The sequence below is a fragment of the Drosophila bipectinata genome, chromosome XL, assembly GCF_030179905.1.
Source record: "Drosophila bipectinata strain 14024-0381.07 chromosome XL, DbipHiC1v2, whole genome shotgun sequence".
Classification (NCBI taxonomy): Eukaryota; Metazoa; Arthropoda; class Insecta; order Diptera; family Drosophilidae; genus Drosophila; species Drosophila bipectinata.
In genome coordinates, this window is record NC_091734.1 from 11,451,665 (window position 1) to 11,595,632 (window position 143,968).

Genomic DNA, 143,968 nt, shown 5'->3' on the forward strand with positions numbered 1-143,968 from the left:
CACCACCGAGGATCGAGATTCTATACTAAAATTTATGAATGTGTTTATGAACTTTTTGGATATGGAAACGGATAATAGTACACTTACCAGCACCACATTGTCTCCCAACGGAACCACCTTGTCGACCAATGGCACTTCTTTGGAGACTACTACTCTACCATCTGGAAATAGTACAGGTGTAACAACGGAATCTTCAGTGACTACTAGTAACTCTACTGAGACGACTAGTAATTCCACTGCCAGTGCTGATCCAAGTTCCAGCACTACAGTTTCGGGAAATAGCACCACCACCATAACCACTGAGGCCACCACAACCACAGTGAGGCGTAGAATTTGCTTCAAAAGATACTGCTATAAGTTTAGTAATGACAAAGGATATATTGTTTAGAGTCTGAAGCTTGTAGTAAATAAAATAAAATACAATTTAATTTATTAAATTTTTTATTATTCGAGAGATTCAAAAAACAAAAATGTTATAATGTATGGATGATAAAATATGATACGAAAAATATTTAAAATATTACTTCAATATGTGTTCTAAAGGTCTTTAAGAACCACAAGTTCGTAGATCCTTTATTCTTTATTTTTATGGATGAGCATATGAATTAAATAAAAAAAAAACAAAAAAACCTATTCGCCAAAATATAATTCAATGTTTTTTTGGGAATAGTTTAAAGATTAAATTAATGGAATGTGTAAATTGTACAGAATATTTAAATCTGCCAATATTAATGAGTGCAAAGTGTTGTTAGCTTATTTTAATAATTATTCCTGAGCCTGATGACGGCCCCTGTTGTGCTCAGCCAGATAGAGAGTATCGGCCAGGAACTGCTCAGTGACCAGCTCGTCCACGCGCTCGTGCATGGACCGGGCATTATGCTGGCTGAGTATCTCCGGATACTGGAAAGTTGGCCCAAAGTTGACGCTAACCGTGCTGTTCTTATAGACGGAGATGGTCGGGTAGTAGCTGCCAGCGTAAATTTTCTCAAAAGCCACTCCTTGTGACAAGCCATTCTTGAAGAACTCGATGCGGCTGCCCTCCAGTTCGTACAGTTGCTCCCGTTTCTCGTCACTTTTATCGTCCTCCTCGAAGTACAGATGCGACTTGGACTTGATTAGTCGACATTCCTTGTAGGTTTTCGGCCTATAATTCAGTTGAGATTCAAATGGAAGGTTTATGAGGAAGCCCAAGGTGTCGCCCTCGCCATAGGCATCGGTGTAGTGTTTTCCGCGGCTCTCCGTGAACTTGGTTCCTTTGCGGGAGCGCCAGGAGTACCCAAACTTGTCGCATCCTAGTGGGGTCTGCAGATTGGCGTGGCGGCGGCCCCATCCCAAACGAGTGGAAGAGTTTCCTGGCATCTCGATGATGGTAACCTCAAAATACCAACAGCCACATGATACCGAGTGAGTGGCTCGAACCGTGCCGTAGCCACGATCACCAGTGACAGCAAGGCGGTCTTCGGTGATACTTAGATGTTCAGCGCAATCATGCAGCGACAGGAGCAAGGTGGGCGATAACTTAACGCGATACATCCAGCCCGGAATGGGTATGCGTTTCGAGGAGGAGCTAGCCTCGGCTTCCGACTCCTCCGGCATTTTAGCATGTGGATCAGGCTCCGCCAAGATGTACGCCATGCCGTTCTTGTTGTAGGGATACTCGCGAGGAAAGCCATGCGGCATAAAATCCATTTTACTGGCGCATGGGCGCGCCTTCTGGCCTCTGGGCTTAGCCGGCTTAACCCTACAGTAGGAGTGGGTTAGTCTCATGCCCTCGTACCTCGGCTGAATAAGTGTAAGGTCTTGGATCGACAGTCCGTATGATGGTCCCAGCACAGGATTGTCTTCGTAAATAAATTGTTTTGACAGATTCTCGTCCAGACTTTGTATAACCTTCGATTGCCAGGACGTAGTCTGTAGACGAGGCAAAGTCGTCAAGGCCTGCCAGTTCCTTTCGATATATGGAATGATATCGTTATGCACGCTGAACACTATCTGTGGCGCGCCGATCATGGCAGCCGAGTGCTGCATATTGGCGATGGCACAATGTGCCATCTGCGTTAGTGAGGCCTGGTGACGATCGTAGCTCTCCACGCCCTCCAACGTGCAGTTTTTGCATACAAAAATATAGTTGGTCGTAAACCAGTGGATCTTCTTTCGCACCAGTGTGTAGGTCACACACTTCTCGTGGATCCAACACGAACAATTGAAGCAAAGAAACTCTGCCTGGCTGAGGTTCCTTTCATTGCCGCAATAGCACTTATTTTGTGACCCATATTTTTGGATGCGATTATATTTCGGTTTCTCTGGGACTGCAGCCGCATCCGGAGCCAGTTTCGTAGCCTTAGATGGAGCCGGATCCTGGGCGATCTCTGATTCAATCTCCATAAGTTCTGGGGACTCACCCACGTGTTTTTTAGGTTCCGCGTTCATGAAAAATCAGTCTTTTCGGATCTTCTCGTTGGTAAAGAAAGAAAAATGGCTTTCGAGTGTGACCATTCCAGTCTTAAATTCGATAGCTTTAGGGGGAAAAAGCAAAGGCTTTAGGACGATTAGAAGCTTCTGGAGACTTCTACTAAAATCCTCCTGGACATGGTTTCTCGTTTAATTTTTGCGGGTAATGTGGAGGAACTGTGTTGTGGAGAACCTTACCGTTAAAAAAAAGCACAACAATTTTTAGTTTTTGAAAATTAAATTATATATTTTTTTTTAATTAAAAAATTACTGCTGCTATAAAGGTTTTTGGAGCATAAAAATAAAATATAATACAATCTAATTTGTTGTAGAAGTAAGATTTGATAACAAGTTTATTGATTACAAATTTTTTGTTTCGATATTTTTTAATTGATTTTTAATTCGTTTATTTTAGGCCTACAAGTACTCTATTGTTCGTTTCCGATAAAATAAGGCCTAATATCGATCAATTAGTGATTAAATTAGCTAAAAACATGGCATGTTTTAAGTTTAAACTCTAATATCTTCAAGCCCCTTTCCAGCACTGTTTACTCGTTACTTTTCGGCGATTAAAAGTTAACGTGTGCCAGTGTCCTTTTGGCCGTTGGGCGCGGAAAACAAAAATTAGTAAAAGAAAATGTTAAATTTATTCCATTTTATGAATTAAACGGAAGGCAATACTGTGAGAATCAATCACTAAAAATGTTTATTCATGATTGCCTTGGGCTTTGTTCACCTTTGCCATTTGGCACACCCAACTGGAAAATATGTAATTGAATTCATTTTCTAAGCCGCAAAACCATAATTGTTTTTGCTAAATGTCAACCATTGGTATAAAAAAATACATATATGTTGAGAAAATATTTGAGATTTCTGTGAAGTTCTGTCTGTCTGTGTGTCTGTCTGATCCAACCCCCCAAAGGCCTTAACAAATTATTTCAATTAAAAGTTTTCGAGCAAAGCACTTAATGCCAACACAAGTTGAGCGTTTATGTGCGCAAATCTTAATTGTGGCAAAAATACGAGTACAAGGCTATAAATATACATATATTGTACATATCCCAGTGATGGCAGAGCACAGGAGCAGAAAAGGCCAACTCTAACTGACGGGAAAAGCCTATTGGCAAAAGCTTTGTGGCTTTTCATTGAGTCGTAAACAAATGAAATTTAATTCGTGCAAAGATTTACTCGAATTTATTGTGCAAATAGTTGAATGTCAATGTTGCCGCAGAATCAACTGGGGATTTCCCACCACACCTCCGCTACACACTAGCCCATTCGCTGTGATTCATTTTTGTATCTGTATCTAGAATCTGATATTTGTATCTGCATTTGTATCTGACTCTCCACATGTGTCCGTATCTGTATCTGCAGTGCACACATAATTGCCAAATGAAACGAAGCCACAAATATGCATGACAGTTGCGCTTGGAACGTGCTCAATTTTCTAATCAACAAACCAAAATAAACTCCATTCATTGTTTAAAGCAACTAAAAACCAACTGAACAACGCACTAAGCTTGCGAAAAATCTTTCAATTTGTTTTATAAATAAAGTCTACGTGGTAGGTCGGTAAGGTCTTAAAGAAATGTATTTTGCTTCTAGGGGACTCTCAAAAAAATGTTGCACAAAAATCTAAAAAAAATTTTGTGTTCGGATTTTGCAACAGATTGACGGAAAACCGATCTGCAAGTCCTTCCTCATGGGAATCGGATACGAACGAGCAAGACACAGACATAAAGATATGTATTTTTTTAGGCCAGAAATTAAAGTCCAAGATTCCACAAGGGTCTTTCCAGAATAAAATGGAAAAAACTTTAAAAAATATGTTGTGCTCAGATTATGATTAAGATTGGCGGACAATCGATCCACAAATCGTTTAAGGTACTCCGCTTGAGAATCGGATGAGAATTGGGGAAGATATAGCCATCGCAGTGGGCCCTATGGGGGACAACCTCATTTTCAAGCCATCACGAAAAATGGACAAAAAATCTGAAAAATATTTTGTCTCAGGATTTTGATGCAGAATGGTGGGAAATCGATCCACAAATCGTTTAAGGTACTCCGCTTGAGAATCGGATGAGAATTGGGGAAGATATAGCCATCCCTGTGGACCCTATAGGAGAAAACCCCATTTTCAAGGGATCCCATCACGAAAAATGGACAAAAAATCTGAAAAATATTTTGTCTCAGGATTTTGATGCAGAATGGTGGAAACTCAATCCACAAACCGTTTAAGGTACTCCGCTTGAGAATCGGATAAGAATTGGGGAAGATATAGCCATCGCAGTGGGCCCTATGGGGGACAACCTCATTTTCAAGGGATCCCATCACGAAAAATGGACAAAAAATCTGAAAAATATTTTGTCGCAGGATTTTGATGCAGAATGGTGGGAAATCGATCCACAAATCATTTAAGGTACTCCGCTTGAGAAACGGATGAGAATTGGGGAAGATATAGCCATCACCGTGGACCCTATAGGAGAAAACCCCATTTTCAAGGGATCCCATCACGAAAAATGGACAAAAAATCTGAAAAATATTTTGTCTCAGGATTTTGATGCAGAATGGTGGGAAATCGATCCACAAATCGTTTAAGGTACTCCGCTTGAGAATCGGATGAGAATTGGGGAAGATATAGCCATCGCAGTGGGCCCTATGGGGGACAACCTCATTTTCAAGGGATCCCATCACGAAAAATGGACAAAAAATCTGAAAAATATTTTGTCTCAGGATTTTGATGCAGAATGGTGGGAAATCGATCCACAAATCGTTTAAGGTACTCCGCTTGAGAATCGGATGAGAATTGGGGAAGATATAGCCATCCCTGTGGACCCTATAGGAGAAAACCCCATTTTCAAGGGATCCCATCACGAAAAATGGACAAAAAATCTGAAAAATATTTTGTCTCAGGATTTTGATGCAGAATGGTGGAAAATCGATCCACAAATCGTTTAAGGTACTCCGCTTGAGAATCGGATGAGAATTGGGGAAGATATAGCCATCCCTGTGGTCCCTATAGGAGAAAACCCCATTTTCAAGGGATCCCATAACGAAAAATGGACAAAAAATCTGAAAAATATTTTGTCTCAGGATTTTGATGCAGAATGGTGGAAACTCAATCCACAAACCGTATAAGGTACTCCGCTTGAGAATCGGATAAGAATTGGGGAAGATATAGCCATCCCTGTGGTCCCTATAGGAGAAAACCCCATTTTCAAGGGATCCCATAACGAAAAATGGACAAAAAATCTAAAAAATATTTTGTCTCAGGATTTTGATGCAGAATTGATGCAGGTGTTCCTCTTAGTAATCGGATAAAAATTGCCAAAGATATAGACATCGTAAAAGACCAGATATGTAAATCCATGATTTTGCAAGGGGTCTCACCACAAAATATTGGAAAAATTCCGAAAAATATTTTGTGTCCAGAATGTAATGCAGAATGGCGTAGAATCGATCTAAAAATTGTTTAAAGTGCTAATCTTGGGAATCGGACAAGAATCGCCAAAGATATTGGAAAAATATGTTGTTTATATTTTGATTCGGATATTCGAGGTATGATGTGAGGTATTCTCCTTGGAAATCGGATGAAAATTGGTAAATATATAGACATAGCGAATGGCTATGAAAATCAGATATGAAAATGTAGAGCTTTTCAGTCCCATTGGGATTGCTAAAGATAAAGACATTGGTGGGGGTGACACCCATTATTATCCTGCCTTTTATACAATTTAATAAAGTTTTGTTGCCACAATAATTTCAGTAATAACTTGACACAATATGTAGTTGTCTTAATAACCCTTTTGAAACTTTCCACCCCAAAACCCCTGCGAAAAGCCTGTGGATAGTTTATTGAAAAAGATCTAGAACTTGTACGGCTTCCGCCTTCCGGGGTCTGTCAATAAGTTATATAACTTTTGCGGCCTGAAAAGCATCCTGACAAATTAATTGATTTGTCCTTTTGCTTTTGGCCATCCCTGTGAACTTCCTTAGGCTTCGGGTGGCACGTGGCAGTGTCATTTAATTACTGACTATATTGTTATTATTATTTACCCCCACCCTCCGTATATACATACGTATGCGTGTCAACAACTTAACAAAGTTGCCACACAATGCTGTGGCTAAAAGGGGTGGTGGGTTGCCCAGAGGGCGTAAGGAGGCACACACGCCCAACCAAAGCAGCGGATTAAGCAACCGCCGCTGTTGCTGCCGCGTGAAGCACTTTGAATTTGTTTTGTTGCATTAACAAGACATCATCCAACAGTCTGTCGCAAAGGGATGTTTATTTGGCTATTTTTTAAGGGATTTTAAATTTTAAAAATAATTAAAAATTGTTTTAAAATGTGTAATTAATAAAAAAAATTCATTTGAAAGTCAAATATCTCTGAGAATACATCCGAAAAATACATATCTTAATGTCTTAAAATAAATGTAATTATTTTATAGTTGGGAGACCTTTAGTTGGTTTTTTTTTTAATATTTCTGTTTATAATCAAAAGTGTAAACTATCTCCTTATAATTTTTGTACTTTCCATAAAACTATTATTGATCTTACTAATTAAATAAAATTTTTAACAATTAAGATCTAAGAATCCTAAGCAATTTAAGATTTAAGAGACTTTAAACGGGATTATTTAATGATTTCTGTGTATAATTAGTAAGGGAAAGTATCTCCCTTAATTTTTTATATTTTTCCAGATACTTTTAGGGTAAAACTTTATTAATTTTGTCTGAAATTTAATTGCCAACACTGTCTCTGGAATGGGGGAAGTTGGATATATTTTCGGGTGAATGAGTAGAGACGTATGTCCGCAGCTTTAAAGACAAATCCCCCCTATGAGCTTATCAACCGTCAGCCGCCGCACATCAGATCAACCGCTGAACCACCCACCGCGCACCCACTGACACCACCACGTTGTTTGTTTCAGTTAGTTTCTAGGCGAAACAAAACAAAAAAAAAACATATCCAATTACAATTTAATTAAGCTGATTTGAATGCGGCGGCGGCTGTTGCACGTTAGTTAAAAACAAACACAGACAGAGGCGGAGAGGCACAGACCAGGAAACAGATGGAATGCTACAAACTACAAAACTATAAATGGAAAACAAACGATGTGTGTATATTTTCAGTGTTTTTGTGCGTTTCAAATAATTTATAGCATACGTGCAGGCGAGGCTGCTAAATTATTGGAAAAACTGTTCTCAGTTTTGGGTGAGTGACAGCGGTAAGGTGGGTATAGTTTCCACCTTAATTTATAAAATTAAATCTTTCTTTTTTTTATTTTCCCATCACATTGCACCATTTAGTGTCGCAAATTTGTAAATCTGCCCCATGTGGCAACTGTCACTTCCTCGCTCGTTCACATTGTATTTAAAGGCTGCCACGTGCTCTGTCGACACTTGACCCACCAAATGACCCTCGTGATTATCGATGAAAGTGTTGTTCTGGTTTGCAATTTCACAGGCCAAGCACGCTCCACTTTCACTCACTCCCCTTTATTCCTGTTTTTTTTTTCTTTCTCAACCCCTTTTTGCATTGTCATTGTCATCACCCAACCCCTACGGTTTTTTTTCCAGTGTGTCCAACCCCTGGATGGTCCAGTGGGGGCTGTACTTTTTCGGAACTCTGTCAGTTTCAAGTCGCTCTCGAGACGGTTTGCTTTTCTGGTCTACGACACTGACAATGGGCCACTTCACAAGCGTCCTGCCTCCCACAAAAAAAATGCACAAATATATATTACGTAATGAGCAATCAAGACTAAATTAATTCAAGGAAGTGGAGTATATATAGTGTATACATATGTACACTATATACACTGCAATTTTTTGATGTATACATATGTATACATTCATATTTTGTATGATAGTTCACCAAAAAAAACTTAAAAATACCATACCTAACTGGGTGACAAAATAAAAGGTATAGAGCTTATTAGATATGTACATCATATTTTATATTATTAAATAAAATAAAATACACATGTAAATTAATATTAAAATAGTTTGGAATAAATAAAATCTATGTAGATATTCTATTGTCATCAATCACTTAATATTTTTATAGATTCATATATTTTGCTATTATAATATTAAATTTATTATAATATTTTATGTATTCCATGTCATACAAGGTGACATCAGTATAGACAATATCTTTAGAAGTATCGAGCTTAAAAAAATTTATAGGACTAGCTGGATATTTTATTTAAAATATATTCCAATATTGATAAAGCCTTAAACATATGTTTTCTAATTTAATCTCTCTATTTAATTCCTAATAATGTATCTGAAGTTATTACATCGAAAAGGTATGGTATGCGTATACAAACCATCGGCTATTACTATTAATCTATTTAAACTAATAGCAAAAATAATTATTAAAAAGAATAGGCTTCCAAGAATCTGTCAACAATGACAACTCCCACCACAAATAAATGCAAAAAAAACACTTAAAAGTGCAATATTTTGCCTGTCAATGCCCTTTCGTTGAAAAAGACTTGGCAGTGCCAATGAGGCGCGATTAAAAATGAATGTTAATCGCATTAGGACAATAAGAACATTTAGGACAATAAGGCGATGATGCAATAACCGTGTAGCAAGTGCACTTCCCGAGCCTGGGAGTTGGGGGTTGGAGTGGATTACAAGCTGACAATCCACTTGCCACATGACGCACATACCCTGGCCGAGGGTTGAGGTTGATGTACCTCCCTTGGTGCCTTTTTTTTTTTGTTTTTGTCCGTGTGTTCCCTGGAGTCCTTTTGTTTTGGACACGTTTTGCCCACGAAACCTAATCCGCTTAAGAGAGCGGCACAATGAATGTTACTCGATACTAGGACGCGTGATGGATTATACTTTCCGATACATTTTATTGAAAGAGAGATCTATTTAGTTCAGAAAGCTATAGAAAGCTAGTTCAGACGGTACATATATTCGAGGATGTCTTCGAGGGCGCGAACCATATCGCCCATATCATCGACTACGATTACGTTGGTACCGCCATTTAGTTCATTTGGCTCGCCGTCAGCATTAGTTGAAGCCTCCTGTCCAAGCGCCTCCATTGGTTCAGTCCCTGGTTCTGCTATCGGAGTGGCCTTCGGAGTATCACCGGTTACCTTTGACTCTGCATCTAGATCTGCAAGTGGAGCTGTCGGCGGAGTGCCCATCGGAGTAGCTGGCTCTGCCACTGCCCCGGCTTCCTTCTGCTTCGGAGCTACTGCTACTACTGGCTCGGCCACTGTCTCGGCTTCCTCCGGCTTCAGACCTGCTACCACTGGCTCTGCCACTTCTCCAGCTTCCTCCGGCATCGGACCTGCTACCACTGGCTCTGCCACTTCCCCGGCTTCCTCCTGCTGCGGATCAAATTCTACTAATAGAGCGGCCACTGCCTCGGCCATCGGCTCTAGCATAAGACCGGTTGTCGGATCGATCATAAAATGGGACATTGTTACCGGGATCCGTCTGGTTACGTTTGTCGATGGATCCTCAACCTCGAGAACCAATACAGGTCCATAAAAGTCAGGCACCTCCACCTCTCCACCTTCGACCTCAGCTGTTGCTATTGCTTCCAGTACTGATACTGAAAATGGAATTATCGGAATGTTCAGGGGAAAAGTCATATGTAGCTATTGCAATCTTACCGGGTACCCCGGGCTGTGGCTGAGAAGCGGGCTGCGGCTGAGGAGCGGGCAGCGCCATTCCGATCTCTCCCTCTGCGGCAATTGGTTCCTCCACATCGTTGGACAGTGGCTCTGCCTCCAGCCTTACGTCCTCTCCAACACGCAAATCGATGAAAACTCCCTCGCCATTATCCTCACTTTCCGAATCGGTATATTCAGTGTCTTCATAGTCCAACTCCTCAATGTTCAAGTTGTTCGCTTCGAAGGCCTCAAAGGCTTCTGCGACCAGGTCAAAGTCATCAGGCTGCACGTCCTCCGCAGCCTTGTGCATTATCAATGCAGTCTTTAGTAGTAAGAAAAGAATCTAGTTAATAATTTGGAAATACAATTTTTGCGAGTTTTTAGAAGCACGTACGCGTGTTTTTGTCCGATCGTTAAAAAGTTTATCTTACAAATTTAGACGAATTTTTTGTACGAGTGCCTTGTTACAACGAAAACTTAAACTGACGATTCTACGATGTGTGATCCAAACACCTATTTGACAATCTACAAATTTTTATTTCACAGACTACTGATTTTACTTGTTCAACTTACCAATTTTTTCGCACAACGAAGTCTATGAAAAACGTGCTTCTGTATATCGAAATCGGAATCTGGAAATGGGCCACTTTTTAATCGAAAGCTACATAATTGGTGCTAATCCTAAATGCATCTGCAATAGTGCTGCCCATTGTTTCTTTTAATGGACCCATGCTCGTACGTATCGGTAAAGCGATATACCGATAACTGAAAGATTATAAAGGATGATAATTAAATACAATAAGTTTAAAATAGGTGTTATGATAGAAATCTTTATAATAATATTAATAAACCTTGATCTTAGCATTTTTGTTTATTTTCGATATGTTTATTTTTATTTTATTTATTTATGAAAAACTACAGCTGTTCGAAGATGCAGAACATTTTAATTAGAAGTGTAAAATTGGTATTATATCTTTATTATATTATTATATAATCTTTATTGAATAAAATACATGACTTTTATATTGGAATTATATTAATAATATATTGATTGAATAATAATAATACTAAAACGCATTGAAACCTTAAAATGCCTTGACCTTTATCTATTATCATAAATGTAATCTTAAAAAAAGTACAGCTTGGTAGAAAGTCAAAACTCTTATCTGGAAAACTTTTGGAGTGCCGATCATTTCACGGGTTTCTTGAGGGAATATCCGATTGTCGGAAACGGAAGAGGCCAGAACAAACAAAGCCTGGTTTTTTTTTTTGTCCGGACTCGGGCTGGGCTCTGCATTTCCTCCTGCAATGTGTGACGTTGGCAAATATGTACCGGCATACCGGCTCGATTCCTATTTCCAGAACCCCGTGCATACCCCGCATACCATATAGTACAACCATAGTACCCATTCCAATATCAATTCCTGGTGTGCAACTGCGTCTTATATAATCACACGGCGCATGTCGGCCTTTGTTTCGCCTTTGTTGGTTTTTTGTTTTACGGCCCCATGGACACAAAAGGAAAAGCCGAAAGAAACCGAACCCACTAACCACCAAAAACCGAAAACCTAAAACCTAAAACCTTAAACCAAAAACTGAATATCCCAAGACCCCGCAGACAAAGCGACGATGGTGGAAGAAATTCGCTAGAAAATGCCACGCGGTAATGACAAATATTGACATTTCCTTCTTTTGGGGTCGGGGTGGAGAGAGCGGAATTGGTTCGTTTCCATTCCCTATATAGAATATACCATACATATGCCCGGTGTGTAATATTAAACCAAAAGCCGCCACAAAGAGACCACAATAGACACGCTTTCATCAATAAATAAGGCACTGTACTCCCCTCGGCAATAGATTAGCGAACAGCGAACAGCAGGTTCCAATAGGCCCCGAAAGTAATGCAATATCGGGTTACATTCACACGGTTCTTGTTTCCCCAAAATCCCAAGAACAAAACAATGGGGAAACTTTACTATTTGGGCTTAGTAATTGGTTTTAATAGTTTCTGGACAGTTTGGTCAGATAGTATGTTAGATAGATAGTTAATACGTTATGCTGGTCAAGCAATTAGCCTTCAATTTCCCGGGAGTTGTCCAATAAAAAGTCTATAAAATGGAAACTATGGGAAAAAAGTTGAATTGAGTATTGAGTTTCTAACAATTAGATAATTTGGTAGAGCTAGTATGAGTAAGTTTATAGAAAAAATCTCTTATATTTTACAAGGAATTACCTTTCATAAACTATAACTTTAAAACCATCTCAGGCCATGAAAACCTTAGCACACTTTGGCAACAATGGTTGCCTTCATCTGAAAATGTGGCCATTGTCCTGCCACTCAAGGAGTAAAAAAAAAAAAAAGCATGAAAGGAGAAAGCTGGCGGGGATTGGATGAAAATAAAACCCCAACCCATTGACCACAACAAAGAGTGTCTATCCAGACGAGGCGACGCCTTATCTAACCAAAAGCTAATAATTATGGCACGGAAAAAAATTCCAAGCCGCAGACTCTGTTTTTGTACCCTGGAATTTGTTGGATTATAAAAATTAGGGTATTATAGAATTTGTTGCAAGAAAGGTACTATTACTACTGGTAAGAAGTTCTATTCAAAATAAATATAACCCTATTCTGTAGCTCTTATTTATACACAGAGGTCCAAATTATGCTATTAGTGGAAATAGTGGACTTACAATAAAAAACTGCTCCTGGAAACTGGAGAAACTGGAGCCTATAATATTTTCCAAGTACTCATATTTGGCTTACAGGATATTCTACAGTCGAAATTCTCTTATTTGATAGTCCTTTCAGGAGCAGGACTCAGTAATGCGTTAAATGGCAACGCATTATCCACACATTCTTCGGCTGGCACGGGCGAGAAGCCTTAAAATTTGCACAGAACCCGGAAATGTTGGGCATGGGAATTATTTTGTTACAACCTTCATTTTTTCACCTCTCTCCTGGAAGGGCCTATAGCCACATGCAGGTAATATGTATATATATATACCCACCTATATATAGCTTCAAAGTAACATTGTCGGATCACCGCACCACATTCAGACCAAAGACCACATGGCATAATGAGCGCTTGGCGAAAGGACAAAGGAATCCAAGGACTCGGTCAGGTGAGTCCTTACACACACTCCACCCACACACAAACACAAGCCCATATGGAGAACCAGGATGTCTGTGGTCAATACGCTCGAATGGGTGTAAAATTCGAATGTTATTCATGACTTTCCCCCAGCCCTGTATTTTTTTTTTGGTTCTGTGTACTGAGAGAAATAATCGTGCAATTGGGAATAACCACAAGCTGGTAATTGCCAGGCAGGCCGCTGTTTGATTGATGACCTTTCACCAAACAGCCGAAGGAGAGCAGTTTTCATACAAAAGGGTCTGGGTCTATCGTATAAGAGCCTCAAGGTGCCTGTGGAAGATAAATGTTTTTGGGGGGAACGCAAAAATCTTGTATAATCTTATAACTTAATTAGGCCATAACCTTATCTAAGATGTAACCTTAAGGGCTAAGTGGTTGGTTTATTAAGGTTTTAGGTCCAGACTATCTTTAGTTAATATCTTTGTTTGGTTAATTTAAGTTCAAGAGTGTGAGGCCATAAAAATAGTTATCTTTAAAAAGAAGGTTTTTTAGAAAATGTATACAAGTTTTAAATAAAAGTTTCAAATAAAATTATACATTTTCTTAACTGTTTTTAAGATTAACACTATAATACTATTTTTAAAGAAAGAAAATGCTTTAAGTTCTCTGTGCATTGTAGATTTTAAAACTTTGGCATGTAAAGGGCTTTTGAAATATTCTAGAGAGTATAAAAACTAAAGAAGAATATTTGAAAAAATACTTAAGTTATTTCGGTTTAAAATTTAAATATTTTTTGTATATAAAAAATTGTTAGTCTAGAAATTTAAAAGCCCACAGCTTGTGGCAGATGAAAGGCACGCGACATGGCAACCAGGAAACACACATGAGAAAATTAAGAAGGGGCTGGCGGACTGGCGGGGCTGGGGTATTAGGGCGGGGGAGTCCTGGTTGGAGAGGGAGGTGTGGTCATTGTTCTGTTTGTTTTTGGTCCTTTGGCTGCGTCTCGGATGTCCTGCTCGCATTGCAGGGCCGGCCAGGCAAACAAAACAACGGAAAACAAAACAGCGAACCACTCGGTGTCCTGGATTAGTGGCCGTATCCTGGGTCCTGGGCCCTTGACGAGATGCCATATCATTTGGCCTCGAAAGTTAATTAAGGGTTTCACAGTCCTCTCTCGCTCTGTCTCTTGTGGAAAATGTCAACCGAAAAAAAAATCCAAACAAAACAAAAGAGGGCGGACAGTAAAAGTGAAATTGGGTGAGGCGGTTCCTCTGGTCGGTTTATACAACACGTCCATTGAACCGCAAATGAGCCAAAAATCCGTGGACCTGTGATATACGGGAAACTTGCACAATGCCGGGAATTCATGGCCACCACCCGCGGCGACAGGATCATAATTAGCTGCGGCCGAGGATAATTTTCATCCCACATTCCAAATGCCACGATTTTTCGGCCCAGATAGATCGACTGTCGCCAGGTGACTTTTCCATTTTCCCCCCTCAGCCATTTTCCTCGCTAATTGCCATCCGGAAAATCCGACAAAACTACTATCCCGGCTACTGTCGACCATTATCGGAGATTGTGAGTTTGCGGAAAATTTGTAAATAAAAAGGTTTTTGTTGGCAAACATGTGTAGGTGTTTTGGCTTTAAAACAATATATATTTTAACTAATAATATATTTGTCAAAACAAGAAACCAAAAATTGAAATAAATAAATGTTATTAATAGAAAATGGTTTCTAATAAAGTTTTAATTTTTTTTAAGTCATACCTTTAAAGTTCCAATCTAAATACTATCTATATTCAGTTCGTGGAATTTCCATAATAGAAATTTCCCTTGGAAAATCCATTTAATATTTCTTACCATTTTTATTAGCTGCTAAATGCAACGAAATGGCTTTCTTTGGTTTTATTGGACGTGTTGTTGTTTGGCTTTAACCCTCCACGCTGAGAGGGTGTGTCGTGGACATTTCTGCCACCCACTAAATGTCAAAGCAGACACTATTTTTGGATGCACCACCCCCACTGGGTTTTCCGCACTTTTCAATGGAAACTCAATTCAATTAAATCAAATAAAATGGTTGGAAACGCAACAGGAAGCGAAACTGGTCATAGAATGACCGTTACGAAATAGTAGTGACATTTAGTGCCAACCTTTGACCCTAAAATTGTCCACCCTCTATCTACATATATTTTTCGATAAATGTCCCAGCCGAAAAGCAATAATTTTCGTCAATTTAATTGATAGTTTGAAAATGGCAAAACTGACCAAATGGGGATGGACGGTTCTTAAAATAAAACGGGGGCTGAATTTTCCAAATTTAAGGAAAATCTAGGCACGCGTGCGCAACAAAGGAAAACAAATGGGCACAGTCACGCGCCAAGAGCTAAAAGGTCAACAAACAAATAAACAAAACTAAGGGGACAAATACTTTCCACATAAATATATGAGGGTACACGAAAATATTTCCATAGTTTTTGTCCACAAGTTTTGCGGTTTCCCACACACAAAACGGATGTGTCGAGGAAAAAGGGGTTTCATCCTCATTAAGGTTCAACTGTGAAAATACGAGTAACTCATGTCCACTTTCCTGGTCTTTCCTGGCAACTATTAATGAGACAATTTCCGAGCTGAAGGGTCTCATCAAAAAGGGGTTAGTCCTCAGGTCAAGGGTCAGCCAGGAAGAGAAGAGTATTTCAATGATGGATTAATAACAGAAGGGTTCCCCCAAAGGGGAGCCAAAAAGGGGGTCGACATGACATCCGGGGATTATCATTGACTGGGGTTATTTCAATTTTAAAACTACAGTTTTTAGGGCTTTAAATAAAGATTAAAAATTAGTTAAATGATTATATTAAAATTTAAAACCAAATAGTCCTTTATATTCATGAGTAAATATATGGCGATCTGGTACTTTCTACTTACTCTAACTCTTAAAACAGATCCTTGAAAACCGTATTTAATTAATTTAATACAAAGCTTTGTTAAAATGTCCATAATACTTGTTTTAAAATTAAAACAAAACTACCATTGTTTTGAAGTCATTCCATGCCACTTTCAAACATCATAACCCATACATTTTCTTTGTAATCATTGATTTCTGGCAAAATGAACTCATAAGGCTGCCATGCTTAAATATCAATCAATTATTCTACACCTTTCGGCTTTGTTCTATTTCCGAAAAGCAATGGACCATGGCTACCTACACATGTATCTGAAACTGCTTTGTATCTGTATCTGTACCTGTGTATCTGCATCGATGCATTGTGTTCGATTTGAAAACAATAATTCATCATTCTCACCCACCTGAATGGCCGTCGAGCCAGTGGGCATCATTAGTCTGCGTTGAAGTTTCTGGCCGGGATTGAGATTGAGACTCAAAGGCCTGATGGAGTGAGTCAGTCAGAAACCGAATACAGTAATGTGTGCCTAGAACCAGAGTCTACATAAGGGCCCTAATTACCTATAGAGTTATTAACCACGTTTTTTCTTGCCCCCTTTTAATGGTTTTTGGTCAGTAATTTGAGAACATCTTCTCTGTGTATGTACAGGTATATTTATATGCAGGTGTTCCCGCTGAATTCGAGAACAAAAATTAAACTCGATCCGGGCAACAAATTGGAACAGATTCGAGGACCACCCATCACAAAACTGAACGTCTTCATCAAATCAGGTAGCAAATCGGATTGAATTGGATTGCTATCCGAAGAGGAATGGTTCAGGGTTAGAGGTCAAACCGCGGCACAAGTTGGAGCAATCGCTATAGCTCACGTTTCTCCATAATTGCTAAATAATTGTAACGATCGAGAAGAACATGATCTTGTCTAAAGGAGGAAGAGTACACTGGAAATGCTTTTCTTAAGACTACCTTTGAAAGGTACATATTTCATTATGTTTCAGTATCACAGTTACTACAGTACATCAATTCAAGTACATCATTGTGTTTAACATTTCAGTAAATTTTGAATATGAATGAACTAATAACTAGAAATCAATTTAGTATATGGCGAAGAAAATTTAATTGAAATTGCCTATTCATTGCGTCCATCGGGATTAGAACCATCGGGATTAGAACCATCAGGATTAGAACCATCGGGATTAGAACCATCGGGAGTAGCAACGTCGGTAGCCCCCTCTTCGTTTAAACTTGTGTCCACATAGAACTCATCGTCTTCCGAAACATCTTCATCGAACGGTCCAAGTGCGCCCGAAGTTGGTAGTTTGTTCATTTCGCACAGGATACGCTGGCAGCCGCGAGCTCCAAAGCAATTCCCACCGAGATACACGTAACGTAGATTTTCCTTATTCTTCAGGGACTTGACTACAGCTAGGCCGCCGTCCACACAGATATGATTGAATCCCAGATCGAGGAACTCCAAGTGAGTTAGATGATTTTCTAAAGCCTGGCTCAGTTGGAAGGCGCCTTTGTTGCCAATTAAGCACTCGCCAAAATCGATTTCACGCAACCTATAAATAAATATATGTTTTAGAAAAATTTTCTATAAGCTATATATAAAAGCTGCACTTACATTGTCAACTGCGGCAGAACCAAGCAGATGTCTTCCAATCCTTCGCATAGTGCGTTATCGTTCATATTAAAGACGCGCAGCTGTAAGTTCTCCGCCAGGGCCAAGGCTAGGGAACTAACACCATCGAGAAAGATATCGTTTTGCTTGAGATCGATAACCTCAAGGGTTTTCAGGACTTTGAATGCCTCGGACAGTTCGGTGCATCCTTCGGTCTCCATACAGTTGTTGCCCAGAGTGATGGTGCGTAGCTTCAATGGAGTATTCTCTTTCTCGGCGTTTTTATACAATTGGATCAGGGAACGGGCAAGCAAAACGGTTGCGTGGGGCATCAGACTGCAGTTCTCCAGGCGTAGCTCCTGGAGCGTGTAGCATGCGCCCGACCGGATGATGGCATCCAATCCGTTGAAGCAATCAGTTCCGAGATTATTCATGCTCAGATCCAGAACAGTTAGTTTGATTGAGCCGTACATTAAGCTATTGGCCAGGTGCTGTAGGCTCATAAGTACCTCAGTCCTGGTGCGACAATTGAAGAGATCACGCCATAGGGCAGAACGCAACTCGGGATGCTGCTTGAGGGCTTCGCCAATAGCCTCTGCTGCCTCCACTCCGAGTGTATTGCCTTCCAAGTCCAGTTGGTGGACAATGGGCAGATTGTTCAAGGCATCAACCACGCCCTGAACATCGATGCTCGTATTCCAGACCATTCTTTTATCCTTGAAGCTAACACATTTCTCTTGGACACTGGACATCGTTTTAGATTTAGCTTAAACGGTTATCCTTAGACGCGTTTTGTTCGGCGATTTATCACTGTATTATTTACTAGTTCCGTTTTCACTAAACTCTTTTTTGAGCTAATAATACCAAAAATAAAATTTGCTAACAAAATATATAAAATTCCAAACGTAGACAAGTATAGAGATGTAATGGGGTTTCAGAGTTCTACACGATTAGGATATGAAACTAAAGTTTCTCATGGCTATACTGATCTTAAAAATTTTGGGTTGACATTTAAAACTCTAAACTAGTGGTACTCTTAATTTTATAAAGTTTGTTAAAAGCATTTTTAGACGAAGGCCAGCTTGAGACGAAACTAGTAGAAATAATTGGCGTTTTTAAGAAGGTCTTTTGAAATTCGCTTTTCATATGAATTATTGTGTCGCATCCTTAAGATATGTCCTTGTTTCTGACAATACATAAAATTACTTATAAATTTGTTTGTCTTTTATTGAATTTTAATTTGTAGAGGTAAGTTACCATTGTGAAGATAAACCAAGATGAACCCTCTTTCATATTTAAGGTGAAACATTTTCTTCAAATTCATTTGTCTTGTCCTTAAGATATGTCTTTGCTTCTGAAAATAAATAAAATCTTTTGTAATTTAATTTGCATTTTATTTCATTTTAATTTTTAGAGGTATATAGAGGCGCTTTTCAGCCAAAGCTTGTGAGCAAAAATAGTTATAAGAACTGCATTATTAGGAAACTTTTTCATGGGGTTTATCAGTCTTATCCTTAAGAAACTACCTTATTTTTGGTAAAACATTTTTTTGGTTGTCTTTCATGACATTTTTAAAAGGTCTTATTAAATTTGAACAAATCTTACAAGGTGCCCTCTAAATAGAGCCAGTTTCTTTAACAAATATGTAGTTATTATTTCATAATTTGTAAAAAAGACATAATATTAAAATATATCCAACCATATTAACCCTTTTCTTAATAAAATATGAACAAATTTTGCGATTCTCACCAAAATACATAGCTGGAAGCTGGAAATCCCAACCGAATTATGCGTAAATGTAACCAAATTGTACTATTAATTTAATTGGTATTAAATTCATCGTCGGGGTGGCCAAATTCTATCAATAAAATAGTTGAATTTTCACACACAGGCACACACCTACCAGCCACCAAATGATGCCGAGAGGTCAGGGGTCGGAGGTTGAACGCATTTGCAAATTAAGCATGAAGAATGGAAAATCGCAATAGAAATACCATGCCGCAGATCAATTGGATAGCCATGTCTATGGGAAAATTCGAGGGAAAATGCCAAAAATTCGCTGGATGAGCCGCGAAAAATGGAAATAAAATTAACACACTTCAAATTGGTAGCACGGGTGTTGGTGGGCAAGGGCGAGGGAAAGGGAAAGGAAAAGGGGGAAGGGGAAGGGACAGTGCAATAAATAAAGCGCAGCGAAAGTGCGACATCAACGACAAAATAACAATCCTATAAATCACTTATTGCCAGTCAGTTGGGTGGTTGGGATGGTGGAATCATGGGGCATTGCATGGTTGCATGATGGCAGGGGTGGTGGTGGTGGTAGTTGGGATATATCTTTAGGATACATAGATGTGTATGTTGTTTGCCCGTTGATAAATTGCGCCGTGGCACACACGGGAAACAAAAACAAAACAACAATGATAACTGCAGATACATCGCACAGTTCTATGCATCTGTCAGATACGCAATTTCATTTACTAAATTGCACCGAACGCATTCGAACGTAACTGAGATTTTTGTTCTCTTTTTGCTGTTTTGTTGTTTTGTGTTTTTCCTGTTTCCCAAGTGCGGGCGTGACTGTGCTGGGCGGGACCTTTAATTGACGTCGACAATTAAAACAGTTGAGATACTTGTATCTGGCGGATACGATGTTGCTAAGGCAACAAGTGGTAGCCGAAATGTTGCCAGCCGGAAAACTCTCTGGCTTGAAGTTTTTCCACTTTTCGAATTCTTTGCCAGCCGATGATCTCATAGAAGTGCATTTTCGAAAAGTCGAAAAAGTGTGTCTTGGAGCGTAGCAGCATGTTGCAGACTTCGAAAGGATGTTTCTTGTTGCTTAAACAGTGGGTTGCAGGACTAAGATTTAATTTAAAAACCGGTTTGTATTTCTTACAAATAAAAAGAGAATAAATAATATACAAACAACATTAGAATAGTAAGTTATAATTATTAAAAAGAGTATAAAGCCACTAATATGCCTGCCACAATTGTAACATGGTAGTTATATCGTTTTAATGGGCATTCTGAAAGACTGTTGACAAACTTAAAAAATTGAGCAACATGAGGGCCAGAAATGCGACACCAGTCGCTCGTAAAAATGATGAAATAAAGTGCCCCCCAGTTTCTCCAATTCTCGGCTTCTCCAGTGACATTTGACCTTACCAGAAAAAGCCTAACGGTATCCACTGTGCGTCATGTTCTCTTGCTTATTGGGTCGCTCTCGCTTGGCAACAAGTCGCGGCCGCATTCGTCTGGCAACATGTTTCGGCATCTTAGTTGCTATGAAATAATTAAAAGAAAAAATTATAGATTATCTTACTATTTTTCCACCAAGAATTATACTTTACCAGTGTATATTTTCTATTTGCATCCGATTTTCGATCCGAAATTCTTCCTTCATAGCCGATCCGTTCTTAGTTTACTGTCTTGTCAACATGCCTCGGCAACTTTGTTGCCTCGCAAGTCCGCTCTCGCCGCCACATGCTGTCGCTGCCGCTGCGCTCACTTCACAGTGGGCCTCGGCCGAGTATAAAAGCAAACTTACCCCATAAAAAAAATTTTATTAATCGAAATATTCCGAATCTAACAACAACGCTGGCACTCTTGGCCGCATCCGTTGACGTCTTTTAGCGTGCTGTTAGCCGATCGACAAATATCCGGGAGTTTCTCAAAAGAATATAAAAAAAAAAAAACCAAAAGAGACTAAAATATTTTTTGTCGAATAAAGCGAATTTCCTAAATTATTTTTCGCTTTTTTTATCGCGTCGCGTACGCGTACGTGGTCGTGAGTGTGTGTGTTGGTGTGCCAGTTAAACAATAAAAAATTGGTAATAATATTTATTTTGCCCTACTAAACAAAAAAAAACGGAAAAACGGAAAGAAAAACATGAAAACTTAAGAAATTCCGGACAAACAACCAAAAATAAACTGTCGGCATTCTTGGCCAATTGTTGTTGTTGTGGTTCTCTTTTTTTTATAAACTTTTTTTTAGCGTGTGACAAAAAAATATATGAAAAAATAAAGAGTGTGTCATTTGGCTCTCCCGCTCAAATGCCTGGGTGTTGGTTTTGTTATTATGGTTTTTAATTTAATAATAATTTTTTTTTCCACCTTTTTTTGGCGCTGAGTCACGTGCAAAAGTTCAAATCAATTGTTGGCCCGAAAAACGAAAACTTTGGAGGAAAAATGCTCTGCATGGAAAACTCAAAGTGCATTCCAACAGAAACTACAACAAAAAAATACAACAAAAAATGCAGTCTAATAAAAAAACATTACCAACACAGCGGAGAAAAAAAAATGAAAAAAACAGGTTTTTGGAACCGCTTCGCTTATGACGCTGCTGCCAACTTTGTTGTTTGGCTTATACTGTACAGTGAACCCTAAAAGTTGACTATCAGAAGAGCATAATTCTAAAAGTTTGACATCTGAGGAAAAAAATCAAAATTTGGGGCCAGTCTTTGATGTAAAATAAAATCCATTTTTTTGACCTGTGGCAAATTGTCTGAGAAAAGTTAATTAATTTTGGTGAAGCCGAGCAATGTGGGTTGTCCGAAAAGTTTTAACCTTATTTAGGCATTGGACCAAAAGTGTTATCAACTAGCTGGAAACTTTTATCAAACAATTTTCATCCGAAATTCATAAAGTTTTCTAAGCTTTCACTTTGATCTAAAGTATTTCTGAAGTCCCCATAAAAAAAGTAGTTGTTTCATTTAATTTTAGTTCTTGGTCAAATTAAAAATATTAAATCATTAGCCATCATTTAACTCTCTTTGGCTATTCCCAATTAAAAGTTTAAATTTCAAATCAAATCATTTGATTTTGGTATTAATTATTCAAGAATATTAAGTGGGAAAAACTTTTCAAGTTTTGGCAACTTGAACACATTTTCAAAATTAACACATCAACTCCCGCTACTCTTCGCTGGTAAAAAAGTTTGTGACATTATAATTAGCGTTTTTGAAAGTTTATGAATATTTTAAGTCTACTTCCGTGTAGTTTGTTAGACGAAAAGAACAACTACCAACGAATATGGCCAAGAATAATTCGCGTGCCGCCGTATGTGGCGGTGTATGAAGGCGTTTCTCAAGTAAAAAGTCAAGGCCTGCCCCAAATATCGATTACCCAGCGGTAACAATAGTAATAGCCGTCAGCTAAATGAGTAAGGCGGTAAGAAAATACCCCTTAAGTGGAAGTGGGTGGCGATTGTACTTAGAACAAGAGGGAAATGAGTTCAAGACAGTAAAGGGTAGTCAAAATAAATGTTTTTAACAGAAATTGGATGTAGTATTTAAAGGATAACTAATTTTAAAAATATGGCGACCGTGACATAAGCTTGTCATTTGTGACAATTAGCCTGTTTGTTGAATCCTACAGATCTTAAAAAAAAGAATTCTAAAATACAATAAACTCTTACCCTTACCTAGTGATCACTGTACCTTAATGCTCATTGCAGTCCAAGGACATTAAGCATAGGTGCAACTCCAGTGCGTAGAAATGAGATGGGGCTAACAAGCGAGCGATATCAAGCTTGAGTCACACTCGCTCTCCCGCTTTTTCTCTCTTGCCACAAAAGCACAAACACAACGCCCCAACAAACCGCTAATCTAAGGTGAGCAGAGCACCTCTCTTTGCGATAGAGATACATAGGCGAGAGACCTCCACCTCTCTTATCTGTCTGACCCAATCCAACAAGATAACGATCCACAGAAAACATGGAATTTATTGAAAATATTAAATATTAAGAATGAGAGGGAACTTTATTTAGGCATGCAGGTCCAGGTCCCCCTTTCCTGCCACAACACTCATACAGATACATATATATCGCTTTGTCTGGCTCTGTGGCGACGTGTTTCGACTGCTGAGAGAGCCTCAATTTCCGTTACAAAAGTGGCAGCGACATGTGCGAAGAAGGCTAAAAAGAAGAAGAAGAAGCAGAAGAAGCGGCTGTGGAGAAGCAGGTTTTCTTGGTTACTTCGAACTGCCAACTTTTTTTTTTTAGAATGCAAAGACAAAGCCAAAACTCACACTAGCAGTATAGTATCTCACTCTCGCCACCGAAATAAGTCGTGTGTGACGCTTCTGCCGGCTTTTGCCTCATAAATGCCAGTATTTGCCATTTGAATATCAGACGTTAGTGGTATGTGGTATTATGGGCCAAACAATGCACTTTATGAGGATCGTTTGTGAAAGCTGTCTTAGAGAAGATTAAAAAGGCTAACACTCAAGGCTTCCATTAAAGGTTTACAGCTAAGCAGTGGAGTTATGGCTTAAACTAAAAACAGGGACAATAATAACAGAACTACTATAATTTTTTTTGTTAACAAATTATTATTTTCTCAAAAAAAAACCATAAAAAGAACAAACCTTATACGTTCCCGAATTAAATCTAATCTCTTTAAGATTTTGTATGATATTTTAAAAATATTTTTAACAGAAACTAAATGGAATTTCTATAATTTCTTAATCGTTGCAGATTTTACACACACCTGGAGAAACAGCAGTATCTAGACCGGCATAGAACTATCTAAAAAGTGTTAATAATTAATAATAATTTGTGCAATCAAAAAGCGAACAAAAAATACAAAAACGGACTGATAATTTTTTGAAAGATTTTTTTTTTCGTGTAAAATTGTAAACAAACCAAAGAAGTTTAAAAAAGAGAGCCGGTCGTAATTTTTTGTCGGTGAACGGAGACAGAGAAAAACGATAAAGAAAATGCGAGAACTGCCCGTCTTGGCGCTGCTCCTATGCAGCTGTTCGCTAATAGGTGAGTGCCAAACACGTTCCACATCCACCAGATACTTTTCTATCTATAATCACAAAATTAGAAATAGCAACCTGCAGTCGATGCAGAAATAGAGCTACAAAACGAAAACCAATTTAATGATGAAGATGGAAGTTTTATAGGGGAATCAAACTTTTAGGGAAGTTTAACTGGATAGAAGAGGATTAGAACTAGTGCCTTAGCTTTGAAAAACTAGTATCTAACTTGTATTAAATAACCAGAATTCTTCTTAAATGTAGGAAATTAAACTTTTATTAAAGCTACCTTTAGCTTTAAAAACAACTATCTTTTAGTTTTTAGTGAGTGTTAAGCTTTAAATTCGCTTAAGTCATAATGACCCTCAAAAAACCCTATTTTTTCCATTTATAATCCCAGAAAAATAGCAAATCATTAGGTTATACACCCCACATAGTGGCATTGTAACGAAAGTCATCCATTTAATCCCCATGATTTTCCCTAAGTCTTCCAACTGACTCGACTAAAATCCGTTTATCAGCAGCATTCTCCGCATATCCAGTTATCATATATGTTCTGAGTTCCTGAGCTCTGGACAAGTTACCTGAGTACTTGGCAGTTACCTGATGCCAAAGGCGACCCTGAAACCAAGACACTCAGCAAATAGACAAAAAAAAAAAGAAAAACAAGAAATAAAAATAACACTATCCCAAAATCATGTTCCTTATCGCCGCAATCCTCTGAAATTTTAGAATCAATATTTGTCTTACGCCATAACACAGGGACTATATAAGAATACTATCCGAATCTGGACAAATATCATATATTTTTTTTGGGCTAGCATGGCAGATTAGGCCTCTAGAAAATTACATAGGCATTTGGCCAGATACACAGATACTATCACAGATACAGATAGGCTAGCGTCATTTGCTTAGGCAAAGATCTGAGCACCTGACTTTGGGGACCATAAAAGTATCAGAGAACGCTGATTACGCAAGAGGAGTCTGTTGCCAAGAGGCTAGACTACAAAACCAATAGCCCCAAGTATTTTTTACCAAAAAGAAACTCAATTATTTAAATGCCAGAAGAGAACAAAATATTGGAGTTTATTTCCAAAAAAAAATGAAAAATAAAATACAAAAAACAAAAAATTCCGCTTCCTTCGGATGTTCTGGACTTAATACGTAAATTAGGAGGATCAGTTAGTTATTCTACGACGATGCCCACTCCATAAATGGTACAGAATGTACGATAATTCATCCTGGCGCTGAGGATCAAGCTCATGGGCAACGGGTAGAGATGCTTATCGCAAGTGACACTGATAAAGCAACGGGAATCGATGGCGCCCCGGAAATTCAGGGTGTATTGGGGCCTGGCCAGGTGGCAATAGAGCTTGGCAAGGACCGAGTTCTTCTTTTTAAAATTGGCGTTGATTTGGGTGCCAACTCGCACGCAGCTGTTGAAGGTGTGGGCGTAGGTCACCTTAGTGGATTTCGAGTTCAAGGTAGCCAATAGCACGGCAGGACCAAGGGTATAACGACCCACGAACGATAACTGATTCGGTTTGTTCCCCGGCTGCACGAGGAGGTCCCAGCCAAGGTCCAGCCGTTTAGTGATGCGCTTCAGATACGAGGTCACAAAGTAGCCAGTATTTTGGTGCGGAACCACGTCGCTTAGAACACAGGACCAGGTATAGTCCCTGCCCATGTGGTCGATGGCCATCTGATAGTGCTGCAATCCTTCGGAAATGAATGACATATTGCTCTTGAATCGCAAACGATCGGATAAGTACTTGGTCATTCCCACATAGAATCCACTGCGGCTGTCCATATGCACAAAGTACTCGGACAAACAATCCCCTAAAAAAGGATTACTTAGATTTGAAAGCGATATCGTTATCGTAAACCTACCTGTTAACGGATGCAAATCAGTATCGCAAATGTAAGTAAAGTTGAAGCTGTACCGGTTCTTAGAACCCTTGCCCATTTGCAATTGGTTGCCCAGTAGTAGTTGAGGGTTCACGAATCGGTTGGACATTATGCGGAACCCATCAAAACACACAGGGTGCGTCATGCGTTCCACTTTATCTAAATCCGATACGTTGCCAGGATTATCTCCAAAGTTCTTCATAACATCTATTTTGGCCGAGTCGTCGGTTAGCTCCTCCTGATGAGCTTCGCCCACATAGTTAATGCATTTCAACACAAGATTGCGCTTTAGCTTTTCGTTTTCGGTTTTCTGGTTAGAATGAGTATTACCCATGATGGAAATTGATGATAGATCTGTGAAGAAAATATAAATACAAGTTAGTCAGTAAAACATAGTCAGGGTGCCTAATCCATAATTCATTCAATTTAATAAGCTGGCAAACTTCTGAGACACAACTTTAGAGAAGAAGTCAGTCTAAAGTCGCTTCCCAGCAATTACCGCATCCGGTTTAAGACCCCAGCCTAGTCGGATGCCTCCCAAAGTCGAATTTAATTAACGTGTATTCTCTATTAGAAATTTAAGAGAGTGACTCAGCTGATAGATCATATAATAATGGGGTTTCCCCCTCCAGAGAAGGAGAACCGAAAGGAAAACTGTCCGGGAAAATGCTCAAGAAAGATCTTTGGTTGGAAAAAAAGAAGAAAAAGTTGGCACTTTGCCGCCTCACTTTTGTGGTCAGTTTTATGCTCTAATTTTGTGCCGTAAACTTAAAAGTTTTTTATGTTGTCGCCGCTCTGCTTTTTGTGCCTTAGTTGCCTTTAAAAAAAATAAACGGCAGCTTGTTCCATATTTTCCCCCTCGCTGTGTGTTGCAAGAAAAAACACTTTGAAGAAAAGCTCAAGAGTGAAAAATTATAAAAAGTACAAAAAAAAAAAAAAAATGGCAGGGAAAAAGACGGAGGACAGTCCTAATTAGCTAAGCCCGAAACTGGCTTAATTGGGTGCTGCTTTCACTTTGGCCATCATCGTTGTGCCTGGGAAAACTGTCTAACTGACAGTTAGTCATACTATTAATGGACGATGAGGGCTCTACGATGAATGGTCAAAAAAAAAAATTAAAATAAAAAAACAAAATGTCTAGAGGAAGGGGGTTCGAAGTGGAAGAGTCCTCTTTAGGGGTCTTGAGAGTCTTCTTTACTTTGTTGAAACACAAAACCAAAGTTTGTTTGTCTTTAAAAAGAGGAAATAGTGATATAATTATCTTGAATATAATTCTAGAGATTCTTTAGAGTCTATGAAATCAGACCTTATCTAGAAATCATAATACCCTCTATAACGACCAGATTCCAATGAGGATTCCCTCTTGAGGGGTTTATAAACTCCATTTAGTATCTTAACTTTGATTCTCTGAACTGAGGACATTCTTCGAATTCTCTGACTCATATCTCAGAGGAGACTTCTCACGCTTCCCAGCTTCTCAATAGTTGGGGAGATGGGGGTATGCACCGGTAAAAAGAGACGGACTACATGGGGAGACATCAGGTTTGGACTCAAGTTGTGTTCCAGAATGGGAGAAGGGAGACTCTGAAGACTCTGCAACCGAGACCGAGACTGAGAATGGAAGCTTTATGGTCAAGCGGGCAACTCGTTGAGTACTTGTATCTTGTCTTTTGTGCCACTTGACAAGACAAAGATGGAGTAGAACGAGATGGGCAGAGAAAGAGATGGAAGCAGAAGACAGGAAAAAGGAAATTCCAATTATGTTCCTAAGACTCTGGGCTTTGCGTAGAAAAGAATTGTTGCCGCTTGCTTTTTTCTTTCTCTTTTTAGACATTATTTCTATACTATACTTTTATTTTTTTTTAAATTTTAATCCAGTAAGTCAGGCATTCTCTTTAATTAATAAAACAAAACATTTCGGTGGAGAAAGAAAAACAAAAGGATTCAAGTGGATTGCAGCCGCGATAATGAGACAGGCCAGCTATATTTATTTTCTCTCCACCCCAGATATATGTACTATATGCATCGCCCGGGTAGATCTTTATTGGGGGGACTTGATCCCAAAAACTTGCGCATAATTAGCTCGCATTGTGGCATGTAGCGCCCCATCCATCCCACCACCCATTTAAATTAACTGCAAATGAGCCAGAAAAAAACCAGACCAAGCCCCCCAAAAAAACAAAGATTCTTTTACATTTGTCGGTTAACCAACATCCCCCCTTTTTATAAATCACACACAAATAAAATATGTGAAAACTTTCTGGGGAAAAACAACTCAGCGGTAAAATATGAAAGTAAAATTAATTAAGAAAAAAAGAAAAAGAGTTGAATTGAATTAGTGTGAAAAATATGGCAAGATATGAAGTATGCATTCGCTTTTCTTGAATTTAATTGTGCATTTTTGTGAGAGTTGAGCAAAGGAGAAGTTTTTAGAGACCCGCATAATCCCCACATGAAGCTTATGAACAATGAGATGCATACCAAGATGCATACAATTTAACCAAAAAAAAAAATAAATAAATAAAAAATATGTACAAGAATGCAGTGAAAATACAAATGAAGGAGCCCCCTTGGCTTGGCTTTTCTTCCAAGTATGATGAATGAATTTTAAATTAAAATTCAGACGAAACACACAAAACTGATTAAGCCACATGTGTCCCGAAACGAATTGTGAAACCCAGGTCCACATTCCGCTTACCACCCGCATGGAGCTGGGGCTTCAAGAAAAAAAAAGAAGTAGGGTTACTAGTTTCAGAGAGGGTTCTACACTTACCAGCACCCTGGAAAATTTTAATAGTTAATTTTCAACGCAAGGAAAATATTTAAAAATATTCTACAGTTTAAAAAATATGATAAATAAAGTTCTAACTATTAAGACTGTACCCTCAGAACATCCCTGGTTTATTTAAAAAATTCCATTGGCATTTTGCAAAACAAAAACCTGTTGAAGAAATTTGAAGAAAGATCGACAAAGATTTGATGGCCCTCGAGACAGGAAGCTCCCCACCTGACTTTTAGTACGTGATGGGCCTAACAACGAGCCAAAATTGAGCTATAACCGGTGGGTCCTGCGATGTGATTTGGGATTTCTTTAGGCCATACCATCGGCCGGCAACTACCTGTATTGCCATCGGCCATATGGTGGGGGACACAGGTAACCCGATGACGCCCTGGCCATACACAACTAATTGCTAATTGGATTATGTCTTACTCGAGTGGGAGAATGTAGGAAAAACACATATATATATATATATCTAGGGATAGAGAAAGTCAGGCGGATGGCAGGCAGGCAGTCAGGCAGGGTCATTGATATCCGCCTTTGGCCAGGTCGTAATCCAAACGACGGTCATCGTAGCAGCAGAAGCAGTCCAGACATCGAGGGTTGGAATGTTTTTAATTGACTTGCCCCATTGCAATTGCATAACAATGAGACGACACACCCCCTCGGGACCATCTCTCCTTTTTTCTTCATGTGTACAGCGTGTGTGTGTGTGTTTGCCTGCCTGATTGCGGCGTCAATTGTCAATTTTTGTTACCTTCTGTGCTGCTTGCCTGCCTGCCTGCCGGCCTGCCTGACTGACTGTCGGGCCCTTCTAATTGGTAATGCAAAGTGCATGGCCCGGTCCCGACTTCTGGCTCCTGTCCGCTGTCCGATGTCCGTCTCTGCCCATTGGAGTGTGTCCTTTCTTTTATTTCCTCTTCTCCTGCTCTCCACGCCCAGTCTGAACCTTTCTTTGTTCTATCAGCTTAATCAATTTTGTTTCTATTTCGTATTTTTGAGGAGAGGTGCATCTAAAAAAAAAGGTGTGAATGATATTATTGTGTCTCAAGATACTATTCTTAATTCGAAGTTGAGTCACATGTTCTGGTGATTACCTTGTGTCTTGTTTGCGGGCCATCACTGTACTTGATTTCATTTTGTTCCTGGGGGGTTTCATTATTTCAGTATTTTTTTCATTTGTAGGAGTCGTGCTCCATTTTGCATGCCCATCTCTCGACCCGCACACTCCGCGCTCCATCACTCATTAAATTTTCCCACACTGAGTGGAACTCCGACTCCCACTGGCCACGCCTCCCACCAGAGTCCTCGTGCGCCGTTTGGCAGGCCAGCCTCCAAGCCATCCTCCCATGGCCAATTCTCATCCTCTTCCTTCGGCACTTATCTTGCCTTCCTGCTTTGTTTTTTGTGTTTTTTTCCCACCATTAAGCCTCAACTATCAGCGGCAGCTCATCAAGACGAAAAGCGGCAAAAAGTGCAAGCATAAGGCAATTCCCGCAATGCCCTCTGCCCCCCAATATCCCTCACAGCCCCAGCCACCCAGACCCCTTTTTGGCCCCGTACACTCACCGTACTATTTGCTGGTTTTGGCAATTTTCAACGTTTAACCAAATAAACCTCTGACAGCAGTTTCACTTACACGCGGAGAATCACTTCCAGGAAAAAGCACACTTTTTTCAGTAGAGATGGTAAAGATAGCGACGCTATGAACTCGATCAATTAAGTTTGAATTCTTAGAGATGACAAACGCTAAAGATGCATTAGTGACATAATTCGATAACTAATAAGAAGATGCTGTTTGAGACTTAATATACTGCATCTCTAGAAAATGTTATTTATAACCAAAAGTAGTGTAATTTCGGCATTTTTATGATAATTTTTTTATTTAGATTTTTGCATAATGTTGGAAAATGCTTGAATATTTTTTAAAAATTATTTAAATTAAAATCCTTCAAATTATTTCCTTACTCGCAGTGCACTTCAATAGCCCACTCGCCTGCATCTCTCACATTCATATAGTGCTCAGTGGCTCTCGGCGTCATTATCAACGTTTAATCCCCCCTCCCCCCCTTCGGGTTGTCCGCCCACCCTCTCCTGACGGTTTTTCTGTTCCCTCTTCAGTTTTTCAGCTTTTCAACGGCGGCGGCTGCCAGCGGGTATGGTTTGAAATGAAACTGAAATGGGGAATGGGAATGGGGAACGGGAATGGAAATGGCGATGGCGATGGGATTGGGATTGGGTTTGGGTTTGTGATTGGGGGGAATGGTATTCCCGGACTCACCTGGACCACAAATTGTTTTTGTATGCCCCATTGCATATTTTTTTTGGTGTGGTCTCTGCTTGCATAGCAAGTACAGGTTTCTTGAAATGGAAGTAGTTTTTAGGGAAAACAAGAAATTATTATTAAATTTTAAATAATTAAATTTAAATTATAAAATTTTAATAGAGTTTCCTATGTTAGCAGTGAACGTTTTCCCAAAATTAAGTTATATTAAGTAATATATGTATATGCCTCGGGGAGTAACTTTCAAAGAGTTTTGTTCATAAACTAGTTCTGCGACTTCAATGAACTAGTTCGGGAACTTCTTTGGCTTGAACCCCAGTTACCCTTTAGCCCCTTTTAACTCTTTTTTTTTTTACCGAAGCCCCTTGACTGCTTCATTCTCATCATTATACCATTCCCAAAGTTACGAAAACTTTTTAGCCGACGCCAAGTTGGCTGTGGGGCCTGAGAAAATGTTCCCCCCTTGCCGCCGCCCTTAACCCCTTTTGGTGCCGTCTTTTTATTTTAATTTTTTTTTTTTCCTGGGCATAGTTTAGCGTAAATTTTGCATAATTTTATGGCAATTTTTCACATGCGCATTCGCAATGCGGCCAACTAAATAAAAAAAAAAGGAAACAAAAATATAATAAACGGCAAAAGTAACAACAAAAATGCATCCCCATGCCCCTGTCGACGCCCTTTGTGTTTGCATTTTAGTCATGAACTTTGAAGCATTTGTCATGCATAATTTGAGCACCAAATGTATTGGAAAGAATTTTAAATTGATTGCTGTTGGTGTTGGGGAAGAGGATAATGCACTCACTCGGATAACCGGACAAACGGACATGCGGACAAATGGACACGCGGACAAAACGGTTATGCGAACAAGGGGAACCGATTCTTGGACTCTCGGACATTAGTCAGTCAGTCGGACTTAAACCCCTGTGGGCCAAACAGCTTTGTCAATAATTAGCTTAACCCATTAATAACCCAGGAATGCAGCCAAGCCATGACTGAGCCATGGAACTGAGTCAGCAAACCGTAAGATACGGATACATCTAACGGATTACGTCTGGTGAAAAGTGATGGCGGGAAAGGATAGCCATCGGACAGCCAACAAGATTAATGATGGCCTTTACCTTATTCGGTAGAGAAAGACAGGGCCAAGCTCAGGGAGAATGGCCGAAAGCTAAAAGTAAAAGTTCATTCACATTGCTTTGTTGCAGCTGCAGTTCTTTGGAGATTTAAAAGAGAAAACTAAATGCCCTCTGGTGAGGGGTATCTTCATTATTTTGTTTCATTAAATTCATTAAATAAATAAATATTTACAAACAACAAACACCTCTATTGTATTGAATTTTTCGAATGCAAAGTTGTAACCTTTTTTTAAACAAATTGTTTAAACAGCAGTTGTTTAGCTTTGTAAGTAAAATATTTGTCAACTATTTAAGGTATAAACAGTAACTATTCCAGAGTATCCATTGACTTTCTCACTGTACTTGGGTTACTCCACTGAGGTGCTAACCTCTCCCAAAAATGTACACACACCATGCATATGTATTCCCATAATTTACAACCAGGGCTTTATCTCCGTTTTGCAGAGGCGCTTTTTTCGCACTTTTCGCCCTTTTGGGTTGCCAAGACTTTATGGTTTTTAAGCTCCTCTGCTGCATCGAATTCCGAGTAAAGCCTTCATAAAACACTCAGATACAAATCCAAAACAGACTCCAACTCCAGCTCGGACACACTCATTTCGAGGCAGGAGGAGTGATGATTAAATTCCAGTGATTCAGTTTTCATCCAGTTTTGTGCCAAAGCTATTAAAATCATCATCGTCATGTGTTTGGAAAGGAGATCTTCTCAAATTGTTATTTTTTTTTGGATTTTGTTTTTGAGGAAGCTTGTGCAATTGAGTTTGTTTCCGATTGGTTTGATTAAGCCCCCAAAATATGGCCCGAAACAGGAGCTTTTGTTCAGTGGTCCTTGCTTCAAAATGTATCCTGCCAAGCAAGAAATCCTAATTAAGCTGCGAACAGTAATATTCTGCCGATAGAACAAAATAGGAACAAATATCAGAGAAATTTAAGATTTTTAATTGAAAGACAAAAAAAGTTAAAAAAAGGTTACAAAAGAATTTTTGAAATTTGAAGTCTGCTTTTGACTTGGAATTGAGAGCTTCTGGTTTTATTTCAATTGATTATTGCTATGTAAGGTGGTTCAAGTAGGTGACGAAGGGTGGTTGGTTTAATTGAAGATAAAAAGGCAACTCCTTAATATACATATATTTAGGAAATTCTTGAGCTTAAAAGAACGATATGTTGACTATAAATTAGTTTGGAAATAGAGTATCTTTTAGGTTAAAAATATATCCATAAGAGATTAAAATCTATTATTATTCTATTCGAAACAAAATCACTTAAGAAAAAAGGCTATGATTTTTAAAAATAAGGCTACAAATAGTGTATCTTTTTCTTCACAAATATATCCATAAGACATTGAAAATTAATTGATTCTAGCTTCGGAAAAACACAATAGCCAAAGCTCTCTATATTTCCACTACTATGGTAGATATTCTCTGGGAAACCCTATTGCCTTTTTGTTTATTAGTTTCCCCTTGTTATTGGAAGATACCATAGCCTACTGGCATTGTTGACGGTTGTCAATTGCTAATAAACGTAATTGCTGTTGCACAATGCCGAGGCAGTTGTCAATATAGGCATTGTTCCCATTCGAATTCGAATCAATCGAATAAATTTACTTGCGATGTCTGTTAGTCGCCTGGGGGTAGTCCTTTTTGCTATCGAAGATACCCTGTCTTGGTTGACATTTGATTTCTGACGCGTGCCGGTTTAACGACTGGCTGGATGGAAAGGGAAAGTCATTTTAGGGGGAACTGAGTGCCAAAGGAAGGAAAAGTGGCAACACACAAAGGAGTGCCACATGCCACACTCCCCTCCAAATTGTAGGCTGACTGACTTGCTGGTTATTTTTGTTTTTATGATTGTTTTAATTCTGCTTGTTGCAAACAAATAGGCGGAAAATTTGAACGCAGTGTGCATGCAACATTTGGCATGCGCCCGGGCCATCATTCGCCTTCCAACTTCCTCCCCGCCACATCTACTGTGGTGTGTCCCCGCCGGAAAAGTTTTCAGATGCGTTGCGCGTGTTGCGGCCTCATTAATTTGTTTCTAGATTTATTAATTATTCAGTTTTCCGTTTTCAGTTTTCCCCGCCGGGGCCACTATAGAACTAGTCACGCGTACCGAGTGTTTACTGTTGAGAGTGAGTGGTGTGGTGCCTCCGCATTGGATCATTTCTCTGAAATATTCTAACATTTTGTCTGGGAAGTGTGCGAGCCACTAATTGGTAGCGTCAAGAGGTCCTTGGTCGAGTCATATTGGGGCAGCTGCCTCTAATGGAATTTTTGGGGAATTTCCGGGTCAGAAGGGCCATGAAGAAAATAATTTACACAAAAGTCACGAAGAGAACTATTCATATTTCTAAAGCAGTATTTTATAGGTTTTTTTTTGTTTTTTTGCCAAAATTATTTTATTAATTCCAAGTATGGAATATATTTTTGAAAATATCATCCCTTGTCTAGATGTTTCCACCCCATTTAATGAAAATATATCTTGGTCCATAAATTTTGTCGATCGTTTTGTAAAAAACCTCCCCAAAAAAAACCTAAATGCTATAACTATTTAATATTTGTAAGCCATTAGTCTGGACATTAGTTTATTTTATTTTGTTCTTTATGGCATGGAAAGTATTAAGACTTTCTAATTTTTTTCTACAAGCTCTCTCACTATCTCTGATAATGAGATTGGAATAACTTCCTTTGGCTTGTTTTTCTTAATTTGTGAAAGAAAACACTACCCAGAGGAAGACAAATGCTTGCTAGATTATTTACCATTTTTTTAAACCCTTTTTTTTATAGTTTTTTCTTTTATTTTTTTATACGAATGCCCTTTAGCGGAAGTCGCACAACCTTTTTTTGTGCCATTTTTTGCCTTAACTTTAATTCAATTCTGTAGTTTTTAAAGCAATCAACGATGCATACAATGTTTAAAGTTACCACTCAGAGAACATACAAAAAAATGTATACAAAAAAATAAACCAACCTGGTATGAAACAACAGGTGTTTGGCTTGTCAAGCCAACCATGAAAACACTCGATGGGCATTCGATATTTGTATGGATATAGTGACAGTTGATCGAAGATATAAGGTTACACAGGAAGTTTCCTCTCGATGGGAAAGGAAATTCAAGACAGAAGACTAGGGGAAAGTTTGTTTTTTTTAATTAATAACAAAAAAAGTATGGAAACCCAAGCTAAATCATTTGAAACTGCCCAAAAAACAAACCATATAAATGTCTCATAAATAAGACATTAGAAAACATGCGTATCTTATTATTGTATACTTTCCATAAACTCCCTAAAATCAAAACAAAACAAGGATCATTAGAAAGACAAAAAGTGCCAAAGAAAACAAACAGATATTATGATGAGATTCCATCTGGATTCCGCACAATTGCATTTCCCACACGAATATATCTATATAAATGATATATGGACCGCAAGTGGCTTTTCTCCCAAGCCCCCCTCCCGAAAAACCAGAATTTTCCAAGGCCTGAGCGACGTCTGCTCCCCAGACGGCATTTAAGATACAAAGGCAGAGATACAGAGATACAAATGCATCTCATGGTTATGCTCCGACAATTAGTGTTCAAAAATAGAAGCCCTGAAAACAGTAGCACACAGCTCCCGACGACATTGATCCCCCCAGACGACTCCCAACCCGTATCACATTTTATGTATATATATTCTCCCCTCCAGATCTCCCATCTCCGATCTGCAGATCCCCGATCATACATTGTTTAATGGATAAAGGCGTGTAAGTTTTCATGCCTCGGCGACAGTTGGTAGTTTGTTTGCTTTAATTATTCCAGCAGATACAAGATACATCTAAATGAATTCGAAAGCTGCAGCTGCAGTTTATCAAGCGCTTCCAATCGCTCCAACTGACAAAACATTTTCCCAAAAAAAATGAAAACTATTTCATTTCAAAGAAAACCGAGCACATCCAGAGATGGTAGAGAATTCAGTAAAAAAGTTACCAAATGTCTTTAGTTTTTCTTCCTTTCGGGTTCACGACAAACACACACAAAAAAAGTCAAACCTCAATCAACAAAATGGAATTGCCTTCTAAGCAGGCAAAAAAACGGAGAAAAACACATTTATCCAATTAGCAAAATGCAAAGCAACTGTCACAAAAAAATTGCGAAAACTCTTAATTCTTGAGAGAAACTTTGGGCATTTGAATATGTATGGTATTTCAATTACTGTCTGCTAAGAGGTGCTCCAATAAACTCTGGGGTTACGACAATGAGATACGTTTTATTTCTGTTTTCTGTTTAAAAACTATTTTTATTTTTTACAATTCTCTAACACGAAAGATACATTTTACATCTTAAATCTATTTTGAACTACTTATCAAGACCTTTAAGACCCTTTCTTAAGTTCTTCAAGTGCACCATGGTTTTAAGCTCGTTGTGTTGATCTCGTATCCGATCCCTAGAAACTATATCTTTGCAATTCTTATCTTAAATCGTGTTAAAACACTGCCTGTTAAGGGACCAAATATTCAAGGAATTGAAGAAATCAAATAATGCTAAGGCACAGCTAGAACCACTGAGGAAAACCACGAATGCTTATCAACACACTTAAACACCTAATATTGAGGTTAAATATTAAAGCTCATTCTAATCTTCTTAATATTTATTTTAATCACTGTCTACAGTAATTTTTTCTTAATCTTTTTAATATTAATTTTAATGACTGTCAGTTATAAAAAGGTCATCGAATGAGTTCAAACCATGCTTGTTTTAGGGTTTCTTTTTTTTATTAAATTCCTAATAAACCCAAATTTTTTATACAATGAAAGCAAATTACATTTGTACTTTGTGTTACAGGGAAAGCACTTATTTTGCCCAACCCCCCTGTTGACGCCGCCTGTGCAAATACAGCTGCTAAGGAACAAAATGAACAACTCTGACTATCCCGTTTACATAATATGTCAATTAAAGGCGCAACAAGGGGGTTGACATTATGCGACTTATAAGATATAATGGGTGGGTGTGGATAAAAGCTTTTATACCCAGCCATCCAACCACCCAACCGCCCAACCATCCAGACACCCACTCCACTCCAGTGGCTGTCACGAAGTCCTCCGATATTTATGGCCCGCTGTGATTCGAATTTTTGGCATAGTTATATCTAGCCAACATATTAATTTGATTTCCTATATTTCTCTTTATGGTTTTGGGGGGGTTCTGGGCTCTGTTTTAGTGTTATTGTTCGTAGAGTCGCATAAATCAGAGCGCCGTTTGACAACTCGAAGAAAATGTACTTTTTGGGGTTGTAAGACAACTGGCACTCAGGGTTAGAGTCCTTAAATCAAAACCCAAGAGTTCTATTTCTCTATTTCAATCCGACAAAACCCCCCACCAGAGACTTTCCGGCCGCTGCACTTTGCCAAATTGCGAATCTGATTTATGCGGTTGAAGAGGATTTCTTGGCAGCCTGTTAACACTTCATTTAAGCTGAAATATCTCTTAGATGCAAACAACAAAAAAAGCGAGCATTCCAGTCTCTAAGTATTTCAATTAGCGAAAGGCATTATTTCCCATGGGGGAGGGTTCGGTCGGAGGTTGCTATTCCCGTCACTTTGTCATCTATTTTTTGTAGCCTGACTTGTCTCCTTCGGATTGAAAGTTCCATAATTGTTGTTTACAATTCAATTTTCCGCCCACCCTCGACACTCTCGGCTCTATTGAGGAAATGAAGTGGATTAGGTGAAGGAGATTACAAAGACATCAAGTGGTCGTTGTCACGTGTCCGATGATTATTCTGAGGGATTTTCAAATTGGTTTGCCTCGAGGTTAATGCCGGAATTGGGATTTAACCATGGCCTGTAAATAATAAACAATTCAATTAAGAGGTTTTCACCAAATCACGATAACCAAATATTTAAATCTGTATGGCGGAAGGAAGGCCGGGAGAAAAATCAATTTAATTAAGATATCAAAGTTAAGGAGGAGTTAAGGACTTTCAAAGATTATAAAGTTTATGAAATTCATTAGAAATTCAAATTATATTCTTAAGAAAGTATAATTTTTATGTCTAGAGTCTAGACTTATAAAAAGGGGAAAGAGTGTGCTGGTTCTTGATAAGAAAGACTTGCTAAGCTTTTAAAGACTTGTCTGTTGGTCTCTTTTAAGGATAACTCTACAAATTGTAAAGCTACTTTAACCAGTATCCTCAACCTATAACCTTTATGGTCTTGGGAATAAAATCATGAAACCTTTGAGGCTTGTTTACACCCATCACATATTTGAATAAGTACTTGTTAGATACGAAAACACCCAGCTAATTATATTCTTTCCCACCATTAACCATTTTTCTTTCTTTCTTTCCAGGTAAGTGTCAATGTCAATGGCCAACAAAAAATAGAAATAGAAAAAAAAACAAAACACACGCTCGTAAGTCATGATTGATGATTTCACACCTCCGACTTTTTGGGTTGGTAGGAATAATTTTCTTTTAGGGGGGAGAGTATGGGGAACAAAATATCGCGTTTTTATGGCCTGTTTATGCTCCATGTCCCGGCAACTCATTAAAGGTGACAATGCAATGTGCCACGCCCACTAATTGCCTGTCATACAGAAATACTCATATCTTGACAATTTTTATGTTAATGAAAATGGTATGGTTGACAAGAATTTTCCTTTTGTTAAGAGTGTCATATGTTTTCTGTTGTCAGCTTCCCTTTTTGGAATAAATACTATATATATATGTATATATATCTGATATATCCGATCATTGGAGGTGCGAACAGCCGAAGGAGGCAATTAATTTGACACGTTTATGTGTCACAATGTTCCTCGTGTTGTCGATGGCTTGTTTTTGTCAATTTCGAACAGCTGCATTGACATTGAATGTGATTTTCCATTTTCCGAGGAGTGGCAGGGAGTAGTGAGTCGTGTGTGGAAACTCCAGCATGTGTAAATGTATCTGTCAGCTCGTGATGGCAAAGGTCACTTCTCCAAATTCAGAAATAGTACAGAAATAGATGCCAAATGGCCAATACTGGAAAGAAAACAGAATCTTTTTCCAAATATATATTTTTAATTATTTTGTAATATTATGAAGGGGGATATATATATATAAATTTATATATATGTGCTCCGAAAAGAGCCTAAAACCCAATGGAATATCCAACAAATCTAGATTTGGCTCCTAATTGATTTTCTATGATATCCTGTCGTATCCTATCCCTCTGGGACTTTTTACTGGGATGTTCAGTGACACGAAACAAATGCAATTAGGCCCCGGGAAGTGAAAGTATTTAAAGCCATGACTCATGAGAAATTTCATCCAGCTCCTAAAAACTCTCACTCCCAGTCTAACTCCCACTACCACTCCAACTCCCAACCCAAATGTTTGCATTCTTTATAAATAAATCGGGTCAAACGCAAATACACAGATGCCGTAAAGAATATTTTTGGGTATTTACTTTGCAAGGGGACGAGGGCGAGGGTCCGTCTGACATTTTTGTGGCGCCTTCACAGAAACCAACGCACAGACGCACACAACCAACTTTTATAGTTTTGTTTATGCCCCAAAAACAACGGCAACGAAAAGCATTTAAATCAGCTTCAGTCCGATTTAGATACTACGAGTATATAGTATGAATTAAAGCATCCAAGCAAAGAGCCAGCCATTCACAATTCGTTGGACTACTTCAAAGTGCTTGTGGGCCTGTGTGGTTCATTCTGGAATTGATTTTCGTTTTTGGCTAAAAATATGTCCCACTCTCTCCAAAAAAAATCACTTTTCCGATTTTCCGATTCTTCGTGCGTGGCTGGGTGTGTCGCCAAAAATATAAATATCTTCTCCTCTCAAAAAGTATCTATGTGTATTTCAATCAAATATATACATATCTATCTTGTTCTTGAGGTTATGGATTTTGTTGTTTTGGGGCAAGCCTTAAAGTCTGGGATTTGTTTCTTATTGATTGAAATTCAGAAAAGGTCAGGCGCCAATAGTCTGTTGGAGAAAAAACAGGGATCCCTCCACTAACGAACTAACATGGCTTCATTAACATATGTATCTCCAAGTTGTTTGCTTTGAAATATTCAAGATTTTTATCTCAAAATCAATCAATTTGTATCTCATTAGCAAGAGTTAATCTTAGAATTTTTATATTGAATCTAAATGAGATTTTAAACTACTACTTCTCTATGGAATGTCCACCAAACTCTATCCCAAAAAAAACACCCTCCAGATAACGGCCCAAAATGGATCGCCAATTCAAGCGAAAAGTGCTTTTTGGAATGGAACAAGAAAAATGTTAACTGCGATTTTTTACCAGGCTAACAAAAAAAATAGAAAAAAAAAAACTAAAAAGAACGAAAACAAACAAAAATATCTAAATGCTTTCGACGCAATGTCGACGCATCCAATGGATTGCCAAACTATGCGAAAAACACCCAGGGATACGGAGGAAAAATAAATAACAAAAAAACCAAAAAAAATAAAAAATTTGAAACTATACGGTTGGAAAAGTTTTTGCAGAGAATGTAAAGTTTCGTGTCCGTATATCGCTGTGTTTGTGTAATCGCCAGACAAACCAAAGGTAGCAAAAAAATATAGCGTTTCTTATTGTTTTAGGGAATTTTTCGATTTTATTTGGCAGATGGGTGGGATCTGGAAAAAACTTTAACAGCAGAAAGGAGCAGTTGCCCGAATCAATCAAACCACATTAGTCAAATTTGATTTGTAAACAAAAATCATCGGAGAATTTCATTAAAAACGCAAGAAAAAAAGAAAAAGGAAAATGCGTTTCATCATCGTCAGTCAGTATCCTCACCCTCCGGTCGCTGTCCAAACAAAACATCTCAAAACATGGCCAAAAAAGTTATTAAAACTGTCGATAGATGGACAAATTGCGGATTGAGAGGCCCAATTGGGGCCAACACGCTGAAAAAACAAAAGAAAAGTCACAAGAAAAGAAGGCTAAATTTGGCTAGAGACGAAGTTAAGATACCCTTTAGGGTTTAGGAAATAAAGGCTCTAAAAGGTTGATTTAGATGCCAAGGGTTGAAGAGTATAGATGCCAAGTCTTTGTTAGAAAGGTTTAAAGCTCAAAGAGTTATTGGCCTAAAACTTTTTTCGCGGACAATAGGACATAGGCCATAACGATTCGGTGGGCAATTGAAGTAAGGATTTATGACAATAGCTTAAACCTCCTATAAGTCAAACCTCCTATAGTCCAGTATAAAAGTCCTATAGTCCCCATAATAATAACCCCTAGAAAGGGTATCAAAAAAAAAAACAAAAGGCCAATACTGAAAAGTAAGCAGGAAGAAGGAAGGATGCGAAATGTTTTCTTCTCAGCCAAAAAGCAAAAAGCAAAGACTGGATGGACGATATTATTGTTTTGACTTCGTTTCGTTGCACTGTCGATTCTAGGTTCTCGATTCTACGCCATCAGTTTGCTCAGTTTTCTGGGTGAAAAGTTTTCGTCTACAATTGACACATCAACTGCATTGTTTAGACGATTAAATTTATTTGCGCAACAGAGAGATGAAACTCTTTCTATTTGTTTGTTTGTCCCATTGTTTCGCCATCCACTTTGGCCTTTGTTTATTCCATCGAAATGACTGGATTGGATTGGATTTTTGGGATTTGCGATTTGAGATTTGCTATTGGGACTTTGGGAATTTCTACCAACCCACTAGCAAGCCACCGACAGAAAGAAGTGATTCTTATTAACAAAATGATGGACAAAAGTTCAATTCCCACAATGGTTGGAAAAGAAATTGAGATTATTGTCGATGTCAAAAGTTATTGAATTTTGTTTGCACTTTTGTTTGTTGATTGAATTTAAACTTTTGGCAAATTGTTTTCCGAAACTTTAGAATTGATAGAATGATTTGATAGTTTTCAAGGAAAAACATTTAAGAAAAACACAGAAACATGAGGTGTGAAATATATTCGTCATTGATACTTAAAATAATATATTGTTATAGAAGGATTATTTCATCAAGAGGGTTTGTTTTGTTCGAGAATCAAGGACTAAGCTTCATATATATTTTATGCTTGGAAGCCTTATTTCGTGAGCCTTACTTTCATTACTAAAAATTATATCTGTAGCTGATGATCGGTTTCTTAAAGTTCTTTGATTCCTTTGGCGTTTTTTGGGAGAATCTTAAACCCAAAAGTGTAGGCTTCTGAATAATATTCGTCTGTAATATTCACATCAGTAAGGCTAACAAATTTAGGTGTTATTGAAGAGGATCCTTGATTGCCTTTTTCTAAAGCTTCTTAAAGTTTGGTCATTTAAATAAAAAAAGAAATTAAAACTGAAACAGAATTTCATCACTTAAATTTATAGCTGTAATAAAGTAATTGTCCAAGATGATCAGTGATTTCTTTGGTGCTTCTTCTCTTTAATTTAATTCTTGTGAAGCCGCTTAAAGCCGAAAGTTGAGCCACATTTGCCACATCGATCAAAGTCGGAAGGGGGGGAGATAGAGACTTTGTATAGCTTTCTCACAGAAAACGAGCACAGGCGGACAAATGGACAGATGAACTGACGGACAGGCATAGCCATGACTTGGATATATAACTCATAATGACTGCCCCCCATTTCCCATTTTCCATTTACCATTTACCATTCTGTTTTCATTTGGGTTGTTGGCTCGGCTCGGCTTGGTGTTTTGTTTATATGCATATTAAATGGTATAAAAGACGCAAACGCCAGCAGCATCAACATCAGCATCAGCATTATAATTGTTCTTGCTGATGTTGTTTGGGGCTTATGCACAAACATATACCATCTATACATACATATTTGTATGTCTAAATGTGTGCTTGTTCATATTGCTGATGAAGCTCTCGTTGTGGAGTAAATGGTGGTACAACACACCAGACCAGACCAGAGCAGAGAAGACCAAACCAGACCACTGACTGGCTGGAGGAGTGTGTGAAATCAATTTGTCGAAATACGAGCTGCAAGAGTGGCGAGTGCGGAAAGATATATGCCGTTTAATGCCCGACACACATAACTCATTCCTGAATCTCCGATTCTGTGGGAAAAGATCCGAGTCGGAGTCCGAGTCCAAATCCCCAATCCCCAATGCTTTGATAACTCAATTCCATTTGGAAAAAAAACGAGGAGAAATGGGGGATATCCTTGGTTTAGATTCTACTGTTTTTCCTTTTGCTGTTAATTAAAAGATCATCAAGTGGTTTTGATTCAGGTTGAATTGTTTTCCTCCTTTAGATTTTTACACTTGAAATTTTTAAGTGGGTTCCTAATAAAATAATAAACTAAAAAGATGGATAGATGTTCTTTTTAAGAATACGGATAATAAAGAGCTATAATCTCCTCTTAAAGTATTAGATTTTTGTGAATAAAAACCTATTTTTTTCTTTAGTTTACCAATTTCGAACTAATTCCCTTTTAATTGCACTACTCTGCCATCTATAAGCCCTTTACAAAAACCGGTTCTTACACCCGATTGGCATCGATTTTGTCATTAGGAGTAGGAGGATACTATACCATCTTCCATTTAAAGTGATCAAAGGTCAGCCAGACAGCTATTGCCGTCGGAAAATGTCAAAATATATACATATAGAATATAGATGACGCTGACTGTAGTTGGCAGTCAGAAGGGTAAAGCCAAAATTTGGTTAGACATCCTCCTACGACAAAGATATTTGTGACACATTTCGAATTTGGCTTCCATGGCCTTTGGCAAAATGTCACAAATGTGCCACAAATTGATGCAGTTCCAGATATTCGGTTGCCCCATGGCTTTTGGGTCAATTTATGTACCAAATCAACCCGGATAATAATTCAAAACTAGAAAAGAAACCAGAAACAAACACGAATAAGATGCGATTACAAATTTGTTGTAAGAGAGAGAAAAATGGGCACAGTTCAGTCATTGTTGCATGCGGCATGTTGCAGGTTAGCAAAATGCAACTAAGCAAAAATACAGCAGCGAGTCATGCAACAAAAATCATTAGCCAATGCCACACATAAGCTGAATAGACACGCGAATATAAAATACACTGTAAAAAGTAAAGGAATGAGGATAAAATAATATGAGATTTTTAATATAAATAATGTTGCAAAGATAAATATTTAAAAGTGAATTAGTGCAAGATTAAATCTAGTATTTAGTATTCAAATGCCATCTAGTATTAGGTATTGAAGCTGTCTAACATTAAAATAAAATACAATTATTTAAATAAATACAATTCTCTAAAGAAAATTCTACATTATGGTTTAATATTATTCTTTCTAGTAGACATAGGAGAGTAGACTCTAGAATAGTTATAGATTTTATAGAGATAGAGATACTAGTTATAGAGAAAACATACATATTATTTTTCTAAATGTCTACATATATAAGCCCCCAAAACACCATATTTTTTTATTGCAACTGATTCCTAATTGATCCGCTTTTAATGAACCTATAACCTGTTCTAAACTCCAAATACCTCCGCACTGTCTGCCCTGTTTTTCATTTTCCCATTTAAGTATTGTCGTGCACTTGACAATAATAATGGCTGAAGGAAAAAAGGGTCGCGGAAAAGCGGAAAATCACTTGCAAGTTGCAACGTGCTGCAGTGAAAGCGACACAAAAAACAGCAACAATGTCTCTGTCAGCAACAGTGTTGCCAACCACATTCGATTGTGGCTGCTGCTCTTGTTGTTGTTGGGCCATTTTGAACTCATTTTCTTAATTTCCTTCACCAGCTTGATTCTTTTTATTGCTCTCGGTGGGCAATCCTACTTTTGTTGTTGCTGGAAACCCTGGTAGAACCACCAACTGGCGTCGGGCAGTCGTTTATGGGCGTTCATTTCAAAAAAACGCTGTTGTCATAAATCGTTTAATCACCGACTTTGTAACATAAGCGGTTAAATGTTTCAACTTTGAAACTCTTCTGCCGCCGAGGTGGCAACTCTGGCAGTTACAGATTCCGTTCCGGTTTCCGTTCGCTGACAGTTTTCCAACTGACAGGCCATTATTAAAATAATGTGATTTCAGTCGAGGCCAAAACTTTTCCCTTTGAACACAAAAAAAGCATAGAATGCCAGCATTTTGACCACAAAAACACAAAAAGTTGTCAACTGTGTGTCCGGAAATCCCACAAAAGAACCCCTTCCCATCCCCCTGAATTTTTCGGGGGGTAATTCAAAACTCAATTTGATCCGATCAGTGAATGTTTCTGCCATTTTGTTAACAACCGAAACGATGAAAATGACTAATTGGCGTTCCGGCATTTTGCATAATTAATTTACAAAATGTTTGAATTGGCATTTTTGGCTCCATCTGGGCAGCTCATCAGAGGGAATAGATTTTCTTCGGAGATTTATAGATATTTTGTCTATATATAGGGGTAGAATTTCTAGAATTTTTAGGGTAGATTTTTGCTTTGAAACTTTTATGCAAATTTCTACTTAATTTTGTGCCTTTAACCTGAACTTTCGCCCTTCGTTTAGGTATCCCTCTTTTTATCTTTGGCGCCTAATTAAACTTCTTTCACCCACTTGAGTGAAATATATATATATCTGGGGGAGTTCCGAGACAACCTGCTTCAAAGTCGCCGACAAAGTGACATCTGAAGAGTAAAAGGGTGGGGTTTTCTTTTTTTTATATTTTTTTTTATAGGGAGTGTGTGCTCATATGTTGGTCTGTCATTGTTGCTTGCATCATGCAACAACACTAACGGCAACCTCATCAATTGACTTCAATTCCGTGATGAAGATGATGATGATGACGAGCAGCTGCCTGGAGAACTTCCGCCTTTTGTTTTCTTGACTTTTTTTTAGAAGAGTTCTAAAGGTGCTCTTTAGCCTTCTTTTTTCTTAAAGTATCTTTTAGTTATTTAAATGGTATAGCCGGTTTTTTTTTATTCCCTATCTGAATTTCTTTTGTGGTGGCCTGTCTCATTAAATCTTAATCTCCTTGGGCCTTTGGCTCTCTACAGAGCTCGTTTCTGTCGTTTTTTTTTTTGCATACCCAAAGTTGATTAGCACATCGAAGGCTTCTTCGGCTAATTAAAAGCTCATTTGGCTTCTTTTGTATAGAGAAAGAGAAAGAGGGATAGACAGAGATTGGGGGGAAGCATTTTCCAGAAACTTTTCCGCTGATTATTTAAGTTTAATCTTTTGCAAACTAGAAGGACGAGAAGGATTTCTCCGAAAGAATAATTGAGACTCTGTTGAATGTCAAGGCCTTCTGGTTGAGCACAACGTTTGTCCTTTTGTCTGTTTTTTTTTTTTGTGTTTTTCGCGGACAAGTTGATTGCACTTTTTCCCCTCCAGTTTTCCGTCCCAGATAGGGTCTTGGAGTCCGGGCAAAAATCAAGCATCTCAGCTGCTGCAGTCAGATGACATGCAAAGTCAGCAAAAAAGAATGGAACTACCTAAACGAACCGTACTTAGAATATATATATATAGATTTTTTGTAGAGTTAAATACTGAAAAGCTAAGCAAAAAAAAAAAATGAATATAATAGCTGATGAGTCAAAGCCTTGGAATGAAAAATTAAATCTCTTAAAATAATATTTAAACTAAAAATTCATACACTAGTTAGGTATAGTTTTTTTCTAGTGCATAACTGCAGAATCCTGTAAATGCAGAGCGTGATATGGGCTCCAAGTAGCATTTTGAAAAAAAAACTGGAACTTCAATCTCAAACTGCCACGAAACGCGGTGACAATTGGCCGTTTTGTGTGCTGGCTAAGAGTAGACAAGTTGACCCATTTCCAAGGCGGCCAAGTGGGGTCGATCACACAGTACTATACTCCTCAATGGCCCCAAGGAGGACGAGTGTTGCAGTTAGTGTGGCAAATGGCAAATAGCAAATAGCAAATAGCGAGTGGCAAGTGGCAAGTTCCGCATTGGAATCTCCAATCTCAAATCAAATGGCAAAGGAACTAGACAACTCTTGACATTTTCATGAATTTATAAGAGCTATTGGCTTCCAAAAATATATTTATAAAATAATCATTAAAACTAGAGTTTACTTTTTAAAGAAAAATCTGTGTGGTAGCACAATTTAATTTCAGCTACATTTTGGCCACAAAACTTTTCGTTCTTGGCTTTTCGGTCATAAATTTTCAATTTTCATAACGAAGCCCGAACACTTGGGAGAACATTTTTTCGGTGGGGGACGGTGTATGGCTGTGTGTGGATTTCTGTATCTTGGGGTTTTCCTGAGGGGTCGGGGTGGTGTTTTTGACTTTATGTCTTGATTGTTTTTGCTGGGATGCTGCGCGAAAACTTTTTATCTCACGACTGCATCTGAATCACGAATGTCAATTACTGGGGGAGTCTCGCAAGTAAAAGAAAGGGAAACCCGATGAAATCACAGCATACATTAGGGGGGATTTTCCATCCGACAGGAGGAAAAAAGCGAAAGTTTGCCGATGACATCATTATTGCTTTTTGTGTATATATTTGCTTGGCTTTTGGTATCGATAAGTTTGCCTCGATTAATCATAAATCACTAACCGATTCTCTTTCTTTGTTTCTTTGGCAGGTACGTGCTGGAAACCGCTTGAATTTTTTCCCCTCCTAGACTAGCGCCAGAAGAAAATACACTCATAGTTTGTATAATTAATTGATTTTCAATTTTATTTCGAGGCAGTGTGGGGAGAACTCACTTGAGTGCAAAATTGTTGCCAGCTGCAGAAGTTGCAGAGACGCCACAGCCGCCCCCCCAACTTCCCATTTCCTTCGATTTCCCTAACGGATTTTTTCCCCAAGATTTTCCCATTCCAGCCATCAGCCATCCACTTCAGGCTTCTTTTTTAATGGACTGCGAAATGTTTGTGGCAATGGAAAATGAAACTGAAAATGAAATAAAAAGCGTAAAGATTGCTTAATGTCTTTGCCTGGTAGTGCCATTATTGATGATTCATGTGTGCGTGCGTGCATGTGCAACCTGGCAGCCCTATTCTGTTCGATTACCGATAACTCCATTCAATTGCAACTATCTAACCAAACTTCTTTATTTTTTTGAAATATGCTTTTTACTTTGACCGCAATTTCCACTACGTTATGTTGCGAAATGAAATGATTTTTCGCCCCTCAAACCGCAAAAACAATATTTTTCCGATCAAATTTAATTTTGTTTGCTGCAGTAGTATCCTTTCTTTTTTTTTTTAGTTGCAGTCCTTTGTTTTTGGCTTATCTACGTGCATAGATTTTTTTGTTACGTTTTTTTTTTGTTTTCTGCTGGCTACAAATCCTAAAAATATAAAATCATCAGCCCCAAAATCCGAATGCCTGTGCTTCGTGCAAAAATATCCGGGGCTGGGTGCTCTGTGCTGGATATGGGGGTGTTGCATGCCACTGACAGTGGCACTGCTGCTTCTGTTGCTGCCACAGTTGCAATTGCAACGTAAATAGACTTTTTCAATGCACTTGACACATGCTATTAAATAGCAGCCGGTGGCAATAGGCGGCTGGTGACACAAATGGGGGCGTGGCAGGTGGCAGAGGCAGGAGACGGGAGGCAGGAGGAACAGTGGACTGATGGCGCCTCCAACTGCAGCAGGCGGATACGAGCGCATATATGGGAATATGCCTTTGATACATATTGTTTTTCCTTTATTTCTGCTCCGGCCATTTTCTCTGCTTTTTCAATATATCCAATATTTATAAGCTGTTAGATTCCGGCCAGGGAGAAAATGGAAAATACCCTAGGGTAGTCACACTTGCAGAAATTGTTGTAGGGAGTATGATAGGAAATGTAAATTAGTTCACAGTTATGGATACTTTTCTGAAAATGTAATAGTATTTTAAAAGAAATCAGAGTTTTCATAAAACCTACAAACCCAACCCAATCAACCTATTTATACCTTTAAAAAAATCTATTAAACTATTCCATCAAACTTGTCTCGAAGGACCAAAAAATTATCCAAATAAAACTTCTACACTTTAGAGAAGTTAAAGTCAACAATCTATTTAGTTTGTCTCGAAGGACCAACATTTTTCTTTTAAAAACTCCGACAAAGAGTTCAAAATTTCTCCTTTAAATAAAAAATGCATTCCATCTTTAAAAATATGAAATATTGTTTATCCTGAAGTACCAAGATGCTAACTACAAACACCTGCTAAAAATTAATTAAAAATTCTGTGCAAACTTCTTCATTAGCAAAACAGATATGCTTTGAGTTATGCAAAAAATGCATACAATAGGGTAAAAAATTGTTATCCTGCAGCAATGGCATTTCACTAGAGAAACACTAGGGCGATTGCCGGGGGGTGGAAACTTTTTAGTGACATGAAAAATGTGCAATACGGGTGAAATAAATGCAACAGAAGCAAAAAAAAGAGTAGTACTGGCGAAGAGAGATACTACCGACAGAGTCAGTCTAAATAATAAAATCAAAATGAAATGAATCGTTGGGAAAACCTATTGAAAATATTGTCGGTATCATCAGACATCTCACTGCCATTGACTCCTGTTTCCTTCGTCCTTTTTTTTGCTTCATCGCTCCCCCGGCGTTGCAAATCCTTCAAAGTGGTTTTTTTTTTAGCATTTCTGCATATATATATTTTTTATTTTTGTCTGTGTGGGGATGCTGCTGTGAATGAAAATGGAATAAAAATCATTTGACCGCAAAAAGTGGCGCATATAATAAAAATCCCAAATAGCCGCCGGCTTTACAGTTATGTGGGCAGATAAACATGGATTCTGAATATATATATGTAGATGTGAAAAACACTGAAAGAATATATTTAATGGTTTAGAGAGTCATATTTAATATTTAGTTATTATACTAAAATAAATGGTAATTCTTTAAGGCCTAAAAGTAATGTTCAGTGTTTGAAGAAACTGTACCTTGAAACATCCATTTTCTAAACCCAACTAGAGATGGTCACACCTTGAAGCTTTTGTACCTTCAAGCCTTTAAGAGAACTAGTCACTCTTTTTGAAACAACTGTACCTAGAAGACCTCCTGTTTTTTGTAAAAACTAAAACTCTTTTTCTCTGTGCCTTTTCACACGAATGTATCTGAATGAATGTATATATCTGAATATATTCGAATCGGGACGTGGTTATGAATTGAAAAGGACACCGCGAACGTCCCCACCATTAAATAACTACGAAAATATCGAGATTTCTTTTATAACTTTTTGCTTCACTTTGTTCCTTGGTCAAAGTGGATTCTGATTTGATTGCGTTTGGTTTGGATCAGTCGTGATTTTTCATACCCAGCGGCAGTAGCAACTTCGCTTTTAATTGCCGCTGTCGTTTTGAATTTGCATGCAATTGATAAGCCGAAAATGGAATGGAATGTGCGGAAAAATGGGTGAAAAATAATTGAGAAAATCCTTCGTGGCAACAAAAAACAGATTTTTCAACTGTTTCGAGAGCTTTTGGTGGATCAAGCGAGGTGATGAGATGATTAATCAATCGGTTACTCAACAAAAATAAAATGTAAGAAAACTTAATTGCTTCAGTTTATCCATTATTTTCTGCTCCTGTCCGCAAGCACTGGACATAAAAGATCAAGTATCGGCTTGGCTTTCAATCATGGACCATAAGTCGTTTCTCGTTTTTGTTGCTCGGTCCTTTGCCGGTATGATGTCTGCAGTCAAAAGTCCATGCTCCGCAATAATCCATTTGGCCAGCAACGGCCAACGGTTGGGGAAATGCAATAAAGAATTATCGAAACGTTCACAGGACGGCACAGGACGCCGCAAGGACTCAATCAGGATACTGAAAGTAACACTCCCCCGCACTTTATCGCTTGTCGTCGCATTACCCAATCTTACACAGTTAAATGCCATTTAAGTAAAAGTACGAGTGGAAGGAAAAAAATGAAAAATGATAAATGAAAAATGGGATAAAAAAATGGAAAAAGTTTCTCATAAATGGCCGGCTTGGACCACTCGATTCACCATCTCGGCTAGCAAATGGAAATTGAAGTTTATCGACATCGTTAAAATTATCTTTACGGGCATCAATGACAAGGATACACCATCCATGGTGTAGCCCAGGCCTCGGTCCAGGACTCCTCCATCTCCTGCAGTTCATTTTTATTACTTATGCCGCGGCGTACTCACGCTGTTCATATATAAATTCACATTTTCCACATCATTGGGCCGCAGCGACAATCTACGCTACGGTCCTGCTCCCTGCTTTGCATGTGAGGGCGTGGGCGTTGGGGAGGTATTTGGAGGTGTCTGGGAAAATCTGCGGGGAAAATGGGAAAATTGGGCGGCTTTGTAGGGCCAATGGCAGGCAGGAAGGCAGACAGGACAGGTCCGTGAGGAATCGACAGAGTAAATTGACACACAATTTCGCTGCATAAATCTTAAGAGCAGATAATTCTGCACGTAAAAAAGTCAAAAATGAATTACAATATGCTGGAGATGTATGTAGATGGAGGTGGCACAGAAAAGGCACTGAAAAGAAATAAATTAAAATACCAAAGAGGATTTAAGGTAATTTTTTTTAAAAGAATTTGGTGATAGTCATTACTTTACTTTGTTATTTCTTTGGAAAAATATTTAGATTCTTCTGTTCTTTGGAAGTAAAATAAAACTAAAAAGCCTCGAAAGAGAAATAGAGCCTTGTTTATTAATTATATGATAGGCGGTACTATAAGTGAAAAAAGTTACTTAACTACATATATGATGATACCCATGATGTATATGATATCCGGTACTAAAAGTGAATAAAAAATACCAAAAACATATAAAAAGAAGAATCTAAATACTTACCTTTCTAGAGTCTAGACTCAAGAGTCTAGTCCGTAACTTTTCTCTCAGTGAGTGCCCCAACTTATACCCATCACCGTGCATATGAATTATCGATTGTGCGTGAACGATTCCTGTTTTCGGTCATTCTGCTACCGGTGGTCTTAAGTCCGATGGCCGAGCCCAGAATCCGATTACATACGAAATTAAGTAGGGGAAAGAGGGTAGGGTATGCGGTGGCCACAATCGATAAATAATTCATTACTTTCCTCCCCTCCCACTCACTCACTCTCACTCATTTGGCTCATTGACTATGTGGGATGCGGAAGCGGTCATTTGTATGTATATCGGCTATCGATATGCATCTGCATATCGCCAGACAACAAATGCAAATGGATTCCGATTGCCAAGGCATTGTGTCGAGGAGATTTGAATATGTTATCGAAGCGCACAAAGTGTCAAAGTTGGGGGCTCTTTATTCTGAAACAATAGGGTTTTAAGTTAAAGGTTTCTGAAGAGGAAAATTCGATTATATCGATAACTCTTTCTTTATTTTAAACTCCCAATTTTCCACAAGAATTTACGCCTCGATTTGGGTTTATTATTTCGATGATGACTGTCAAATGCACTCCTGTGTAGATGTCGAGTTGATGCTCATTTAACTCAACCCCTGCAGTTGACTCCCCAGCTTGTGAAAATGTGGAAATCCTTAGTCCTCAATCCTTGTCAGCATCAGCATTTTTGCCGATTCTCGCAGTATAGATCTCCCCGGCTTCTTGGCCCTTGTAGAGTAACCTAAATTTTCGACCCCTTTGAACAGTATCATGGGATGGCGGCACTTGTACACGTCATGTCACATTCCCTGGCCATTGTGAGGCAGTGCAGCAACCCTAATCAGCGGACACAGGACAACCGACACGACGGACGACGCAAAGGACCTCCCGGAATCTCCGGTTTCCTCGCCGCACCGCACCGCTCCGCTTAAACTGAACTGAACCGTGCTCCAAATTCCGAATGACACTTCAACTCGCTTACACTTGAATACGCATGCCACGTCCAGAGTAGCACATGAATGCCAAAATGGGGTTGCCAAGTGGGGCCAGGACAGGGTAGGGAAGAGCCTGCAACATGGGTTGAGGTTGAGGTAGAAGATCCTGAGGCTGCTGGCCACCAGCATTTATATCGAATGGCTTCATCATCAAGCCAAGCAAAAACGGGAGCGACGACAACGACAAACGGAAGTTGAGACTTCCGTTTTCCGCCGTGTGCCACTCTACGTAGGAACCCCCCCTTTTTCACACCATCCCTGGACCGGCACCCCCCTATCCCTTACCTGCGTAGCATTAACTGTAATGTTTAAGCGGACGCCCAGGATGACACCTACTTCAAACGAAAGATTCCAGATGCATGGCACTGCAAAAAAAAGGGGTTTAGTATTTTTTCAAGATGTTTGGTCAGGTTCTATTATATACTAAAAATACTGAAAATAGTGTTATTGAAATTACTGTTTTGTTTTGTTCAGTGTAGATAGAAACTGTAGCCCATTGCCCGATAATGACAAAAGTGTTAATAGCGCCACACGCTGCATGGGGCACTCACATCGCATCCTTATCGAAAGGAGGGGAAACGAGTATAAAAAAAGAAGAGTGGAGTGGAGGACCAAAGCGGAATGAATGCAGTGCGAAATTATGCAGGCACTGTTGATGAAATACAAGAAGGGCGACCCAAGCCGGAGCCACTGTGGAGCTGAAAGAAAAGATTGAAAAGAAGCGAGCGTGCGAGTTGGGAGCGTGAAAGAAAAAAATCACACAAGAGTAGCGATGCATGAGCTGGATAAGTAGTGGCACTACACTGCAAGAAAAATGAACTCAAGCCAAAGAAAATAACTTATATTAATCTTGAGCTTTGATGGTTACGGTTTTCCTTACCTATACTGGTTACAGAATTTTCTCGATGTGGATTAGCCACCACACACGTGGTTCCAGTTCAGATCTCGGGTTGGGGGTTCTCTCACACTTTGTTTCCTCAATTGACGCTGGCACGTCGAAGCCAAAGTCGAACTTTGAGTCTCTGGAGGAGTTGAGTCAGAGTCTGGAAGATGCTCGGGCCACGGTGGCAAATCCTTTTCACTCAATGCCCGGATTGGCAGCATTATCTATGCATCTAGGATTCTAGCAGGAAGGTGGTATATAGAGGGGATCTTAAGTAGCACTTTGGTGGCTGCGCTTATGCCATTAAGGCATGCAGCATGTCTGCATTCAGATGGAAGCTTTTGTATGGCGACACATTCTCCCTTCGACTGCTTACCAGGTTTCCTTCTGCTTTCCTTATGCTTTCCTCGTGCTTTTCTGCTTGTGTGGCCCAATTAATGGACTCCCCAGCTTTGTGAGTGAGTGCGAGATTTTCCGTTGATGATAAAACGACAAGAGGTGCGAGGCAAGGTGGCAAGTAGCTGGCATAATGACAGCATGTGCTGCTTATGGCTTTATGGCTTCAATGGCTGATTCGCCGGCTATCTCTGCCATTCAATCGCCCATTGAAGATTGAAAGGGGGCGAGCTCCTCTATTAGTACTTTTCACAAGAACTCTGGCCCAGGGCCCGAATCAATTCATTTTCCGTGGTATTTAACCTGCTATCGAGTGATAAAGACAATCAAATCGAAGCCCATTGTGTGTAATAATTAATTAAGCACCATACAATACCATAATCCGATTAAGTTTAATCACTTATCTTGAATGGAGAGTGCTTTAAGATTTTAATTGAATAACGTGAATTAAAACGGCAGAAGTTGAAAGTTGGAGATGGAAGGCTATCGATGAAAGGGGCGATAGTATCGATTGTATGGATGTAGCTTAATTTTGAGGTTATTTGGCTTTTAAAACTGCCCTTTTGAAACTAGTTTTATAAAAGAATGTTGAGTTTTTTAAGATCTCTCTTATTTATCTCTCATTAGAGTTATTAAGACCTAACCAAATTCGTCATAAAAAACAATCATTTGAAATGCAATTGCTCTCAATTGTGGCTCTCGAAATACTTGAACATTTCTTCCCATAATCCATGTTCACTCATCACACTATCGACTCAATTGCTTGTCAAAACTTGGCTTCAATTATGACCGTCTTCCATCAAGTGAAGACCCAATTTTTCATGCCACACTCGACCATATATTCATTTATATGAAATATGTCATAAAACTGTCTTGTCTGCTTGTCTTACATTCTTTTTTTCATTTTCTTTCGTTTAGTTCCCATTGTTTTTATTCATTTTCTTGGCATTTAATCCTGTCGCTTGTTTGTCATGGCTCTGAAGGCGGTCGTGGGCGTGGCATTTCGGGGGCAACAAGTGTCTGTCTGTTTTGTGTTGTTGTCTGTTTAGCATTTCATTACGCTGGGGGAGGTGAAACTTCAGACCCCGAGATGGCACGCAAGTATGTGGTAAATTTATTACAATTAAACTTTATTCTTTCTTTCTCATTTTTGTCTGAAAATTTTTGGGTAGTAAGTAGTGACAGGGACAAGGAGACTGGGTCTGGTGCTGGGTCTGGGACTGGGATGTCTGGTGTCAGAGTTGCCGCATTTAAATGAGGCATAACCGAGAGGGTCCCTCCTCCATTTCTGGCATCGCCACGCTTCAGCGCAAAACCAGCAGTCGGAATTAGCTGCCAAGGATCGGGAGATGTGGCACAGAGACTGCTGCTTCTGCTGCTGTGTGGAGCATTTGCAGATGGAACTGCTGCAGTATACCCGTACCCAAAAAAAATACGAAAAAAAACACCGTATTCCTTTCCATGTCCCCTATCCGGATCTTGCCGAATCCGGCCAAACAGACGCAGCACATTTTGCCAAGTGATTTATGAGCCTCGATGCGGGGCAAGCGTTTAAAAACATGAAAATATATATATCCACTTAGGGAAAAGCGGTTTGGCTTTTATTAAACAAATTAGTAAGGTTTTGAGTCTTTAGAAATGTGGCTTAAGTTGTATTTAATTATCTTTAAAGTTGAGCTCGCTTTATTCATCCTCGAGAGAGCTACGTGTGAGTTTCGTTACCTGCCTATGGTTTTAGGCATGTTTTGGGACTATACGATACCCGGTACTTCTGATATAAAGACCATCCTCTATAAAACCTTAAAGATACCCTTTAACTTTAACAATTTATTAGACTTCCAAATTATTTTCGAGTGCATGAAAAGCCCTTGGACCCGGGACAGCCGGCAAAGGTCCAAACTTTGACACATGTCTGTTTGGGGTCTGCTGTCAGGGCGGGGGCTTCCAGTCGGAGAGGTTGAAAGGGATGGCGAATGAGATATTTGCAATAAAAGTATAAACAGCATGCAAATATTTTGCGTCTGTCGTTCCCACACAACCCACAAACAGAAGCAGAAGCAGTAGCAGTAGCAACAGTAACACCAGCAACAGAAGCAACATCAGCAACAGCAACAGAAAATTGCAACTGCAACATCAGAAGCAGCAACAATGAGTACATAAATTTTTGCTATAAATTTCCTTTTGGTTGTCAGTGGCATTTTCAAGTGCTTCTTCTGGAGAGGTCGGGGTCGAAATGTCTGGGTCTTCAACTCCCGGGGTTCAGCTATGGAGTCTTCCAAGTTCCATCGTCGGTGTCGGTGTCTGTGGCGGTCTTGTTGTCGAGATCGCGCTCATTTCATTTCGTTTCAATGGCAGCAGCCGCAAAAGGCATTTCATTGGTTACTTTCTTAGACGGTTGTTGCGGTTTTTCGGCTCAACTCCCCCCGCCTCCTCATCCTACCAAAAATTTAATTAAATATTTAATGTTGCGCCTCTACGGCAAATGACCACACACACACCCACACAAAAAGTGCCCAACCGCAATTGTTTTTGAAGCAGCTCTCCGCAAAATGTGTTTGCGGCTACAAATTTTGATTTAATTTAAAGCCCAAGACAAGACTCGTTCTTTAAACAATTGAGAAATGGATTATGTAAACATATTGAAAGAAATAAATATATTGTTACATCATTGCCAATTCATCCCCTTCTCAATCAATTTCAATTCAAGTTTTCTCGATTAAATGACATTCAATCGAATTGAAATTTGTGATCCGAACTCGTCTGATGAAATTACAACTTGAACTAATTTTCCTCTCGGCATGTATCACGATGATTTTCATTAACTTTCCCATTTCCGTTGATGTTGCTGTAGGACCATGTATGTATGCACCATTTTCATGCCACCCACAAAATGAAAGAGAAAACCACACGAAATTGTTAATTATAATACACAATTGAAATGAACTGGCATGTCAGGCCACCTGTTATTACCTATCAGCTCCCTTAGATTTTGATGCCATCAACCATATTGTTTGCAATTCACATGATATACAGATATTTTAATTTTCTCCACCAACACCCCCAGATAAAATAAAGAGAAAGAAATTACATATTTTTACATATATGTACATATGTTTGCCGTGGATTTTATTGTTGAAAAAGTTCAATAAACGATCAAATTGGTTGGTGTTTTTTGTTTACATGTTTGCATTTTTATGAGCTCATCAAAATAAAATTTCAAAGTAGTATAAATTTATAAAAATATTTTGTATTTATAAAAGTAAACGATGTTTAAAGTTGATTGTTGATTTCTAATCATGACTATTCTTTTAATTTTAAAGCTTTTAAGCTGAAACTTGTTACACAACCATAGTTTAGTTATAAAAATCATATAGGCTAAAACCGAATAGATCGTTAGACTATATCCTGAAATATAACCTCGCAACTATCATAGCATTACTTGCCTTTTCTACTATTTGTTTTTCATTGAACATCTCTAGCATTCAACTATTGCATCTGCACTGCCAGTTGTGGAATTATTTGTTTTAATTGAAGTCAATTAGTTTGTGTGATGGTGTTAATTTAGCTCTACGATTGAATGGGGATGGTAAACTATATACATCGTATATATTGTAGATACCACTCTCTAGATATGAATGTGTATATATTTCAAGCAATTGAGAATAGACCAGAGACAATGAGAAATTCGTTTTCATTGCACTCCCTTCTTCACATTTTCGAGCCCGAGACACTTAACCCCATTTTACATTTAACATTCAGCATTCAGTGGCATCCAGCATCTTTTACTTTTACTTTGTCGCTATATTGTTGTCTGAAAATGTAAAAAAATAAACACACAAAAAACAGAAACAGAAACAAAGCCAATGCAAATGAAAAGACATTAATGTTAAATGCTAACAATGTTTCGTGCCATTGTTTTGGCCATTTGCCAGTTGATAGTATTCAATATCATTTTTATTGGCCATCCAGAGCTCGAGCTGATAAGCAAAAATAAAATGGTTGCTATGGGAATATTACCATTTCTACACCTCTCACTCCCTAGGATTATGGAATCTGGAATCAATCAAATGTAATCGTTTTCATTAATCGGAGTTCCCTGGGAATTGAAATCCATTTAGGAATAGATTTATTTTATGCTTTTAAAAAAATGCATCGTTTCTTTGGGAATTTAAATGAATTGCAGTCTTTTAAGTGAAATATAGTAAAGATTAAGTATCTAAAAAAATACTTAAAAGCTTCAGTATAAAGAGAGTCTAGAATTCCTAAAAACAGTAAGATAGTGATTGTTCTTGGGTGATATTTGTGGGATATAGTCTTAATCATTAACGAACTATATTACGATGGTATACCAAGCTTCAGATCAAAAGCTTTAAATTTGGGTTACCTTCGGTTCGGTTTTGGTTACTCCTCAAAATACAAAAATTATGATAGCTTTTTGGGGACTATTTTAGGATATAGTTTGTCGATCTTGATTATTTTAATACATATTGTATCGAAAACTATAATAACATTGTATACCAAGTTTCAGGCCAATAGCTTTTAAATTGAGAGACTAGTTCATAAAAAACTATGATCATTTTTAGGAGGTTTTCTTGAAGAAGAAGTTCATCAATCTTGGTCATTTTAAACCATTTTGTGTTTCAACAATAATAACATTGTTTATCAAGTTTCAGAACAATGGATCTAAGAGAAAGCTAAGAGAAAAACGGTTTTAATGTAATTTCTGATATTACAAAGCTTAACTAAAGGCAGTTACCATAAAAACCACTATAATATACCCCAAAAAAATAACTGAAAAATACCCCAGTATCAGAATATAATCCCTAGGATTACAAGTCTATTTCAACCCTCATATATTCTGCACTTAAAGTCAATTTGAATTTCCAATTGAATGCAAATTGACACCGAGAGTGAAAATTGGCCGTCAGGTGGGATGGCACGGCTCATCTGTCATATTTAGCCAGCTTATGGGCCAGTCTGTTGCCCACATATATATATATTTATCTACAGCTATAGGTATGGTATATATCGGGGTATATCTGAAATCCGCCCTTTTTGGCCACCCATCCATCATGCTCTGGCCGGCGACAGCTCAATTCCCGCGTCACAAGTCGAGGCCTAAATCCAAATCCCAAATGCAAACGTTGCAGCCAAGAATTAAAACCGGCCAAAAGAAAGAAAGGAAAAAAAACAGGGAGGGAAGGCAAATCAAAGACCAAATTGATGACTGCAAAAAATATGAGCCACAGATAGAGGATTCCTGGCCAGCTGTTCCCTTTCCTTTCCACGGAATTTTTTGATCGATGGTCCCCGTCGGGATGCATAATTTGCACTTCCCTCGGGGGGGGCGGTCTGGCTGTCCAGGCCAGGGCGTGGCGTGGTGTGGCATGGCGTGGCGTGGCATGGCGTAGGGCAGGTAGTCCAGAAATCTAGCCGTCTAGCACAAATCGATCATCAGGGGCATGATGGTGGAGAGGATGGTGGGAGTGGCAAATTTGATTGATAACCTGATTGATGGCTCGCTTGGGCTATCGGACTCAAAACCCGAACGCTTATGCTTCAATTCGCCAAGTGTTGACTGCCTTTGGACTAAGCCTACGGGGTGCAGTGAAAGAAAATATATAGAAAAGAAAAAAATATATAAAACTTAATTTAAAAAAAAGCTGTTATAAATCCTGTTATTAATTACTTCCTAATACTTAATAGGAGGAGGAGTTATTATATAGCCTTTCTCTCTGTGTAAGCTGTTGCTCGAACCAATTGAGCGAAAAGTTGCCCAGCTAATTGGAAGACTCCACATCCTCCATATCCGCCATGTCCGGGAAATGGAACGTGGAGTTGAAACGCGATACCAGTGACGAAATTAAAGGGTATCGTCAGTAATTTTATGAATCTGCAGGGAAATCCGTTAGGGCTATATCATAGACAAGTTAAGGGAAATAAAAAAATAATAATAATTTGAAATATAGAACCCTTTTGGAGTATTATTGGGGCTACTCTTAACAAACAATGATAAAGCCGCGATGATGATATGCCGCGTTGATGGATGGTAATGATGGGGCATGATGAAGATGAGGATGGGGTTGCAGCTGCACTTGGCGATGTTTAATGAGTGGACAGAGCCCGAGAATGAATCAATCCGGGGGGCTTCACAATGCATCCTCCTCCTCCCACACCGCCCCATAACACACCATCTACACCCCACACCCTACCCTCGGGAGCCCCAATAACAATTAGAGGCAAGTGCTGAATTATAGCATTTGGTTGGCTTCGTCGCTGCCGTCGTTGCCGCTACTGCAATGATTAATTAAATGGCATTTTAATGAGTTCACTGGCAAACCGCCCCAACCCCAACCCCAAACCCCATCCAACAAACAAACACTAGCCCCACTATACCCCAAACATCCATGCCCCCGCGAATTGTCATTGAATGCATCAATAATGCTGAATGAGAACCATCGGGGGTTTGGGGCAAAATTCTGTGGTTCTGGCAGAATGTGGAATGTGGAATATATACGCTATAGATGTGTCTGCTTTTGGTTAATTTATGCAATTGAACTTTTAAGCGGCGCCACAGAGAAATAGCGAGAAATCGAGAGAAAGCCACAGAGAAAACGAGAAGATATTCGCTTTCGGTCAAGGGCCATCGATAATCATTGGTCAGTAGCTCATCAAATTGAACTTTAATTGTTCATTTGCAGCTTATTCGAATGGGGTTTATTTGGAAAAAGGATACATTTTTGTTGGCTATATGATACACGATACTTCTTTTGAATTCTTCATTTTCAAAAATATTAATTTAATAATATTTAATATATCAAAATACCAAAATAAACTTGTCTTTTTTAACCATAATATTGTTACAATTTTATTAAAAGAATTAATAGAAATGATACCCGGTACGTCTGATTATACGATAGTATACGATATATTCCAAGCTTAAAAATACTATTAATTAATATTCCATCTTCAACAAAACTTGTCCAATTTAACCATAAAATTATTACAACTCCGTCAAAAGAATCAAAAGAAAAGCAAGTGAAAAATTTGCCATAAGAGTGTCAAAAATAGCTCCCCAACTCCCCAAACAATCTATTATGAAAATATCAAAGTCGTGACTTTTCGCGCCAAGCTGCCCGAAAGTTTTTCAATCACAACCCAGAATGAATCAGGTATCACGTAAAAAATACCTAGAAAGTATGAGAAAAACACAAAAATTCTGAACACAAAAAAAAAATAAATAAAGAAAGGACGAAAAATTTGCACTGCGGTGGACAAAACGTTTAATATTAAAACGAAGTTTCAAAAAATTGACTGTAAAAAAAAGAGCAATTCTTGGATATTGAGGATTAAGCTCGAAACTGAAAGTTGGCAATAGAAAATACAAAAAATACGCGAAAATACGAAAAAAAAAGTTTAAGGAATTGCATATAGAAGTTGAGCTTATTATGCGCGTAAAACTTTTGGCCGTCATCGCCGCTTGCTTTTAACTTACTTTGCGTATTAAGTAAACTTGGCTGATAAAGTTCCGACCAGGATGAAGACAAAAAAGAAAAAAACAGGAACAAAAAATTCCAAAAAGGACGAGGAACGAAGAAAAAACGCAACCACGCAATGTGTGTGACCTCTGAAAGAAAAAGCGAAGAATATGCTTTCACTGTTTTCTTTAGTTTTCCTTAACTTGCACCTCGTCAGCTAGCTATACACTTTAAAAAAAATTTATATTTTTAGAGGCAGAATATGGGATAATTTTAGATTTATAATAATATTAATTTTATAGAATTTAATTCAGCAATGTTTTATCAAAAATCAGCAATATTTTCTATAAAATGTTACATATTAAAGATCTTATTAATCTATTATATAAAGATTATAATCTATAGCATAATCTTTGGTAATGAGCCTATATATTTATTAACATAATTAATTTGAGTCTTGTTAATAAATTATATCCCGTATGAACTATATCCAGTTTCCAGTTAAGATCCCCTACGTTAACCCCATTTTTTGGGAATATGGTCTTATCTGTCAAAGGTGTCATTACTCTGAACCATTTCCCCCTCCTATATCTTATATTTTTTTTTAGAATTTCAGTCTTGAAAATTATTTTCTTGCTAGTTTTTGACATTTTTTGTTGGACTTTGGTGGCGTTTTATTTTGCTTTTAAGTGCTTGAATATGTCTTGTTAAGTAAGCAGTTAGTTTTTTGGGCGAGAGGCGCATGTTGTCCCTGTGCCCGCCCATCCTTGGCATCCTCCGCATGTCCTGGCCCATAAAATGTTTCGCAAAGTGCTCCACCCCCGCCCCTCATGTCCCCTCAAGGCCTACAACATTCACCCTGGCTAGTAAGTTTAAGGCACCGCCTGCAAGCCAAAAGTTACAACTCTTCCACTCTTTCTTTTTTTTTTTCGTTCAACTCTTCGCTTTCTTCAAAAAATGCTTCCCAAAAGTTTTGTTGGCTTTTATTTATTTTTCTTTTCTTGGTTGTACTGTTCTATACCCACTCCTCCCCCTCCCTAGCCTTTTATATTTTTTTTCTTATTTTCTAGAAACTTTAAACAAACCCAAAAGTCAGCCTGGTTAAAGGAAACCAGGGAGGGGGTTTAGCAGTTAAACAAAAAAAATGGCAAGAAATTCCCTGACATAAGTAAGCCTAAGAGTTTTTTCTTCAGAATCTCTGGGATTAGGGATGCCCATGGGGAGGTTCTTCCAAAAAAACAAAAACCCAGGGGGGTTAAGAGCAAGTGGTTAACCGTTTCCATGTTGTCAAGGATTTCAAGCCGCTTTTAAAAGAGTTACCCAAAAATCAAAAATAATCCTGCAAAGGTGAAAACAAAATCCATATTGATACTAATGGATGGTAAGGATGTAAAGGTTTTAATATTAAAAAATAGGCCAAGGTTTAAAGTTACTGAAAAAGATTTTATTAGCCATCTGTAAAGTCATTTAATTACAAAAGCTTAATCGTAAATCTGTGCCATGTTTTAAGCTGGCAAGAACTACGTGCCTCATTTCGATGGCACTGAGTGGAACTCCTTTAGACTCCTGAACATTATCCTTGGAGTTTCGGGAGAGCGTGTGCATCCAAGTGCCAAGTACTCACTTAGCAGTTTGCCACTCGAGTTGTTCAACAGTTTGCGGCAATTGCAATGCCAGTTGCAATCCGAATTCCACTTGAAAAAATAAGAAGAAAATAAGAGAAGATTTCCTTTTTTAGACTCAAGAAAGCTTAAGAAAGATTCATTATTTTTAAGTTTTATATTTTTTTAAAGATTTTTTTCACTGATTTGCAGTTTATTAACTCACTAGTTGCAGCTTTTCTTGTTGAATGCTCATCAACTTTTCATTTGGCATTTTTATAGTTCCTCTCCAAACTGAAATCCAAGAAAATCGGGAATCGGGAATATGGGGGTAACAAAAGAGATAAAAACTTTGTCGCCACTTTGATGCTGCACTTGCCACTGTACTACACTTGCCACTTGCACCATAATGACCTCATTTGTATAAACCATTGGCTGCCAATTGACTTGAGAAGGGGGGCGTCGGAAAGGGTAAGACGTTACTCGTTACTGGGTTTCTGGGTCGCTGACTTTTTTCAAGTGCATAACCCGAAAGCGAAATGAACAAAAAACGCAAACATTTTGTGCCAATTAGACAACAATATAAATTGTTCCCCCAACCAGCCAGTCAGCCAATTTTAAATGAGATGATCATGCTGATGATGATGATGGCGATAATGACACTGCCGGCGATGATCATGATCATTATTATAACCCACAAAAGCAACCCAGACCACCCATTCGAAGGTCAAATAAATGTATGAATTTCATTGTATTCGTTTAGACTTTTAAGTGTGGGATGGTGATTAGTATGCTTTAAGTTCCTGAGAAGCTGAAAAGTGTGCTTTAAAAATCCTTGGTATCCCAACCTTTGTATCCTTTTGGTAAACAACTAAATTGCTATTTAATATCCCTATTATAGGCAAGTATATATATTTATAAAGACGAGTGGGTTGCAATACTTGACTTGAAGGGCCCCGGTTGTCTGACTTACTAAATAGACCCACATTTCTAGTGTTCTAGTGGGGGGCTTAAGTCATTCCCTATGTGTATGAATGGGCGGTATGTAAATATCGTCTGAATCTGAAGCGTGCAAATGGCAGCAATTACCGTACAGACACAGACGGCGACAATCGTAAAATGCCCCTCCCAGGGCGTGCCATGCCGCCCCATTCAGGCGCCCCATGCTCGTCAAAGCCCCACTTGAGCCAGACTTGGAGTGCACACAAAAAGATTTCAAGTCAAATCACAAAAACCGAAAAGAAGGCATCAAACCAAACGTTTTTTTTGGGGAAAGGACAGTGATGCGACTGTGGGAATACTTATTAAAATAAGGGGTGGATTAAATAGAGAGGGGAGAACTATAATAACCCTAACTATGTTAACAAAAAAAATAATTAAATGAACTTAATATTCAAAATAAGCATCTATTTTAAATCAAAGACCTCTAAACCATACCAACCTCTATATAGCTCTAATTTTTCATGATTTTTTTTAAATAAAAAGCCCCAAACAGGGAAAACAAATATTTACTAATTAACTGGTTAAAGGTTAAAATATATATAACTATAAATCTTTCTTATAGAGCCTATTAAAAAACCTTCAGTACCTCCAAATCATACCAATCTCTACCTAGGTTTCCTTTCTGAACATTTTTTAAACCAAACTTCCCTAGTAAATAAATCTCTAAGAAAACCAAAGCAACTACTCAGCCCATATACCCTCTATAAATATCCTACCAAGGGGTATCAAAACCGAAGCACAACTGTCAATGCCGCTGACTTTCTTTTTGGCCTCCCTCGTGGCCTATTTAAAAATTCAAAAGGCATACATGCCGAAAAAAAAAAATCTACAAGCGCATCCCGCAGAGGTAAAGGGGCGACGGAGGAGTGGGTCCTTGTTCAAGGACCCTGTCGCCAGAGCACAAAAGTATGCAACATGTCTGACGCCACAGCGAAGAACGAACTAAAAAATAAAGAAATTGATGTGACAGGGCAGGGCAAGGAAAACATAACGTGGAAATATTATAACGAGTGCAAATAAAACACACAAGGGGGCTGACAAAAAAAAAAAAACAGAAAGGGGAGGGCGTACCATGGGCGTTCTGCCCCCCAGAGAAGGCGTGGCATGGTTTGAGGATGTCTGCAATCGTTTGGTGGCACGCATGCATGCCTAAAGGAAATGCCATCAAATATGCCAAACATGTTTGCAGTCAACCAGAGGAGAGGGGGCAGTAACGAAGGAGGGAGGACTAGTGGGTGGTTAGTGGTGGGTGGCAGGTTGGCCGTGTGGAAGGCTATAGCGCCCTTTAATGTTTATTGTGCAAATAAATTCGTCCTTGAATGGCCCAAAAAAAGCAACAGAAATACAGTGCTTTTAGGGTAATTAACAATAAAAAAATATGTGAAAAAAAAATATTTAAAGAATAATATTGATACAATTAAAGTTTGTAGATATTAAATTTGTATATACATTTTCCTTAAATTTTTATTAAGCCACTATTATGAAATAATATTTAAAGTCTATAATACTGCGAAATATAGCTCTATTAAAGATTTATTTATTAGATACAATTTTTAGATACTTAAATATATTTCTATTATATTTTCTTTTAAATTGTCTACTATTTTAATTATGAAATTCTTTAAATATTATCTTAAATGTTTTAATATTTTGAAATCCCCTTCTTTTTAATTGATTTTTATGTTCCACCTTTCTCTTCGAAAACAATGTCCTAAACCGTATAAAACCGAAAAGTAAAAATACACATCCCACATCCTTGTTATCCTTTGACCACTTAGTCTATATATATATATAACCCGTTAACCGACTTACAGCCCCGAATCAGCCTTGGGTAGCGTTCGATACCTTTGATCTTGCTGCTTTCTGAGGCTCTGAGTGGGTTTATGTAAATTTAGGCTGCTCTCGATTTGCGGATAATGCCTATTTTTAGCCACGCCCACTTGAGCACGCCTCTGGCAGAAGGTGAAGCGTTCAGTGGCCATAGGAGGAAAAAATTAAGAGAAGGGTATCCTGGCAGGAGGGGGAACATATTTGCCAGAAGTGGAAACGAGATGGCCAAACACTATTTTTGCTGCTATAATTCAAAAACTAACTTTCGGACGGGTAGGTTTCGGTGGGAGGATTACATAAATCAACATTTTCTGGCTCTGGCCGAAAAAGCGCCAAAAACTTTCAAGCAAACAAATATTAATTTTAACTTTTGTGCGGCCGAGAGCAATAAAAAAATCAACAAAACAAAAAAAAACAAGAAGGAAGCAACCAAAACTAAAGGAATAATAACAAAAATTATAAAATTTTCCACCGAAAAATTGCATTCAGGTTTTGAAACTTAAAGTTAATATATTTCTTACAAGAGAAATTAAGAAATTGCAAACTATATGATATCCGATACTCTTCCTTTTCCAATTCTATTTTCAAAAACATTTATCTCCAATAATCATCCATTTTATTAAAAAGGTTTATAAACTTGATCCTTTTTTCATTTTAATAGAATACCTTATTTATTCAACTTTTAAGAGTATATCTTTAAGAAATCAACCGATTTAGCTGAATTGTGTTGTGAAGATGTATAATAGTTATAAGAAAAGATTAGTCTTCTTAGTCAACAATAAATAAAGATAATCCTTAAATAAATATATATATTTTGCAACCTGTTGCCTTTATTTCTGCCAATCCATGCCTTTAAAAAGGATATGTAGTAAAATGTTCGTATTTCTCCACAATTGTGCGTGCATTTGTTAATTTGCCCGTTTGCCCATTTTAATGTTCAGTTTTTAATTGTTTTTCAACAATATTTTCTGGCCTGGTGCAATGAATTAATTGCGCGCCATTCCGCAAGGAGAGCCACTGCCCGCTGGCCATCACACCCACATCCTCTATACAACCCCTCATACATACTACATATATATATATATATATATATATTTTTTTTTTTTTATATATTTTTTGTTCTGTTCCCGGGAGCCTCGCGATAATTCTTAACCGCTTGTTTATTTATGCGGCGCCGGAAAGGCAAAAAAAACCAGAAAGACACTTGGGGAAAATGCGGGGGGAAAAGGGGAAAATCGTGGGCTCAAAGAGGTAGAAAGATAATGTGCTCATATGTGTAAGTGTGTGTGTGTGAGGGCTTCTGTGTGTGTCCTGGTGTTGGCGCCTTTATTTATGCAGCATGCATTTAAAATAAAATAAATATAAATTAAGCATAAAACCAGTCCCCCAGGGAAAGCCAACTGTGAATGCTCTTTCGAAAAAAATGGACAACCGAGACCATCAATTAAATGAAATACGAAAAAAAACAATAACCTAGATAAATTTTTTTTTTAATTTCACAAAAAAAACTATCAATAGCCAATGAGCTGAAAATAACAAATTAAAAATTAGCAATTTAAACCATTAAGCAATTACCGATTAATTAGTGAATTAAAACGAATGAAAATAATCAAAAGACAACAAAATGGCATATTACACAAAACAAAAAAAGAAAATAGATTAAAAATCAATACATATTTATTTTTTTTAAACTTTATCGATTAATTACGATTTAAAAGAGCATTTAATATTTCTCTTCTTTCAAGAGTTTTTATTGAAGAGCCCCCTTGAAACTTTTCATTATTATTTGTATTTGCCGTTGGAGGAAAGCTTTTCTTTTTCTTTGTATTATTTTTGTATATATTTTTTATAGTTTTTTGTTGTTGTTGTTGGTGGTGGTGGTATAGTTTGTGGCGCCATTTTGTTGCCTTGCATTAATTGCAATGCAAAAAGGCAACGTCGCATAAATTTCTCATATTTAATTTTGCCAGAGTTGCAGATGCAACCGGAGATGGGCTCCAAAAGAGGGGGGCTTAGGACGGATGCTGAGGTAGGGGGCGGGGTAGGGGGAGGAGGCCAGTTTAATGCACTCTGTTGCATGCCACCTACCCACTGACAGACACAAAAAAAAAAAGTAGCCACCCATGTGCGCGGCTTCGTTTACATTAAATTATTTATGCACTCGACTGTGTGCGGCACTTGCAGCTGACAAAAAAAAAGGACACACAAAGACATCCTTCCCACACACACATACAGACCCAAAAAAAAAACTGATCACAGCTGCCGCTGTCAAGGGGGTGGTGGCCAAACCTTTAAGCCAACATCCTTAAAACCACTTTAATCTTCCGCCAAATGCTGACCACATAAAGTCCTTAAACAAATGTGCGGACATTGGCCATTAAGCAGACAGGAGACCGAAAAGGACCTGCCAAGACTTCCTCCCTATTATCCGAGTCAAGTCAACTGTTGCAACAGCCCCAATAAAATGTCAAAGAAAATGTCTAGAAAGAAAGCCTTTTAATTGTAATGAGAACGGGGAGGTTAGTGGGGGTTAGAGGGGAAGAAATGCTAAAAACTTAAAAGTGGCATTTTGCTCTCTCTTATTTCTCACTTCTGGCCACTTTTTCCATGAACTCATAACAAAGGGTTTCATGAGCGTTTAATTGTCGGTAATTAGCCAGATGAACAATGGCCAACTTTTAGCTTTAGCTTTAGCCAAGGAGTAAGTTTTGAAAGGAGCCCCACCGTCTCCAGGGTTACAAAATAATAGAAAATAATATACTCTAGGCAGAAATATACTTAATACATATAGGAAAATACTAACAAATGAAGGGATAGCAACTAAAGTCGAATCTATAAAATTTTATTTGTATAGAAAGCTAAACAAAAAATAATAATTCAAAGATTTTTATGAAAAAACTTCTTTAAAAGCTCGAAAAATGTATTATCAGAGTTGCCTTTAGTGAAATTATATCTATAATAATCGAAAAATAAATAATAATACAAAATTTTAATTTAAACTGACTTTCATCTTATAATGAATCTTTCGAAAGCTTTGAATAAATTCTTAGCTAAATGCTTTTGAAGGAAATGCATCGATAATAAATCATATACATAACTAATCGAAACAAAATTTCAATCAAAGGTTTAACTTCATATAAATAGCTTTATTACTTACTATGAAAGACTTTTTTATAAACTTGTAAAAAAGTCGAAGAAGTTAAGAGTTAAAATTGAAGAGATTTACTGTATAATTTTATTAATCCAATCAGCAAACTCTTATAAAGGTTTTTCAGTGACAGTTCACCTCACTTCATTTTATCAATAAAAACCTCAAAATTCAATTCTTTGTAGAAACCATAACCAACAATCCAAAATTTTACTGCAAACTCTTTAAAATTGTCAATTTAATATTCGTTTTGAGAAATGTGCGAAATATTTGTATTAAATTCTTAATGAAAGGAACTTGCACATTGCAAGTCCGCTCGACTAATTTCGATTACATATTCACGACAAAATTGTATCTACGAATTTCGATTGAATTTCTCTTGGAATTTCGCTGGAATAATTTCATTTAATTGAGACACACACACACACACCCACACACACACATTGAAATTTGTGTGCATAATGAGCGGAGGCGAAAATTACAAAGGTTCCCAGCTGGGCACAACCCTACACCCCCCACCATACTCTCTCGTTTGCCTTTGTGTGTGTCCGCGGCAAAGGCAATTAAAATTAATTTAAATTTACTCGCCTGTGCAAATGAGTCACTCGGAAAAAGAGCAGATAAAATGAAAACAAAGACCGATGACTAAAGCGTTAAGGAAAAAATATATATAATTGCCAGTAATTTGGTTTGAATCCTTTAAATTCTACAAAGATCAAGCAATTTTGAAGGGTTCCTAAAGAAATTGCCTACTTTTGGACGTTGCGATAAGAGATTTTAAATCTCTATAATTTTTCAAGTTCAAAAGAAGAAAGCGGGAGTTGGAGAGCATAAACTTAAAAGAATTTTGTTAAAATCTTTAGGTTTATGATAAGTATTGCCTATTTTAAATAAAATAAAATAATACTTACTTACACTCTTTTTTTTTTAATTCCAATCTAACTAATAATTTTATTTTAAATCTATTTTTTAGATCTAATCACAGCGGAAGAGAAGCCCATGCTGGAAATCTATCCCACACAGGAAGTGCAACGTAAGCCCGTTGGCAAGCCCCTGATCCTGACCTGTCGTCCTCGAGTACCGGAAGCTGCCTTGGTGGCCGATTTGCAATGGAAGGATAATCTTAACAACACCATCTTACCAAAACCGTAAGTCTCAAAAACTATTAAGCCTCTCGATAATTAAACTCTGGTTATGGGTGTCCTATAATATATGTTTATAATGGAATTTTGTCAAAACAAAAACCACACGAAACTATACACCTGGAACATGGAACACAAAACACAAACACAACAATACACAATCCACCCACTCGAATAAATAAATACACAAAAAAACAACACACTTACCTACTTTTTATATCGAATATCGTATTGTAGGGCCAATTACGATCCACTGTATGATTCCAAGGGCAATAGAAAGAAACTGTAAGTGCCGAAGATCAGCTTTACAGCAAGAATATAATACCTATCTACAGTAAAAACCCCGTAAAAACAAACAGTAACAGCAAGTGCAAGAGTAAACTGTAACCCAGTAATTTAACCGCAACAAAAAAACCAAAGAAACATCATCATTATTTTGACTCTATAACGATACATTTGCGACTTTAGACGATGACTTGAGATTGAAAACAACTCTGACGATAACTGCAGCTTATAACTCTGATTAGATTCCTAAATACATTTCAAAGACCTGTCTTAAATGAAATTCTATAAATTATATGATGGTCTTTAACACGTTTTTTTTTTTAGTTGTGTAGCTATCCTGTTACCTTGCCCATTTATTGTCGTTTATTTGGCATGATTAATTGTTTGGTTTGTTTCTTGTTTGTTGTTTAACTCATCGCGCTGTATTGAAAAGCAAATGCATTTTGTCCAGGCCTCCCCTTCCCCTTCTCGATTATGAGTAGCATTTTGGCATTTTCCATTTTCACACACAAACACACACACAACCACACACCAGCACTCATACTCACACACGAGCTCATGCAATTATCCTTCTTAGTTGTTGTACTAACACACCATTCATACCGAGGGCTAAGCATTTTCTCAGACTTTATCAAGCTTTTTCATAATTTTTTTTAATAAAAAATATATATTATTTTTTTCTGCTATAAAATAAAATTTTTTTCTGAGAGGTTTTTGGCCTTTTACGTACTTGACAGCAGATAGGAAAATGAAATGAAAGAAAATACTGGCTGGGAATGTGAAAAGGAAAATTCGAATGGGAATTTTTAAGTCAGATATTCAGATCGAAATCTCGACTCTAGGTTTTTTTGTTGTTGTTGTTGTGTGTGTGTGAGTGCAGTAGAGTGCCTGCGTGTGAAAAGCGAAATCGTGTTAATTAATTTGCCTGGAAGAGGAATATGACCCAGCCCCCCCCCCCCCCCCCCCCCCCCTCTCTTGAGTGAAAAGAATAAAGAAAGAGGCGTGGCCAAGCTGCAGGCTTCACACCTGACCCGGCATTTAACCCATGACCCTCTGACCACCCCCCCCCCCCCCCCCCCCCTCCCAAAAAAGGGCTGAAGTGGGCGGGATACCATTGCGTACCAATTAAACTCGTTTCCTCTTCAAACTTATGAGAGTGGAAGATTGTGTTTTTGGCTTCCCTTTTTATTCCCTTCCCATAAAAATTCACATTTTTTTTTTAGGGACTTCCCCCACATATATTTGTCGTATTTCAGGGTATTTTTGGAGTATATCCCATCTTAATTTTTTTGTTTAATTATAAAATTAAATAAAAAGAATGGATTTTAATTTTCAACTTCCATAAACTTAGTTTTCCATGGCAAGAACCCTAGCACTTAGGGTTGCATTTTGCGTATTTAGGGTACTTTTTTGCTATATGTATATTTATGTTATTTTATAATATTTCCTTACTAAGATATTTATTTTCCTTGACTCCATTCTACCACAAACAAAATTCTGCTTTAATTATGACTTTGGCAACCCTGGCTTGGCTGCCTTTCAATTCTGCTCACGCACAAGCAAATGCAATTTCTCATTTGAAAGGTCGGACTGGCAACCCTGCCCCGCCCCGCACATCCTTCGTCCTTAATATGTCCATTTCCCTCACTTTTCCAGTCGAATTTTCCTCCTGGCTCCTGGCTTTTCTGCCTACTGCTGATTGTTTTGTGTTTGACTCACTTTGGTTTTTAGGTTTTTGGTTTCTGGTTCGCTTCGCTTCCGTTTTGGTTTGGCTTCTGTTGTGGGCTCTTCTTCTTTGTTGTTCCGGGGGCGGGCGAAGGGGGCGTAGTCGGTCCAGTGCCACGCCCATTTGCGACGCCCACTCCCACGCATCGCATTTTTGCAGCCCTGCATTGCATATTTGCAGGCGCGAAATGTAATTAAGCTGCCAAAAACCCAACCGACTACCAGGCCCATTATACGTTCTATTTTAGACCCCGAAAATTGTGGGGGCAGGAGCAGCTTTCATAGTGCCCCGTTTAAACTCGACCCGAAGTTAATTAAAACGATTAAGTTCGGCATAGTTCTGCGGGCGGTCATTGCTTGAATTTTTGAGGCTCGAAACCTCTAGATGGGCTTTCCATTTTTATAGGGAGGGTCAACAGTCGGAAGATATAGTATTCTTGGTTATATTAAAAATTTCTACATTGGGACCTCCCAAATAATTTGTCCCAAATATATTTCATTTTTGATGCAAATTTAAAGAAAATCGATCGAAAAATAGTTTAAGATACTAATTTTAGAGTGGAATATTAATTGCCGATGAAAGATGACTGATTTAAGGCAAAAGAATAGCTAAAATTTAGACATCCCATACGAAAAATGTTCAATTTTAAGAAAGTGATCAACAACCATTTAAGAAAAACCCGTGAAAACTCGACAATAAAAAGTGACTTCAGAGCTGGTCGGAAAAACAAGTAAAACCGTCTAAGCTGTCTGCTTAACCCCTTGTGGCCCCGCGACATTCAATAACAGCGAAAATGGCAGCAACAACAACAACAATAACAAAAGAAAAAGAAATGCAATAAAAAAAAGTCGAAATAGCGATGGTAGCGACCCCAAGGCGCCACACCCTCAACCGATGAGATGGGCGTTTCGTTCCCATGAGACAATCAAATGCAAAAATAAATAAAAAAAAATAGAAGAGAAAGAAAAATTTGATTTTTACGTATGTATGCGTAAAGGTTCTATTTTTTTTATTATTTTTTCCACTATTTTTTTTTTGCAATGTGTGTTTGTGTTTGATGCTATATTAAAAATCCAACGCAAATATGCAGCGAAATTTTTTGCACAATGTCTTCGCTGCCATCTCACTTCAGAACCCCCTCGAAGCCCCCTTGGCACTACGGGGATTTTCAATCCCGCTGCGGTTTTTCCCAACCAAGAACTGTAGAATTTCCACTTTTTTTATTTTTTATTCTGCGTCGACAACTTTTGTTAGCATAATTTTGGGCGCAGCAATGACGCTTTTTCCTCCATTTTCTATATATGCGTTTGCATATGTGTGTGTGAATGTTTGTGTGTGGCAAGGCAAACAAGGACCTCTCTTTTTTCCGTTTTCTCCTTCGTTTTTTTTTATGTGTGTGTGTGAGTCTTTTTGCATTTTTGCCAAACAATTGCGAATCGCAAATCGAACGCAGGTTGTGCCTGCAAATGCAAACAAACCTAGGGACACAGTCACATACACACAAAACCAATTACAGTCGTAAAAACAAAAGATAAAAAATAAAAGAAAAAAAAGAAAGTGTTTCACATTCAAAACGGAACGAACTGCATCTAGAAAAATAATATAGAATGAGAAAAAAATGCTTCAGAAGGACTCATCTCATCATCTTCATGTCTCTTGTTTTAAGAAATAGCTATAGAATTTTTTTCCCAGTGCTCCATTGACTTTATAGCTTTTGAAAAATATTTCAATCAAGAACCCCCTCATCCTCTCAACAAAAACAAGCTCATCTTCATCTTTATTCAGTTATTGGCTTTGTTCTAATATTGTTTTATTTTTTTTTCTATCGCTTGTATTTGTCTTTGTTGTTTTTAAATTTTTTTTTATTTTAGTTCCTGCTCAGCAAAGTCGTAATAATAACCCAAAAACAACCGCGCATATTCAATTTCTGCGCCAGGAGAAACTTTTTTAATTAATTAGTACGTCCAACAAAACAGTTTTGGATGGAAAAGTGTGAACAAGAGGATTTCGGTGGTATGGGTAACGAAAGTAATCGCATAATCGTGCCAGTAGCCAAAATAATTTGTTCGGCTTATGCGATTTTCACACACAAAGGCAAGGGCGTGAATAATAAGTTTTTTATTGCCAGGAAAATGGATTTTTTTCTACTATTTTTTTATTGATTAAACTTGGTTTAGGGTATAACTTATTTTGGGGATAGGTTTTTTCATCACAAAAGCTTTGGCGTTTTTCTAAATCTTTCGAAAACTCAAACCGAAAGGTTACAATAAAAGCTTTTTTATTGCCAGGAAAAACCAATTTTCTAGGGAATATTTTTGTGGGTAAAGTGGTTAAGGTATTACCAACTTTGAGAATATTTTTTTTAAGTTTAATATCATTATAAATCTTTATAACAAGTTTATCAAATATAATTTTAAAAAAAATAGTTTTTCAAGATCCTTGTGTAACCCATATAACCCCATAAAAAAGAAGGGGTATACCAAAATAAAAAACGCCACCAGCGTGACCTCATGCACTCTCTTCGCAGATTTACTGCGAAAGCCAAAGGAATTTTTCATTGAAGTTGCTGGCAAATTTGCTGGAAATGCGAAATATATTTGTAAACGAGCTCTCTGAACTTTTATGGCGGATGGGGCAGAAAAATGCGTAACACATTTTTGCAGGGCATGCAAATGAGGGGATAAAGAAAAGTTGATAAAAAAAATAATATATATATTTATAGGGAAAGGAAAAGCAAGCAAATGTACTAACAACAACAAGCAATTCTTATAATCATAAGCATACAAACATAAACATAATAATAATAAAAAATAATAATAATATTTATGGCAACAACAAAAAATATATACATACATACTGACACGTACAATTGAAATGCATATTATATACCGTTACTAATACACGCACATACAACCGTTATTACCGTTTCTCGCTTCTGCTGCTGCTGCCACTCCCGCCATTTTGTTTTGTTGGCATCGCCATTACCGGAAATCCAGAACGGGACGCAACCAGCCGCCAATGTACACGGAAACGTTGCCCGGCGAAAGTTTGGCCCTGATGATTACCTCGCTCTCCGTGGAAATGGGCGGAAAATACTACTGCACCGCGTCCTATGCAAATACCGAGATCCTCGAGAAGGCCGTCACAATTAAAACTTACGGTAAGTTGTGCAATTCATTCCAGGACTACCCTCAGTTAGTCCTTTACAGTGTACTGTATTCTGTATACACTGTATTTTTGTAAATTACATTCCTCATTCGAAATGCTAATGAAGATGGGTCTGCTGACAATGATTATTATTGTCATTGTTACGATTATTATCATTACAAGTGTTATGCTTTTGTTTCCCTTGTGCCCTTGTGTTTTTTTGGGCAATAATAAAGTAGAGTAATTGAAATTTTAAATTAAAAACAGATACTTAAATCTGAAAATTAACTGAGTCGTAAAGTCCTTAACAAATTAATATTTTTTTATTGCATTTTGTGTAGTGGGTTTTAGGTTTTAAAAAGAAGAAGTTGAGTTTTGTCGACAAGGTGTTACCAGGTACTGTTAATAAAGGAGTTTTTAAGGGTTTAATATAACCAGCTAGACTAACTATCATATTTTTTAACAAAAAGTAATATTTAAAGAAAATATTAGCAGATATGCTCAAACTTTTGGGACGGAAAAGAAACAGTTCAGTTTTTAGCAGAAACGGTTACTCTAACTTTAACTGAAAAAGATTTGGTCACATTATACAGGATGCTTTAAGAGAAACAGCCATACTATTATTTTTAAAACACAATATCCACCTTAATGAATATTTTAACAGAAAAGGTTACTAAGACTTAAACTGAAACACATTGCTTCAGTGGTCACCTTAAGTGATATTTTAACAGAATCGGTCACACTGATTGTGACTGTTCTACATTTGGTCACCTTATTATCCAATTTACAATGAAATCAACTGAAAAAAGCGATTTTCTGTGACAAGCAACTAATAGTTTCTGTTGCGAACCACTTTATGCACATTTGACAAATACCTATTTAAGGATACCACATATAAGATGGTTTTCCCTGTCGCTGAACAGGATACAGTTGTGTTGGAGCGCGGTCAAATTTGTCATTAGATGGCTGGCATGCTTGACTTGTTGTCGCCATCGATTAGGGCAACCGGGTACTCCCTACTGCCCTCCTGCCCTTCTGCCCTCCAGGACCATATCCCCTTCGATCCTTTTCGTCCTTTCTGTGAGTAATCGCAATTTGAAAGCGGAAAGCTCAACGTGATTCCAATGCTGCATGATTCATTTATCTTGTTAGCAATTTGTGTCCCCAGCACATTGCACACAGCCATAGCTAAGCTATTGCTTTTGCCTTTTTTCGGTTTTTAGCTTTTTGTGGAAAGAAGCCCTGCAGGGCAGTAAGAAATTACAGTTGCCGGGATTTCATTACATGTGCAGCATTGTAAGCGAATCTAAAACAAAATGGATGCGTCCACTACAAAGCAATCGCTGTGGATATGACCCGGCCACCCAATCCTTTACAGGACAAGCAAAAAAATAACAGCAACAGAACACGTTCCTCAATAAGCAGCATACAAAGCTCATACACAACAGCAACAGCAGTATAGTAAAAAAAAAGGCGGAAAAAAACACCTGCACACATTTTCCTGGCTCGTTGACTCTCCGCCACTTTCGCCCCTTTCTCCCGGTCTGGCCTTTCTGTAGTTGAGTGCACATAAGTGCCGCTGCAGCTCAAAACTTTTACGAGATTGATTTTTCTAAGCAATTTAAAGTTCGTACTCATTGCACCCCCAACCTCCAACCGATACACACAGACCCCACCCTCCCACGAAAGCATAAACCACCGACCTTACTGTCCCTATCTACTTTCACCTTGTACTTGCACCAATCCACTTTGGGGAGTGTGAACGGAATAGCGATACACCCAGGCACTGGCAAAGGCAAAGAAATTGTGAGCCAACAATGCGAGTGCTCGTGATATGTGAGAAATCCTGGACTCCAACAGGACCTTTTCTATTATGCACAGGAAGAAAAACTAAACAGAGATCGAATTCGAACATGAGCTTCCTGAAAATCGTTTGATAGATGCGTTTGAAGAAGACAAGAATTTCTCTCACTGTAGAGCTGTACTGCCATCAAGTATTGGAGAAGAGGCCCAGCCTCAGCCAGGTGCGTTTGGAAATGAAATCAAATATTTTGCCGGGCAACAATTTGCACCCAATGGTGGTGATATGGGCACCCGGAACGGTACGGCAACATCCCGGAATAGAAATAGTAACTCGGTTCGATGTCAGGCCAACATGTTTGACTTGGAAAGACTACTACCTTGTGCCCGTTTACCTTTCCGGCAAATTTCTCGGGCTCCGCTTGGCGGGCAGGCTGGCAGGCTACCAGGCAAATATTCGAGATGCAGGGCCACCGAAAATTGACACAATCCGTATTGACAATTGCCAGGATACATACTCTGCCCACTCTGACCGACCCGAGCCGACCAACTCTCGCTCTGCGATATACTATATGACTTGCTCTCCATCAAGTTTAAGAGCTCTCCAGTGGTGCGGACCACAATTCGCATGTTAAGCTTGTCTAAGCCGATTCCAAGTTGACCAGCATTCAAATACAATAGTTAGTTATCAACACCAAGGCTCAAGGCTTCAGGCTGCAAGCTCAAGGCGCAAGGACACTCGAGGGCGAGGGGCGAAGGCTGAGGGAGTTGTAAGGACCTTGCCGAAGGAGAATCAAGTAACTGGCATTGTGTTGACAACTCACAAGTTGCATTTAGTTAGGCAAATAAGCAGGCACACTGCGCCAGCGACAAAAAGACAAACGGACTGGCGGACATACGGACACAACGACAGCTGAAGGCAAATTGCAACATTTACTTAGGATATACTCAGAAAAATTAGATTAATAACTAAGGCTTTTATGAACTACATGTTCATAAATTAATAAAGGTATAGCCAGAAGGTAGCCAGAAAACTAGAATGTAGTCTTGTCGCTGATAGTTACCATACAGTGTTGTAAAGTATGAAGTGATTTGATCCTCGACGTACAAAAAATGTAAAAAAAATATTATAGACTTTAGCCAATATTTTCCAATTCAAAACAATTAAGAATTGAATCATTGAAATAACAATTGATAACAATTGTGAAGAATATCCTGTGTTTTTATTATAGACGGCGAAATTAAACCCTAGTCACCGTTTAAGAGTTAATAAAAAGCTTTTTAGTCAACACTGTTTCACTCACAATCTGTCATTCTTTTAGTTGACAGCTTTATGAATTATCCTTAAAGTCGAGCCAATCAAAATATAAAGCCAAGAGCTTAGTTTCTCAGTGTAAGACAACAAAGAGATGCTGAGAGGATGGCTGGCGCCGTGCATATTTACATATCGTTGTTTGTTGCCAGTCACAGCTTAATATTTCAATATTTATGCTTTTAATAAATGCATATGCTCAAAACAAACTTCCGCCATAAGAGAAGAGAGCCAGGGACTCGAGGGAAGCATAGATACGAGCACCACAGGCGAAAGCAAAGCCAAAGCAGTGGCAATAGCTGTTTCCGTTTTGGAAACGCTTCACAGGATATATATATACGAATATATGTACATGTGTGTATATTTGAGTATGTGCGTTTGTGTTACCATTTATTATGAGCAGACAATGACTGCAACTCCTCGGCGTACATTCATTAAAGGCATTAAAGCGCATTAGACCAGAGAATGAAGACAGTGCATTAATTCAATATTTATTTGCCGCATTCAGATGCAGATACAACCGATAAGGATACATCTATACAACTATAATTATCTTGTATTCGCCATCTCCTCAGACTCCTATTTGGAGCATAATTGCCGACATCCTTGCCTGGTCATGTAATTGCCCCCTAATAATGTTGATTGGAGTCATTAGAGAGCTTGCACTTGATAAATAAACAGATACTCGTCCATCCTCAGCATATAGTACTCCTTCCATTCAATTTAATTCGAATTGACAGATTCATCTTGTTGAAGCACCCAATTAGCTAGCTCTAGTTCTTTACTTCCGGCTTGCTTACTTACATATACCACAAAACATTCTCAGTAATTTGTTTATTCTGGGATTCCTTGTTATTTCGATTCCATATCGACAATAATTTATAGCATACTTTTCAGCTCTAATGCAGATGAAATGCAAACTGATTAATTGTTATTTATTAATCACGATACATGTGTGTTGCTCTCCGAGGTTTTAAGGGCATTTATTTTGGATAATTTATGGTCTGAAAATAGCTCAGGTTTTAATTAAAACTTATCCTGTTTTTTAGAGGTGATTGCTATTCAAAGAAAAGTAATTTTCTCTTGAAACAATCTGTTGACTTTTTATTAACACAGTCTGGCTCGATTTCAACCTGGTGGTCAGGCGATAATTTTAACCCATTTCCGGTACAGGACCCCAAATCGAATTTGCAGTTTCCTTCCAGTTGTTGTTGCTTTATTTTTCTTCTCCCATCCGATGGATTTTTTACAATTTTTTGTTGGCTTTTTCTTTTTTTTTTTGTAATAAGTTGGTGCTGCAGCAACTTTTTCAATAAGTTGTGAGTCATGTTCTCTCCTTCGTCTTTGCCATATCCGGGATCCTGGTTGTAGGATGCAGGATCCTGGGATTCTGGATGCAGGGCTCTAGACTCTGGACCCTGGACTCGGGACTCTGGCTTGTCCTTGTTCAATCTAATAATGAAATCGTAAACTAGTTCATCTTTTTTTCCTCTTCTTGTGGGTGTCTGTGCTGTGTACTGTGAGTGTGTGTCTGTTTATTTTTTTGTATTTTTTTATTTTTTTTATTGTATTTGTTGTCCTGACTGAGTGTTTGCTGTTGCTGCCCATCAGACGTCAGAAACGAACGCAGCAAGCGAAAAGTGTTTGAACAACAAAATCTCACACGCTACGACAATGCAGCAAAACTGAAAAGAGCAAAAAAAAAAAAATATGGGGGGTAGAGTCCTGCCAAGGACTTAAGGGAGGAGGGGTATGGGATTCGGTAGCAAGTGACAGCAACAGCAGAGGCAAGTTTTTATTTATTTTATATGTTGTGCTCACCCACAGTAAGCAAGTCGCCTGCAGTCGAGACAGGACTACGAACAAAAAAAAATGAATACAAGAAAATCCAAAGGAAAAATATATGTATTGGAAAAAAGGATAACACACCAAGACACCCAGACACGGCCAATAAAAAACTGCAAATAGAAAATGTTTTTAACACAACTTTCCGTTATTTTGGTTTTGGCTTTGGCTTTTGCCAAAAAAATAGAAAAACCCCCGGACATTCCAAGCCAACACGTACTTTCGGAATATACTTGTATATACAAGAATATATATATATATATATAGTTCCATACTTTATGTGTCTGACAGCCGACAGACAGACTGAGATGGCTTGTTATTACACTGATTTATAAATAAACTGTAAATATTTGAGCCACATATGCTGAAACTGAAATTGAAAGGCTGCCAATAGTGAGTAACAGCTTCGTTTTTCTCGTTTTTGGTCAAAAAATGGGGAATTCGAAAGGATTTGCCGGCCAGATTGCCTTGTCCAATGCATTTTGCAGCAAAGATTACAAGTATTAAATAGAGAGCTTCCTAAATATTATATTTCGGACAACTAGGCAAAGCTTAAATGAAATTTTAAAGAAGATTAAGAGGTAAACTTTTTCATCTCAAAGAACTTTCCAACACTTGATGGCTTAAGGCTTTTAACACAACTGTAGCTTTCTATATTCTAGAAACTATTTAATTGAAAAAGAATTTTTTTTTAAATGTCTAAGAGCTTTAAAAAATAGAGAAAAATAAACATTCGTTTTGCCTGTCAAAGGACTTTCCAACACTTTACGCTTCAGGCACAACTGTACTCTTAATTTTCCCCAAAAGATCCATCCCAAAGTAACCCCTTTCCATTTGTTAGTTCCAGTTTGAGGCCTTTTTGATTATTTTCTGTATTAAGTCTTCCGCTTCACGCTTTGACTTTCCTGGGGGAGGGGGATAGCTTTGATTTGTAGTAGTCGCTCCCCCCTTTCGAGTACGCCCCTGTTTATCTGTTTGTTTTGTTGACTCTTTGGGGAGCTGTGAGGGTAAGTATTTGATTTTAGAATTTCACTTTTGCCCTCTATCCATTTTCAATTTCCAAGTCATCTCTGGAGTAAAGATTTATTGGTAGTCAGAGGCGTCACCCAAAAGGGTGAGGTGGGGGGAGGAGGCCAAGTGTCGTTTCTTGACCAGCTCGTTAGTGACCCCTGCAAAGGAGTAGGAGGGCGGTGAGAATGTCGCGCTCATGTCTTGGACTTTGTGCCTGTGATACTCGAATTGCTTTTATGTGCCCGACAGTTTGTTTAAAATTATATTACGTATACGCCACGTACAGCTCCGCTCGGATTGTCAACATGACCGAGGCGGAAAAATAGTGCCAAGCTTGGGTGCTTAGCTTGCATTTTTCTTCTCGGTTTTTCCGTTTTTTCTCCTCCTCCCCGCCCCACATTTTCCGTCCTCCGCTCTTATTTTTCCATGTCATAGTGGGTCTGTGTCCGTATTTTCTGCTGCAGTGCAAATGAAGGCGAAGCAAAATCAAACAATATGCACACCTAGCCATGGAATTTGTTTGCCTCGGAGTTTAGCTTAGAATCCTTCGAGTCCTTTTAGTCCTGCATGCGAACAACCAGCCAGAAGCTAAAAATAAAATATCAACAGCAACAGGCCTTGTTAACACAACAGGCATCCTAAACACGTCTTCAATACTTACTTTTATATTTTGTACAATTTTACAAATTGGTGTTATGAGGAGATAGTTATAGTGTATATATATAGATAAAGAAATTGAAAAGAAGAAGTAATTTTGGAAGACTTTAGTACACTGTAGTTCCTAAAGATGATCGCCATATCCATAAAGTATTCTAACCCTTCGCAAGACTCTTTTAACCTCCAAACAACATCCTCAAAAATTTCTAAATACGACCAATTATTTTATTACAATTTCCATTATTCTATATTTTTTTTTAGTGGCTATTACCTGGACAAATGCCCCTGAGAATCAGTATCCCACTTTAGGACAGGAATACGTGGTTATGTGTGAAGTTAAGGCTGATCCCAATCCCACCATCGACTGGCTACGAAATGGAGACCCGGTAGGATGACTCTTTAAAATTCTCTAAAAAATATTAAAATAATAAATCCCAAAATTGTATACCTAGATCCGCACTGGAGACAAGTACGTGGTGGAGACCCATGGCCTGCGCATCCGCGATGTCCAGGAGAGTGACGAAGGCATCTACACCTGCCGGGCGGCCGTTATCGAAACCGGAGAGCTACTGGAACGCACCATCCGAGTTGAGGTCTTCATCCAGCCCATGATTGTGTCCCTGCCCGCCGATCTGGAAGCTGTCGAGGGAAAGCCCTTCGCTGCCAACTGCACGGCCACTGGAAAACCTGTACCGGAGATCAGCTGGATTCGTGATGCCACCCAGCTGAACGTGGCCACCGCTGATCGCTTCCAGGTGAACCCCCAGACAGGTCTGGTTACCATCTCGTCGGTTAGCCAGGAGGACTACGGCACCTACACGTGTTTGGCGAAGAACAAGGCCGGAGTGGTCGATCAGAAGACGAAGCTGAATGTCTTGGTGCGTCCCCAGATCTATGAGCTGTACAATGTGACCGGATCTAGGAACAAGGAGATCGCCATCACCTGCCGCGCCAAGGGACGTCCCGCTCCGGCCATTACCTTCCGTCGCTGGGGCACCCAGGAGGAGTACTCGAACGGCATCCAGGTGGACGATGCCCGCATCGTTCTGGAACGCAACTTCGACGAGGAGCGTGGCGAGAGCACCGGTACCCTGCGCATCTCCAATGCCGAACGGAGCGACGATGGCCTGTACCAGTGCATTGCCCGGAACAAGGGAGCCGATGCCTACAAGACCGGACACATCACCGTGGAGTTCGCCCCCGACTTTAGCCAGATGAAGGACCTGCCGCCAGTGTTCTCGTGGGAGCAGCGCAAGGCAAACCTGAGCTGCTTGGCGATGGGCATTCCGAACGCCACCATCGAATGGCACTGGAACGGACAGAAGATCAAGGACCTGTTCGACACCAATCTAAAGATCGTCGGCACCGGACCCAGGAGCGATCTGATCGTGCATCCAACGACCCGCAGGTACTACACCTCCTACAAGTGCATCGCCACCAACATCCACGGCACCGCCGAGCACGACATGCAACTGAAGGAGGCCCGTGTGCCGGACTTTGTGGCCGCCGCTTCGCCCCGCCAGCTGACAGCCACCACCATGACCTTCGACATCCGCGGCCCGCCCACCGAACTGGGTCTGCCCATCCTTGCCTACAGCGTCCAGTACAAGGAGTCCCTCAATCCGGACTGGTCCACCGCCTACAACCGCAGTTGGTCCCCCGACTCGCCGTACATTGTTGAAGGACTCCGTCCTCAGACCGAATACAGTTTCCGGTTCGCCGCCCGCAACCAGGTGGGTCTGGGCAACTGGGGCGTCAACCAGCAACAGTCCACGCCGCGTCGCTCGGCACCCGAGGAACCCAAGCCGCTGCACAATCCCGTCCAGCACGACCGCGAGGAACCGGTGGTAGTGTCGCCCTACTCGGATCACTTTGAGCTGCGCTGGGGAGTCCCGGCCGACAACGGAGAGCCCATCGACAAGTATCAGATCAAGTACTGTCCGGTAAGTAAAGGATTTCCGTCCATTACCTGGCCAGAAATCACAGAAACTGATTCCCCACTTCACCTACAGGGCGTTAAGATCAGTGGCACTTGGACCGAACTGGAGAACAGCTGCAACACCGTCGAGGTGGTGGAGACCACATCCTTCGAGATGACACAGCTGAACGGGAATACCTACTACAGGATCGAGCTGAAGGCGCACAACGCCATCGGTTATTCGTCGCCGGCGTCCATCATCATGAAGACGACACGAGGTGAGTCCGATTCTGCTAATAACAATCTCGGCACGTTGCTCTATTCGGCCGGATTCAATTCCGGAGTCGGTGCGCTACACAAACGACTGTTCACAACAACAACCACATCGACAACAACCACAGCCACATCGATAACAACAGCAACAACAACAATCATAACGCTGGCCACCACAATAAGCATAACATTACTTAGTGTCCTAGCCTCAATGTTAGCCTAAAGTCATAAAAAAAAAAACAAAGTTAAGAGAAAAAAAGATTAATGATAAGCCATTAAAAAAAAATACCTTAAAAGAAGAAAATAGTAGAGAATGTAATGGTTATATAACCGTTATACTCTCTACAGTTTTAAGGTTATAATCTGGTTTATCGAAATATCGTATCGAATCGTATCGAGTCTACAAGATCCCAGCTAAACATGAAAGAAATCAAACAAGAATATATATATATATTATTAAAAGAAATCTCTATATATACACTCACTCACACCCAGACATCGTTCATATATAGATAAAGACATAATTTTTACTGCTCTATATATACCTATATATTTAACTATATGAATATGATATATTATATATCCCAGATATAATCGATTAATTTTGCATACATTTTTGTAGTGTTTATTTCATATGCGTTTCAACTTTTTGTTTTATGTTCACACTCAAGTGTAATCGGCCCCTTAACGTCTCCACCCCAAAGAATTACCCTTTTATCGTTATCGTTTTAATCGAATCTAATCGAACGTATTTTTCATTTGCTCTTTATAACTTTATAAACTAATTTAAAAACAATTTTGTCTTTTGTTCTGAACCATTTTTGTGTTTTGCATGTTTTTTTTGTGCGTTTTTGTCCTGATTGTCTAGAGCATTGAATCCTTTGAAATAAGTTTGCCAAGTAAGTTGTGAATTTTTGATCGATAACTTATGTAACTACATTCCAACCAAGAACACATCACACTGGGCCGAAACTATAATCGCAAAGGGTTTGCAACGCATTTGATAGACATTGCAGTTCATAAATATTTAACGCGTGTTGTCGTCCCACCAAAAAAAAAGTAATAAAAACCGAAATTCATTCACATTGCGCATTTAAATGCCGAAATTCACCACGAGGAGCGCGCGCAAGCAGTTCGCAAGCAGTGCGCATGCGTGCGCGCGCTTTTTTGAAAGTCACAGACGTTGTATAGAATTGTGAGAGAAGTGCGTTCTGCGAATTCAATTTTTAGTAGCTTATCTTTAATTACGTTCTTTTTTTTTTAAATATATCATTCTTAAGCATTTACTTAATTATAATTACCAACACTAAACATGACAAGAGAAAAACACAAAACACGAAACAGAAAATCAAAATGAAATGAAACTTATAATTTTATATTTTTGTGTGTGCATTCATCACAGTTTTCGATTCGAAAATGCATCAATTGTAATATTATTAATAACAAGAGCCCTGTTAAATGTAAATCCTAGTAAGTAAACATAAAAATGAAGATTAAATTTTGAAACAAAAAAAACATAAAAACACTCTCTTAGTTACTTTTCTTTCATATTGGATTACTATTACTAGAGTTCTTCATTTTTATTTTTATCACATCTATTTTTATTTGATTTAATTTGATTTTGTGTGTATACTACTTCTTTAGTTAAATTTTTTTCAATTATAAGTATAAAAAAAAAAGAAAAAAAAGAAACGTTTCTCAAATAAAAAATTCAAAGAAAACCAAATCAAACTGTAATTTACTATTACCATGCCTGCGTTGTCTCTCTCTCTCTTTGTCTACCTTTCTCTCTCTCTCTATGACTCTGTCTCTTATTCGCTCAACCACTCTGTTGCTGTCTTCTTCTGTTGCCTACAAAAAAAAATCATGTTTTTAGAATTTAAAATATTTTTAAGTAAATGTTGTGAGTAGTCTGTTTGTTTGTTAGAATGCCTTTTTGTGTGTTTGTTCTCCCCCTCTATCTCTATCTATGTATCTCTTACTCTGTGTATCCTGTGACTACTGTTATCCTTGAATCTCTCCTCATCCCAGCCGCTTTTGCTTCAACTTAAACTTACTTTTAAGCTTAAACCTGATCTTTTTTGACTAATCCCGTAACCCGTAACCCCGTGGACTTAGTGTGTGCATCAAATTAGGCATCTAGTCATAGCTATTACTAATACAAACTCAGAATCGTACACACATGTCGACAAGCAACAAGTCCTTTTTGGCCCCCTTGGTTAGCAAAAACAACACACAAAACAAACTCCTAATCCAAAAAAAAAAACAAACAAACTAACAATTCACAAAAAGAATACCTAAACACACACACATGCACATTGTGTTTAATTCGTGGTCGTCAAAAACAAAAAACTAAACTAAAACTTAATGTGCAATGAAAACCAGCAAAGAAATGTTCTTTTGTGTGTTTCCTTTTCTTCCTTTTTCTTCTACCACATTTTCTTCTTTGTTTTTTTCTCTCTTTTATGCTGTGTGTGTGCTAAAAACCACAACAACAACTCCTTCTACTACTACTACTACTACTAAAATCAATTAAAACTGTAAAATCCGCAAAATCCGCAAAAACCGAACCGAACTGAACCGAAAATCGAACCAAAAACCAATCCAGACAACCCCCATCCCATGAAATCCAATGGAGTGACATTCGCTGCTCCAGCCCTGGTCGAACTGCTTGCCGTGTGCTGTGCTTTGGCGATTCTCCTGCTTCCGACGACGTCCACTGCTTAAATAGGACATTGACCCCCGGCTCGAAGGACCAATGGCAAGCAATGCACCGAGGAGGATCCTTTCGCTGGCTTTCCATGGGTTTTCCTTTCTCCAATACTTCCGTTTGTCTCAACGTGTAAATAATAAGAATTATAAGAAGAAAAAACCAACAAAAAAAATAAAACTTAAACTTAAATAGCATGATAAAGCGGAATAATTATGTTGAATGTGCTCAAGTAGAGAATATGATCAATATATATATATACACATATATGTATCACCTAGGGGGGGTCACAATTCCATTAACTGTACAAAACAAAAAACCAAAAAGAAAAAAAAAAGTTAAAAAAAAAACAATAGAAAATTTACGATAATCTCTAGTTAATGAAATGAAAAAATGCCAAAAACCAAAACCTACTTGCTTACACAATGATAATAATTGTACTTATCCTATGTGTCCTTGTTTAAAAACTAAGCCATTATTAAGTTGTTATTTAGTTGTATGTTTGTATAGTGAAAGCATTTATTAAACACCTGCAACACACATACGACTCCGGATACCCTTTCCGCTTAGTTCAATGTGAATTTTACAACACTGCCAAGCGAATAACTAAAGTAAACCAAATTTATAACAAAAATTTTAGCGAAATTCTACACGAAAACCAAAAAAAAAAGAAATTAAAGGAATATCAAATACGAGTACAAGTTACCAGAAAAGAAAAAAACAATTACATTTACACTTTAAACCCAAAAACACATCCTATAATTATTAGCCAAAGCTTTTTCCAAGAAGGATTTATGATTTTGAGCGCGTAAATGTTACGAGGGGACAATAAGTAACTCTAACTAAGTTAAAGCAGTGCGATTATGTGCGTCTAATTACGAATTTTTCTCACATGGTGCGAACACAGAATGCATTAAGTGTTTTTTACCTTCCGTTTGGATAGCATTTAGTGAGCATACCTTAGAATTGATATCGAGATATTCCTGTATACACTATATTTTTTTTTAGCGACTTTTCTAGCCAAATATATCTTGTAAACCCAGAAGATACAGTTTATACCTTTACAATATCTAGTTATACATATGTCGTATACATAATAGTTAGTGAATAATTCAGCCCGCCTAACGTTGCTGATGGGAAAACAAAAATTAAATCGAGGAAAGATGATTTTTTTTTGTCAAGTCTATTGCGGGGCGCACTCTTTGCAGTAAAAAGTCGAACGAAAAAAAAACAGCAGTAAAAGTTGCGAGTAACTCAAATCACAGATCATATTTAATGATAAAACAAAATGCATACGGTATTATGAATGTTGTAAGCAAAAAAAAAAATGAAAAACTAAAACGAAAACGAAGCCTACCACTTAAGCAGTTCATTTTGGGTAATAAAGAAACAACTTTAACATAAAGCAGTGCGTGTGTGACTTGGGATAGGGTTGCCACCAGCTATGCCGATGCCGTCAGGTAACAAGGATGTGTGTAACCTAAACCGAATACCTAATGTCTATTAATGTTACTTTATTGCACCGCAAAACACTAACAGCCACCCCAGAAAATTGTACACCCAGCCGTTATAAGAAAACCCAGTTTGTAAAAAAGCCTTTTGTCGAATGTTTAATTGTTTAAATTATGTTTATAGTTTTAACCGAACCAATGCAGCACTCTAGGCCACTCCCCCTTTATATAAACCCCGCACACACACACATACATAATGTACATAAGCAGACAGAAACCATTATACGCAAATACTTCGATTCTAATCCTTAAGTTTGAACTGCTTAACACTGCTTGTATACTTTGCATATTGGCCAAAAAAAAACAACGAAACTGTACTTTGCAATTGTAAAAACCGAACACCTTGAAAATCTCTTTTGTTTATGCTTACTTCTCTCACTCACTACTATTTTCACAAAATAAATAATTAAAAAAAAACACAATCTCTATCTCTCTGTGCTGAGCGAAAACCCCGTCCTCTTCAGAAGCCCGCCCACTATTTCCCTCCTGGCTGCATGCTTTATTTGTATTCTCCCGCCCTCACTTTTTTCGATATGGACAACCCTGGAAATAAATCTTGTATTTTGCCTTGTTTGAAACTGCTTTTCATGTTATGTCAATTGGAATTTGAAAATTAATTTCGTAAGCCCCGATTTTTGGTTATTTTGTATCATTGCTATTGTGTTACTATTGTATTACTATTATTGGCTTTATTTATTGTTATGTTTAACCTTTAGTTTCGACTAATTCCGTTTGGTTTCCACCACAAAATATTTCAAAATAATACACACACAAAAATGTAAAAAATATGTTTAAACAATTAACCAGAAGTTAAGAGAAAATAAAACAATCAGAGAAAGTCGAAGAGTGTAACCGTAAGATTAGATTTTAAATGGAGGCGTTGAGCTAAGATCGGTGCTGGAAAGTACCACCTACCAAATACCACCTAGAGTTACGAATACGAATGACATTTTACTAATCGAATACACTTGTTCCCCCTCTCCATTTCCATTTCCATCGCCAAACACCCAAACCCACCACCACACCACCCACACCATCGCATCCTTCGCACATCCTTCTGCATCCCGCGCTGCTCACCTCTAATCCGACCGCCAAAAAAAAAAAACAGGAATCGACGTCATCCAGGTGGCTGAACGACCAGTCCTCTCCTCGGCAGCCATTGTGGGCATTGCCCTCGGCGGTGTCCTGCTCCTGCTCTTCGTGGTGGACCTTCTCTGCTGCGTCACCGTTCACATGGGTGTCATGGCCACCATGTGTCGCCGGGCCAAGCGATCGCCCTCCGATATCGACGACGAGGCCAAATTGGGCAGGTAAGCTCAGATCTCTTTTTAGTATTTTAAAATTCTGACATGGAAAAATATAATCACAAGAAAATGTTATCAACCAGAGGGTTTAAAAATTCTATTATCAAAAGATCGATTTTTTCGATAGACACGTAGTTGGACTGTTTCAATTTTTCGATAAGTACAATTTCTGCATCAAACCAAACACGTATTCCTAAAAAAAATTGTTTAAAAGAATCCACACCTAAGAACTTAAGTCAATCTTTCTAAAAATCATCTTAGAAGTCCTCCAAACATCGATATTTCCGATAAATAAAAATTGTTAATCGGATTGATAAAATTCTTGGATTATAATTTTCTGTGTCCATATGATTTAATTGGAAAATGTGAAGCGCAACGAGACGAAATGAAACGAATATTGCACTAAAAATCCGAATCGGAATTAAAGTCGAAATTTAACATTTGCTTTTTGTGTTCTGCTTGTGTTTTTTTTCTCCTCCCACCACGGCATCCATCCTGGCAACAATTATTTACCAAAAAAAAAATCGAATACGAATACAAAAAAAAGCCAAACTCACAGGCGCGAGGACTTTGAATACAATTGGGTTTATGCGCGGCCCAAGTCCTTGTTGTTCAATCGCAATTCCCTGATATCCGTCTGAGACCAGAGTTGTATACCAAATTCCAAATTGTTATCTTTTCGTTTGCCATCAACTATTTTTAGTGCAATATTGAATTAAATTCAAAATTCAGAACAACACAAACAACCAAAAAAAAACACCTTTTTCAATTGTTAGAAAATATACAAAGAACACTGACCTTTCTTTTGCTTTGTTCATTCTGTTGGCTAATTGTAAGAATACCCAGTAATGTTATAGAGATTTTTACTAATGAGAATACAGTCTAAATGTTAATTGTTAAAAAACCCCCGTCATAACACACAAGCATATGTACACTTCGTTTCATTATTGTTGTCACTTACATACCAAAACTCCATGCTATCTACTCTCTTCGATACTAAATCAACCTCATCATGTATTATTCCACTCACCAAAAACACATCCATAAAAAAAAAATAAAACCAAAATCCAAATAAATCCAACCAAAAAAAAAAAACAAAAAAAAATATACCAAAACCGAAATCGAACCAAAACCAACCATCTAACCAAGCAGTCTTTATGGTTGGCGTTTTCCGCTACCTTATTGCAGTGGCCAGCTGGTAAAGGAGCCGCCACCGTCGCCGTTGCCACTGCCGCCGCCCGTCAAACTGGGCGGTTCGCCCATGACATCGCCATTGTACGTACCTCTCACTATCTCCGTTTCAGTTATCCTGTTTCCGTTTCCGTTTCCGCTATCTAAACTGCTTTATATAAATGCTTGTCTGGGCATATCTGCTCTGTAGTGTATCCTTTCATGATCTGTTATCCTTCCATCCTGTCACCTATCACTTTAGCTCATAAGTCATCCTCACTGCATGCCACTATTAGAATTTTGAGTTTTAAAAAACGTGAGACACTAACTAATTTTTAATGGAATATACTAATAAAAAGTTTGAAAAAACTTAGTTTTTAGTAAAGAATGAAATTGTTTTAGTGTCTCACCCTTTAAAAAACAAAAGTAGCTTAGCTAAAACTTATAGTAATAATAAAATATTAAAATTAAAATCGCAAAAGGTGAGTAGTCTGTGCTTTTAGAAGGCAAAGCAGTTTTCGAATACTGCTTGCATGCATAGCAGACAGCTTCTGCATGGCTGCGTTTGGTAGTTACAATTTAAAGCCTCCTTTTTCCTTAATTCTTTTATCCCAAAACTAATGAATTTCCTTAACAAATTTCTATAAATTCCCAGGGACGAGAAGGAGCCGCTGCGCACGCCCACTGGCAGCATCAAGCAGAACTCGACCATAGAGTTCGATGGCCGATTCGTGCATTCGCGCAGTGGCGAAATAATAGGCAAGAACTCAGCGGTGTAAACGGGTTTTTGTTAACAAAACCGAAGGCAAGGATTGCCCAACGGAAGCACAAAACAAAAGTTACGAGAGATATATATGAAAGGATATAGCGAGAAGAAGCCAAAGCCAAATAACTGGGGGAACGAGAACTGTTGAACTATCGATGGGTTATCGATAGATTCGATTGGCACACTGGAAAGAATTGGTTTTATTTACTTTCGTACACACACAGCGTTAATCTAACTAAATGTCTTACTATAAATACATACGATATCTAATGCATCTAACACATAGAACTCTAAGCCGCGAAAAAAATAACTCTTCAATCCAAGAGTCCAAGTCGCTTCATTTTCTAGTTTGAATATTTCTTTCTTTAAATCGCTGCATTTGCTTTGTTTCTCCTCAGTCACAAGAAAAAAAACAAAAAAAAACTTCAAAATCAAATAAAAACTAAGGATAATGAAAAGTAGAAATGAGAAAAAAAGAACACCTAGCCTAAGTTAAATATAAAAAAAAAAAACTTAAATTAATGCCTTACAAACAAAAATTACATTTATTTAGCAGTTAAAGCGAAGAGAACGGGATTTATGCATGTAAGCCGCAAGGAATGATAACGATTTCTTTAGTATAACTAACTTAAACATGCCATAAATAAGTTTAAACATTAAGTTTTGCATGGAAGACCCAAACAAAATCGTAGTACTTAAAACGCTGAAACAAAAGACTTGCGAGCATTTCTTTCTAGAACATGACATTAAACAAAAAAAAACAAAAAAAAGAAATTGAAATTTAAATACAAGAAATGGACTTGAATATTTAGTTGATAACAAAAATAAAATAAAGAAATCCTTGGTTTCCTATTGGTAATTCATATATACTTAACCACCAAAATGTGTAATCCACAAGAAAAATGCTCAATGTACATTAATGTTGAAATGAAATTTGAAAACTGCTTGGCACTGCTTGCTAAATGAAAGCGATATCCGTTTCCGGTTTATACCATACCGATTCACAATAAAAAGTTCAGAAAATGCCAAGTAAACCGGAAGTAAACTGAAAACTATGTTTTAGAGGAAAGATATTCAACTACGAGATTGCCAAACATAATGCGTTTCACTTATATCTTTCATCCGGAATTCCCACTTCCATTGACAAATCGCAAATCGCTCAGTTTTATGTTACAAAAGTATTTTCTTATGTATGTAAAAATTAAACAAATTCTAGTTAAGAGATCTAAACAAAAACGCATTAATCTAACGGATATATAAAGAAGTCTATATGTATGTACAATGTATTTAAAAATTTATCATAAGATTTTTTTTTCTACACAAAAAACAAAAACAAATAAAAAAAATTAAAGAAAAAAATCTACAAAAATTAAATAATTATATATGTATACACGCCGAACCGAATGTATGTATGTATATCCCCAGGAAAGCGCATTTTTATTTACATCCCGCCCCAAGATCCTGCGTAGTGATCCCTGTTTTTCTCTTCTGTTTGTTGCCAATGAGCTTTTGTAGCTTCTGTTGCCTTGTCAGAGCTTTTTTACCTATATATATATACACGATAATACTATACAAAGCTATATCGAATTAACTAAAAACCCACAAAACTCGAATTGAGCTCGAAATGATTAATTTAAATGGCTACCCGAGAACCCAAAGGACACACATTGTAATTATAATATATATATATATATATGTATATGTGTATGTGTATATGAATTTGAATTTGAGATTTGAATTGAAATTTGAATTTGAATTTAAATTTGGATGCAATTGTTTTTTTTTGGAAACTGCTCGCCAGCCAAACCGCCAGAGTCGCTTGCATATTCAAAATATGCATTCCAAAATACCGGATCGAACCACTCGAATGGTCTTTGTTCGGCGGCAGAGTGTAGCTTTTTATATGAGAACTAAACAAAATTGATGGTAATTTATACACTGAAACTGAAACGGGGGAAATAAATCGTATTTACTGTACTATAATTCAAAGTCTAGTCTTTTTAATCGGGATTCGTAGAGGTGCATGTCGATGGGATTCAATAACTGGAGGACATCATCGAAATAATCGCAGCGGAAAATCCTTTTTAGTTGATGATGTACCATCGGAAGGAGCAAAAGTGTGGAAATAGGGACAACCAACAATATTCTAGGGGAACTCCTTGGAAAAAATTCGAAAAATTTAAAAACGACATTAAAGCAATGTTTTGAATGAGGAAAGTCGCTTTTGGGTTTGCTGATTACTAAATGGTACTTTGTTTTTTGATCGGATACAAATTGGCAGAGCTATGGCCATCGGAAGGAGCAAAAGTGTGGAAATCGGGACAACCCACAATGTTGTAGGGGAACTCCTTGGAAAAAATTCGAAAAATTTAAAAACGACATTAAAGCAATGTTTTGAATGAGGAAAGTCGCTTTTGGGTTTGCTGATTACTAAATGGTACTTTGTTTCCTGATCGGATACAAATTGGCAGAGCTATGGCCATCGGAAGGAGCAAAAGTGTGGAAATCGGGACAACCCACAATGTTGTAGGGGAACTCCTTGGAAAAAATTCGAAAAATTGAAAAACGACATTAAAGCAATGTTTTGAATGGGGAAAGTCGCTTTTGGGTTTGCTGATTACTAAATGGTACTTTGTTTTTTGATCGGATACAAATTGGCAGAGCTATGGCCATCGGAAGGAGCAAAAGTGTGGAAATCGGGAAAACCCACAATGTTGTAGGGGAACTCCTTGGAAAAAATTCGAAAAATTGAAAAACGACATTAAAGCAATGTTTTGAATGAGGAAAGTCGCTTTTGGGTTTGCTGATTACTAAATGGTACTTTGTTTCCTGATCGGATACAAATTGGCAGAGCTATGGCCATCGGAAGGAGCAAAAGTGTGGAAATCGGGAAAACCCACAATACTCTAGGGGAACTCCTTGGAAAAAATTCGAAAAATTTAAAAACGACATTAAAGCAATGTTTTGAAAGAGGAAAGTCGCTTTTGGGTTTGCTGATTACTAAATGGTACTTTGTTTTCTGATCGGATACAAATTGGCAGAGCTATGGCCATCGGAAGGAGCAAAAGTGTGGAAATCGGGAAAACCCACAATATTCTAGGGGAACTCCTTGGAAAAAATTCGAAAAATTTAAAAACGACATTAAAGCAATGTTTTGAATGAGGAAAGTCGCTTTTGGGTTTGCTGATTACTAAATGGTACTTTGTTTCCTTATCGGATACAAATTGTCAGAGCTATGGCCATCGGAAGAAGCAAAAGTGTGGAAATCGGGAAAACCCACAATATTCTAGGGGAACTCCTTGGAAAAAATTCGAAAAATTTAAAAACGACATTAAAGCAATGTTTTGAATGAGGAAAGTCGCTTTTGGGTTTGCTGATTACTAAATGGTACTTTGTTTCCTGATCGGATACAAATTGGCAGAGCTATGGCCATCGGAAGGAGCAAAAGTGTGGAAATCGAGAAAACCCACAATATTCTAGGAGAACTCCTTGGAAAAAATCGAAAAATTTAAAAACGACATTAAAGCAATGTTTTGAATGAGGAAAGTCGCTTTTGGGTTTGCTGATTACTAAATGGTACTTTGTTTCCTGATCGGATACAAATTGGCAGAGCTATGGCCATCGGAAGGAGCAAAAGTGTGGAAATCGGGAAAACCCACAATATTCTAGGGGAACTCCTTGGAAAAAATTCGAAAAATTTAAAAACGACATTAAAGCAATGTTTTGAATAAGGAAAGTCGCTTTTGGGTTTGCTGATTACTAAATGGTACTTTGTTTCCTGATCGGATACAAATTGGCAGAGCTATGGCCATCGGAAGGAGCAAAAGTGTGGAAATCGGGAAAACCCACAATATTCTAGGGGAACTCCTTGGAAAAAATTCGAAAAATTTAAAAACGACATTAAAGCAATGTTTTGAATGAGGAAAGTCGCTTTTGGGTTTGCTGATTACTAAATGGTACTTTGTTTCCTGATCGGATACAAATTGGCAGAGCTATGGCCATCGGAAGGAGCAAAAGTGTGGAAATCGGGAAAACCCACAATATTCTAGGGGAACTCCTTGGAAAAAATTCGAAAAACGACATTAAAGCAATGTTTTGAATGAGGAAAGTCGCTTTTGGGTTTGCTGATTACTAAATGGTACTTTGTTTCCTGATCGGATACAAATTGGCAGAGCTATGGCCATCGGAAGGAGCAAAAGTGTGGAAATCGGGAAAACCCACAATATTCTAGGGGAACTCCTTGGAAAAAATTCGAAAAATTTAAAAACGACATTAAGCAATGTTTTGAATGAGGAAAGTCGCTTTTGGGTTTGCTGATTACTAAATGGTACTTTGTTTCCTGATCGGATACAAATTGGCAGAGCTATGGCCATCGGAAGGAGGAAAAGTGTGGAAATCGGGAAAACCCACAATATTCTAGGGGAACTCCTTGGAAAAAATTCGAAAAATTGAAAAACGACATTAAAGCAATGTTTTGAATGAGGAAAGTCGCTTTTGGGTTTGCTGATTGTTAAATGGTACTTTGTTTTCTGATCGGATACAAATTGGCAGAGCTATGGCCATCGGAAGGAGCAAAAGTGTGGAAATCGGGAAAACCCACAATGTTGTAGGGGAACTCCTTGGAAAAAATTCGAAAAATTTAAAAACGACATTAAAGCAATGTTTTGAATGAGGAAAGTCGCTTTTGGGTTTGCTGATTACTAAATGGTACTTTGTTTCCTGATCGGATACAAATTGGCAGAGCTATGGCCATCGGAAGGAGCAAAAGTGTGGAAATCGGGAAAACCCACAATATTCTAGGGGAACTCCTTGGAAAAAATTCGAAAAATTTAAAAACGACATTAAGCAATGTTTTGAATGAGGAAAGTCGCTTTTGGGTTTGCTGATTACTAAATGGTACTTTGTTTCCTGATCGGATACAAATTGGCAGAGCTATGGCCATCGGAAGGAGGAAAAGTGTGGAAATCGGGAAAACCCACAATGTTGTAGGGGAACTCCTTGGAAAAAATTCGAAAAATTGAAAAACGACATTAAAGCAATGTTTTGAATGAGGAAAGTCGCTTTTGGGTTTGCTGATTACTAAATGGTACTTTGTTTCCTGATCGGATACAAATTGGCAGAGCTATGGCCATCGGAAGGAGGAAAAGTGTGGAAATCGGGAAAACCCACAATATTCTAGGGGAACTCCTTGGAAAAAATTCGAAAAATTGAAAAACGATAATTAAGCAATGTTTTGAATGAGGAAAGTCGCTTTTGGGTTTGCTGATTACTACATGGTACTTTGTTTCCTGATCGGATACAAATTGGCAGAGCTATGGCCATCGGAAGGAGCAAAAGTGTGGAAATCGGGAAAACCCACAATATTCTAGGGGAACTCCTTGGAAAAAATTCGAAAAATTTAAAAACGACATTTAATCAATGTTTTGAATGAGGAAAGTCGCTTTTGGGTTTGCTGATTACTAAATGGTACTTTGTTTCCTGATCGGATACAAATTGGCAGAGCTATGGCCATCGGAAGGAGGAAAAGTGTGGAAATCGGGAAAACCCACAATATTCTAGGGGAACTCCTTGGAAAAAAATCGAAAAATTTAAAAACGACATTAAAGCAATGTTTTGAATGAGGAAAGTCGCTTTTGGGTTTGCTGATTACTATATGGTACTTTGTTTCCTGATCGGATACAAATTGGCAGAGCTATGGCCATCGGAAGGAGCAAAAGTGTGGAAATCGGGAAAACCCACAATATTCTAGGGGAACTCCTTGGAAAAAATTCGAAAAATTTAAAAACGACATTTAATCAATGTTTTGAATGAGGAAAGTCGCTTTTGGGTTTGCTGATTACTAAATGGTACTTTGTTTCCTGATCGGATACAAATTGGCAGAGCTATGGCCATCGGAAGGAGGAAAAGTGTGGAAATCGGGAAAACCCACAATATTCTAGGGCAACTCCTTGGAAAAAATCGAAAAATTTAAAAACGACATTAAAGCAATGTTTTGAATGAGGAAAGTCGCTTTTGGGTTTGCTGATTACTAAATGGTACTTTGTTTCCTGATCGGATACAAATTGGCAGAGCTATGGCCATCGGAAGGAGCAAAAGTGTGGAAATCGGGAAAACCCACAATATTCTAGGGGAACTCCTTGGAAAAAATTCGAAAAATTTAAAAACGACATTAAAGCAATGTTTTGAATGAGGAAAGTCGCTTTTGGGTTTGCTGATTACTAAATGGTACTTTGTTTCCTGATCGGATACAAATTGGCAGAGCTATGGCCATCGGAAGGAGCAAAAGTGTGGAAATCGGGAAAACCCACAATATTCTAGGGGAACTCCTTGGAAAAAATTCGAAAAATTTAAAAACGACATTAAAGCAATGTTTTGAATGAGGAAAGTCGCTTTTGGGTTTGCTGATTACTAAATGGTACTTTGTTTCCTGATCGGATACAAATTGGCAGAGCTATGGCCATCGGAAGGAGCAAAAGTGTGGAAATCGGGAAAACCCACAATATTCTAGGGCAACTCCTTGGAAAAAATCGAAAAATTTAAAAACGACATTAAAGCAATGTTTTGAATGAGGAAAGTCGCTTTTGGGTTTGCTGATTACTAAATGGTACTTTGTTTCCTGATCGGATACAAATTGGCAGAGCTATGGCCATCGGAAGGAGCAAAAGTGTGGAAATCGGGAAAACCCACAATATTCTAGGGCAACTCCTTGGAAAAAATTCGAAAAATTTAAAAACGACATTAAAGCAATGTTTTGAATGAGGAAAGTCGCTTTTGGGTTTGCTGATTACTAAATGGTACTTTGTTTCCTGATCGGATACAAATTGGCAGAGCTATGGCCATCGGAAGGAGGAAAAGTGTGGAAATCGGGAAAACCCACAATATTCTAGGGCAACTCCTTGGAAAAAATCGAAAAATTTAAAAACGATATTAAAGCAATGTTTTGAATGAGGAAAGTCGCTTTTGGGTTTGCTGATTGTTAAATGGTACTTTGTTTTCTGATCGGATACAAATTGGCAGAGCTATGGCCATCGGAAGGAGCAAAAGTGTGGAAATCGGGAAAACCCACAATGTTGTAGGGGAACTCCTTGGAAAAAATTCGAAAAATTTAAAAACGACATTAAAGCAATGTTTTGAATGAGGAAAGTCGCTTTTGGGTTTGCTGATTACTAAATGGTACTTTGTTTCCTGATCGGATACAAATTGGCAGAGCTATGGCCATCGGAAGGAGCAAAAGTGTGGAAATCGGGAAAACCCACAATATTCTAGGGGAACTCCTTGGAAAAAATTCGAAAAATTTAAAAACGACATTAAGCAATGTTTTGAATGAGGAAAGTCGCTTTTGGGTTTGCTGATTACTAAATGGTACTTTGTTTCCTGATCGGATACAAATTGGCAGAGCTATGGCCATCGGAAGGAGGAAAAGTGTGGAAATCGGGAAAACCCACAATGTTGTAGGGGAACTCCTTGGAAAAAATTCGAAAAATTGAAAAACGACATTAAAGCAATGTTTTGAATGAGGAAAGTCGCTTTTGGGTTTGCTGATTACTAAATGGTACTTTGTTTCCTGATCGGATACAAATTGGCAGAGCTATGGCCATCGGAAGGAGGAAAAGTGTGGAAATCGGGAAAACCCACAATATTCTAGGGGAACTCCTTGGAAAAAATTCGAAAAATTGAAAAACGATAATTAAGCAATGTTTTGAATGAGGAAAGTCGCTTTTGGGTTTGCTGATTACTACATGGTACTTTGTTTCCTGATCGGATACAAATTGGCAGAGCTATGGCCATCGGAAGGAGCAAAAGTGTGGAAATCGGGAAAACCCACAATATTCTAGGGGAACTCCTTGGAAAAAATTCGAAAAATTTAAAAACGACATTTAATCAATGTTTTGAATGAGGAAAGTCGCTTTTGGGTTTGCTGATTACTAAATGGTACTTTGTTTCCTGATCGGATACAAATTGGCAGAGCTATGGCCATCGGAAGGAGGAAAAGTGTGGAAATCGGGAAAACCCACAATATTCTAGGGGAACTCCTTGGAAAAAAATCGAAAAATTTAAAAACGACATTAAAGCAATGTTTTGAATGAGGAAAGTCGCTTTTGGGTTTGCTGATTACTATATGGTACTTTGTTTCCTGATCGGATACAAATTGGCAGAGCTATGGCCATCGGAAGGAGCAAAAGTGTGGAAATCGGGAAAACCCACAATATTCTAGGGGAACTCCTTGGAAAAAATTCGAAAAATTTAAAAACGACATTTAATCAATGTTTTGAATGAGGAAAGTCGCTTTTGGGTTTGCTGATTACTAAATGGTACTTTGTTTCCTGATCGGATACAAATTGGCAGAGCTATGGCCATCGGAAGGAGGAAAAGTGTGGAAATCGGGAAAACCCACAATATTCTAGGGCAACTCCTTGGAAAAAATCGAAAAATTTAAAAACGACATTAAAGCAATGTTTTGAATGAGGAAAGTCGCTTTTGGGTTTGCTGATTACTAAATGGTACTTTGTTTCCTGATCGGATACAAATTGGCAGAGCTATGGCCATCGGAAGGAGCAAAAGTGTGGAAATCGGGAAAACCCACAATATTCTAGGGGAACTCCTTGGAAAAAATTCGAAAAATTTAAAAACGACATTAAAGCAATGTTTTGAATGAGGAAAGTCGCTTTTGGGTTTGCTGATTACTAAATGGTACTTTGTTTCCTGATCGGATACAAATTGGCAGAGCTATGGCCATCGGAAGGAGCAAAAGTGTGGAAATCGGGAAAACCCACAATATTCTAGGGGAACTCCTTGGAAAAAATTCGAAAAATTTAAAAACGACATTAAAGCAATGTTTTGAATGAGGAAAGTCGCTTTTGGGTTTGCTGATTACTAAATGGTACTTTGTTTCCTGATCGGATACAAATTGGCAGAGCTATGGCCATCGGAAGGAGCAAAAGTGTGGAAATCGGGAAAACCCACAATATTCTAGGGCAACTCCTTGGAAAAAATTCGAAAAATTTAAAAACGACATTAAAGCAATGTTTTGAATGAGGAAAGTCGCTTTTGGGTTTGCTGATTACTAAATGGTACTTTGTTTCCTGATCGGATACAAATTGGCAGAGCTATGGCCATCGGAAGGAGGAAAAGTGTGGAAATCGGGAAAACCCACAATATTCTAGGGCAACTCCTTGGAAAAAATTCGAAAAATTTAAAAACGACATTAAAGCAATGTTTTGAATGAGGAAAGTCGCTTTTGGGTTTGCTGATTACTAAATGGTACTTTGTTTCCTGATCGGATACAAATTGGCAGAGCTATGGCCATCGGAAGGAGCAAAAGTGTGGAAATCGGGAAAACCCACAATATTCTAGGGGAACTCCTTGGAAAAAATCGAAAAATTTAAAAACGATATTAAAGCAATGTTTTGAATGAGGAAAGTCGCTTTTGGGTTTGCTGATTACTAAATGGTACTTTGTTTCCTGATCGGATACAAATTGGCAGAGCTATGGCCATCGGAAGGAGGAAAAGTGTGGAAATCGGGAAAACCCACAATATTCTAGGGCAACTCCTTGGAAAAAATCGAAAAATTTAAAAACGATATTAAAGCAATGTTTTGAATGAGGAAAGTCGCTTTTGGGTTTGCTGATTACTAAATGGTACTTTGTTTCCTGATCGGATACAAATTGGCAGAGCTATGGCCATCGGAAGGAGCAAAAGTGTGGAAATCGGGAAAACCCACAATATTCTAGGGGAACTCCTTGGAAAAAATTCGAAAAATTTAAAAACGACATTAAAGCAATGTTTTGAATGAGGAAAGTCGCTTTTGGGTTTGCTGATTACTAAATGGTACTTTGTTTCCTGATCGGATACAAATTGGCAGAGCTATGGCCATCGGAAGGAGCAAAAGTGTGGAAATCGGGAAAACCCACAATATTCTAGGGGAACTCCTTGGAAAAAATTCGAAAAATTTAAAAACGACATTAAAGCAATGTTTTGAATGAGGAAAGTCGCTTTTGGGTTTGCTGATTACTAAATGGTACTTTGTTTCCTGATCGGATACAAATTGACAGAGCTATGGCCATCGGAAGGAGCAGCAAAAGTGTGGAAATCGGGAAAACCCACAATGTTGTAGGGGAACTCCTTGGAAAAAATTCGAAAAATTTAAAAACGACATTAAAGCAATGTTTTGAATGAGGAAAGTCGCTTTTGGGTTTGCTGATTACTAAATGGTACTTTGTTTCCTGATCGGATACAAATTGGCAGAGCTATGGCCATCGGAAGGAGCAAAAGTGTGGAAATCGGGAAAACCCACAATATTCTAGGGGAACTCCTTGGAAAAAATTCGAAAAATTGAAAAACGATAATTAAGCAATGTTTTGAATGAGGAAAGTCGCTTTTGGGTTTGCTGATTACTAAATGGTACTTTGTTTCCTGATCGGATACAAATTGGCAGAGCTATGGCCATCGGAAGGAGCAAAAGTGTGTAAATCGGGAAAACCCACAATATTCTAGGGGAACTCCTTGGAAAAAATTCGAAAAACGACATTAAAGCAATGTTTTGAATGAGGAAAGTCGCTTTTGGGTTTGCTGATTACTAAATGGTACTTTGTTTCCTGATCGGATACAAATTGGCAGAGCTATGGCCATCGGAAGGAGCAAAAGTGTGGAAATCGGGAAAACCCACAATATTCTAGGGGAACTCCTTGGAAAAAATTCGAAAAATTTAAAAACGACATTAAAGCAATGTTTTGAATGAGGAAAGTCGCTTTTGGGTTTGCTGATTACTAAATGGTACTTTGTTTCCTGATCGGATACAAATTGGCAGAGCTATGGCCATCGGAAGGAGCAAAAGTGTGGAAATCGGGAAAACCCACAATATTCTAGGGGAACTCCTTGGAAAAAATTCGAAAAATTTAAAAACGACATTTAATCAATGTTTTGAATGAGGAAAGTCGCTTTTGGGTTTGCTGATTACTATATGGTACTTTGTTTCCTGATCGGATACAAATTGGCAGAGCTATGGCCATCGGAAGGAGCAAAAGTGTGGAAATCGGGAAAACCCACAATGTTGTAGGGGAACTCCTTGGAAAAAATTCGAAAAATTTAAAAACGACATTAAAGCAATGTTTTGAATGAGGAAAGTCGCTTTTGGGTTTGCTGATTACTAAATGGTACTTTGTTTCCTGATCGGATACAAATTGGCAGAGCTATGGCCATCGGAAGGAGGAAAAGTGTGGAAATCGGGAAAACCCACAATGTTGTAGGGGAACTCCTTGGAAAAAATTCGAAAAATTTAAAAACGACATTAAAGCAATGTTTTGAATGAGGAAAGTCGCTTTTGGGTTTGCTGATTACTAAATGGTACTTTGTTTCCTGATCGGATACAAATTGGCAGAGCTATGGCCATCGGAAGGAGCAAAAGTGTGGAAATCGGGAAAACCCACAATATTCTAGGGGAACTCCTTGGAAAAAATTCGAAAAATTGAAAAACGATAATTAAGCAATGTTTTGAATGAGGAAAGTCGCTTTTGGGTTTGCTGATTACTAAATGGTACTTTGTTTCCTGATCGGATACAAATTGGCAGAGCTATGGCCATCGGAAGGAGCAAAAGTGTGTAAATCGGGAAAACCCACAATATTCTAGGGGAACTCCTTGGAAAAAATTCGAAAAACGACATTAAAGCAATGTTTTGAATGAGGAAAGTCGCTTTTGGGTTTGCTGATTACTAAATGGTACTTTGTTTCCTGATCGGATACAAATTGGCAGAGCTATGGCCATCGGAAGGAGCAAAAGTGTGGAAATCGGGAAAACCCACAATATTCTAGGGGAACTCCTTGGAAAAAATTCGAAAAATTTAAAAACGACATTAAAGCAATGTTTTGAATGAGGAAAGTCGCTTTTGGGTTTGCTGATTACTAAATGGTACTTTGTTTCCTGATCGGATACAAATTGGCAGAGCTATGGCCATCGGAAGGAGCAAAAGTGTGGAAATCGGGAAAACCCACAATATTCTAGGGGAACTCCTTGGAAAAAATTCGAAAAATTTAAAAACGACATTTAATCAATGTTTTGAATGAGGAAAGTCGCTTTTGGGTTTGCTGATTACTATATGGTACTTTGTTTCCTGATCGGATACAAATTGGCAGAGCTATGGCCATCGGAAGGAGCAAAAGTGTGGAAATCGGGAAAACCCACAATGTTGTAGGGGAACTCCTTGGAAAAAATTCGAAAAATTTAAAAACGACATTAAAGCAATGTTTTGAATGAGGAAAGTCGCTTTTGGGTTTGCTGATTACTAAATGGTACTTTGTTTCCTGATCGGATACAAATTGGCAGAGCTATGGCCATCGGAAGGAGGAAAAGTGTGGAAATCGGGAAAACCCACAATATTCTAGGGCAACTCCTTGGAAAAAATCGAAAAATTTAAAAACGACATTAAAGCAATGTTTTGAATGAGGAAAGTCGCTTTTGGGTTTGCTGATTACTAAATGGTACTTTGTTTCCTGATCGGATACAAATTGGCAGAGCTATGGCCATCGGAAGGAGCAAAAGTGTGGAAATCGGGAAAACCCACAATATTCTAGGGGAACTCCTTGGAAAAAATTCGAAAAATTTAAAAACGACATTAAAGCAATGTTTTGAATGAGGAAAGTCGCTTTTGGGTTTGCTGATTACTAAATGGTACTTTGTTTCCTGATCGGATACAAATTGGCAGAGCTATGGCCATCGGAAGGAGCAAAAGTGTGGAAATCGGGAAAACCCACAATATTCTAGGGGAACTCCTTGGAAAAAATTCGAAAAATTTAAAAACGACATTAAAGCAATGTTTTGAATGAGGAAAGTCGCTTTTGGGTTTGCTGATTACTAAATGGTACTTTGTTTCCTGATCGGATACAAATTGGCAGAGCTATGGCCATCGGAAGGAGCAAAAGTGTGGAAATCGGGAAAACCCACAATATTCTAGGGGAACTCCTTGGAAAAAATTCGAAAAATTTAAAAACGACATTTAATCAATGTTTTGAATGAGGAAAGTCGCTTTTGGGTTTGCTGATTACTATATGGTACTTTGTTTCCTGATCGGATACAAATTGGCAGAGCTATGGCCATCGGAAGGAGCAAAAGTGTGGAAATCGGGAAAACCCACAATGTTGTAGGGGAACTCCTTGGAAAAAATTCGAAAAATTTAAAAACGACATTAAAGCAATGTTTTGAATGAGGAAAGTCGCTTTTGGGTTTGCTGATTACTAAATGGTACTTTGTTTCCTGATCGGATACAAATTGGCAGAGCTATGGCCATCGGAAGGAGGAAAAGTGTGGAAATCGGGAAAACCCACAATATTCTAGGGCAACTCCTTGGAAAAAATCGAAAAATTTAAAAACGACATTAAAGCAATGTTTTGAATGAGGAAAGTCGCTTTTGGGTTTGCTGATTACTAAATGGTACTTTGTTTCCTGATCGGATACAAATTGGCAGAGCTATGGCCATCGGAAGGAGCAAAAGTGTGGAAATCGGGAAAACCCACAATATTCTAGGGGAACTCCTTGGAAAAAATTCGAAAAATTTAAAAACGACATTAAAGCAATGTTTTGAATGAGGAAAGTCGCTTTTGGGTTTGCTGATTACTAAATGGTACTTTGTTTCCTGATCGGATACAAATTGGCAGAGCTATGGCCATCGGAAGGAGCAAAAGTGTGGAAATCGGGAAAACCCACAATGTTGTAGGGGAACTCCTTGGAAAAAATTCGAAAAATTTAAAAACGACATTAAAGCAATGTTTTGAATGAGGAAAGTCGCTTTTGGGTTTGCTGATTACTAAATGGTACTTTGTTTCCTGATCGGATACAAATTGTCAGAGCTATGGCCATCGGAAGGAGGAAAAGTGTGGAAATCGGGAAAACCCACAATATTCTAGGGGAACTCCTTGGAAAAAATTCGAAAAATTGAAAAACGATAATTAAGCAATGTTTTGAATGAGGAAAGTCGCTTTTGGGTTTGCTGATTACTACATGGTACTTTGTTTCCTGATCGGATACAAATTGGCAGAGCTATGGCCATCGGAAGGAGCAAAAGTGTGGAAATCGGGAAAACCCACAATATTCTAGGGGAACTCCTTGGAAAAAATTCGAAAAATTTAAAAACGACATTTAATCAATGTTTTGAATGAGGAAAGTCGCTTTTGGGTTTGCTGATTACTAAATGGTACTTTGTTTCCTGATCGGATACAAATTGGCAGAGCTATGGCCATCGGAAGGAGGAAAAGTGTGGAAATCGGGAAAACCCACAATATTCTAGGGCAACTCCTTGGAAAAAATCGAAAAATTTAAAAACGACATTAAAGCAATGTTTTGAATGAGGAAAGTCGCTTTTGGGTTTGCTGATTACTAAATGGTACTTTGTTTCCTGATCGGATACAAATTGGCAGAGCTATGGCCATCGGAAGGAGCAAAAGTGTGGAAATCGGGAAAACCCACAATATTCTAGGGGAACTCCTTGGAAAAAATTCGAAAAATTTAAAAACGACATTAAAGCAATGTTTTGAATGAGGAAAGTCGCTTTTGGGTTTGCTGATTACTAAATGGTACTTTGTTTTCTGATCGGATACAAATTGGCAGAGCTATGGCCATCGGAAGGAGCAAAAGTGTGGAAATCGGGAAAACCCACAATATTCTAGGGGAACTCCTTGGAAAAAATTCGAAAAATTTAAAAACGACATTAAAGCAATGTTTTGAATGAGGAAAGTCGCTTTTGGGTTTGCTGATTACTAAATGGTACTTTGTTTCCTGATCGGATACAAATTGGCAGAGCTATGGCCATCGGAAGGAGCAAAAGTGTGGAAATCGGGAAAACCCACAATATTCTAGGGCAACTCCTTGGAAAAAATCGAAAAATTTAAAAACGACATTAAAGCAATGTTTTGAATGAGGAAAGTCGCTTTTGGGTTTGCTGATTACTAAATGGTACTTTGTTTCCTGATCGGATACAAATTCGCAGAGCTATGGCCATCGGAAGGAGGAAAAGTGTGGAAATCGGGAAAACCCACAATATTCTAGGGCAACTCCTTGGAAAAAATCGAAAAATTTAAAAACGATATTAAAGCAATGTTTTGAATGAGGAAAGTCGCTTTTGGGTTTGCTGATTACTAAATGGTACTTTGTTTCCTGATCGGATACAAATTGGCAGAGCTATGGCCATCGGAAGGAGCAAAAGTGTGGAAATCGGGAAAACCCACAATATTCTAGGGGAACTCCTTGGAAAAAATTCGAAAAATTTAAAAACGACATTAAAGCAATGTTTTGAATGAGGAAAGTCGCTTTTGGGTTTGCTGATTACTAAATGGTACTTTGTTTCCTGATCGGATACAAATTGGCAGAGCTATGGCCATCGGAAAGAGCAGCAAAAGTGTGGAAATCGGGAAAACCCACAATGTTGTAGGGGAACTCCTTGGAAAAAATTCGAAAAATTGAAAAACGATAATTAAGCAATGTTTTGAATGAGGAAAGTCGCTTTTGGGTTTGCTGATTACTAAATGGTACTTTGTTTCCTGATCGGATACAAATTGGCAGAGCTATGGCCATCGGAAGGAGCAAAAGTGTGGAAATCGGGAAAACCCACAATACTCTAGGGGAACTCCTTGGAAAAAATTCGAAAAATTTAAAAACGACATAAAAGCAATGTTTTGAATGAGGAAAGTCGCTTTTGGAAAAGTGTGGAAATCGGGAAAACCCACAATATTCTAGGGGAACTCCTTGGAAAAAATTCGAAAAATTGAAAAACGATAATTAAGCAATGTTTTGAATGAGGAAAGTCGCTTTTGGGTTTGCTGATTACTACATGGTACTTTGTTTCCTGATCGGATACAAATTGGCAGAGCTATGGCCATCGGAAGGAGCAAAAGTGTGGAAATCGGGAAAACCCACAATATTCTAGGGGAACTCCTTGGAAAAAATTCGAAAAATTTAAAAACGACATTTAATCAATGTTTTGAATGAGGAAAGTCGCTTTTGGGTTTGCTGATTACTAAATGGTACTTTGTTTCCTGATCGGATACAAATTGGCAGAGCTATGGCCATCGGAAGGAGGAAAAGTGTGGAAATCGGGAAAACCCACAATATTCTAGGGCAACTCCTTGGAAAAAATCGAAAAATTTAAAAACGACATTAAAGCAATGTTTTGAATGAGGAAAGTCGCTTTTGGGTTTGCTGATTACTAAATGGTACTTTGTTTCCTGATCGGATACAAATTGGCAGAGCTATGGCCATCGGAAGGAGCAAAAGTGTGGAAATCGGGAAAACCCACAATATTCTAGGGGAACTCCTTGGAAAAAATTCGAAAAATTTAAAAACGACATTAAAGCAATGTTTTGAATGAGGAAAGTCGCTTTTGGGTTTGCTGATTACTAAATGGTACTTTGTTTTCTGATCGGATACAAATTGGCAGAGCTATGGCCATCGGAAGGAGCAAAAGTGTGGAAATCGGGAAAACCCACAATATTCTAGGGGAACTCCTTGGAAAAAATTCGAAAAATTTAAAAACGACATTAAAGCAATGTTTTGAATGAGGAAAGTCGCTTTTGGGTTTGCTGATTACTAAATGGTACTTTGTTTCCTGATCGGATACAAATTGGCAGAGCTATGGCCATCGGAAGGAGCAAAAGTGTGGAAATCGGGAAAACCCACAATATTCTAGGGCAACTCCTTGGAAAAAATCGAAAAATTTAAAAACGACATTAAAGCAATGTTTTGAATGAGGAAAGTCGCTTTTGGGTTTGCTGATTACTAAATGGTACTTTGTTTCCTGATCGGATACAAATTCGCAGAGCTATGGCCATCGGAAGGAGGAAAAGTGTGGAAATCGGGAAAACCCACAATATTCTAGGGCAACTCCTTGGAAAAAATCGAAAAATTTAAAAACGATATTAAAGCAATGTTTTGAATGAGGAAAGTCGCTTTTGGGTTTGCTGATTACTAAATGGTACTTTGTTTCCTGATCGGATACAAATTGGCAGAGCTATGGCCATCGGAAGGAGCAAAAGTGTGGAAATCGGGAAAACCCACAATATTCTAGGGGAACTCCTTGGAAAAAATTCGAAAAATTTAAAAACGACATTAAAGCAATGTTTTGAATGAGGAAAGTCGCTTTTGGGTTTGCTGATTACTAAATGGTACTTTGTTTCCTGATCGGATACAAATTGGCAGAGCTATGGCCATCGGAAGGAGCAAAAGTGTGGAAATCGGGAAAACCCACAATACTCTAGGGGAACTCCTTGGAAAAAATTCGAAAAATTTAAAAACGACATAAAAGCAATGTTTTGAATGAGGAAAGTCGCTTTTGGGTTTGCTGATTACTAAATGGTACTTTGTTTCCTGATCGGATACAAATTGGCAGAGCTATGGCCATCGGAAGGAGCAAAAGTGTGGAAATCGGGAAAACCCACAATATTCTAGGGGAACTCCTTGGAAAAAATTCGAAAAATTTAAAAACGACATTAAAGCAATGTTTTGAATGAGGAAAGTCGCTTTTGGGTTTGCTGATTACTAAATGGTACTTTGTTTCCTGATCGGATACAAATTGGCAGAGCTATGGCCATCGGAAGGAGCAAAAGTGTGGAAATCGGGAAAACCCACAATATTCTAGGGGAACTCCTTGGAAAAAATTCGAAAAATTTAAAAACGACATTAAAGCAATGTTTTGAATGAGGAAAGTCGCTTTTGGGTTTTCTGATTACTAAATGGTACTTTGTTTCCTGATCGGATACAAATTGGCAGAGCTATGGCCATCGGAAGGAGCAAAAGTGTGGAAATCGGGAAAACCCACAATATTCTAGGAGAACTCCTTGGAAAAAATCGAAAAATTGAAAAACGACATTAAAGCAATGTTTTGAATGAGGAAAGTCGCTTTTGGGTTTGCTGATTACTAAATGGTACTTTGTTTCCTGATCGGATACAAATTGGCAGAGCTATGGCCATCGAAAGGAGCAAAAGTGTGGAAATCGGGAAAACTCACAATGTTGTAGGGGAACTCCTTGGAAAAAATTCGAAAAATTGAAAATGATAATTAAGCAATGTTTTGAATAAGGAAAGTCGCTTTTGGGTTTGCTGATTACTAAATGGTACTTTGTTTCCTGATCGGATACAAATTGGCAGAGCTATGGCCATCGAAAGGAGCAAAAGTGTGGAAATCGGGAAAACTCACAATGTTGTAGGGGAACTCCTTGGAAAAAATTCGAAAAATTGAAAATGATAATTAAGCAATGTTTTGAATAAGGAAAGTCGCTTTTGGGTTTGCTGATTACTAAATGGTACTTTGTTTCCTGATCGGATACAAATTGGCAGAGCTATGGCCATCGGAAGGAGCAAAAGTGTGGAAATCGGGAAAACCCACAATGTTGTAGGGGAACTCCTTGGAAAAAATTCGAAAAATTGAAAAACGATAATTAAGCAATGTTTTGAATGAGGAAAGTCGCTTTTGGGTTTGCTGATTACTAAATGGTACTTTGTTTCCTGATCGGATACAAATTGGCAGAGCTATGGCCATCGGAAGGAGGAAAAGTGTGGAAATCGGGAAAACCCACAATATTCTAGGGCAACTCCTTGGAAAAAATCGAAAAATTTAAAAACGACATTAAAGCAATGTTTTGAATGAGGAAAGTCGCTTTTGGGTTTGCTGATTACTAAATGGTACTTTGTTTCCTGATCGGATACAAATTGGCAGAGCTATGGCCATCGGAAGGAGCAAAAGTGTGGAAATCGGGAAAACCCACAATATTCTAGGGGAACTCCTTGGAAAAAATTCGAAAAATTTAAAAACGACATTAAAGCAATGTTTTGAATGAGGAAAGTCGCTTTTGGGTTTGCTGATTACTAAATGGTACTTTGTTTCCTGATCGGATACAAATTGGCAGAGCTATGGCCATCGGAAGGAGCAAAAGTGTGGAAATCGGGAAAACCCACAATGTTGTAGGGGAACTCCTTGGAAAAAATTCGAAAAATTTAAAAACGACATTAAAGCAATGTTTTGAATGAGGAAAGTCGCTTTTGGGTTTGCTGATTACTAAATGGTACTTTGTTTCCTGATCGGATACAAATTGGCAGAGCTATGGCCATCGGAAGGAGCAAAAGTGTGGAAATCGGGAAAACCCACAATATTCTAGGGGAACTCCTTGGAAAAAATTCGAAAAATTGAAAAACGATAATTAAGCAATGTTTTGAATGAGGAAAGTCGCTTTTGGGTTTGCTGATTACTACATGGTACTTTGTTTCCTGATCGGATACAAATTGGCAGAGCTATGGCCATCGGAAGGAGCAAAAGTGTGGAAATCGGGAAAACCCACAATATTCTAGGGGAACTCCTTGGAAAAAATTCGAAAAATTTAAAAACGACATTTAATCAATGTTTTGAATGAGGAAAGTCGCTTTTGGGTTTGCTGATTACTAAATGGTACTTTGTTTCCTGATCGGATACAAATTGGCAGAGCTATGGCCATCGGAAGGAGGAAAAGTGTGGAAATCGGGAAAACCCACAATATTCTAGGGCAACTCCTTGGAAAAAATCGAAAAATTTAAAAACGACATTAAAGCAATGTTTTGAATGAGGAAAGTCGCTTTTGGGTTTGCTGATTACTAAATGGTACTTTGTTTCCTGATCGGATACAAATTGGCAGAGCTATGGCCATCGGAAGGAGCAAAAGTGTGGAAATCGGGAAAACCCACAATATTCTAGGGGAACTCCTTGGAAAAAATTCGAAAAATTTAAAAACGACATTAAAGCAATGTTTTGAATGAGGAAAGTCGCTTTTGGGTTTGCTGATTACTAAATGGTACTTTGTTTTCTGATCGGATACAAATTGGCAGAGCTATGGCCATCGGAAGGAGCAAAAGTGTGGAAATCGGGAAAACCCACAATATTCTAGGGGAACTCCTTGGAAAAAATTCGAAAAATTTAAAAACGACATTAAAGCAATGTTTTGAATGAGGAAAGTCGCTTTTGGGTTTGCTGATTACTAAATGGTACTTTGTTTCCTGATCGGATACAAATTCGCAGAGCTATGGCCATCGGAAGGAGGAAAAGTGTGGAAATCGGGAAAACCCACAATATTCTAGGGCAACTCCTTGGAAAAAATCGAAAAATTTAAAAACGATATTAAAGCAATGTTTTGAATGAGGAAAGTCGCTTTTGGGTTTGCTGATTACTAAATGGTACTTTGTTTCCTGATCGGATACAAATTGGCAGAGCTATGGCCATCGGAAGGAGCAAAAGTGTGGAAATCGGGAAAACCCACAATATTCTAGGGGAACTCCTTGGAAAAAATTCGAAAAATTTAAAAACGACATTAAAGCAATGTTTTGAATGAGGAAAGTCGCTTTTGGGTTTGCTGATTACTAAATGGTACTTTGTTTCCTGATCGGATACAAATTGGCAGAGCTATGGCCATCGGAAAGAGCAGCAAAAGTGTGGAAATCGGGAAAACCCACAATGTTGTAGGGGAACTCCTTGGAAAAAATTCGAAAAATTGAAAAACGATAATTAAGCAATGTTTTGAATGAGGAAAGTCGCTTTTGGGTTTGCTGATTACTAAATGGTACTTTGTTTCCTGATCGGATACAAATTGGCAGAGCTATGGCCATCGGAAGGAGCAAAAGTGTGGAAATCGGGAAAACCCACAATACTCTAGGGGAACTCCTTGGAAAAAATTCGAAAAATTTAAAAACGACATAAAAGCAATGTTTTGAATGAGGAAAGTCGCTTTTGGGTTTGCTGATTACTAAATGGTACTTTGTTTCCTGATCGGATACAAATTGGCAGAGCTATGGCCATCGGAAGGAGCAAAAGTGTGGAAATCGGGAAAACCCACAATATTCTAGGGGAACTCCTTGGAAAAAATTCGAAAAATTTAAAAACGACATTAAAGCAATGTTTTGAATGAGGAAAGTCGCTTTTGGGTTTGCTGATTACTAAATGGTACTTTGTTTCCTGATCGGATACAAATTGGCAGAGCTATGGCCATCGGAAGGAGCAAAAGTGTGGAAATCGGGAAAACCCACAATATTCTAGGGGAACTCCTTGGAAAAAATTCGAAAAATTTAAAAACGACATTAAAGCAATGTTTTGAATGAGGAAAGTCGTTTTTGGGTTTTCTGATTACTAAATGGTACTTTGTTTCCTGATCGGATACAAATTGGCAGAGCTATGGCCATCGGAAGGAGCAAAAGTGTGGAAATCGGGAAAACCCACAATATTCTAGGAGAACTCCTTGGAAAAAATTCGAAAAATTGAAAAACGATAATTAAGCAATGTTTTGAATGAGGAAAGTCGCTTTTGGGTTTGCTGATTACTAAATGGTACTTTGTTTCCTGATCGGATACAAATTGGCAGAGCTATGGCCATCGGAAGGAGGAAAAGTGTGGAAATCGGGAAAACCCACAATATTCTAGGGCAACTCCTTGGAAAAAATCGAAAAATTTAAAAACGACATTAAAGCAATGTTTTGAATGAGGAAAGTCGCTTTTGGGTTTGCTGATTACTAAATGGTACTTTGTTTCCTGATCGGATACAAATTGGCAGAGCTATGGCCATCGGAAGGAGCAAAAGTGTGGAAATCGGGAAAACCCACAATATTCTAGGGGAACTCCTTGGAAAAAATTCGAAAAATTTAAAAACGACATTAAAGCAATGTTTTGAATGAGGAAAGTCGCTTTTGGGTTTGCTGATTACTAAATGGTACTTTGTTTCCTGATCGGATACAAATTGGCAGAGCTATGGCCATCGGAAGGAGCAAAAGTGTGGAAATCGGGAAAACCCACAATGTTGTAGGGGAACTCCTTGGAAAAAATTCGAAAAATTTAAAAACGACATTAAAGCAATGTTTTGAATGAGGAAAGTCGCTTTTGGGTTTGCTGATTACTAAATGGTACTTTGTTTCCTGATCGGATACAAATTGGCAGAGCTATGGCCATCGGAAGGAGCAAAAGTGTGGAAATCGGGAAAACCCACAATATTCTAGGGGAACTCCTTGGAAAAAATTCGAAAAATTGAAAAACGATAATTAAGCAATGTTTTGAATGAGGAAAGTCGCTTTTGGGTTTGCTGATTACTAAATGGTACTTTGTTTCCTGATCGGATACAAATTGGCAAAGCTATGGCCATCGGAAGGAGCAAAAGTGTGGAAATCGGGAAAACCCACAATATTCTAGGGGAACTCCTTGGAAAAAATTCGAAAAATTTAAAAACGACATTAAAGCAATGTTTTGAATGAGGAAAGTCGCTTTTGGGTTTGCTGATTACTAAATGGTACTTTGTTTCCTGATCGGATACAAATTGGCAGAGCTATGGCCATCGGAAGGAGCAAAAGTGTGGAAATCGGGAAAACCCACAATATTCTAGGGGAACTCCTTGGAAAAAATTCGAAAAATTTAAAAACGACATTAAAGCAATGTTTTGAATGAGGAAAGTCGCTTTTGGGTTTGCTGATTACTAAATGGTACTTTGTTTCCTGATCGGATACAAATTGGCAGAGCTATGGCCATCGGAAGGAGCAGCAAAAGTGTGGAAATCGGGAAAACCCACAATGTTGTAGGGGAACTCCTTGGAAAAAATTCGAAAAATTTAAAAACGACATTAAAGCAATGTTTTGAATGAGGAAAGTCGCTTTTGGGTTTGCTGATTACTAAATGGTACTTTGTTTCCTGATCGGATACAAATTGGCAGAGCTATGGCCATCGGAAGGAGCAAAAGTGTGGAAATCGGGAAAACTCACAATGTTGTAGGGGAACTCCTTGGAAAAAATTCGAAAAATTGAAAATGATAATTAAGCAATGTTTTGAATAAGGAAAGTCGCTTCTAGGGGAACTCCTTGGAAAAAATTCGAAAAATTGAAAAACGATAATTAAGCAATGTTTTGAATGAGGAAAGTCGCTTTTGGGTTTGCTGATTACTAAATGGTACTTTGTTTCCTGATCGGATACAAATTGGCAGAGCTATGGCCATCGGAAGGAGCAAAAGTGTGGAAATCGGGAAAACCCACAATATTCTAGGGGAACTCCTTGGAAAATATTCGAAAAATTTAAAAACGACATTTAATCAATGTTTTGAATGAGGAAAGTCGCTTTTGGGTTAGCTGATTACTAAATGGTACTTTGTTTCCTGATCGGATACAAATTGGCAGAGCTATGGCCATCGGAAGGAGCAAAAGTGTGGAAATCGGGAAAACCCACAATATTCTAGGGGAACTCCTTGGAAAAAATTCGAAAAATTTAAAAACGACATTAAAGCAATGTTTTGAATGAGGAAAGTCGCTTTTGGGTTTGCTGATTACTAAATGGTACTTTGTTTCCTGATCGGATACAAATTGGCAGAGCTATGGCCATCGGAAGGAGGAAAAGTGTGGAAATCGGGAAAACCCACAATATTCTAGGGGAACTCCTTGGAAAAAATTCGAAAAATTGAAAAACGACATTAAAGCAATGTTTTGAATGAGGAAAGTCGCTTTTGGGCTTGCTGATTACTAAATGCTACTTTGTTTCCTGATCGGATACAAATTGGCAGAGCTATGGCCATCGGAAGGAGCAAAAGTGTGGAAATCGGGAAAACCCACAATGTTGTAGGGGAACTCCTTGGAAAAAATTCGAAAAATTTAAAAACGACATTAAAGCAATGTTTTGAATGAGGAAAGTCGCTTTTGGGTTTGCTGATTACTAAATGGTACTTTGTTTCCTGATCGGATACAAATTGGCAGAGCTATGGCCATCGGAAGGAGCAAAAGTGTGGAAATCGGGAAAACCCACAATATTCTAGGAGAACTCCTTGGAAAAAATCGAAAAATTTAAAAACGACATTAAAGCAATGTTTTGAATAAGGAAAGTCGCTTTTGGGTTTGCTGATTACTAAATGGTACTTTGTTTCCTGATCGGATACAAATTGGCAGAGCTATGGCCATCGGAAGGAGCAAAAGTGTGGAAATCGGGAAAACCCACAATATTCTAGGGGAACTCCTTGGAAAAAATTCGAAAAATTTAAAAACGACATTAAAGCAATGTTTTGAATGAGGAAAGTCGCTTTTGGGTTTGCTGATTACTAAATGGTACTTTGTTTCCTGATCGGATACAAATTGGCAGAGCTATGGCCATCGGAAGGAGCAGCAAAAGTGTGGAAATCGGGAAAACCCACAATGTTGTAGGGGAACTCCTTGGAAAAAATTCGAAAAATTTAAAAACGACATTAAAGCAATGTTTTGAATGAGGAAAGTCGCTTTTGGGTTTGCTGATTACTAAATGGTACTTTGTTTCCTGATCGGATACAAATTGGCAGAGCTATGGCCATCGGAAGGAGCAAAAGTGTGGAAATCGGGAAAACCCACAATATTCTAGGGGAACTCCTTGGAAAAAATTCGAAAAATTGAAAAACGATAATTAAGCAATGTTTTGAATGAGGAAAGTCGCTTTTGGGTTTGCTGATTACTAAATGGTACTTTGTTTCCTGATCGGATACAAATTGGCAGAGCTATGGCCATCGGAAGGAGCAAAAGTGTGGAAATCGGGAAAACCCACAATACTCTAGGGGAACTCCTTGGAAAAAATTCGAAAAATTTAAAAACGACATTAAAGCAATGTTTTGAATGAGGAAAGTCGCTTTTGGGTTTGCTGATTACTAAATGGTACTTTGTTTCCTGATCGGATACAAATTGGCAGAGCTATGGCCATCGGAAGGAGCAAAAGTGTGGAAATCGGGAAAACCCACAATATTCTAGGGGAACTCCTTGGAAAATATTCGAAAAATTTAAAAACGACATTTAATCAATGTTTTGAATGAGGAAAGTCGCTTTTGGGTTAGCTGATTACTAAATGGTACTTTGTTTCCTGATCGGATACAAATTGGCAGAGCTATGGCCATCGGAAGGAGCAAAAGTGTGGAAATCGGGAAAACCCACAATATTCTAGGGGAACTCCTTGGAAAAAATTCGAAAAATTTAAAAACGACATTTAATCAATGTTTTGAATGAGGAAAGTCGCTTTTGGGTTTGCTGATTACTAAATGGTACTTTGTTTCCTGATCGAATACAAATTGGCAGAGCTATGGCCATCGGAAGGAGGAAAAGTGTGGAAATCGGGAAAACCCACAATATTCTAGGGGAACTCCTTGGAAAAAATTCGAAAAATTGAAAAACGACATTAAAGCAATGTTTTGAATGAGGAAAGTCGCTTTTGGGTTTGCTGATTACTAAATGCTACTTTGTTTCCTGATCGGATACAAATTGGCAGAGCTATGGCCATCGGAAGGAGCAAAAGTGTGGAAATCGGGAAAACCCACAATGTTGTAGGGGAACTCCTTGGAAAAAATTCGAAAAATTTAAAAACGACATTAAAGCAATGTTTTGAATGAGGAAAGTCGCTTTTGGGTTTGCTGATTACTAAATGGTACTTTGTTTCCTGATCGGATACAAATTGGCAGAGCTATGGCCATCGGAAGGAGCAAAAGTGTGGAAATCGGGAAAACCCACAATATTCTAGGAGAACTCCTTGGAAAAAATCGAAAAATTTAAAAACGACATTAAAGCAATGTTTTGAATGAGGAAAGTCGCTTTTGGGTTTGCTGATTACTAAATGGTACTTTGTTTCCTGATCGGATACAAATTGGCAGAGCTATGGCCATCGGAAGGAGCAAAAGTGTGGAAATCGGGAAAACCCACAATATTCTAGGGGAACTCCTTGGAAAAAATTCGAAAAATTTAAAAACGACATTAAAGCAATGTTTTGAATGAGGAAAGTCGCTTTTGGGTTTGCTGATTACTAAATGGTACTTTGTTTCCTGATCGGATACAAATTGGCAGAGCTATGGCCATCGGAAGGAGCAGCAAAAGTGTGGAAATCGGGAAAACCCACAATGTTGTAGGGGAACTCCTTGGAAAAAATTCGAAAAATTGAAAAACGATAATTAAGCAATGTTTTGAATGAGGAAAGTCGCTTTTGGGTTTGCTGATTACTAAATGGTACTTTGTTTCCTGATCGGATACAAATTGGCAGAGCTATGGCCATCGGAAGGAGCAAAAGTGTGGAAATCGGGAAAACCCACAATACTCTAGGGGAACTCCTTGGAAAAAATTCGAAAAATTTAAAAACGACATTAAAGCAATGTTTTGAATGAGGAAAGTCGCTTTTGGGTTTGCTGATTACTAAATGGTACTTTGTTTCCTGATCGGATACAAATTGGCAGAGCTATGGCCATCGGAAGGAGCAAAAGTGTGGAAATCGGGAAAACCCACAATATTCTAGGGGAACTCCTTGGAAAATATTCGAAAAATTTAAAAACGACATTTAATCAATGTTTTGAATGAGGAAAGTCGCTTTTGGGTTTGCTGATTACTAAATGGTACTTTGTTTCCTGATCGGATACAAATTGGCAGAGCTATGGCCATCGGAAGGAGCAAAAGTGTGGAAATCGGGAAAACCCACAATGTTGTAGGGGAACTCCTTGGAAAAAATTCGAAAAATTTAAAAACGACATTAAAGCAATGTTTTGAATGAGGAAAGTCGCTTTTGGGTTTGCTGATTACTAAATGCTACTTTGTTTCCTGATCGGATACAAATTGGCAGAGCTATGGCCATCGGAAGGAGCAAAAGTGTGGAAATCGGGAAAACCCACAATATTCTAGGGGAACTCCTTGGAAAAAATTCGAAAAATTTAAAAACGACATTTAATCAATGTTTTGAATGAGGAAAGTCGCTTTTGGGTTTGCTGATTACTAAATGGTACTTTGTTTCCTGATCGGATACAAATTGGCAGAGCTATGGCCATCGGAAGGAGCAAAGGTGTGGAAATCGGGAAAACCCACAATATTCTAGGGGAACTCCTTGGAAAAAATTCGAAAAATTTAAAAACGACATTAAAGCAATGTTTTGAATGAGGAAAGTCGCTTTTGGGTTTGCTGATTACTAAATGGTACTTTGTTTCCTGATCGGATACAAATTGGCAGAGCTATGGCCATCGGAAGGAGCAAAAGTGTGGAAATCGGGAAAACCCACAATATTCTAGGGGAACTCCTTGGAAAAAATTCGACAAATTTAAAAACGACATTAAAGCAATGTTTTGAATGAGGAAAGTCGCTTTTGGGTTTGCTGATTACTAAATGGTACTTTGTTTCCTGATCGGATACAAATTTTCAGAGCTATGGCCATCGGAAGGAGCAAAAGTGTGGAAATCGGGAAAACCCACAATGTTGTAGGGGAACTCCTTGGAAAAAATTCGAAAAATTTAAAAACGACATTAAAGCAATGTTTTGAATGAGGAAAGTCGCTTTTGGGTTTGCTGATTACTAAATGGTACTTTGTTTCCTGATCGGATACAAATTGGCAGAGCTATGGCCATCGGAAGGAGCAAAAGTGTGGAAATCGGGAAAACCCACAATATTCTAGGGGAACTCCTTGGAAAAAATTCGAAAAATTTAAAAACGATAATTAAGCAATGTTTTGAATGAGGAAAGTTGCTTTTGGGTTTGCTGATTACTAAATGGTACTTTGTTTCCTGATCGGATACAAATTGGCAGAGCTATGGCCATCGGAAGGAGCAAAAGTGTGGAAATCGGGAAAACCCACAATATTCTAGGGGAACTCCTTGGAAAAAATTCGAAAAATTTAAAAACGACATTAAAGCAATGTTTTGAATGAGGAAAGTCGCTTTTGGGTTTGCTGATTACTAAATGGTACTTTGTTTCCTGATCGGATACAAATTGGCAGAGCTATGGCCATCGGAAGGAGCAAAAGTGTGGAAATCGGGAAAACCCACAATATTCTAGGGGAACTCCTTGGAAAAAATTCGACAAATTTAAAAACGACATTAAAGCAATGTTTTGAATGAGGAAAGTCGCTTTTGGGTTTGCTGATTACTAAATGGTACTTTGTTTCCTGATCGGATACAAATTTTCAGAGCTATGGCCATCGGAAGGAGCAAAAGTGTGGAAATCGGGAAAACCCACAATGTTGTAGGGGAACTCCTTGGAAAAAATTCGAAAAATTTAAAAACGACATTAAAGCAATGTTTTGAATGAGGAAAGTCGCTTTTGGGTTTGCTGATTACTAAATGGTACTTTGTTTCCTGATCGGATACAAATTGGCAGAGCTATGGCCATCGGAAGGAGCAAAAGTGTGGAAATCGGGAAAACCCACAATATTCTAGGGGAACTCCTTGGAAAAAATTCGAAAAATTGAAAAACGATAATTAAGCAATGTTTTGAATGAGGAAAGTTGCTTTTGGGTTTGCTGATTACTAAATGGTACTTTGTTTCCTGATCGGATACAAATTGGCAGAGCTATGGCCATCGGAAGGAGCAAAAGTGTGGAAATCGGGAAAACCCACAATATTCTAGGGGAACTCCTTGGAAAAAATTCGAAAAATTTAAAAACGACATTAAAGCAATGTTTTGAATGAGGAAAGTCGCTTTTGGAATATGAATACTAAATCTGGAATATGAATATGAATACTAAAAACTGCAATCATGGATTTTAATGTTAATTAATGTTTAATAAATATGTATCTGTGTCCAGAAAATATCACAATCAGTAAATACTTTGATTTATTGTGTCAAAATTCCCAAAAGAGATTCAAACTGAGCCCACCTTCCCTCTCTGTTAAGAGATAAGGAGACTGTCTACATTGAATATTGAATTAATTTATTAATTTCCGCGAAATCTTAATCTGATTTATGAATAATTAACAGTTCCCAGAAATCGAATTTGGGCTTAGTGTTCTTTTGTTCTATAACCTTTTTGGGTATATATAACACCGAAAATCGTACATTTCGAAGACAATAGTAGATCTTCTCTCGTCAGGAAGGCACCAGTCAGCTCCTCGACAGTGGATTAATCCTTCTTGATCAATCATGGGAAAGGATCCTTCTGCCGTCGTTTTGGCAACGGCACTTGCATTTTGTGCCTTTTGTCCTTTCTTTGCCAGGTGCGATGACACCGAGCTTATTGATATTAGAAATGGCATAGACAGTTTGTGGAAAGTCCAGGTGAAATATCAAGCCGAGTTCGACAAGGTGAAGTTCGCGCAGCTGCAGGAGGTCATCGATGAGATTGATAAAGTCATGCTGGGATACAAGGGCAGAGCCGAGGTCAAGATGCCTCGGATTCGCTCGTTGAACTCCGAAGCCCGTCTCAGCTACAAGCAATGTGTGGATCCAGTCTTCGATTGGTGCCAATCCATCAACAGAAGTTTCGATCCATTCATCCGAATCTTTCGCAACAGCAACGTGTCGATAACTAATAAGAATATAATCTGGATTCAGACAGTGTCTGCTCTGGAATCGGGCCTCGAAAAAACCGGAAAATCTTTGGAATTCCTCACCTATTTCCGAAACAGTATTAAAGAGCTTGAAAATGCGTTTCGAGATATTTCGCATGATGTCCACGATGATTTCGGCCCAGGGGGCTTCTATAGCGAAGAAAAGGTGGATCTGCAGAAGAGAAACAACAGATTGAGATTTTTCGTCTGGTTTGATGCGATCGGTGACCTGGTTTTTGGACCGATTGGTCTTTCACTGGGTTTCCCAGCCGCCTTTGCCTCGTTTGGTACCGCCTCAAAAGTTCAATGGAATCAAAAGAAAACCTACGGACAAATAGAGCTTATTGATCATTTCTTCACGGTCCTGACGCAAAAGATTGAGAATGCCACCGAAATTGTGGAAGAAATGGAGAGTAACCTGGAGCTGGAAAAAAGCTATCTTCAGAATCTCCAAAGAGTAATTGCAGGCTCCAATAGTGTACGTTTTTCTCCCAAAACTCATACTCATACTTTTCAAATCTGTTATATCTCTATCTATCTTTATTTTAGGCGAAAACTGTATTGTTGTCTGACATGGCTTCTCTGCGAGTCCAATTTATTCCGAACATCCAGAGTCTAATGCATAGCTGCGCCGAGTACGTGAAATGGCTTGAACATGATGCTCCCTTTTATCAGAAGGTCAGTTGCAGAACTCGTCATTCAGCCTCCACATTCTACGAAAGCGAATCATCGCCAGCTTAAATTGCAATTGTTAATTAATTATATAAGCAATTAATAAACAATACGGTGAATAAAGGTCAAACAAGTTACTTTCTTAGTACCAACAACTATTACCTTTTATCTATAAGCTGTTTATACCCTTGCAGAGGGTATTACAATTTTGGTGAAAAGTGTGCAACGCAGTGAAGAATGTGGTAGAGTCTGCCCAGCTTTCGGAGTCTAAGGAAGAGATAAGCTTGTTGAGATTGGTTCTACCCTCAAGCCCGCTTTCTCTCTTTGAAGATGAGATGCTGGTAGCTTCGTCTTGGAAAGAGGCCATCCGAATATTCTTCCAAGAGGCCATCCCGTCACTTCGGCTATAGTGCCTGACTTTCATGAGAAGAACCTACACTCTCGCCCTTGGACGCTCGGTGCGAAGATCCGTTCCCAATACTGCCCTATTGGGGATGAAGACCGTTCCAAGGATTTTGAACAAATGCATACGCTGTTTTCAGGCAGAGCCTCGTCTACTGGAGCATGTCATGGCTGATCTTCCGGCCGAGAGGGTTGAAGGTTTCCAAATCTTTGATGTAACAGGTGTGGATTTTTTGTTTACCTTGTATCTCAAATATTTAAATGGAGGTACTATGTTTCGGGAAATCAAAAAAAATATACTATTTAGTTGGGAGAGGCCCAGACTAAAAAATCTTACAAAAAACTATAATTTCAAGACTTTAATGAACATCATTGCATCATACATCCCTCCGAACAGCGCATTTAGTATACATCAGGCGCTTATGGAAAACATCACTAGTGTCTCTGCTTTGATGGTAGCTTCAATTTTTCAATTTATTTAGGCGATTTCAATTTAGGCTCCATTGTATGGTCGCGGGACCCGGAGTCTTCCTGCATCCTGGGACTTGGTCCTCATTCCCGATATATTTTGAAACTTTAAGCTTTTATTGGGGTCCGAGGACGAGTAGCTAGAGTCCAAGCTGGTGCTGGTGCATGTGGGGGCATATCCAATACTCATAGCTTGCAAGATGGCCGACGAGGACAGATACATAGATCTTTCCATTGGACTCAATAGTAGACCTGCGAGTGTCCAGTTGCAAGGCAAATCCAGTGCCAGGTAAAAACATAGAGCGTTCATAGTCAGGCACATCCAAACGCAGCAAAGATCCACTCTCACGTCCAAAACGTAAGTAAACATCTTCCATCGGCGAAAAGAAGACACCATCGAGTGGCCCAGCGAGGTCCATAACCTTAGCAGGCTCTCTATGCACAAACCGGCTGACTTTTACCGACATAGGCCAAAAGTCATCATTGAAGACTGCACTTGAAGCACTTGAAGCTGACAGCCTTCTTCTTCAGCCTTCTGACAGCCGCTTCTTCCTCGGGACAGATCCCTTAGATGCCGTTGGGGCCTGGCCCAGTGTAGCCTTTGGTAGGTGCTCCCTGGTAGGCATAGAAGGGGAGCAATAGCATGGACCCCAGCCGAAGAGGCGCGTCCAGCGGGCACAGCCGCTCCATTTACCAGGGCATGATCCACTTTGGCATAGGCTTTCGAAAAGGGATTCTAGATCCAGAAAATTATGATTCAGCTCATCAATTGCCGCATTAAGTTCGGAATGTTAATAAGTAGTTGTATAGCCTCCGGAGGCTAATCCACACAAGCGGTCCGGCAGATCGACGCGCACCGAGTAGGCAGATCCTATTAAGTCTCTTCATAAGTTCCAAATTACCGTGCAATTGATGTTCATCAAACTCACACTCTGGAGGGAAATGAATAGATTCTCTGTAAAAATATTTGAAAAACACCATTTCATGAACTTGCGACTTGTGGTTGACCTTTCTTGAGAACTACCCATATACTTATAGATCTGAAAATGTATATGTACATATATGTATGATTCTGGGAATCATGGCTTTTGTGATACAATTTGTAAATGTTAATAAATCTTAAATTTCAATTCACCCCACCCTTTTCGGGAATTTATTCGAACATCGTTATGGACACATAAAGGAAAATATGTGTCCACAAAATATCACTATCAGTAAAAGCATACATTTTTATGTCAAAATTTGCAAAAAAGTTTCAATGCCATAATCATACTGAGCCCCGATTCCGCCTCCCTCAAAAGATAAGGAGAATGTCTAAACTGAATATTAAAGAACTTCTTCATTAATGCCTATTAGCTTCCGCGAAATCTGAGTCTTTTATTTGCAACTAAGATACATCTCTTGATTTAGGAATTATTAACAGTTCCCAAGAACCGAATTAGTGTTTAGTGTTCTTTAGTGTATTCACTTTTTGGGTATATATAAAACCGAAAATCGTACATTTCGAAAAGAATAGCGGATCTTCTCTCGTCAGGGAAGCACCAGTCAGCTCCTCGCCAGTGAATTTATCCTTCTTGATTAGTTATGGGAAAGGATCCTTCTGCCGTCGTTTTGGCAACGGCACTTGCATTTTGTGCCTTTTGTCCTTTCTTTGCCAGGTGCGATGAGATCGAGCTTGATATTAAAAAAGGCATAGACAGTTTGTCGAAAGTCCTGGTGAAATATCAAGCCGGGTTCGACGAGGTGAAGTTTGCGGAGCTGCAGGATACCATCGACGAGATTGATAAAGCCATGCTGAGATACAAGGGCAAAGCCAAGGACAAGCTGCTTCAGATTCGCCCTTTGAACTCCCAAGCCCGTTTCAGCTACGAAAACTGTGTGGGCCCAATCTTCAAGTGGTGCATTTCCTCCACCCTCCCCTTTAATATCTTCATCGATAAAATTGGCGACAGCAAACAGTCGGAAACGAATAGGAATATAATCTGGAAGCTGACCGTGTCTACTCTGGAATCGGGCCTCACAGAAACCGGAAAATCTTTGGAACTCCTCACCAATGTCCAATACGAAACTGCTCAGCTCAAAAATGCGATTAAAGATGTTACGCATGATGTCCTCGACGATTTCAGCCCAGGGGGCTTCTTTAGCAAAGAAAAGGTGGATCTGCAGAAGAGAGTCAACCCTGTTAATTCAACTAATAATTTTCTTAACGAATTGATTGAAACGATCGGTTTAAATTTTATTGAGTTTTACGGCACGGACATGACGCAAAAAATGAGGAATGTCACCGAAAAAGTGAAAGAAATTGAGAGTGACCTGGAGGAGGACAAAATCAATATTCAGAATCTCCAAAGAGTAATTGCAGGCCCCAATAATGTACGTTTTTCTCCCAAAACTCATACTCATACTTTTCAAATCTGTTATATCTCTATCTATCTTTATTTTAGGCGAAAACTGTATTGTTGTCTGACATGGCTTCTCTGCGAGTCCAATTTATTCCGAACATCCAGAGACTAAAGGATAGCTGCGCCGGGTACGTGAAATGGCTTGAACATGATGCTCCCTTTAATCAGATCAGTGTCAGAACTCGTCGTTCAGCCTCCACATTCTACGAAAGCGAACCATCGCCCGCTTAAATAGCAATTGTTAATTAATTATATAAGCAATATACAATTGTTAATTATATAAGCAATTAATAAACAATACGGTGAATAAAGGTCAAACAAGTTACTTTCTTAGTACCAAAAACTATTACCTTTTATCCATAAACTGTTTATACCACTGCACACTGGTCCCAATGCCCAATATTCTTGCATAAACTAGAAAAATGAAGCTACATACTTGAAAATTGACACACTATATAGTTATTATAGATGCAAAGTCTGGACCAAATTTTGTGCAGATCGGGCCACGCCTTCCTTTCCGCCCCGTAGAAAGCAATGCACTGTAGCACAAAAATTTTGAAATTATCCATGAAAATCTGGCCTATATATCAAATAAATTGTAGATATATATATAACATAATTTTAGTTAATATCGCCCCGATGCCCTGCCCCTCCCCCTCTACCACTTTTCAAACTAAACAATTATTATATATTTATTTAATTCATTTTTAATCACTTTCAACATCTAAATCGTAGGAATATGAATCTATACATTCAAATGTATCCAGGTCATCTTCATCATCGTTATCTGTAGTAGGATAACTATGTACAAAATCTACATTTGGTGGTGTAAAAAGATCAATAACTTCTAATGGATAACTGCTGCGTTTTTTGTTTTGCTGAACTCTTTCCTTGATGTGGATGCTGGAAACCATCGGATCTGATGAATCAAGTGCTCTACAAAAAACGTCAGTCATGGTGTTTAAACGACTATTTTGTCTTGCATGCGAACGTCTATCACTTTTATAAATTTTGTTCCGAGCTTCCTTCCTTCCGAACTTTCCTTCTGAGCCTTGTACCTTGGAACTATACGTGAGCATTTTCTTATTCCAGCATCAACATAGGCAGCAAAGTTCCTAATTCTCTTTTTTAATGGGTCCTCAATATTTTTCTTCAATTTTCCCATTCGATGCTGCAGCACAAAACCGAAAAGGCTTTCTGTTTGGCATATATTGGCATATATATTTGGCATATATATTGTTTGAATATTGGGCATTGGGACCAGTGTGCATTGCAGAGGGTATTACAATTTTGGTGAAAAGTTTGCAACGCAGTGAAGAATGTGGAAGACTCTAGCCCAGCGTTCTGAGTCTAAGGAAGAGATAAGCTTGTTGAGATTGGTTCTACCCTCAAGCCCGCTTTCTCCCTTTGAAGATGAGATGCTGGTAGCTTCGTCTTGGAAAGAGGCCATCCGAATATATTCCATATTCTTCCAAGAGGCCATCCCGTCACTTCAGCTATAGTGCCTAACTTTCATGAGAAGAACCTACACTCTCGCCCTTGGACGCTCGGTGCGAAGATCCATTCCCAATACTACCCTATTGCGGGAGGAAGACCGTTCCAAGGATTTTGAACAAATGCATCTGCTGTTGTTTCCGCATTTGTTAAATTTTTCTGAATTTTTGTTTAAATTGCTTTAAAATTAGTTTACTTTGTATCAAAAATATTTGAATGCAGGTGCTAAGTTTCGGAAATGGGATTATAAGCAAAAAAAATATCAAAAGTTTGAGTTTTTGGCCATTTTCTGGCTCGGCTCTTGGCTTGGCCAACAGCCTCTGTGCAAGTCTCTGTGAAATTAATTGTTAGTATCTTCTACTGGTTTATAAGACTCCATAAAGTATCTCCAATCTTGATCAGAATCATCTCCAGTGCCGATTAGGCCATGTCTTTCTGTTTGTTTTACAGAAAAAATATTTAAGGGAAAAACTTTAAAATTGTTGATTTCCTATTCCTGTTTAGTTTTATTTGAGTAATGTTAAATACATGTTTACATTGAAAAGTTCCTTGCACAGATTAAAGAAGACTACTCCAACTCATGATGCTCTTTCTGTATCCCTTATGAGAAAATGGGATTCAGGGGCTTCCTGCAATTTTGTGGAGGAATCAAGGACGATACCCTCCCATCTCACTCAGACGGTATGAAGGTGAAGACATTATTGCCAAGAAGTCTGTATATACGAACAAACTCCTCCTAAAAACAAACTAATGTTAAAAATTACTAAGGTAGAAACAAGATTTCTTACCTTAACTTCTCCTTGTCCACTTCTGGTTCGATTCAAGGAATGAAAGGAACAACTGGGCTAGGATGCTGGGGAATTCCATCGATTATATGAAACAATTTTGCAGTTTCTATCCTAGGCCTCCCTGTGCTGGGACTTTGCTTGAAGACCGGTGATGGTACTTAGGAGTGTAGCACCGACTGCAGATAATCTTTAGGAAAATGAAGCTTTTCCGCGGAGTACTAGTACTGACTTCTGCACGTCCCCGTGCAAAAAAAATTCGAAAAATTGAAAAACGACATTAAAGCAATGTTTTGAATGAGGAAAGTCGCTTTTGGGTTTGCTGATTACTAAATGGTACTTTGTTTCCTGATCGGATACAAATTGGCAGAGCTATGGCCATCGGAAGAATCAAAAGTGTGGAAATCGGGAAACTCACAATATTCTAGGGAAAAAATTCGAAAAATTGACAAACGATAATTAAGCAATGTTTTGAATAAGGAAAGTCGCTTTTGGGTTTGCTGATTACTGAATGGTACTTTGTTTCCTGATCGGATACAAATTGGCAGAGCTATGGCCATCGGAAGAATCAAAAGTGTGGAAATCGGGAAACTCACAATATTCTAGGGGAACTCCTTGGAAAAAATCGAAAAATTGAAAAACGACATTAAAGCAATGTTTTGAATGAGGAAAGTCGCCTTTGGGTTCGCTGATTACTAAATGGTACTTTATTTCCTGATCGGATACAAATTGGCAGAGCTATGGCCATCGGAAGAATCAAAAGTGTGGAAATCGGGAAACTCACAATATTCTAGGGGAACTCCTTGGAAAAAATCGAAAAATTGAAAAACGACATTAAAACAATGTTTTGAATAAGGAAAGTCGCTTTTGGGTTTGCTGATTACTGAATGGTACTTTGTTTCCTGATCGGATACAAATTGGCAGAGCTATGGCCATCGGAAGAATCAAAAGTGTGGAAATCGGGAAACTCACAATATTCTAGGGGAACTCCTTGGAAAAAATCGAAAAATTGAAAAACGACATTAAAGCAATGTTTTGAATGAGGAAAGTCGCCTTTGGGTTCGCTGATTACTAAATGGTACTTTATTTCCTGATCGGATACAAATTGGCAGAGCTATGGCCATCGGAAGAATCAAAAGTGTGGAAATCGGGAAACTCACAATATTCTAGGGGAACTCCTTGGAAAAAATCGAAAAATTGAAAAACGACATTAAAGCAATGTTTTGAATGAGGAAAGTCGCTATTTGGTTTGCTCATTACTATATGGTACTTTGTTTCCTGATCGGATACAAATTGGCAAAACTATGGCCATCGGAAGGAGCAAAAGTGTGGAAATCGGGAAACTCACAATATTCTAGGGGAACTCCTTGGAAAAAATTCGAAAAATTGACAAACGATAATTAAGCAATGTTTTGAATAAGGAAAGTCGCTTTTGGGTTTGCTGATTACTGAATGGTACTTTGTTTCCTGATCGGATACAAATTGGCAGAGCTATGGCCATCGGAAGAATCAAAAGTGTGGAAATCGGGAAACTCACAATATTCTAGGGGAACTCCTTGGAAAAAATCGAAAAATTGAAAAACGACATTAAAGCAATGTTTTGAATGAGGAAAGTCGCCTTTGGGTTCGCTGATTACTAAATGGTACTTTATTTCCTGATCGGATACAAATTGGCAGAGCTATGGCCATCGGAAGAATCAAAAGTGTGGAAATCGGGAAACTCACAATATTCTAGGGGAACTCCTTGGAAAAAATCGAAAAATTGAAAAACGACATTAAAGCAATGTTTTGAATGAGGAAAGTCGCCTTTGGGTTCGCTGATTACTAAATGGTACTTTATTTCCTGATCGGATACAAATTGGCAGAGCTATGGCCATCGGAAGAATCAAAAGTGTGGAAATCGGGAAACTCACAATATTCTAGGGGAACTCCTTGGAAAAAATCGAAAAATTGAAAAACGACATTAAAACAATGTTTTGAATGAGGAAAGTCGCTTTTGGGTTTGCTGATTACTAAATGGTACTTTGTTTCCTGATCGGATACAAATTGGCAGAGCTATGGCCATCGGAAGAATCAAAAGTGTGGAAATCGGGAAACTCACAATATTCTAGGGGAACTCCTTGGAAAAAATTCGAAAAATTGACAAACGATAATTAAGCAATGTTTTGAATAAGGAAAGTCGCTTTTGGGTTTGCTGATTACTGAATGGTACTTTGTTTCCTGATCGGATACAAATTGGCAGAGCTATGGCCATCGGAAGAATCAAAAGTGTGGAAATCGGGAAACTCACAATATTCTAGGGGAACTCCTTGGAAAAAATCGAAAAATTGAAAAACGACATTAAAGCAATGTTTTGAATGAGGAAAGTCGCCTTTGGGTTCGCTGATTACTAAATGGTACTTTATTTCCTGATCGGATACAAATTGGCAGAGCTATGGCCATCGGAAGAATCAAAAGTGTGGAAATCGGGAAACTCACAATATTCTAGGGGAACTCCTTGGAAAAAATCGAAAAATTGAAAAACGACATTAAAGCAATGTTTTGAATGAGGAAAGTCGCCTTTGGGTTCGCTGATTACTAAATGGTACTTTATTTCCTGATCGGATACAAATTGGCAGAGCTATGGCCATCGGAAGAATCAAAAGTGTGGAAATCGGGAAACTCACAATATTCTAGGGGAACTCCTTGGAAAAAATCGAAAAATTGAAAAACGACATTAAAACAATGTTTTGAATGAGGAAAGTCGCTTTTGGGTTTGCTGATTACTAAATGGTACTTTGTTTCCTGATCGGATACAAATTGGCAGAGCTATGGCCATCGGAAGAATCAAAAGTGTGGAAATCGGGAAACTCACAATATTCTAGGGGAACTCCTTGGAAAAAATTCGAAAAATTGACAAACGATAATTAAGCAATGTTTTGAATAAGGAAAGTCGCTTTTGGGTTTGCTGATTACTGAATGGTACTTTGTTTCCTGATCGGATACAAATTGGCAGAGCTATGGCCATCGGAAGAATCAAAAGTGTGGAAATCGGGAAACTCACAATATTCTAGGGGAACTCCTTGGAAAAAATCGAAAAATTGAAAAACGACATTAAAGCAATGTTTTGAATGAGGAAAGTCGCCTTTGGGTTCGCTGATTACTAAATGGTACTTTATTTCCTGATCGGATACAAATTGGCAGAGCTATGGCCATCGGAAGAATCAAAAGTGTGGAAATCGGGAAACTCACAATATTCTAGGGGAACTCCTTGGAAAAAATCGAAAAATTGAAAAACGACATTAAAGCAATGTTTTGAATGAGGAAAGTCGCTATTTGGTTTGCTCATTACTATATGGTACTTTGTTTCCTGATCGGATACAAATTGGCAAAACTATGGCCATCGGAAGGAGCAAAAGTGTGGAAATCGGGAAAACCCACAATATTCTAGGGGAACTCCTTGGAAAAAATTCGAAAAATTGAAAAACGATAATTAAGCAATGTTTTGAATGAGGAAAGACGCTATTTGGTTTGCTCATTACTATATGGTACTTTGTTTCCTGATCGGATACAAATTGCCAGAGCTATGGCCATCGGAAGGAGCAAAAGTGTGGAAATCGGGAAAACCCAAAATATTCTAGGGGAACTCCTTGGAAAAAATTCGAAAAATTGAAAAACGATAATTAAGCAATGTTTTGAATGAGGAAAGTCGCTTTTGGGTTTGCTGATTACTAAATGGTACTTTGTTTCCTGATCGGATACAAATTGGCAGAGCTATGGCCATCGGAAGAATCAAAAGTGTGGAAATCGGGAAACTCACAATATTCTAGGGGAACTCCTTGGAAAAAATCGAAAAATTGAAAAACGACATTAAAGCAATGTTTTGAATAAGGAAAGTCGCTTTTGGGTTTGCTGATTACTAAATTGTACTTTGTTTCCGGATCGGATACAAATTGGCAGAGCTATGGCCATCGGAAGAATCAAAAGTGTGGAAATCGGGAAACTCACAATATTCTAGGAAAACTCCTTGGAAAAAATCGAAAAATTGGAAAACGACATTAAAACAATGTTTTGAATGAGGAAAGTCGCTTTTGGGTTTGCTGATTACTAAATGGTACTTTGTTTCCTGATCGGATACAAATTGGCAGAGCTATGGCCATCGGAAGGAGCAAAAGTGTGGAAATCGGGAAAACCCACAATATTCTAGGAAAACTCCTTGGAAAAAATCGAAAAATTGGAAAACGACATTAAAACAATGTTTTGAATGAGGAAAGTCGCTTTTGGGTTTGCTGATTACTAAATGGTACTTTGTTTCCTGATCGGATACAAATTGGCAGAGCTATGGCCATCGGAAGGAGCAAAAGTGTGGAAATCGGGAAACCCACAATATTCTAGGAGAACTCCTTGGAAAAAATCGAAAAATTGAAAAACGACATTAAAGCAATGTTTTGAATGGGGATAGACGCTATTTGGTTTGCTGATTACTAAATGGTACTTTGTTTCCTGATCGGATACAAATTGGCAGAGCTATGGCCATCGGAAGGAGCAAAAGTGTGGAAATCGGGAAAACCCACAATATTCTAGGGGAACTCCTTGGAAAAAATTCGAAAAATTGAAAAACGATAATTAAGCAATGTTTTGAATGAGGAAAGTCGCTTTTGGGTTTGCTGATTACTAAATGGTACTTTGTTTCCTGATCGGATACAAATTGGCAGAGCTATGGCCATCGGAAGGAGCAAAAGTGTGGAAATCGGGAAAACCCACAATATTCTAGGAAAACTCCTTGGAAAAAATCGAAAAATTTAAAAACGACATTAAAGCAATGTTTTGAATAAGGGAAGTCGCTTTTGGGTTTGCTGATTACTAAATGGTACTTTGTTTCCTGATCGGATACAAATTGGCAGAGCATGGCCATCGGAAGGAGCCAAAGTGTGGAAATCGGGAAAACCCACAATATTCTAGGGGAACTCCTTGGAAAAAATTCGAAAAATTGAAAAACGATAATTAAGCAATGTTTTGAATAAGGAAAGTCGCTTTTGGGTTTGCTGATTACTAAATGGTACTTTGTTTCCTGATCGGATACAAATTGGCAGAGCTATGGCCATCGGAAGGAGCAAAAGTGTGGAAATCGGGAAAACCTACAATATTCTAGGAAAACTCCTAGGAAAAAATCGAAAAATTGAAAAAAGACATTAAAGCAATGTTTTGAATGAGGAAAGTCGCTTTTGGGTTTGCTGATTACTAAATGGTACTTTGTTTCCTGATCGGATACAAATTGGCAGAGCTATGGCCATCGGAAGGAGCAAAAGTGTGGAAATCGGGAAAACCCACAATGTTGTAGGGAAACTCCTTGGAAAAAATCGAAAAATTGAAAAACGACATTAAAGCAATGTTTTGAATGAGGAAAGACGCTATTTGGTTTGCTCATTACTATATGGTACTTTGTTTCCTGATCGGATACAAATTGGCAGAGCTATGGCCATCGGAAGGAGCAAAAGTGTGGAAATCGGGAAAACCCACAATGTTGTAGGGAAACTCCTTGGAAAAAATCGAAAAATTGAAAAACGACATTAAAGCAATGTTTTGAATGAGGAAAGACGCTATTTGGTTTGCTCATTACTATATGGTACTTTGTTTCCTGATCGGATACAAATTGGCAGAGCTATGGCCATCGGAAGGAGCAAAAGTGTGGAAATCGGGAAAACCCACAATATTCTAGGAAAACTCCTTGGAAAAAATCGAAAAATTGAAAAACGACATTAAAACAATGTTTTGAATGAGGAAAGTCGCTTTTGGGTTTGCTGATTACCTAAATGGTACTTTGTTTCCTGATCGGATACAAATTGGCAGAGCTATGGCCATCGGAAGGAGCAAAAGTGTGGAAATCGGGAAACCCACAATATTCTAGGGGAACTCCTTGGAAAAAATTCGAAAAATTGAAAAACGACATTAAAGCAATGTTTTGAATGAGGAAAGTCGCTTTTGGGTTTGCTGATTACTAAATGGTACTTTGTTTCCTGATCGGATACAAATTGGCAGAGCTATGGCCATCGGAAGGAGCAAAAGTGTGGAAATCGGGAAAACCCACAATATTCTAGGAAAACTCCTTGGAAAAAATCGAAAAATTGAAAAACGACATTAAAGCAATGTTTTGAATGAGGAAAGTCGCTTTTGGGTTTGCTGATTACTAAATGGTACTTTGTTTCCTGATCGGATACAAATTGGCAGAGCTATGGCCATCGGAAGGAGCAAAAGTGTGGAAATCGGGAAACCCACAATATTCTAGGTGAACTCCTTGGAAAAAATTCGAAAAATTGAAAAACGACATTAAAGCAATGTTTTGAATAAGGAAAGTCGCTTTTGGGTTTGCTGATTACTAAATGGTACTTTGTTTCCTGATCGGATACAAATTGGCAGAGCTATGGCCATCGGAAGGAGCAAAAGTGTGGAAATCGGGAAACCCACAATATTCTAGGGGAACTCCTTGGAAAAAATTCGAAAAATTGAAAAACGATAATTAAGCAATGTTTTGAATAAGGAAAGTCGCTTTTGGGTTTGCTGATTACTAAATGGTACTTTGTTTTCTGATCGGATACAAATTGGCAGAGCTATGGCCATCGGAAGGAGCAAAAGTGTGGAAATCGGGAAACCCACAATATTCTAGGGGAACTCCTTGGAAAAAATTCGAAAAATTGAAAAACGACATTAAAGCAATGTTTTGAATGAGGAAAGTCGCTTTTGGGTTTGCTGATTACTAAATGGTACTTTGTTTCCTGATCGGATACAAATTGGCAGAGCTATGGCCATCGGAAGGAGCAAAAGTGTGGAAATCGGGAAAACACACAATATTCTAAGGGAACTCCTTGGAAAAAATTCGAAAAATTGAAAAACGATATTAAAGCAATGTGTTAAATGAGGAAAGTCGCTTTTGGAATGTGAATACTAAATCTGAAATATAAATACTGCAATCATGGATTTTAATGTTAATTAATGTTTAATAAATATGTATCTGTGTCCAGAAAATATCACTATCAGTTAATACTTTGATTTATTGTGTCAAAATTCCCAAAAAAGTTTCAAACTGAGCCCACCTTCCCTCTCTGTTAAGAGATAAGGAGACTGTCTACATTGAATATTGAATTAATTTATTAATTTCCGCGAAATCTTAATCTGATTTATGAATAATTAACAGTTCCCAGAAATCGAATTTGGGCTTAGTGTTCTTTTGTTCTATAACCTTTTTGGGTATATATAACACCGAAAATCGTACATTTCGAAGACAATAGTAGATCTTCTCTCGTCAGGAAGGCACCAGTCAGCTCCTCGACAGTGGATTAATCCTTCTTGATCAATCATGGGAAAGGATCCTTCTGCCGTCGTTTTGGCAACGGCACTTGCATTTTGTGCCTTTTGTCCTTTCTTTGCCAGGTGCGATGACACCGAGCTTATTGATATTAGAAATGGCATAGACAGTTTGTGGAAAGTCCAGGTGAAATATCAAGCCGAGTTCGACAAGGTGAAGTTCGCGCAGCTGCAGGAGGTCATCGATGAGATTGATAAAGTCATGCTGGGATACAAGGGCAGAGCCGAGGTCAAGATGCCTCGGATTCGCTCGTTGAACTCCGAAGCCCGTCTCAGCTACAAGCAATGTGTGGATCCAGTCTTCGATTGGTGCCAATCCATCAACAGAAGTTTCGATCCATTCATCCGAATCTTTCGCAACAGCAACGTGTCGATAACTAATAAGAATATAATCTGGATTCAGACAGTGTCTGCTCTGGAATCGGGCCTCGAAAAAACCGGAAAATCTTTGGAATTCCTCACCTATTTCCGAAACAGTATTAAAGAGCTTGAAAATGCGTTTCGAGATATTTCGCATGATGTCCACGATGATTTCGGCCCAGGGGGCTTCTATAGCGAAGAAAAGGTGGATCTGCAGAAGAGAAACAACAGATTGAGATTTTTCGTCTGGTTTGATGCGATCGGTGACCTGGTTTTTGGACCGATTGGTCTTTCACTGGGTTTCCCAGCCGCCTTTGCCTCGTTTGGTACCGCCTCAAAAGTTCAATGGAATCAAAAGAAAACCTACGGACAAATAGAGCTTATTGATCATTTCTTCACGGTCCTGACGCAAAAGATTGAGAATGCCACCGAAATTGTGGAAGAAATGGAGAGTAACCTGGAGCTGGAAAAAAGCTATCTTCAGAATCTCCAAAGAGTAATTGCAGGCTCCAATAGTGTACGTTTTTCTCCCAAAACTCATACTCATACTTTTCAAATCTGTTATATCTCTATCTATCTTTATTTTAGGCGAAAACTGTATTGTTGTCTGACATGGCTTCTCTGCGAGTCCAATTTATTCCGAACATCCAGAGTCTAATGCATAGCTGCGCCGAGTACGTGAAATGGCTTGAACATGATGCTCCCTTTTATCAGAAGGTCAGTTGCAGAACTCGTCATTCAGCCTCCACATTCTACGAAAGCGAATCATCGCCAGCTTAAATTGCAATTGTTAATTAATTATATAAGCAATTAATAAACAATACGGTGAATAAAGGTCAAACAAGTTACTTTCTTAGTACCAACAACTATTACCTTTTATCTATAAGCTGTTTATACCCTTGCAGAGGGTATTACAATTTTGGTGAAAAGTGTGCAACGCAGTGAAGAATGTTGTAGAGTCTGCCCAGCTTTCGGAGTCTAAGGAAGAGATAAGCTTGTTGAGATTGGTTCTACCCTCAAGCCCGCTTTCTCCCTTTGAAGATGAGATGCTGGTAGCTTCGACTTGGAAAGAGGCCATCCGAATATATTCCATATTCTTCCAAGAGGCCATTCCGTCACTTCGGCTATAGTGCCTGACTTTCATGAGAAGAACCTACACTCTCGTCCTTACACGCTAGGTGCGAAAATCCGTTCCCAATACTGCCCAATTGGGGAGGAAGACCGTTCCAAGGATTTTGAACAAATGCATCTGCTGCTTCCGCATTTGTTGAATTTTTCTGAATTTTTGTTTAAATTGCTTTAAAATTAGTTTACTTTGTATCAAAAATACTTGAATGCAGGTGCTAAGTTTCGGGATTGGGATTATAAGCAAAAAAAATATCAAAAGTTTGAGTTTTTGGCCATTTTCTGGCTCTGCTCTTGGCTTGGCCAACAGCCTCTGTGCAAGTCTCTGTGAAATTAATTGTTAGTATCTTCTACTGGTTTATAAGACTCCATAAAGTATCTCTAATCTTGATCAGAATCATCTCCAGTGCCGATTATGCCATGTCTTTCTGTTTGTTTTACAGAAAAAATATTAAAGAGAAAAACTTTAAAATTGTTGATTTCCTATTCCTGTTTAGTTTTATTTTTTTCAAACCATAATTTATGAGTAATGTTGAATACATGTTTACATTGAAAAGTTCCTTGCACAGATTAAAGAAGACTACTCCAACTCATGATGCTCTATCTGTATCCCTTATAAGAAAATGGGATTCAGGGGCTTCCTGCAATTTTGTGGAGGAATCAAGGACGATACCCTCCCATCTCACTCAGACGGTATGAAGGTGAAGACATTATTGCCAAGAGGTCTGTATATACGAACAAACTCCTCCTAAAAACAAACTAATGTTAAAAATTACTAAGGTAGAGACAAGATTTCTTACCTTAACTTCTCCTTGTCCACTTCTGGTTCGATTCAAGGAATGAAAGGAACAACTGGGCTAGGATGGCCTCCCTGTGCTGGGACTTTGCTTGAAGACCGGTGATGGTAATTAGGAGTGTAGCACCGACTGCAGATAACCTTTCGGAAAATGTAGCTTTTCCGCGGAGTACTAGTACTGACTTCTGCACGTCCCCGTGCAAAAAAAATTCGAAAAAATTCGAAAAATTGAAAAACGACATTAAAGCAATGTTTTGAATTATTACTGATTACTAAATGGTACTTTGTTTCCTGATCGGATACAAATTGGCAGAGCTATGGCCATCGGAAGGAGCAAAAGTGTGGAAATCGGGAAAACCCACAATATTGTTGGGGAACTCCTTGGAAAAAATTGGAAAAATTGAAAAAAATATTTGATAAAACACTATTATAGTCTATTCCTAGTCTATAGGGGTTTTGGGGTTTTACGCCGATGGGATTCGATAAAGTAAGAAAGTTTATAATTAATATCTATTTTTGAGGAAAGATAAAGGCGTTTTTAAGGCTCTTTAAATCCAAGTCGTGTCCTTAATATGAGCTTCTAAAAAGTAAAATTACAAAAACTTTAAAATAACCACTCCACAAGTTTTAATTTTAAACGGAAATTCGTTTTATTTGCTTAGAACAGGAGGCACAATTGGGAAGCTTATAGTTGGAGGAAAGAACTATGCAAGCTCTACAGAAACTAGACATTATGTTTCGAGTATTTCAACAAGATCAATAAAAGCTTTAAAAACAATACGTTTCTTTTAAATGATAAACATTTGAAATGAGGTACATTAAGCTAACTTATTTGGGGTGACATTATCGCTTCAAAAGAATCCTCCCTAACGTTCTTAAATACTTTACACAGATATGTTACAACTTTGATTTGAGCATCGTACAGCTAATAAAATAAAGATGAGGAAACTTGCTAATACATTATAGGAGAGTGGGAGCGTCTTTTTGGATATTACAGCCAGGCAACCAAACAACTCGCATGAAATTAAGTGTAAGAATAGGATATTTTTACTTAGGATATATAGTTATTGCACTCTTTGCTTTAAAGTTGCTAAATTCTCTGGCGGATTGGATCGATCGACACTCCAGAATAGTGCGCAGACGAACACATTAAGTAAATTCACTACGTTCTTAGGAGGGCTGGCGAGGAGGACTGAGAAGTTGGCTACTTATGTACAGCTAGCGGGGATCGAGGCGGTCTCCCGGTTACACCTCCATGCCGGCGTCCGAGTGTTTGTTCTGCTTCTGCAGGGCCGCCTCGGCGGTTAGTTTGGTCTTCTCGGTGCGGGTGTGCCAGACGAGCACATCCCGGCAAGCATTGGCCAAGGGCTGAAGCTGATCTCGTGTGGTGAGGTGCCGCAGGATCTCGCTCTCCTGGTAACCTCGCTGCACCTCGTACGAGAAGATAGCCTGGGGATTCCTAATGAACAGGTCCATGCTGATGGCAAAGGCGGCCATGTCGATGGGGAAGGGACGCTCGGGTCGCCAGGCGGCGTTAAAGCCCGTCACTTTGGTGCCATCCTCGTTGAGGATAGGCTTCTCCACCATCAAACCGCCGACCAAGCCCACGGGCCAAACCCCGACACGGCCGCGCTGGATCTTGCTCATCTCGGCAAACAGTTCCGTGGAGTAGGAGTTGTCGTCGTCCATGAAGAACACTATGGAGTGCCGGTCCACGTCGACGTGGCTGCGCAGCCAGGAGAGCGCCAGATTGCGCTGCTCCACACCCCGGGGCTTGATCCAATTGGGATCCTTGCCCTGCAGCTTGAATTCCGGCGGCGTCTTGATGTTCAGCTGCGTGGATCGCTTCTCCAGCCCAGCGCGCTGCAATAGATTTTTTACCAGTGACGTTGTGGTATTGGAGTCCTCCACAATGATCCAGTGCAGGTGCGGCAGCAGCATAAACAAGTGGGATAACCTGAAAAGAAAGCGATTACTTTCCATCCACATGGTGTGGCAATGGATCAGTCACCTTGTTAGCTCCGCTTTCTGGGCGGGACGGTAATAGGTTGGCGTTATGGCGTAAATCGTAGGCAACGTGTCCGCCTGCTGTTGTGCGTACATGGCCTGCAGGTAGTCCGGACCCTGGCAGGTGCGCTTCCCGTTCCGGTGGACCATCATCAGCACCACCAGGAACACTATGATCAGCACCAGCACCTGGCGCGGTCTAATGCGCACCTCTGACATCTTGATCACCTGTTGGATCTTCTAATATACCAAGACCATATCAAGATATCGCAGCTAAAACAAACAAACCAAGTGAATCAGTGCTTTTGCAGTGTGACCAGCTTGGGTATGCTGAAGAAAGCTTTGCCATGGCGTTTGGCGCTGCCACTCTTTTTTTTGTTGGCGGCAAAATGCTTTTTGGATAATTATCGATAACAGTATTTAAATTATTAAATACAAGACCCTAACCTAAAAAACAAAGATATTTACTATTTTTATGAGATATATAAACGGGAATTATTTTAAAACACATTATTTCTTCATTTTAAATCAATTTTCTAAACCAATCCAAATGTTTACAAAAAATGCCTGATTTGAAGTTCCAAGAAACTTCCTTTCGAAGAAAGTCGCCAGAAAAAGTCATAACAATACAAAAAGTATTGCGAAGTAGACTCTGTAGTAGAACTTTCAGATTTCCTGCCATTGTATTGAAATTCTCCGACAAAGTAGCGTTTGAAATACAGTTTAGCTGAATCGGTGCTCGTTCTGATCACATTGTCACCAAATTCGAGAATACACACATCTGGCCTACAAACACGTTCACCAAAAATTCCTAGCCAGTAAATTCATAACATTGAAATGAACGATCCCGGCGGTAAATCCTGTTCGAGTGAACCATTAAATAAAGAACTAGTTGGCACAGAATCCCCAACTCATCCAGTCGAAGCTGCAATGGCAAATGCCGCTTCCAACAATGATACACACACCGATGATGGTGCTGCTCCTGCAGGAGGTCCCCCAACTGCTGAAAACATGATGATGGATGTGGATCTAGCACCAGAAACTGAAGGTTTGTCTACAGATTCCTCTAACCCAAACGATCTGGATCCAACAAATCTTTTTGGCGCTGCAGTAGCCCTACAAAACATAACCACAAACACCAATAATACCAACGATATTTTTGAAGATTCAAATACAATGGATTCTATTTCTTCATCTAATGACGCTATGTCGGAAGAAAGTCTACACGTTGCTGATATTATGGATACAGAGGAAGTACTAGTTCCCGAACAGCCACTTCCGGTCCCCATGGAAGCTCCAATTGTCGCGGAGCCATTAGTTCCAATTCTGTTCATAGAACCCCTACTGCCACCGCAGATTTTCGGATTGGAACCGCTTGGTGTTGCACAACCGTTTGTTGCTCCGCAACCGCTGCTCCCTCCGGAGCCGTTCATACCGCCAGGAGCATTTATTAATATATCACCCTTTGGTCAGCCGGAGCCGTTTGTACCGCAAGGAGCGTTTGTGCCACCGGAAGCGTTCGTTCTGCCGGAGGGCTTTCTTTCGCCAGCTTCGATCATTCGTCCGGAATCGCCCATACCATGGCGTGGTCCATCTCTACACAATCCATTCTCAGTGTTTAGCCCATTAGTGGAGTTCGATCACGATGGTTACGTCGTGACGCCCCAATCGGTTTCTCCCTCCAATCCACCCAACGGTGCTGCCCATTTTGACGCAGGAGAAGAGTACCTGTCTTCGTCGCCAGAGGATCACCCTGGGCCTATAAATCGCTTTAACGACACATTCCCCATGCCTAATCCACTTCCGGTTACACGTCCCCTCTTCCCGTCAGAGATGATAGAACCCCTTTTGGATGTGATTCCTAAGAAGAAGGCCAAGAAGAGTCACGAGGAGCAGGTGAAGGACTTGCTGGATGAGAACGACGATGAGCTGATGGAGGATACTCCGCCTCCAGAAGAGACCCCCGAGGAGAAGGCCACATCGCGCAAGCTAAAGTTTTCCGGAATCTGCCGTCTCAAAGACGAGACTCTGGAGCGGCTGTACAATCTCCATCGCCTCTCGGACGACGACCTGGCTACCGTGGGCCTGACCCGCAAGAGCCTGATCGACGACTATCGCCACCACCACGAGATGTCGATGCAGCGGGAGCGGGAGGAGGAGAAGCGTCGTAGCCAGCGCCAGAGCCGCTCCCGGGTTCCCCATAGCCGCTCCCGGCCGATGCGTCCGCTGAAGACATACAAGTTCCAGCTGCTCAACCAACTGGTGAAGGTGCTGAGCAATGAGATCGATCCGCTCACCATCTTCCGGGAGCAGCAGTTCGAGTTCGATGCCGATTACTACGAGGACGAGGCCGTCGCCATGATGCCCATCAAGGAGCGCGAGAGGCGTCGCTTCGAGTCCTTCTGCGATCACCTGGACAACATGTTCATCTGTGGCGATCGCAACATGGCCGTCGACATGGTCGTGGACGCCCTCATCCGTCTCAACAGGCGCCGCAAGCAGATGGCCCTGGCTGCCTACCAGGCGGCCAATCTCTCCTAGATCCTGTCAAGCCACCTCAAACGTGAAGCTACCGGAGGCCGGGAACAGGACTCTGGAGCAGTGCCTTTGCTGTTTATTTGTTTATGACCTTATCATTTAATTTACCCACGAATATACATACGATTCTTGCCAGCCAGTTACATTTTGAAATAAATTTAGATTATAATGTAAAATGAAATTCCAACGTTGGTATTTTGTGTCAAAATAAAAAATATAAGAAACTAGTCGAATCTAATTACTAATATTAATAACTATTATAATTACATTTACTTTTTTAATTACTTATATACATATGTAGTAATAGATAACCGAGAAGGTTAATGGTAATTTCTATTATAAGAAGTATATTAAAAATGATCTTTATAAGAACTTGATTATCAGGCCATTTTCTGAAATGAGATTCGAAATAAAATATTAAATTTATTATTAAACAGTTCCTAGTAAGATATATTTTAAATATTACTATTATAACCATAAGTTAGCATACCATAGATGTAATAGTATGGTATATTACCATTAGATATATTATTATTTATACTTTATATTATGTTATAGAATATTATATATATATTATATAGTATTGGTGCTTGATCCTTATAAAATGTTGTACCAAAGATGGAATCTGTAGAAAGACCCTCTACCTTAAAAAAATCCAAAATTATGAGATCTCAGATCTTTCAATTATAGGACAGATGTAAGATAAGATAAGATATAGCTGTAAGATCCTTCTAAAATTACCTTCTAAATCTAAAAAGTTCTACCTTCCTTCCTCCTATCTAACTTCGAAGTTACCAAAGCTATAAGGCCTTATATCTCCTCGGGGCTCATCCGATATGTCATGCATGTTATATATATAACACTCTTATATATTCCACCGATCCTTATGAAATTTTATAGAACGTGTTAGTTGATCAAAAATGATATCTGCAGAAAGTCTGAAAGTTTTATCTTCAAAAAATAGTTATACTATACTATGCGAAGAAGGTTCATTCGAAGTTCTATGTTTGAGGGAATAAAAATCCTTATAGGCCGATTGGTGGACAATTACACAGTAATATTATAATTATCAAATTAATTAAAAAAAGGGTATCGATGACGGTTCTAATGACTTTTCTTCTGACTTTGTCTTATTTAAAGGTTTGGTTCTTCTTTGGACAGAGTCTAATGTCGATTAAAATTTATGGCAGCTATTTACGTCAATTTTTATAGTCACTTTTTAGTTAAAGAACACAAAATCCCTTCCAAAGAGTGATACCACTAGAATACTTATCTTTCCACATGGACTCTGACAAAATAAAATATTAGATACTTCAAATATCTAAAGACTAATGACCAGGGACCGTAATCATGACGAGTTTTATATTAAAAATCAGAAAATAATGATTATTCTTTGATTGAAAAGATAAATATCATGAATAATCATCATAAATTATTTTTAATTAACTTTTTTTTTGCTCATAAATAATACTCACTTCATAATTTTGTGCGATTTATCACATATTTTTGATATTTGACTGCATATCTCCTTAGACCACATATACAGGAACTATTAAGTACAATGATTTGTTTACTAACAGCCTTCCGTACCACTAAAAATGAGAAAAACTAAATATGAAGATATTTTATATCAAAAGATACTTGATCCTAAAGCTTTAGGCTTTGATTTTTCAATTAAAATAGCAATTTCCGCAAAGATTTGCTTTAAGGATTACACATTGGGACAAGACCCATGTTAAAAACAAATCTCTTTCAAAACTTGATTCAGAAAATCAATCTATACAACCATATACAATCATTTTTGTATATGGCTATGACTCTTTCCAAACATTATAATCAAAATTCATAATTAATTAAAAAAGCTTAAATAATTATAACAAATTCAACTAATAACAAATGATTTTGAACTTTTCCTTTAATCCAAAATTAAAATATGATATGATCTTCTAATTTGAGCAAAAACAAAAGCTATAAAATATCTTACATCTGTTATATAATTAAAAGATCTGAGGTCCCATAACTTTGGAGTTTTTGAAGGTAGAAGGATCTAACTTTCTACAGATTCCATCTTTGGTACAAGGATCCAGGAATAATACCATATAATCTATAAAGTATAACTAATAGTAAAAATCTT

General features: G+C 38.5%; 8 protein-coding genes across 13 annotated transcripts in view; 3 read left to right on the forward strand and 5 right to left on the reverse strand.

Annotated features, from left to right (window-relative positions):
* The window catches only part of LOC108133837 (uncharacterized), a 459-nt gene extending 71 nt beyond the window's left edge, over positions 1–388 (forward strand). Inside the window, exon 1 of the mRNA XM_017253916.2 lies at positions 1–388. This exon is cut by the window's left edge and continues 71 nt beyond it. Within this exon, the coding sequence (XP_017109405.2) occupies positions 1–388 (388 nt within the window).
* A 187-nt stretch (positions 389–575) lies between these two features.
* LOC108133838 (set1/Ash2 histone methyltransferase complex subunit ASH2-like) lies at positions 576–2,484 on the reverse strand. Its single transcript, XM_017253917.3, has one exon. It carries the CDS (start codon positions 2,428–2,430, stop codon positions 766–768), a length of 1,665 nt encoding a protein of 554 aa, XP_017109406.2. The 5' UTR covers positions 2,431–2,484; the 3' UTR covers positions 576–765.
* A 6,819-nt stretch (positions 2,485–9,303) lies between these two features.
* LOC108133839 (calphotin-like) lies at positions 9,304–10,634 on the reverse strand. Its single transcript, XM_043209840.2, has 3 exons — positions 10,486–10,634; positions 10,092–10,413; positions 9,304–10,030 (listed from the first exon to the last, which is right to left on the reverse strand). Exons 2-3 carry the CDS (start codon positions 10,399–10,401, stop codon positions 9,363–9,365), a joined length of 978 nt encoding a protein of 325 aa, XP_043065775.1. The 5' UTR covers positions 10,402–10,413; positions 10,486–10,634; the 3' UTR covers positions 9,304–9,362.
* Positions 10,635–17,055: 6,421 nt separating this feature from the next.
* Positions 17,056–18,672, reverse strand: LOC108119682 (ran GTPase-activating protein-like). Its single transcript, XM_017232964.3, has 2 exons — positions 17,717–18,672; positions 17,056–17,654 (listed from the first exon to the last, which is right to left on the reverse strand). The coding sequence occupies exons 1-2, from the start codon at positions 18,463–18,465 to the stop codon at positions 17,219–17,221; spliced, it is 1,185 nt and encodes a 394-aa protein (XP_017088453.2). The 5' UTR covers positions 18,466–18,672; the 3' UTR covers positions 17,056–17,218.
* Positions 18,673–21,270: 2,598 nt separating this feature from the next.
* On the forward strand, positions 21,271–94,168 carry Fas2 (fasciclin 2). Of its 4 annotated transcripts, XM_017232970.3 has the most exons (10): positions 21,271–21,540; positions 24,186–24,479; positions 70,582–70,756; positions 70,988–71,035; positions 75,758–75,921; positions 82,795–82,919; positions 82,986–84,476; positions 84,546–84,729; positions 90,054–90,255; positions 92,075–94,168. In XM_017232970.3, the coding sequence occupies exons 2-10, from the start codon at positions 24,428–24,430 to the stop codon at positions 92,196–92,198; spliced, it is 2,565 nt and encodes an 854-aa protein (XP_017088459.2). In that variant the 5' UTR covers positions 21,271–21,540; positions 24,186–24,427; the 3' UTR covers positions 92,199–94,168. The 4 variants fall into 4 exon arrangements, with proteins under 4 accessions (XP_017088459.2, XP_070138787.1, XP_070138785.1 ...); XM_070282686.1 differs by lacking the exons at positions 90,054–90,255; positions 92,075–94,168 and adding an exon at positions 87,333–88,839; XM_070282684.1 differs by lacking the exon at positions 70,988–71,035 and having other exon boundaries at positions 21,272–21,540.
* LOC138927268 (mitochondrial import receptor subunit TOM40 homolog 2-like) lies at positions 25,542–30,931 on the reverse strand. 2 transcript variants are annotated; one of them, XM_070282688.1, is made up of 3 exons: positions 30,799–30,931; positions 26,363–26,734; positions 25,542–26,311 (listed from the first exon to the last, which is right to left on the reverse strand). In XM_070282688.1, the coding sequence occupies exons 2-3, from the start codon at positions 26,712–26,714 to the stop codon at positions 25,659–25,661; spliced, it is 1,005 nt and encodes a 334-aa protein (XP_070138789.1). In that variant the 5' UTR covers positions 26,715–26,734; positions 30,799–30,931; the 3' UTR covers positions 25,542–25,658. The 2 variants fall into 2 exon arrangements, with proteins under 2 accessions (XP_070138789.1, XP_070138788.1); XM_070282687.1 differs by having other exon boundaries at positions 25,544–26,311; positions 30,729–30,889.
* A 43,746-nt stretch (positions 94,169–137,914) lies between the features above and the next one.
* On the reverse strand, positions 137,915–139,619 carry GlcAT-I (Glucuronyltransferase I). The gene is made up of 2 exons (XM_017232498.3): positions 139,301–139,619; positions 137,915–139,246 (listed from the first exon to the last, which is right to left on the reverse strand). The coding sequence occupies exons 1-2, from the start codon at positions 139,513–139,515 to the stop codon at positions 138,535–138,537; spliced, it is 927 nt and encodes a 308-aa protein (XP_017087987.1). The 5' UTR covers positions 139,516–139,619; the 3' UTR covers positions 137,915–138,534.
* A 363-nt stretch (positions 139,620–139,982) lies between these two features.
* On the forward strand, positions 139,983–142,018 carry LOC108119343 (uncharacterized). 2 transcript variants are annotated; one of them, XM_043209862.2, is made up of 2 exons: positions 139,983–140,344; positions 140,408–142,018. In XM_043209862.2, exons 1-2 carry the CDS (start codon positions 140,134–140,136, stop codon positions 141,835–141,837), a joined length of 1,641 nt encoding a protein of 546 aa, XP_043065797.1. In that variant the 5' UTR covers positions 139,983–140,133; the 3' UTR covers positions 141,838–142,018. The 2 variants fall into 2 exon arrangements, with proteins under 2 accessions (XP_043065797.1, XP_017087990.2); XM_017232501.3 differs by having other exon boundaries at positions 139,984–140,344; positions 140,462–142,017.
* The last annotated feature ends 1,950 nt before the right edge of the window (positions 142,019–143,968 follow it).

What these genes read in the sequence shown, in the direction of transcription:
- LOC108133838 (XM_017253917.3), bottom strand. Translation starts at nt 2,430, where the DNA reads ATGAACGCGGAACCTAAAAAACACGTGGGTGAGTCCCCAGAACTTATG.
- LOC108133839 (XM_043209840.2), bottom strand. Translation starts at nt 10,401, where the DNA reads ATGCACAAGGCTGCGGAGGACGTGCAGCCTGATGACTTTGACCTGGTC. An exon ending in GCCACAGCCCGGGGTACCCG is followed by an intron (nt 10,031 to 10,091) that starts GTAAGATTGCAA and finishes TTCCATTTTCAG; the next exon opens with TATCAGTACTGGAAGCAATA.
- LOC108119682 (XM_017232964.3), bottom strand. Translation starts at nt 18,465, where the DNA reads ATGTCCAGTGTCCAAGAGAAATGTGTTAGCTTCAAGGATAAAAGAATG. An exon ending in GTTCTGCCGCAGTTGACAAT is followed by an intron (nt 17,655 to 17,716) that starts GTAAGTGCAGCT and finishes ATTTATTTATAG; the next exon opens with GTTGCGTGAAATCGATTTTG.
- Fas2 (XM_017232970.3), top strand. Translation starts at nt 24,428, where the DNA reads ATGCGAGAACTGCCCGTCTTGGCGCTGCTCCTATGCAGCTGTTCGCTA. An exon ending in ATGCAGCTGTTCGCTAATAG is followed by an intron (nt 24,480 to 70,581) that starts GTGAGTGCCAAA and finishes TCTATTTTTTAG; the next exon opens with ATCTAATCACAGCGGAAGAG. An exon ending in ATCAGATCAAGTACTGTCCG is followed by an intron (nt 84,477 to 84,545) that starts GTAAGTAAAGGA and finishes CTTCACCTACAG; the next exon opens with GGCGTTAAGATCAGTGGCAC.
- LOC138927268 (XM_070282688.1), bottom strand. Translation starts at nt 26,714, where the DNA reads ATGGGTAATACTCATTCTAACCAGAAAACCGAAAACGAAAAGCTAAAG. An exon ending in TGATTTGCATCCGTTAACAG is followed by an intron (nt 26,312 to 26,362) that starts GTAGGTTTACGA and finishes ATCCTTTTTTAG; the next exon opens with GGGATTGTTTGTCCGAGTAC.
- GlcAT-I (XM_017232498.3), bottom strand. Translation starts at nt 139,515, where the DNA reads ATGTCAGAGGTGCGCATTAGACCGCGCCAGGTGCTGGTGCTGATCATA. An exon ending in CAGAAAGCGGAGCTAACAAG is followed by an intron (nt 139,247 to 139,300) that starts GTGACTGATCCA and finishes CTTTCTTTTCAG; the next exon opens with GTTATCCCACTTGTTTATGC.
- LOC108119343 (XM_043209862.2), top strand. Translation starts at nt 140,134, where the DNA reads ATGAACGATCCCGGCGGTAAATCCTGTTCGAGTGAACCATTAAATAAA. An exon ending in TCTAGCACCAGAAACTGAAG is followed by an intron (nt 140,345 to 140,407) that starts GTTTGTCTACAG and finishes TTGGCGCTGCAG; the next exon opens with TAGCCCTACAAAACATAACC.